This window comes from Aphelocoma coerulescens, chromosome 5 (assembly GCF_041296385.1).
Source record: "Aphelocoma coerulescens isolate FSJ_1873_10779 chromosome 5, UR_Acoe_1.0, whole genome shotgun sequence".
NCBI lineage: Eukaryota > Metazoa > Chordata > Aves > Passeriformes > Corvidae > Aphelocoma > Aphelocoma coerulescens.
The window spans coordinates 64,200,545-64,322,440 of record NC_091019.1 but is presented as its reverse complement, the minus strand read 5'-3'; the positions used below and the strand labels follow the sequence as shown (position 1 = coordinate 64,322,440).

Here is a 121,896-nt window from a genome sequence, read left to right as displayed (position 1 = left end):
CAAACTTCTCACTTTCACTGCTTGCTGGTCCCAGTGAGTCCCTGGTTGACTTTCTGTCTCTGCTATGCTTTTATGAGCATTTTTATGCCTCTGGTAAACTGCTTTAAAATATCTTCTCTACTTGCCTTACTGTGGTTTTATATTTGCCAGTGTTTGTGCTATATTCTATTTCCCTCATTTCTGACAGCTATCTTTTTTGTTCCTAATAGCCTTCCCCACTCTGCTGCTTAACTTCTTTGCTTTTAAAAAATCCTTTAGGGTCTTTATTAAGGGGTGTTACATATTAAGCTGGAGCCTGTGCCATATCTTTAAGCTGCTACCAGGGTATTTGAAAGTATTTTATCCTTTTAGCTCTTCCACTTATTTTTAAATGCAATTCTCCTCTCTAAATTTGAGGTGGTACTATGAATCAAGACCATTACATGCCGTGGTGGAAAATTAAGACAATAGGAGAGGTTCCCAAATGGTGTAAGGGAAAGGAAATCTATTTTAGCCTGACCTAAATTAGGCACTAAACCCCTGAAACACAGGGCTGAGAGGCTCCCCCAAACATGCTAAGCTTGGTATTGCATCATTACGTGCAGTCACATCTTATTTTTCCTGTTGCTTATTTATCAAATCTACTTTTAAAACACCTGCTGCTCTTTCTTCCACTGTTTCTACTTGGTGGCTGCTTGAGAGCCTCACTCACCTGCCAGCTGGAGACTTTCCAGCTTGAAAGGTATCACCCACCCAGGTGATACCTGCTTGATCCTGACCTTAGAGCTGAGAGAATTTTTCTCCTTTCCTGGGGTTTATTCCCCTCCCTGGAGCACCAAATCCAGGCTGTTGCAACCCCAGAGTTTAATTTTCCCAGCCTAACCATCCACACTGATGGCTGAACATAAACCTGATCCCAGTCCTGGAAACTTTCCTAGGAACAGCGATAATGCAGGACTGGGAATGGAAACCTTTATCCCTATTTATGCTCCATGTGCCATGGGTTTCATGTGCAGTGTAAGCTGCAGGTGTGACTCTGGGGCTGTTTAGACTCAGAGAATCACAGGATGGTTTGGGTTGCAAGGGACCTTAAGGCTCATCCCATTCCAACCCCCTGCCACGGGCAGGGACACCTTTGGCAAGGCCAGGTTGCTCCAAGCCCCCTCCAACCTGGCCTGGAACTCTTCCAGGGATGGAGCAGCCACAGCTACTTTGGGCACCCTGTGCCAGGGCCTCCCCACCCTCACAGCCAGGAATTTCTTCCCAATATCCCATCTAAATCTCCCCTCTTTCACTTGAAAAACCTCTTTGAATGCTTTTGAAGCCCATTCCCTAAGCCCCGATTCATAAAAGCACTGAAGTACACTCAGAGTCCAGCACATCTGGAAGTACTTTGCTGAATTAGAGCCTTATTAATCTTCCTGCATTTAAAATAACTTTTTATTACATTTTAAAAATAAATGGGCATGTACTATTTCTTCATGTTTGGGGTTATTTTTTTCCAAACATTGATTTTAATGCTCGCCTGGCTTGGCTGGATATTTCCTCCATCCAGCCAAGCAGCTGCTCATGCTAAACCTGGGAGCAAAATCCCTCTCTCAGTGTTGATGCAGCCTAGAAGGAGCTCCAAGTTATCTGTGACTTCCACTTTCAGTGGAAAACAACCAAACTTCCCTTCACCACCCTGGAAAGCCACCCTGAGACATCCTAAATCTGAAAAGGAAAGATATTTTGAGCTGAAAAATAGCGGAATGCAGCTGTGGGTTTATTTCTCAATTATGTCAATGGGTTTGGGGGAAAAGGCCAGCCAAGTGTTGCTCATATGAGTTGCAAAAGGAATATTTGGAGCTGGGGGAAACAGAGGGGCTGGGATTTGGGGCTAGGATCTGTGTAGCACAGGGAACTGTGTAATGTGTGGCAGGACTACTGCCTCCTCCAGGCTCTGCTTCATTAGCCAAAATGTAAAAAATTTAAGTATTAAACAATTCTAAGCAGGTTTCCAGTGCTGGCAGCGATTGGTCCTTGGGAATTGAAATGAGAAAACCTAAAATTTGGGAAGAAAAGACTCAGCAGCCCTCAGAACACCTTGTGGGGCTGGGGCTGATCTTCCCTTCATCCTGTGGGCAGAATGAAGAGACTGGACATGGAAAAAGGAAGCACATTTCCAAGGAAAAAAAAAATACTGGATCAGCCCAAGCTCAGGGTTTATGTCACAGTCTCCCACCACGGGTACATGGCAGGTGAGTGCCTCCTCATCCCAGCACAGCTCATCCCCCTCCAACAAACACCACAGGTGTAAATATTCCCCTGTGAATCCCGCTGGGATCTTTTTCCTGCACATTCATTTTCCAGCAATGCTGAGAAGAGCATTTGCTGTATTCAATAATTTTTTTCAGCAGTGCAAACCAGTGCATTTTCTGTAGTCATGGAGTGGGAGTCACTCCTGTGTTTAATGACAGCAAAAGCACTGGTTTGTGTGCTCAGAGAAAAATGTGCAGGTTTGGGAAAAGGGTGCAGAACTGCCCAGCTTCCCCCTGTTTTCCAAAAAGAGCAGGAAAAAAGGGGCAAAATCAGATTTCAAGGTCCTTGCTCATCCCCCCATCCCTGAGTGGGAGCAGCAGAAGATGCTCTGAGTCCAGACATGTCACTGACTTGTGGGAGCCCATCTGAGCAGAGCTTCTTGGGAGCATTTTTTGGGAGAGTATTGGAGTTTGTTAATGTCATGTGAAAGCCAAGCTGCTGTGAAGGTCTTGCTTTCAGGGGAGAAATGCAGAAGTTGAAGAGGATGCAGCCAGGAGCTTTGTTTTCCGCACTGTTTTTGGGGATGTATTTGTTTCCTTTGACAGTGACTTACGGCCTGGCTTTCTTTTCTATTTTGTTAGAGCAATAAAGAAGATAAATCTGTAATAATTCAGCTCCCTGTCTTTAATAAAATCTTGTCTTCTTCACACAGCCCCTGGGAAGATCTTCATTTTGCAGCCCTTCGAGATTGGTTGTGTTTTTCCATTTCACCTCTTCACCAGAACGACAGAAAAATAACATTACCAGGAAAATTAATAGCTAAATACAATTGCTGGCAGAGGGAAAGCTTTTGGCAGGAGGAGCTGGATCCTGAGTCTGACTGTGCCGGCCTCAGGGATGCTCTTCAGCAAAGGTGGATGCTCCCATTGCTTTTGTCTTTGATAATGGGTTGGAGACCTCAAATATCAGCTAAATGAGAATTTCCATCCTCAACATGGATTAACATCAAGCCAATCTCTGTTGGTTTTGGACTTTAGTCAGGTGCAGAGGACAAAGGAGGAGAGAAGGGGATGGTGGCGGGCGAGACACCGAGGGAGCAGCAGGCTGGGGGGAAAAAATCCTTGGAAGTCACAGAATGGGTTGGGAAAGACCTGAAGGACCATTAAAGAACAAAGGGGGAAGGGGCATTTCTGTCCCCTCAGAAGAAGACAGTGGACGGAAGAGGCTGGAATGTGGGTTCCATGGCTCCTGCCACCTCCAGGGATGGGAGACAGGAGATGGGACAGGAGAGCAGCCACAAGTGCAGAGCCTGATGGTGGCCCCACTGCTGAGACCCTATGGAAGGTGCAGGGGGTGGGGGTGGCTGAGCCCCCTCCCTCTGGGGCAGGAGGTGACCCAGGAGCTCCCCACAGATCTCCAGAGCCGCGGGGAGGTGGTTCAGAACCCCCGCCCCAGACAGGAGGCGACGCAGCCCCGCAGTGACCCAAACCTGGGGCAGGTGGGGTCTAGAGACTCCCCATGGATCTGGGCACGCCCCAGGGGCGGGAGGGGATCTAGAACCCCACCGGTGATGTGGAACCCAGGGTGAGGCGACCTAGAGACCCCCGCGGGCAGGAGCCCTCGGTGACCCCGACCCCCCCAGCCGCGGCCGCCGCGGCGCGGCCCCTTTAAGAGCGGCCGGGTCCGCTTTACTCTATGTTTACATAACACGGCCGGGCCGTACCACTGCTGCCTGTGCCGGGGGGGAGCAGGAGCGCGGGAGGGGGCGGAGCGCACCCGCGCCAGGCCCCGCCCCGTTCGCCGGCAGTTAATAGGCGCGGGGAGGGCGGGGCCACTCGCAGCCCCGCCGGGGGGGACGGCGCCGTTTCGCTCCTCCCGCCCCCCCGCCGCGGCGGGTTGGTCCGTCCCCCCGGCGGCTCCGCCCCCCGCCCCCCCCGCGGTGTAGTGGCCGTTACCGGTGGCCGGCGGCGCAGAGCGGAGCGGAGCCCGCTCGGGAAGCGGCCCCGCGGCAGCGGCGGCTGGGACGGGGGCAGCCGGTGCCACCACAGCGGCGGCTCCATGTTCTCCCCCAGCCAGGAGGAGCTGTGCGCACTGAACAAGGAGCCCGTCAAGTATGGGGAGCTGGTGGTGCTGGGGTGAGCGCTGGGCAGGGGCTCCGGGGAGGGGGGGGAAGCGCGGCGGTCCCGGGGCGGCGGGAGTGGCGGGGGCTGCCGCCTTCCCACCCTCCGGCTCCGCGCCGGCCGCGTCTCCGCGCTGCGAGGGAGCGCTCGGAGGTGGACGGGGGCGCGAGGGGGCGCGAGGCGCTTCCCGCCTTCCCGCCGGCCGAGTGCGCGGCGCGGCCGCTGGAGGCGGGGGGGGTGATCCCGGTATCCTAGGGGAGCAGGGAGGGATGGATAGGGGGGGTCCCGTTCCCGGAGGGGAGTAGGGAGGGATGGGTGGGTGGGGGGGGGGGGTCCCGGTGCCTGAGCGGAGCGGGAAGGGATGGAGGAGTGAAGGGGGGGAGGTCCCGGTGCGTGACGGGGCGCGCGGTGCGGCCGTTGCGGGGTGCCGCTGCCGGAGGGGAGCGGGGAGGGATGGAGCGGAGTCCCGCTGCCGGAGGGGAGCGGGGAGGGATGGAGCGGAGTCCCGCTGCCGGAGGGGAGCGGGGAGGGAGGGATGGATGGATGGATGGATGGATGGATGGATGGGGGTGGTCCCGGTGCCGTGGGGGCCCGCGCGGTGCGGCCCTCGCGGGGTCCCGGTGCCGGAGTGACGGGCGGACGGACGGAGGAGGGTCCGGCAGCTCTCGGGCATCGAGGTCGCGGCGGGGCTGGGGAAGAAACTTGGTGCGGGGTTATGGCACACAAACCCCCCGCTGCGGGCCCCGTCCCTCCGCCGCTGGCTCCGGGAGACGGCGTCCTCCTTGCAGATGGCAGGGAGATGACTTTGGAATGAGGAGCAGAGGAGGGGGAGAGGGGAGGAGGGTGAAGCACTTATATTCAGATTCGTCGTGGAAATGTTTATTTTCTCGGCTTGATATGGATCTTAAAGTAATCCGCTTGGCATTACGCTGTTGCCCTGCTGCTAAAGCTCGCGGCCGCTCTGCTGAGCGCTGCGGAAGCAGATGAGGGAGAAGCGTCTAAGCCGTGCGTGCTGAGAGCCCTCGCGAACCTTAGAAGAGATGCTTAATTTTGGTAGTTTAATACGTGGTAACGTATGGTTGATGGAGTAATTTTTTTTTAGTCCTAAACACAACAGAAAGGTTTCGAGCCAGCCGCGAAGCAGAGCAGTCACAGCCTCGCTGCGTTACTCAGCCGCCCCCAGAATCTGGTACATTTTTGCTGCAAGGTCGTAGAAAGCCCTATTCCGGTTTCTCAGGGATTTTTGTTTCGTTTCGGTCCTTTCATAAAGAGCCGTGTTCACCTTTGCAGAATAACTGTTTGAAAAAGAGCAGTCCAGGCTGCGTACTCCTATCCAGTAGTGCACCTTTTTTCCTTAAGGGATGCTAAATGTTTCCTGTCACGAGACTGGGTCAAGATGCAGTTACCGTGGAATAAAACACAGCTGCTACCATGAATGTGGCGTAGCTGGTACTTAAAATCCTCGAATTTAAGTCCCTTGTTTCACGAGAAATACCCATATCACACGAAATTTAATAAAGAGACGTTCTTACTGTTTCGGTTGTGGAAATGGAGGGTGAGCTCAGCTGTGCAACACTGTCTCTGACAATAAAGTCGTAGTATAATGCAGAATCTTTAATTAAATTAGAGTGCATAAATTGATGTTGTGCTGCAGAGGCTCTTTGTGCACAGCTGGAAACATTTTCCCTTCCGTTGCTTTACTATATTTAGCAGCAGTTAAAAGTACAGAAGTATGAAATGTTTGGCTCTGATCTTAACCTGGCAAAGTCTGCTGTGCTTTGCCTTTAATATGGGGACGCATTGATCTCGGCTTATCGGTTCTGCTGGGCTCTTGATCTTCACTGTGTGTGTTGAAACATGCCAATAAAGTCTAAATAAAATGTGTATGGCTGAGTTTAGGTCCTATTTGAGTTTCAGCTGCTCTCTAAAACTACTGAGGTTGCATCTTGGAGGTGTAAGATGTACTGAGAAGCCAAAGAGATCCTGTTGTCCTTGCAGTGCAGCCAGGAACAAGAACTCTGTGTACGGGAGCCGAGTCCCTCTGGTCACGGTGTCTCTGTGGCTGCGCTGAAACAATGGGGCATTGGCTGTCGCTGCTTACACAATGTGCCTGGCAGTGTGATGCAGGGATAGGTAGACGTGATGGAAGCAGTCCAGGAAATCTCATGACTTCAGTAACTGTATTTTTAATTTTTAGACCGAAGATCGGCGTTTTAAGATCCATTTGCCACTTTAGGAGTTGATGACTGCGTGTCCTATCAGAGATGTCTTAAATGTTGTTTGCAGTGCCATAAATAATGCAAACATCTCTCTCTTTTTTGGTGACTCAACGTTTGTGACTAGGAGCTCTTGGAACAGCTTAAGCTGTTCAGTATGCTAAAAAAACCTCCTAATACCTATTTTGTATTAAAATCTTGTAATCTGGAGTTTCATTTAAATAAGACAATGTAAATCTGCTCTCCTTCTCTCTTTCCCTGTAGTGAAACTGAGACCTGGGGACCAGGAGAAGCGTAGTGTTGCAGCTCCTGTTACAACTGTCTGATTAAAATTGATAGCGCAGCCTCGCAGCTAGATTTAAAAAAAAAAAAAAAAAGAAAAAGCTGTTTTGAGACACTGTGTGGGTTGTTGTTTTTTTAAAAAAAAGCCTTGATTGTGATGTTGATGAATAACTTGTGTCTTGAACTGTAAGACTTTTAAATTAGGTGGTGAAAAGGATGATGAACAAAGGAATTGGCATACCTGGCAAACTGCTGAGCTCCTGTTTTTAAGATGACAAAACTTTCCCTTTATCTTTCGCTCTCACTCTGCCTTAGCAGTATTAAAGTGGGGTTGCTGTACCTTGACCTTTAAGTGGAGGGGAAGGCGTTTTTTTGGCAGGAGGTGGCTCTCCCAGCAGGACACGTTCCTTATTGTCTCGCAGTAGTTGTGATTGCTCAGTCTGCGCCTTAATGTGAGCCCCAGTAAAGCCCAAGGCGTTTCGTGTCGGTCGGTGCAGCAAACACATTTCTAATAACCTTCTCCCAGCACTGGGCTATGTCTGTGCTGTCAGTGATGTGGCAGCGTGTGTTTGGTTAAGATTTTGTCGAGGTTTACATAATCAATGTTGTAGTGAATAGAAACAGTTTATGTAAATCGAGCCAGACAGGTCAAGATGGCTGGTAAAGAAGAGATCATCTGCTTGATTGTGAATCTGCTTGTGTGTACATCTGCTCGTAGCATCATCTGTTCACAAAAGGCTCTGGATTTCTTGGTGAAGCAGAAACATTCATATTCTAATTCTTTTTGAAGAAAAAAAGAAAGCAGCTTTGTTTGAAGTCCTGTCAAAGTAATGGCTCATTATATATTTCTTGGAACGTGGGGCTGGAGGGAGTTAAGGAGGAGATGCTGAATGCAGTACCAAGTACCTGAATAGTGTCAGGGTGTTTGTTAGCGTGTCACTAGCTTTTGTTTGACTTATCTGGTGTCTTGTTAACATTTTGAGGTGCATGTTGCATGTCCTGGCCCCTTCCTCCTGATGCCCCTTTGTCCCCTAACTTTGAATCATGCAGTGTCATTCCGGCCAGCAGGGCTCTGCTGAATGCGGGCAGGAGCTGGTCCCTGTGACTGTCACCGAAGGCAGGTGTCAGTGGCCTGGTGCCCTTAAATCTCTCCTCCCTTGGGACTGCGTGGTGGGGACAGGCAGCTGTGCCCTCTCAGAAAAGTCACTTGATTAAAATGATGTAAATTGAAGGAGGAACAGCAAAGAGACACGAGCTGTAGTCAGTGGATGAGTTCAGTAGCAGTGAAAGATTTGTACCTGACGTTGAATGCTTTCTTGTATGGCAGTTTTGGATGGGGTTTCTGGTAGTTGGGTGCATGTAAATGGAATATTTCATACTAACCAAACAGTTCTTTGGTATTTGCTACTCATTAGCAAGGAGGTGCAGCCTTGTGCATCCTCAGCTGAGGAAGACTGTCTTACAGACTTAAAGGATTTTGCAGTATGTAATGCATTTTTTTAATTTAACCAGACAAAACTCTAAGGGCTGGCCCTCAGTGTTGTCACAGTAGTCACTTTGAAATTGCTGTCAACATTTTACATGTAAATTTTCCATTGTCTACTGTTAAAATAAATAAATTTGTTAACTTGGAGTGTTCAGTGCTGAAAGAAGCCACTGTCAATTGTTATGTGAGTGTTGCTTAATGTGGACTGTTGGACATCCTCGAATAAACAGTCTGGAGTTGTGCTTAAATTTAACCTTTTGAGAAAGTAGAGGATAAAAGGATAGGTCTTGGAGCAGCCTGGTCTGGTGGAAGGTGTCTTTGCCTGTGGCAGAGGGCTGGAACTGGATGGTCTTTAGGGTCTCTTCCAACCCAAACCATTCTGCGATTCTACAAAAATTCTCACCTGTGTTTACAATGATACATTTTGTGGTAATTTTTTGGGAAGCTCTTCTCATTGATCGACCACTTTATACTTGAAACAACTTTAGATCTGAAGCAGTCTTTTTTTTTTTTTTTTTTGTTAATCTGAAGGGACATGCATTTTTAAGTTCCTGTTTTTCATACTGGCTTTTTCTGACTGATCAAAGTTCTCACTACCACTACCTCCTTGCAGGGTAAATAAAAGTTTTTGGGGTGTCTTCTGCTTATAAACACATTTCCATTTTTTAAAGTTACCTGTCTGGCTTTTCACATAACTGCTGTTCATCTCTTGCTGTGCAGTTCAGGAGGAAGCCGATGCAGGTTTCCAGTGGTGTTGACAAAAGCAGATGCAGTGTGGTATCTCTGCTTGTCCTTGACTGCTGTTGGCTTCTGTGTATGAACTGAAGGAGGAGGGAGAGTCATCCTGGCTGTGGAATTAGGCTGGGAACTTAGTTTGCACATAGGTGGATTTGCTGTTTGATACCAGACTGAGGCTTTGTTTAATGACCTGGTGATTTTCTGCACTCACTGGTGTAGATATATCGGTCAAACTGCTTAGGTTTAGCAGAACTGGAGTTCTGCTTTTAAGCCTTATTTAAAAATGTACTTCAGGTTTCATTTCAAGGAGTGACTGTAGCACATAATGGGAGCCACCAGTTAAGTGTGTTCAAGGTCGTGATTTTCTGACAATCGTTGGCTCCAGCAGTCATAGCTGGAAGGCTGCTGTTCTGGAGAAACAAAATTTTTTTTTTTTTCTTTGTTATTGACAGTGGCTTCTTGGAGACCTTTGTCTTGTGCTGGGTTTATGGCAGATTTTATATGTGCATATTGAGAATGTGTGATCAGGGTCAGTTCAGAACTTGCAAGGAGATTAATCAAAAACCAGAAGAATTGTGTCTGAATAGAACATTAACTGCAGTGTAGGAAAACAGTGGAAAGGATTATATCTGAGGAAAGGTCTGCGGATTTCTTTTGAAAGCTTGTGTATGGTTGGATAGAGCAAAGGTTTTGCTTCATTTAAGCTAAAAAAGAAAACATACTTGAGTTGGTTTTCTGCAGCTCTCCTATTCCTTGGAGTACTTTTGACTTTCTCAGAGTGCGGATTTGTATCCAGCTGTAGGCTTTATTCACAACATCTCAGTATCGATGTAAAATCAGAGAGCAGAAACATCAGACTCTAAAATCTATGTTTATTGAAGCAAATCACAGCATCAAACGTCTGCATGTTTAATATTTGTTATAAAAAGGAAACTGAGTGCATTCTGGAAGTTAAACTAATCCCCTTGGTGTGTACAGGCAGGAGGTCACACATGTGGAAGTGGAAGACTCAGGGTTTTTTTCTTAAAATATGGAAAACAGTTTACTCTGAAGAAACAAGTCTGGGAAATGAAGGACTTTGATGCACTTCTTGTATAGAACCAAGTAGCTGCTCCTCTTCGATCCTGGCAGAATCAGGGATGAATAGTTTTCCATTTTCAGCTGACATTCATAAATGGGTAAGTACTGTAGCAGTCCACGTAGTTCTACTTTAAAATATGCATATAAACCAAGAAATTACTTTCTAGGCTATTAAGGTTTGTTTTTTGTTGCTGAAAGCAGTAGCTTGCCTAAGCTATTTCATGCTCCTTAACAGCAGGCTGTTCTTCAACTTTGCTTACCAGGTTGCTTGAGAATAGATTTTTCCTAGGAAGTCAGGAACTTTTTATTATCCAATTCAAACTGAAATTATGGCTGGTTTATACTTAGAGGAGTAATGCTGCTCTCTGACTTGCTCAGTAGTGATAGAAGGTAGAAACTTGATACTTTGAGAAGATAACAACCTCCTTCTTCTGTACCCTAGTGAGAAGGTGTGTGAGCATGCTACAGCACTGAGCCCGTGCCTTGCTCTAGGTAGGGTTTGTTAGTTCAGGGTGCCAGCAGAGAAGTTTTACAACTGTTTGCAAAGTCCTCCTGAAGTGTCGTGTTTCCTGTTGGGATCATCTGCACAGCCTTTGGTTCTGTTTGTCCTGAGCAGTTGTGACTGGTGTGACTATGAAACCTTCCAAAGATTACTCCTCTGGCGTGTTAGTTGCAGTCTTTGTTTAGTGCGTTTTGTGATGTCGTCTCAGTTGTGTCTGGTTATTCTGCACTGTCATACTTGTGACTTACTTGTCCTCTGGTCTGCAAGGCAGGTGAAGTAGAGGAGGATTTGGTCTAAGCTCCCAGCTTGAAGCAGGATCTCTAGCTGGTTTTGCAGTGTACTTTGTGCTGTCAAATCCTTTTTTGCCTCTACTGTTTGATACCCTAAATCTCGTTTGTGTTGAGGATGCTTTTCCTTTTATCAACAGAAATCCTTATGTTTATTCTTGCTCTGTCCCAAGGTCACCACTGAAAAGCTTGCATGTGACTTGTCACAAGTTTAAACCTTGAGGGACAGGAATGGGGATGCTGGCATAGGGAGTGTGCCTGCTTCCAGAGACTTCTGAGGCAAAGCTGCTCATTTTGTTTGTTTTATAAAGACATCACTAAATGGTGCCTTTGCATTTTTCACTTTTCCTTTAGAAGGCTTGTTTCCCTCTTGATAAGATGCAGTTCAGGATTTTATGCCTCCCTTATCGTTGCATCGTATTTGTTTTTAGGCATCTCCTGGTGTAGCTTTATGTGAACTTGAGTTCACAGTGACATTCCCGTACTTTGGGGGACCAGTTCGTGACTTGTCTGACGATCTGTAAGTAACATCTGGGATTAGACTGCTTTAATCCTATTACTTGCTAGCCTGCAATAGTCTTGGTGCTCATGTTAAGCAAAGAGTACAGTCGAGAGCAGTGGGAGTTCCAAAGCAGAGATTAGTGAGCTCTGAGGGCAGGAGCAGCGCTGTCCCAGCTCCTCGGCTGTGCTGCAGCACCGAGCACCCTCTGCACCACCAGCTGTGCCCCTTCTGTGCTGACTCCTCTGTTTGACCTTGTAATGTGGCCTCCTGTGCAAATACTCTCTCTGCAGTGTTGATGACTGGGTCGTGATTTGAAATCAAACAAAGACCAGGGAAGGATGGTGGGCAGCAAACTGTCTGTAGGGTTTTCTTGAAGTCTGAGTAGGCATCGTGGTGCTGGGAATTCAGCACTAAGAGTAACCTGTCTTTGGGTTTGCCTAGGAATAAACATCTCTCTCCTTCCCTTTCCACAAACAGCACTTGTTGGTGTGAGTTAAAAGATCTTAGGATCCAGCAAGACAGTCCTTGTAGGAAATCCTTGTACAGTGAAGCTTCAGCAGTTTAAAATACCTGGTCTTGGAAGACTTGTCACTGAGGGGCCGTGTGGCAGGAGGACACAGCATTTTAGTGTGATGGGATTATGAGTGGTGTGTGAACAAGGTGACACTGGACTTGCGTTGTCTTCATCTAGACAATGCTTCTTCCATTACTTGTACTGATTAGTATCACCTCTGTTCCTAAAAATAGCAACTGTCAGCTGTTTTGCAATGAAGTTTCGCTCAGTTCTTCATATTCCAGCCTTGGAAGTCCTCGTGTGAGGTCACTGGGAAGACACACGCAGCTGGGTAGTACAGCAGTCATTGGCTCATGGAGAAGAAAGAGTAATTCAGCTAAAAGCTTTCCTCTGTTTCACAACAGAAATGTCATCTGTCGGGAACACATTATAAACAGCAGTTGTGAAAATGGATACAGACGATGTCTACAAAGCTGAAGTGTTTGTTGTATTAAAAGCAAAGTGGTTTGGAGATGAACTCTGTTTGATGGGGAATGATATGAAGGTGCTGATAGCTGAAGGACCTATTAGACATCCTGCTTTCAATAGCAGTTTGTTTCTCCTGAAGGGAGGGAAAGCAAGCAAGCTCTGTTTTGTGCTTCTGGAAGTGATTTACTTCAGGTCATTTTACAGTATACTTTTTAATATTGCACACTGACCTCACTGTAGATAGAACTCATGTGTTTCAAGGAGGATGAAGTAGATGTGAGCTGTACCTAATCTGGGTAGCAGAAAGCTTCCTGTTCTAGGGAATTGGGTACAAAGGCCACACGTGCCCTCGTCAAGTGTCTGTCAATAAAGACCTCATGTTCTTCTGTCATATTTATTGCTTATATTAACTGTGATATAGCTACATTGCTGGGTAGCAACTAATTGTATTTACCAGAGGTGCAGGCAGCTGCACAGTGAGATAAATGCTGTGTAAAATGTTTGTTTGCTGTGCTGCCTCCCCAAAGGAGTGGGGACAGGCAAGAAAAGTTATGAGACAGCTGGCACATAGTAGGTTAAAAGCAGAAGGCTGAGAATCATTATGGTCATCTCCTTGAGTACTGTCATGTTAACTGATCCCTGTTGTTGCAAAATTTTTTTTTTTTCTCTTTACATTCAAGGAATTGAGGACAAAAAATTGTTGTCAGGCTTTCTCTCTGAGGAACATTTTTTATCTTTTTGAAATACTTATTGAACTGTAATGATGGGTTTAGTGGGCTTTCAAATTACTCTTTACCCAGAAATACGTGTGCTGTCTTTAGACAGCTAATTTAGAGTCCAGTAAGTTCATAAGCTGTCATGAAACAATTTTATTCTTCAAACTGGCAGGCTTTAGTAATGCCTCAACAAACAGGTAGGCTTCAGACTTCTGACTTGTATCCTCTTAAGGCATGGAAATGTCATGGGTGAGGACGGAGTGGGACTGACTGAAGACAATTAGTCACTGTATGAAAGTAAACAAATTGAAGTGATTAAAAGCTTAAACCTCTGCTTGCCTATTACAAATGAACTGGAGCCCAAATGTGCAAACCCTTGAGCATGTGCCCTTAGGAAGAGTGAAAGAACTGTTTAGTCTGGACACAGAAGTTAATGGGCTGAAACTTTGATATAAGCACAGCTGTATTTCTTCATGTGCAACAGCATGAATTCAGTTTGATTGTTGGTGTGTGATTTAGTGCTGGTGAAGCCACAGCCTTTGAAACAGGAGTGGTGTGTGTGTGTGTGTCCTCCTTTTACAGGAGATGCAGAGCTGGTGAAAGATAGCAAGGGCTGTGTGGTTCCTGCTTCCCAGCACATCCCGTGGCAGGGTTCAGCACCTCACAGACTGACTGTGTTTTTTATGGAGCATTGACTAATATACCAAAATGTTGCTATACTTTCAACTTGCTTTCCTCCTAGTGCCTGTTTGACCTCTGAGAGCAAAGAGCTGTGCAGCTCAACACTTGGATTCAAAATCATTTTGGTGTTGAAGAAGAATCCTTCAGACTTGATAGGATTTATTACCTTGTGCTTGCCCTAACCTTTCTGCTAACATACGTGCAATACTTAGTTTGAATTGCATTCTGAATCTTAAAATTTGCTGGAATAGTTTCTCAGTGTATCAGGGAGTGAGTTTTGATTCATGAGTTTGGTGTGTGGCCTTCTCTGCTGGGCTGTGGGCAGAAGACCCATTCCAGAAGTCCCAGAGCCATGTGTGTGATGGGAGAGGTGCCCTGCTGCAGGTCTGCACCTCCTCTGGCAGGGCTGCAGTGCAGGCAGAGGAATTCTTCATAAGTGTTCCCTCATCTGACTCTGCCAGAAGATTTAATTAAATGGGCTGTCACCACCTTGGTGGCTTTTGTCAAAAAACCACCAGCAAATTAAGCAAATGGAATGATTTGGAATTGGGGGCAGATCTGTGAGGAGGCAGGTGTTAGTGCATATGAGCATCTGAGTAACCTCTTCCATCGGGGCGAAAACTGGAGAAGGAAGTTTGGCAGCAGCCAAATGGACAAGCCTTGGGTGGTATTTTACTCCACTTTTGTTTTTAGCTGGGCTTCACTGGAAGAATGAAAAGTCTGAAAGATGAGAGAAGCCTCAAAACACCACTGGTGATGCAGCTGCCCTTGGGATGGCGCTGGCATTCCGGGAGGTTTTAGGAACGTGGCTCCATGGGCAGTGGCTGTGGAAGCTGCAGTGCTTTAGCCTTACTGACTGTGCTGAGATTTGTTCTCTAGGTGAGATGCCTTGCTGAAGGTGCTGAGGTAGAGACTGCAAACTGCTTGTTTAGTTTTAGGGATGTGCACTGCAAATTATTTTCCATAATTTTCACAAGTATTTTCTTAATACCCAAATGTTCTTTTCTACCCTTTTTGGTAATGAGTCCCTGCACCCATTTGAAGACTTCGATGGAGCTTTCCCAAAAGCTCGAGATATGTTCCTTCTTTTCCCTGTGAAAGATAAATAAGCTGGTTTTTTTCCAGTATTTTCACAGTCTGCTTGCTGTCAGAGCAAAAGAGCTTTAACTTTTGCCTTGGGTTTGGTGCCTTCCTTTCCATGTTTGAGCACAAAATGCTGCAGTTCCATGGCTCGCTCAGCTGTGCCTTATCTCTGGTTGTGCAATCCCACTTCCAGCTGCAAAACTGGAGTGCCATATATCCAGTTTTATTGCAAGTTTGGAGTTTCCAGCATGCAGAGACTGGTATAATCCAGCAAATAGCTGTCCATGTAAGGATGCAGGAAGACTACAGAAAGTACAGTTCCCTCTGTAAGCAAAGCCAGGGTTTAAGTGATTAGCAGGGTCTAAGTCAAGCTCTGTGTACCCTCGCAGTTTATTATGTGCAATGTGACTTTAAATTCAAATCAGGAATTGGCCTCTGATCATTTTTATTGCTGGTTTGCACCTTCAGCTCTTTGGAGGAGACTGGTTTATATTATGTCTTTACCTACTGGAAATCTCTTGGTGGAGAGAGAACAATGGTAAAATGATACTTTGTTAAAGGGTAAGCAGATTTTTGAGGCAAAAGTGATTCGCTCTTTCACCTCTGGGCCTTCTGTAGCCAATCCAGGCGGGAAGGAAGGAACTGGATTTGGGGTTGGCTGGGGTCCAGTTGCAGACTCTATTCAGACCCAAGCCAGAAGAGTATGGGCTGATTTGTAAGTTTTGGGCAAAAATGACAGTTGAGAAAAAGCAGCTGTCTCACTTTTGTGAACGGATGAAATTAGTTACGAATATGTCCGATGGTAAAAATGGGATGCTTTGTGCTGTACAGAGATTGAGAAATGCATTAAAGATCAGTTTGTCACGCCTAAGTCAAGAGACCAAAACACTTAACTGAGTTAAACTAAAAGAGATAAGAATGTATGATGCTCTTTAATAACCAGAAAATAAGTGTATTCACTTGTAAAAACAACTCATTCATTGTAACCACAAGTGCAAAGGGATGTTCTCCCACCTCCTGCCACCATTCTTACTTGTGCATGAACTAAGTGGGTCTTGCATAAGTGATTGTGAGCAGTCTTTGGTTTACTTAGTCATTATTAAATCTAAAGGCTCGTCTGGTTAGGAATAACACACATTTCATTTTCTTCCTGCTTCTGTTCCTAGACTTTGTTCTGTATTTGGAGAAGGATGGAGTTTATTTGATGTACAGACATATGCAGTGTGACAGCTGTTGTCAGAATTTTAAAAATGTGGTATAGCAAGCAGAATTTGACAGGACTTTTTAGTTTCTTGTTATTTTTTGTTTTGGAAGAACAAAAGTCCAGATAGTGACTGTTCAGATGGGCAGTTTGTCTTGGCATAAATGAATCCTGGTTAAAATCCGGAGAAGTTCTGAACAGGTGCCTGTTTCACACTGATGGTCATAACTGCTGGTAGCCTCTAGACCTGCTGGTATTTGTGGTGTGGGATAAGCTATTTAACAAGGTGGTCAGTTTTGGGGTGGTGATACCACAGGTGGAGTGAAGCAGTCACTGCTCCTGTGCTGGCACCACTGGCTCCCTATCCCAGTCATTTTCTATCTGCCTCTGGTGAATACACTGTGATTTACTGAGAGATGTAGTGACAGGTGAGGTTGTAGTCTGTAACTGGAAATGAAGGATGTCACTGAACTGATTTTATTCCACAGCCTCCCGATGCTATTTGAGCTTTGGTGAGGAGAGGCTGTAAGATGAATGAGATTCCCACCCCCCTCCTTGTTAGACATCAGGGAATCCATGTGACTGATTCTCACCTCTGAGGAAAAGCTCCAATTGGAGCTGTCACCTCAGTAGACAAAGGAGGAATCCAACTGCAAGACATGTACCCAGAGGAAATCATGCTTTGCTGGTTCCCTGGCTTATGAAACTCCTTGTTTTTTCATTGTTCTCCTTGTCAGTACTATTGCTTCACCTCTGCTGCCTGCAGTAGTAATAACAGTGTTGGGATGTTGAGTTTGAGTGGGAATGGACACAAATGTTCTGCTACCCCAGGTAACTCAGGGGTAGATGTAGATGAGAATAACTCTGAATGTCATCTTTTCTTGGAAAACCAGCTTTTTGGAGTCATTTTGAACACAGCCTGAAACCGCTTTGAGAATTGTAAACAAAGTCCCATGTAGTTTAGCAGCCTCATACTTTGCCTTGTGTATGAGCTCAGTTCAGAGCTAAGAATAGTATTGTGTTACTCAAACATTTAAATTTTCTGGATGTGGAAAGTCTCCTTTTCCTAGTGGTTGTAAAATAGCCTAGTGGAGGATTTTTGTCCTTGGCCAAAACTCTGAAAGGAAAAATTTGGGATTTGTTCAGACATGAATGCCTCTCCAGTAGATTCCAGGCTTGTTCCTTTATAATGGGCAGTTTCAGGAGATTTGCTTCTGAGTTTTACAAAGATGCTGAAGGAGACTGATGGGGTGTGAGTATTTCTGGATGTCATTCTTATCTTCTGCTCCCCCTCAGGGTGGTACAGCCTGACAGATTTCTACAAATGCTCTTTCCTCTGCTTTTGATAGGGCTGTAGGAGGAAAGGAAGGTAGTTGTGTGAGACCCGTAGAAAATGTTCCTGTGGGTAAAATGCCAAAGTATTGCCAGAGTAGCAAGGGAATGTGTGGTTTATATTCTGAAATACTCGTGCAGCACCTTAAGCTGGGCAGGGGAGGACGGGAAAGAATTTGGGTATCTGCAAAACCCACCTAAAAACGAGATGGTACAGATAAAATCTGAGTCTTGTATATATATATCTTCTCATGCACTGCAGTGGATGCAAAACTCTTTAGCATTTTACCACTCCCCTCTTCATCTGAAAACAGTGCAGCATGGCCAAGGTGCCCTTATGGAGAGTGATGTCAGGTATAAAAACTTGAGGGCAACAGGGAATCTCTCGAGCCAGGCAACTGTAATCAATTACTTGATTTCTGTGTCTCTGAACTAGCTCCTGCAGTCATGCTTTGCTGGGCAATGCACTTCCAATTTCAGTCTTGGGCTCATGAGCTTTATTTCCACAGCTGAATTTCCATTTGGCTTGCAAAAGCTACTTTTAAGTCCCGTAATGCTGTTTGATATTATGGCCTGTACTTGGGGAAACATTGCTTTAAACAGATCCTCTGTTTTCTTGGTCTGGTTTGCCCCACAGGGCATCCTTGCCTTTAAAATCAAAGGAATCTAGAGAAATGGAGTGAAACATATGGGATGGCTTGTTTTCTTGAAGGTTGGTGAAGAAAAATAGTAATAGTATGCTGTCTGTCTTTGTGGGTGTTGGCAAAGAAAAAGAGCTGGATTTCCAAAGGAAAAAATTTGAGGGAGAGCTATCTGTGGTTTTCAACTTGTTTTCTGTTCTACAAACCATTGTGCCACTTGTGCACATTACTTAATATCTGTTGGAATGAAACTTCAGCTTGCAGAGTATAACCAGAAGTAGATGGGCTGGAATAGCCCTGCGGATGAGCTAAGTGAAAATTTCGCTCTGGGAAACTTCACTGCTGTAGAGCCTTCAGTGTGGCTTCAGAGTTTCAGAGCTTGCATCCATGTATAAACACTGTCTTGTGTGGTTGTCTTGCATAAAACTCTTGATGCTTCAGTGAGGAGATGCCTTCCCATCTGCAGACCACGGCAGTGCAAGATCTCTTGTTCAGGCACTGCTACACGAAGCTCTGTAGTGAGATTCTTCTGGAGATCAGAGTCTCTGAGCAAGATTTTCCACTTTTGGAAGTGGAAAAACATTAGGAATTCATCACTTCTGTTGCTTTGATTCATTCTTAGTAAGTGGTGTTTTCTGAGGCCTGTGAAAAGCCAATGTTTATTTTATGTAGCATTTTGGGAAGCCCTCTTAAGGGAAGCAAAATCTCAGCGTTCTGTAGGTGAAAGTGTGAAGCTGAAAGACTTCACTGTCATGAAGGTACATAGATCAGAATTCATTTTACTGATCAACAGTAAGCACTTAATGGCTTTGCAGAAATATTTTCCTGGCTGGAGATGTCTGATTAACTTTGTTATAGATTATGATAAAAGCAAACACCCAAGGTTGCTGTGAATTAGTAAGCTGTCAGTGTTTTTTAAGTCTGAAGAAGATATATTGAAGTCTAGTTCTCTGCATTGCTGCGCTGTTAATTTCTGGCGTATTAAGACTTTTAAAAAAACCCCCACAACTTCAGCAGTGCTGTGATGCCTCTGTACTTATGGTCCACAAACAGATCCAGTAGGTTTCAGGTGTTTCTTTCAAACTGGGTATGAGGAGTAATTTATCCAGTAAAATGGATTTTAGGGCACATAACACACTTACTAACCAAGAACAGACAGAAAGGTAACTCTTGGCTTTTTCTCTTTACTTACCCACTCTAAATGTGCTGGGAGTAGGCAGTGCAGTAGATTATCTTCCCTTTGACAGCTTGTGCCATGGAGCAGTTGATATAATGCAGAATCAGTGATATTAAGGAAGCTGCTGTGTTCAGAGAGGCAGCAATGCTTGCGAGTGCTACAAAGAAGGAGACCCAATTCTTTCTTTTCTGTTTCTGAGGCAAATATTTGGGATTCTGTTCAGCAGTTGGGATTGAACTGGGAGCTGTGCATTTGTAAGGGTGTCTTTTTCCCCGGGAAGCTAAAAGGAATGTTAAAATGGATAGAATTTGACTTGGATGTTGCAGCTCAGGATGCAGTAGTTGAGTGCCTCACTTTCTATTCAGTGCACTGCTGGTGAGATCACCTATATTCACAAAATGGATGCAAATTTTATCTCTTCCTCTGTGCTAAATGGTACTGAAACCAGCCTAAGAAGATTCTTGTCATGTGTGAGTGTTTGAAAAAGCTGTAACAGACATCCTGGAACTTCTTCCACTGTCTGTGGAAGCACAAAAATGACCTTGCAACTGCTTTATTTGGAGGTGAACTGAAGTTATAAGAAAGCTATCACCTTTTCTTATGAAAATGTGAACTATCAAATAGTCCTTGACAGGATTTTAGGGAAAGCACTTGATTTCTTAGGAAATGACTTGTTGGGACTGTGCTTTTATTTTCAATGGCCCAAATGGTCCTTTGAGTGAAATGTAGTTTCTCCATAATGTTTAATGTAGTGAAGTTTAAGCTGTAACATGGTGTTATTACTGTTCATTCTCAGGCTAAAATTCGAACAGATTGGTTTTGTCCCTTTGAGCATGTGTGAAGCACAAAGAGGTTGGGAGAGTGTCCAGAATGTCAGGGCAGGTGGGTTTTGAGGTCTCTCGTCCCCTTGCATGCGATGATGTCTAATTTGTCTCAATTTTGAAACTTGCAGCCTTGATCTGATGTTGAAGAGCCAATTGTAAATAGTTTCCAAACAAAGCTGTGTGGTTCCTAAGCCTCTGGTGGTGTGGATCAGCAGTCTTCCTCCTGCCCTTCTTTCTTCCTGTGCCCTGAAACCCAGCTGTGCGTAGTACTTTGCATTGAAAGGATTTTGTGTTTTTCTGACTTGTTTTGAATGCAGTGAAAGCCAGATCTTGCTTTCTGCTGTATTTGTGTATATTTAACCAAATGGCATATCAAACAATTCCAGTGGTGTTTGGCTAGATTATAGATCCTTCTCAGATGAGTAGCATTTCCTCCATGCTATGAGAGGTTTAGGGTTGGAAAGAGGATTCTCTAAACATGGTGGTTTGCCCACCTCTCGTGCTCTTTTAGCTGGAATAAAAAGCATCCTTTGAAATGAACCTGATTAGTTTATACCCTGTATTTTGCTGTGCACTAACATTGCTGGTTTTATGCAGCGGTGAATGGTTTTAGCTGACAGCTTTGGAGATGGGCTTAAAGCACTGAATAAAATTGCCTCCTTGTTAAATGAATGCTGGGGGGAGCAGTAAAATGTTGGAAATAAAGATTGTTAAGGAAATCATTATGTGAAAGAAGAGGTTTCCTTGCCCCATACCCTCTGCTTTCTAAAAGGAGAACCTCTTGCATTCTAATGCTCTGCTAGCATATTACTTCTATTGGAATTGATATAATAATATCTTAAATGTGGTGGTTTTTTCTGTTGAAGTTGCTAGTTTTCTTTTTCCCTGCTAATATGAGGGTTATGGATGACTTCTGTGTTTAATGTTGTCAGACTCAGGTCATCCCTGCCTAGAGAGTTTTTAGCTATTAAGTTGTTTGGACCTGTCAGGTTATCTGACTGCTTTAACTGAAGCTTGTCCTGATGCTCTAGTAGGCTGCATCAGCATGTTCCTTGGGTTCTTCCAGAGTATCAGCTTTTAATCAAACTCTTGTGTTACTTATACAGCTGTCTTTGATTTCACAAAAACAAAAGTAACAAATTATTTTCCAGAAAAATTATTTGGGACAAGTAACAAGCCACTTGCTAAGAAAAATTAAGGAGGGTAATAAGAAGTTTCTGCAGAAAGTTCCTCCCAGCCTAGAAGAAACACCAGCTCTTTTGTGTTCCTGACTGAATCTCCCTGGTCTTTTGTGACAAGTAGCTGCAGTAATGGATCCCTGACTCCTGTGCCCCTCACTTGGGGACTGGTTGCTTCTGCTGCTTCTCTATTTTCTTACTCCAGAATTTCTTCCTCTGCCCCTCAGTGAGGAGAAGAGCATCAAAATAGCAAAGAGTTTTGGGAATTTTGGAGGAAGTTGGATGTGTGGTGTCATTAAAGCTGATTAAAAGCAGCTCTTACACAAACCCATTTGGTATTTGCAAGCCAAGAGCATCCTTTAACTTTTTGTATAGGGTGCAGTTAATACAGATCAGGTGCATGTTTCTTGAAGTGCCCATGTTAGGTAAGCTAAACATGAATGAGGATTAATCAGCTGTGTTTTCTATAAATATTCTCCCTGAAACAAACTTGATTTTTTTATTACTCTTCTGTTACAGCTGTTATAATAGCAGGGTAGTCCTGCTGGTGGTGGAGGAAAATGTGTGGAGTGGAATAATTAAAAAATGAATTAACCTTATCTGTAGGGTACCAGATTCATTCATTGCTTGGTGGGTGGAGGTGGGGGGAACAGGAGGAGGCCACAGCATCCAGGAATAGCCTTTTCTCCCAAACCAGAAGAGTGACCAGTTCTGTTTCAGAACACCAGGGAATAATTAAGGTCACCCTGGAGAACCTCAGCTACTGCACATGTGACTTCTTGTGGTGTTTCCAGTAGATAAGGTTATATTTAATTTGTATACCCTGTGAAGGAGGAAAGTAGGTTCTAGCTTATCTGATCTGCTGTAGGTGCCTCTGAAAGCTTTGTTTGTTGTTTTTTTCATGGTGTACATAACCTTTTACCGTGTGCTCAGCTAATCCATACTTGTGATTCTGATCAGAGAGAGGCTGGCTGGAACATAAAAGCTCTGTGCATATAGCATGAGGCTTTTGGGCCAGCTCACTGCTGGGTTCCTGATGGTAGGAGCAACTTTTGAAAGGTAGCTAAAAAAAGTAATTAAAAATAACTCCTAATCACGAGCCAGTGATGCAAGTCAGCCTTTTCTCTGAAAAATCTGGGGTCATGGCACAGATCAGGCCAGGCTGCATTTCACTGAATCACTGCAGCCTCTGAGAAGGTTTGAGGACAGTACAGGGAGCAGTAAACAAAGCAAGGAGTACTAAAATTTGGTGCTGGGGAAGAGAAGGCTTGTGGTGAGCACACACAGGGCTAATCACTATGCCAATGAGTGTTCCAAAAGTGCTGGAGAAGGGAATGCTTCCTGAAGTGCTCTATGATAGTAAAATGACTTCACAAATTCAAGTTGTAAGAGCAGACACTTGTCTCAGAAGCAGAAAAGAAAAACCAAACCAACCCCAAACTGATTATAGCCACAATTAATAGCTCCAACATACCTTTCTCAGGGATAATCAAGTTCACAGATGCAAAAACATTGCTTTTAATTGGGTAAAGAGATGAGATTATTTGGGACTTTGGAACTTGTTGGTTTGGATTTTCTTGCTCTGCAGGAAGACTGGCTTTATTAAGCTGTACAACTGGTAGTGATTAGGAAGCATTTATGCCTATGGAGATGTCTTAGCCAGCAGAGTCTGAGGTGGGACTGTGTCTTTCTTTCAGGACTTCCTCCCAGGTTGCATAAACCAAAGGTCTTGGACCAGTGGCTTTTGTTAATCAAAGGATGGAAGTCCTTTGGTTATCCATGAGTTGCTTATTGCTGCAGTCTTTGTACTTAATACTGCTTTAGTTTTGCTGTTGTAACTACTTAAAACATTTTCCTTCAGAAAGGAAGAAAAATCTGATGGGAATTAATCTTCTAGCACGTGAGCCTGCTGTGAGAAGAGAGAATAGGTCATTGAAGCTCTTTGGTGGGTTTGGCAGGAAGTGCAGGAGACTTGCTTGACCTGGATCTCCCTTGCTATGTGCATGGGGACAGTTTTAACTCTAAAGATGTTAAAACACAGTGGGGAGGCCCAGATCTTCCAGACTAACTGAAACAGAGATGTCATGGATTGGCTGGATCAAGCCTTTGAGTTGGGGATGGAGCAGGTGACTCTGCCAGCTCTGTTTTCTGTCATTCTGTAGCCAGGAAGCAGCTGTACATTTTTCCAGCGATGATGTGATGCAGTGGGGAAAGAGCACCCTGGGAAGACAGAAGGGAACCTTCTGGTCAGTCAAGGCTTGTTGAGTGCCAGGGGATGAGGGCACCAAGGATAAAACAGCATCCTCCTTCCAGCCTCCAAGAAAGTCCAGCATTAAAGGTGTTTGTTGCAATCTGTTGTAGTGGTCTGTGCAGCCCTGCACTGTTCAAGGAGCAGTCGTGTGTTCACTGCCAGAACTCCCAACAGGAATGGGATTAGCAGTAGTACCTCTGGAGGTGGAGGCTGCTTCTGAGACAGACATTGATGCATGCCATCAGCTGGAGACAAGCTGAGACCTAAATTCATATTGAGTTAATATCTGTGACGCTGATACAGTGCCAGAGAACACAGTTCAAAGGAGGAAATGAACCAGGGGTATCCTGTTGGTACAGAAGTTCTCCTTAGCTTTGCTTTTGCTATTTGGCAACTCTTCCCCATGAGATTAAGTTTGAGAATAACTTCACTGTTCTGTTTCACTGAAATTCACAGATAACTGGCAGACAGCAACTGCTTATTTTCTGAAGCTCTGATGCAGAAGAATGTATTTGAAAGAATTCTTGCCTTTTTTCCAAAAGGAAATCCTTAGCCATTCTTTTGCTGAAATACTGCTAGATACAAATTGAATTGTTGAGGTTGTTACAAGGGGAGAGGGTGTAAGGACTATGAAGTACTGGCAGTGATATTATATAAAAGGAGACACAAATACGCTTATTTTGTTGTCAACTTTGCATATGTTGAAGCTTTCTGTTTGTGTTTTGCTATAAACTATAAACGTGTGACTTCTTCCCTTTTAATGTGTGTTCAAGGGAGGGAGTGTTGGATGCTTCAGCAGCAGAGGGTTTTCCAGTTAGTCAGGACTTGAGTGTGGAGCCATGAAAAACTCTGGGGCTGGGTATTGCAAAGGTGAATAATGTATCTTTAGCCTTCATATGCTGTGGGTGTCATGATAGCTGTAGACTCGCAGTACTTCCAAGGGAATCTCTCCTGCTCTCTCTACTGTTTTCCATGTTGCTGATAAAAGTGCTTCTGTGGCTTTGCAGTGGGCTGGAGAGTGAGGAATGTGGTTTTAAAACCAAATTTAAAGCATAAATCTAGTTTTGTTTCCCCTTCATGTGAACCAAGGAGAGAAATGGTGGGAATGAATTAAGAAATGAAAGGTGAGAGTGCTGCTTTTGGCAGCAGTGTGGGACCACACTGGTTCAGGGATGGTAAAAATACAGTGTAAGCACAAAGTGAATTTTGGTATGTGTGGAGAATGTACTACAGGATTCTACCAAATATGGGATCAGAATGTACTTACAAGGGAAGATTTACTCGAGTCTGACTTGACTTCTGCAGCTTTATTGTTTAGTGAGCAAAGATGTGCTGTTTGACTCACTAGAGCTATGGAAACAACTGAACTGCAGCATCTCATCTGTTTATAGCCAAGTCTGTCATTTGGGATGGTTTTCACCCAAAAATGATGAGGTGTGCCATAGATCTGTTAGTTATAGACAAGGAAAGCAAAGTAAAATTACTCCTTTTTGTCTGGGGGAAATATTACCGGTGAGAATCAGGAGTTGTTCAGTTTTAGCCTTTTGGGAGGTAGTTTGCATAGGTATGGAGAAGTATTTAAGTTTCATGATGATTTGTATTTTGATAGCATTGTAAAAAAAAAAAAAAATCAGCTACATGCAGCACTTTCAATGTCGGCTAGCATATACCTTAATTTTAAGGATGACTTCCTTGAGTTGACATCAAACTTTCCAAGGTGCAGGTCGAGGTTTAGAGCTCTCGTGCCAAGTAACAGAGCTGTCATTTACTCTTCGCCACTGTCTAGCCTGGATTTTTTTAAAAAACAAAACCAAAGTAAACATAAACCAAAAAAGCTTGTGTAACAAGCTATCTGACACACAGTTCAAAGCTTGTTGCTGATCTCTGAAGTAGACAAGTACTTGTAGTAGTACAAGTAGTACAAGACTTGTAGAAAGTAGGAACTTGCCACCGTGGACTGTGGGAGAGAGCATGTGTGGTCTTGCTCTCCAGACAGCCCTGAATCCAGGCAGAGGAGAGGCTTTCATTACATATCCCAGCCATGGGAAAAGCTTAATTGGAGTTTGCAGTTCATTGTATACCAAACTCTTCAAGTGTTTGATGTAAATCTGTAGGAAACTGGCTTTGATAATTATGGTGCCCATAGCCCATGCCAGCACCACTCCCTTATTTGCAAGGAATAGTGCTATCAACTGAGATAATTATCCCAGGAGGTTTCATAATGCAGTTTGTCCCAGTACTGCTGTCACTGACAAGTGTTTGGCAAAAGTACAGCACCACTCCTTCCACATGTGTTGGTCTGAGGAACATCTGGAGAACTTTGGAAGTGCCCCATAGATCTGCATGTGGGCAGGATGCTCTCAGAGATGATTGTTCTGTCCCTGGGAAATTTGATTTTTTTTTCCTTGTTTGTTTTATTAGTTGAGAACAACATTTGTTCCAGGCTTTTTTGGTGGGATGAAGGAGAATTTCAGATGCAAGTTCTTTTGGTAGTACTGGCCTTCTTGTGAAGCAAAAAGTTGTGTGCTAATGTGCTGGTCCCTAAGCTGATCGTGGAGCCATTGGAAGAGTGCAAGGAGAAGGGAAATGGCTCCTGCTTGTGGAGGAGCTTTGTGAGAGGAAGCTTCTGTTGGTTGTGGGGAAGCTTGGAGTCTCCCAGTGTTTTGTGATGGGGAATTTGTGGCCTCAATCCTTGTCCCTTCTCCATCTGTGATTCCATCCTGTTGCTGCTCAGAGGGAGGCACTTGTTGCTCACCCAGGCACTGCTCAGTGGAAGAGCTGAGAGCACTGGAGAAGAGAGGGCAGGTTTTGTTGTAGTTCCTTGTGCCTGTGCTTAGAAAACCTGGCTCAGCATGGTGTGGGCAGCTATTCCCCCTCCTGGGTGCTGAATCCTGCTGTGTCCTATGGGCCAGCTCCTGTCAGAAAGGCAGGGATGGGCCAAGGCTGTGGGGCTGCTGCCTCAGGAGCAGGGCAGAGAGGGTGGGAGGGAGCAGTCCTGCCATGGCTGGCAGCATCCCAGGGCATTACTGCTGGGTCACTGTGTATGGAGCTTGTTCTGGGGCTGGGAAGGAAAGGTGTGGCCACAGTGCCATGGGGAGGGTTGGTTTGTGGGGAACAAGTTGAGAGGCCTGGTGCAGGAAAAATGAAGGCATCTGCTGGCTGTGGAGAGAGGCAACTTCTCACACCCTTTTTTTTTCCCCCTTCTAAAATGTGCGTATCCCTAGGAATTGTCCCAGCTCTTTCTACTGCTGTCGAATCAAAACCAAACTTGCTGGTCTATAATTAAAGCATAACAAATAATAAAACTACCACTCAATTCCTCTTGCCCTTTGTGGAAAGGAAATGTAGAAATGGGCACAAGGAAAACCTTCATGAAAATTTGTCAGTGCTAATCAGGATAAATGAGTTCAGCTTTCACTTTGCTTGTATTTCCTTCCTATTTGAAGTTTCCAAGATGTCTTTTAACCTTGAGCTTCTTTATTTCTCTCTTTTAAAAGTAATTAAATCCCACAAAAACCTGAAATGAATTAGAATGGCCTTCCCCAGTTAAAATTGTTTTCTGAAAATGAGAAAAAACCCCATAAACAATAAAACCCCACTTGCCTGGTTTTAACTTCCAGTGGAACTACTTTAATTCAGTACTGTTTAGCAGTTACACAAGTATAAGAAAAATTAATAGTTACAGGATATAAAGTTAGCAATGATAATATATAGTAGTTATACATTATTTCTAAGGGAATTGTTACTTTTTTAGGTTTCCAGATAAAAATACTTGTAGAAGGAATGTTGTCTTCAACAAGTTAAAACTTGCTGGCATATTCCTGATAATAGTGTCTTTGAAAGAAAGCATGTGCATATATCCGGGGAGATTCAAGTGGAGAATCAAATAACTCCTATTTTAATTGCTGGTGTTTAAGCTGCCTGTGGAACATATTCATGTATTTTTCTAGGGATTGGTCTCTTGTGATGAGGATCCACTGTGCTGCACTTCTCTGGAATAGGGTTAATAACAAATTTCCAAGGTGCAAGTAGGCCTGGCATGAAATAGTAGTGATTTACTCCTGTTGGTTTTGTGCTGTGTTAGGGAATCTCTTAATATTCCAGAAAGACACAGTAGTCTTCCCTATGAAAATGGGAGTGAGAGGACAAGTTCAGCTGAAAGTCTCTTAACTTTCTATGTGGCTTCAGCATCATGTATTGAATGTGCATTTTTTAAATGTCTGAGTTTTATGTTCTACAGTACTGAGATTTGAGATTATTTTGATCTTAAATCTGTTCTTGCTTGTGCTCAGTCGTTCAGCAGTCCTGCATTTGGGATTCCTGCTGTTAAGATGTGGTGGCTGTGCATTGTGAGCTGTTTCCCCATGGGACAGCTGGTGATCCTTGCCTGGAGTGAGCAGTGAACCTCCTCCAGAGCCCCAGCAATGAGGTCTCTTGCTTTCATCCATTGCCCATTTCCTGCTGGTTTGCAGAAGGGTGGGAGGTTCTCAAAGTGCATTCTCTTGTTATTCAAATAGTTACATATACAGGATGTAATGGTAAGAAAAAAAATATTCTGGGTTGCTGCATTGTTGCTTTTCTTTTTCATATTCTTTTTCTGCCTGCAACGTTAGCCTTTAATCATAAAGACTGTAGGAGAGAGATGCCTGAGATCAGTATAGAACAGACCTCACCAGTAAGACAGAAGTGATTTATCAGTGGAATAACATCTATAGTTTCTTGGGCAAAAGTCTGAAATCTCAGGATCAGGAATGGAAGAGGCAGTAAAGCCCTGAAAGCTCCTCCTAGACCAGCTGAGTGTTGGCAGGAATGATGGTGAAAAGCCTCTACCTGACCTAAATCTTGGGGGTGAGGTGGTGGTGTATTCTGTGCTTGTGCAGTGCAAAGAAGATTCCAGTTGATCCCTTCCCTGGGGAAGGAGCTCTGTCCCCTTGAGGCTTCAGACTTCTCTGAATAATTAATCCATAGGGTCTGTGTCCTCAGGGAGAGATGAAAGAACTGTCAAGGGCTCCTGTGTTACACCTGATAAAGAAAGTCATTAGTGAGGCTTCAGATAGTCACATAAATTAAAAACACTTGCATCCTCTTTCTTTAATAATAGATAAAGCCTTTAGGATTAACGTTTTTTTAAAAAAAGGGGGGGAAACACAACTAGAAAAGCATTCTATGTGAGTAATATTCCTTTTCACATAGTTTTACTTGCCCCTAAGTTACTTTGGTCTTCCAAGTTGCCCCTGTTCTTCCTCCACTCCTACATGAGATGTGGGGAGAGGGGTGGTAGGGTAAAAACATTTGAAGCCTCCTCATGTTCTGAAATTAAAGTGAAGATGCAGAGTTTGTGCTTCCAAATTCCTTTGATTCTAGAGATGAGGAGGTGTTTCTGTGGCTGAAAAACGGAGTATTTAATTTGTAGTTAATTATCTTCTTAATGAGAATAAAATTTCAACCATTGGTAGGTAAAGAATGTTTGAGTGCTCATAATTCAGGAAGCAAGCTTAGCCTGGTTGTTAATTTTTTTTGTTTTGCCCCGTGCGTTTGATGATACCAAAACATTGTGGCCAAATTATCGCTGTCTCCTTTCCTGCATTCCAAACTGGTGGTGGTTTATGCTCAACTTTTTTCCTTTATTTCCAGATATAATGGATCCCTCCCTAACGGTGACAGGGGGCGCAGGAAAAGCAGATTTGCCCTTTATAAGCGACCTAAGGCAAATGGAGTTAAGCCCAGCACTGTTCACGTCATCTCTACTCCTCAAGCATCAAAGGTATGTGACACTGGGCAAATCCTGGTTTTTGGTGATCCTGAGTGGAGAAGAACTCCGGGTACTACTGCTGATTTACCTTGCTGCCAGTTTATTCTGTGCTAGTAGGATATATTTGTTTAATGAAGAGGCTGCAGTGGATTTTCTTTCTGGGGTATATAGCTTTAATCCAGTTACCTGTTTAAAATGGTCTGTAAGCTCAGGTATGAGATAATCTGACCTTCCTGCCCCTGTTCAGAAAGCTGACTGTCAGTGCTGTTTTATCTGAGCCATAGAGTAGTCAGGGGATAAAAACACAAAGTATTTTTGTTCTTTCTCACTGGAGTGATATTTCTTTCCTCTTTGGAAGATAACTGACATGCTATAAAAAATGTTCTGATCTCTTTGGGCCTTTCACTTTTGTTGCTAATAATGATGCTACACAAATTTTTACCTGAAGTTTAGTGTGGGTGAAGGAGGAAAAGCAGCCAAGTAAATATTTAACCTAGCAACATATTAGTGTATAGAACTGTCCAGGTCAGAATTCCGGTGGTGGAATGTATTTCAGGCTGCAAAAGGTCTTCCTATCTCTCTTCTCAAACCCTTTTTCTTAGAAGGAAGAAGTGGGTAGAGTCTGGGCCAAACTGGAGGGGAAGTTCTGTGGTGGCACTCACACAGGAGGATGGTTTGTTTGAGATGTACCTCACTGAAATACCTCTTGGGAGAGAGAGGGAGAGAACCTACACCATTCTCAGAAAAGTGTTGTCTGTCTTGGACCAAGAGAAGAATGTTGTTTAATACATAGTATGGGATTATGTTTTCTCTTCTAATACACACCATACACAGTATGTGCCTAAACTCACCAAAATACACAATATTAGAGCTTGTTCTCTTTGAACATTGCATAGGGCTTGCCTACTGCAGATAAATGTGGAGTCTTTTGGATTAAAAGTTACAGTAAATATTTTTCAGTGTTCCTTTTATCAAAATGAAAGCTTTTGTGAGTTAAATCTTCCTGATGGAATCAACCTTCAGGATAGACCTGTAGGGTATGTTGGTAATTCTAGTCTGTTGCTTAAAATGTAACAAATGGGGAAAAAATGTGTTTTACATAGTGGATGGAAATATACACATGTTCTTACTGGATAACCTTAAGCATTTAGACTGCAGATAGTATTTCAGCATTTGAGTTGCAAAATGTTTAAACACCTGGCAGACACCACATGGAATCTGGTTAATGTTCATCTGTGGTGTTATTGTAGTGCAGATAAAATATGTGTGCTGTACAAATTGGTGTCCTTATAAAGATAGCAGAGGGTCTGGGACATTAAAGCCTGTCCTCTGAGCATTTGGATTCAGGGAGATGTGTCAAGTTGAATGTATTTTGCACTTTCTCTGAACCCTTAGAAAAGAGCTTTTGTGTATTTGTGCTGCTGTCTGGGGCAGGGCTGGTGGATGAGTGCCAGAACAGTGGTGCAGTGACTCTCAGTGAGTGCTCTTTCCATACACAGAAAGGACACTTAGATTTTTAAGATGCTGTCATCAGCTTTTCTCACATCTTAGGCACCAGAGCCTGAATTGTTTTACTGAGAAGTGTTTCTGCATGTATCTTGTGTAAATGAAGAAGCATAGGCTAATAAAAAGTGAACTGCTTAGTTCTTAGCAAATAATGTGCAACTTGACCTCAGAAGTTTAGTTGTGCTCTCAGTCTTTCAGTCTAATTTGTATTTAGGGAAGATGAAACAGCAGAAACTTGTGCTGCACAGGATATTAACAAGTTTCCTCCCTTTACATCCTTCATTTTAACTTTTCAGATACCAATTCTCTGTTTTGTTCTGCTTGTCTGTCACTGTAAACGGAGTATGTGAGTAAAAAGACATATGTAATGTTTAGAGTGCTGATGCTTTTTTGGGTGATGGATCTGGCAGAGGTGGGAGAAGCCCTGATTGCCTCCACTGGCTTTGTCTCTGACAAATGGAGGCATGAATAAGGTGCATGGCTGGTTTTGTGCTGATTGCATTAATGCAGCAGCTCAAGAACTGTAGCTGTCACCAATTTCAAGTTCGTGTGTCAGCCTGAACACTGCAATAGATGGTAAGAGGATGCTTTTCATGTTCCATTGTCCCTACTGTGCAGGTGTCAAGGACAGCTGGAGTAGCAATGGCTTCAGTAGTAAATTTAGCTGAGCTAATTGCATATGAATCACTGCCTTTTGTTTTTTCCACTAAGCACTCGTTTTTTTGCCACTCTGCCTTCTGAGGTGCTGAAGAGAATTCAGAAATGTTTGGCCTTCTGAGGGTATATGGGTGTATTTGGGGGGAAAGCAGTGCATAGGGTAATAAGTCTTAAGATTTTTCAGAGTTGTTGTCATTGTTAAAAGAGACATACACCTCTTCAACATGATGCACTTGACTTTAAGACCTATTTTATTAACTCTGTGCTTAGGCACCATTCAGAAAATTTTGTGGTGTCCCCTATTTGACAAAATCAGCCTATTTGAGACAGACTTTTTCCAGCATTGTCAAAATTGGTTTTACTGTAAGAAAGAGCTTAAAGCTCTACTGGTGTCCTGAGCTTGTCTGTGTGAACATGTCTGGGGTAGGGGTTTGGTGAATGAGGGACTGTGAGTCTTCATTAACTGAGTATGGATCTTTCTCAAGATTTTAATAATCCCCTTTGCTGAATTTGAGAGTTTCTTTCAAAATCATCACATCACAGGAGAGGCCATTCCTTGCCTCTTGACATGGGTCTCATGATGAAGAGGAAGGTTTATCAGTTATGATCACAGAATTTGTGAAAACCTTCCTCTGACTACCAAACTTGTAGGTGTAAGTTTGCTGTTGGCTCATCATAACATACTTAGGGTTGGTGATTTTTATTTTCAGGCTATTGGAGCTGGTTAACAAAATCAGAAGTTAGTTGTAATGTTTATTTCATTTAGTAATGTTGTGTTAACTGTTGCTTTCATGCACAATATTTAATGCTGTGAAACTCCAGTCTGAGTGTGCTGGTGTCTGAAATGATTACGGGGTTTTTTACTTGGGCAGAAATTTTCCAATAAGTGCTGAACTTCACGTGAGAGTGGCATAAAATATTTTTTTTCAGAATAATCACCTGGGAATGATGGGATGCTGAACTGGACTTTACTGGATTTTGGGAGGAATAGGGGAGGCTTTCATAAGGGTTTTTTATATTTTGGGGGTTTGTGACTTTATTTGTTTGGGGGTATTTGAATGTGAAAGGGAAAGGGGAGTCTGTGACTGAAAACTAAACCAGCTTAATATCACTGTGGAGTAATATTTAAGGCCAGTATGTTTTTCTTACAGATCCTAAGCAGGTCAGTAATATGCTAAATAAAACTGTATGATCCCAGTTTCTGCAAAGCGTGGGTGTTCCTGTTCCAGTACACGTCCAATCTTTTGATTCAGTGGATCATTAGGTTAACACTTGGCCCTGTGCAAACACAAGTGAATCTTCATTCCTCATTCCTCTTCTTCATGACCATCCTCTGGCTTCTTGCTGCACGATATTAATTGGAGTTCTTTTTGTGGGACAGTGGAGGAGAACTCCCCCAGTCTCAAATGAGAGGGGTGCTGGCAGCTGGCATTAACACTGAGCTCACTGGTGTTGCTGGACACTCTGATTATGGAATCCCCCATGACTTCAGCTCTGCAAGCATTTCGATTTCTCTCTGGGCTTCTGATGCTTCAGAATTACTTCCATGAGTGTGAAGTTTAGAGAAATGAAGAAGGGGCTTCACGTACGTTTGAATTACTTGAAATACGGCATTAGGAAGCAGAAGCTGTTGACAGTAGCCCTCCAAGATTCCCTAGGAGTACTCTGGAAGCATGACTGAATTCCCTCATTACTCTGGGGATGGTAGTTGAGACTTTCCAAAGTATTAAGTCAGTGGGCAAGAGAATATAACTGCTGAGCAGTGGAAGTACTCCTTTCTAACAAGGGAATGTTGTGCTTTCCTAAGTGATTGCGTGCCTAATAGCGACTCCAGAGAAGATTCCAAATGCCTTTTGAATTGCTGCAGACTTGAAAAACCCCACCTTTAATACTTTTTTGTGGTAGTGTGTCTTGGTATTTATTATGTCTATCTTTCTTAGGATCAAAGTTTTCCTTTGGCAACCTGTGGTAGATAAAGGCAACCTATTTTCTCCCCTATGAAATTACTATTTCAAGCTGACTGAGGAAGATCTCTCTGACTTCCAAGTCCAATTACCTGCCGAGTTGGCTTCTGCTTTGTGCTATCACAACAGCAGCTTGGATAGTCACTGGCTGGGTTCCTGCAGCTCCAATCAAGTTTCCTGCTGCTGCTGGAGAAGAACAAAACGCAACCATACGAATAATTATTAGGTCGGGGAGAGAGCTGCAATTTGTGCTTTGAGTGATGAGAGAAAATGAAAGTATAGGATTCTTGTGATTAGTTATCTACTGTAGATATTGCATCTGCTTTGACGTACTTTGAATTGGGAGTAAAAAGGCCACAAATCCTTTTGGCACTGACAGCTTTTTGATGTTCATTCTGAATGAGAGCTGTAGAGCTCAGCTGCTGTCGGGAGGATGCTGTGTCTGTCAGTGGCTTCTCTCTTTCCTGTTGGGCTTATTTATGGTCTAATCAGTTTATGGAGCACTAATTTGTTCTGAAGTAACTTAATCGCATAGGTGTCTCGAGAGCCCTGGGTTGTGCAGAGGCAGCTTTTTCTTGGCTCATCAGACTGAGTCTGCTTGAATTAATAGTTTCCTTGGTGTAATGTCCTTTTTTTCTATTAAATGAGCATTGTCTTAACATGCTAACTCCCTACCCCCGTGCCCTTGCAAATAGCAGGGAATGGTTAGGCAGGAGAAAATGGTTACACCAATTTTGCTTGTAGGGCTTAATAAATAACAACACTTACTAGGTTTGAAACCCTCCCTCCTGAGCTTTTGGGTCCTATTGACTGCTCAATGCATGTCAAAGGTTTTGGAAAATCATTTTATAGTGTTTTCTAACAAAACCCAGATGTTTAGTGAAGGAAGGGGAATTAAAAATTGCTGAGGTCTACAACAATTATTTTTTTATGACTTAACGTTGCTTTTTGTTTTCATGCTTTCCCTTCAGAGCATAAAAAAAAGATCAAAAAGTGCTTTCCTTGTAAACTCTCTTTAAACTACATCTGCTCTAAATCAATATTTTAGAGCAGATTCTACTTGAATGTGGTGCCCTTTGAAAGCAGAGGAGGATGCAGTGATCACCAGGGCTGGTGTCAAGAAACTTGGGAACATTTCATTTCCCCATACGCTTCCCCTTGGCTTCCCGCAGGGAGCCAGGCTGTGGAGCCACTGCTGTGCAGGATCTGTCACTTCGCAGCTTCCTTGACCATGTCAGAAATAACCTGGGGGGTTTGGGCTTGTGATAGTGCAGAACCAGGGAAAGGAGAGGCTGCACCTCAGCTGAGGTTTAAATGCTGTAGTGTGAGGTCAGACACTGCAAATCTTGCTGCCCATCATGGAATGTCCTCGATTGTTTGTGCCACGGGAGAAGCGATGAGTAGGATTTGTACTGGAGACGGCAGAGCCACTTGTTTCACTGGAAGATGAAAATTTCACAGCTTGAGCCTAATGTAGCATGACTTGTTTAAAACTGTCTTGTTCCGGTTTGACTGGTTCCTGCATGCTTCCCCACCGTTCCCCAGAATTTAGAGTGGAAATTTTGGACCACCTGCTGTAGTGCTGAGGCTCTGTCCTGTTTCATATTTATTCTGTTTGGACTCTCAATTGAGACTCTGGCTGGAATGGATCTGGTCTTAGAAGTGCATGTCTCCTGAGAGCTGGGCTGCCTAAAAGTCAGGAAAACTCCCCAGGCTGGTTTTGGATTAAATGAAGCCACATGGCCTGAGCATGCTGTTTCTGCCTGTGTGGTGGTACTGCCTTTGGAACTTGTTGGGGGTAGCTCGCCCTGCAAGTTGGCATTACTGAGGGAGATTCTCAAAGAGTGTTAAAGCGATGGGGATCTGCTGTGGGGTTCCAGGTGTTTGGGTGGGCTGTGCTGGAGCACAGCTGGGAACAGCTTGATGACTGCAGGGGCTTGTGTACAACTATTAGAGCCTGGGACTGTCAGCATCTGTAATACAGGGATTCCTCTTCTCTATATAGGTTGCTTCATACTCAAAAGAAAACGGCATGACAAGGGGAACATGCAGCTGCTGATGGATGTACTTTTCCTGTTATCTCAAACTAATGTCCAAATGAAATTGTCTTACATGGATGGAACACTGTGTTTTGGAAAAGTCAGATAGTCTGTACTCACTCAGAGCAGTATGGAATTGCTCTCCTGGAACGGGGGAGTTGGAACTGCATCAAAGAGGAGATGAGACTTCTCTGCTTCAAGGCTTTGTTGAGAGGGGCAGTTATTTTGAAAACACAGAAAGCAATTCAAGCATCATGGGCCAACAGTAACTTTTCAAAGAAACAAACAGCTGCTACTCCTGTTTTACAAATTAGAAAATATTTGTTTTCCCGAGTGCTTAGAGATTTGGTTGATGGTAATAATAAAATCTAAATATTTCTCTTTTTGGGAGTCTCTTATGACTCCATCTGTAAAATGAGTAATGTTATCTGTTTGCCAAGAGAAAAACTAAGAGGGGTGACTCTCTTGTGACATTTGAAGATTCCTCTTTCCACTCTGTAGGTCTCTTGTCTGAGACACGTTTATGCTTTCTTTTAGATGTAGATTTACTTTGTTTTGAGATCTTACTGGTTTGCTCCTATTCAACACCAAAGATATTTTAGGAGAAAGCAGGAAGTACTTTTCCTGATAATCTCTTTTGAAGGGATGTGTCCCCAGCAAAGTGCTTATGGGTGATGCTTCATTTGCTGGATGCTCCAAGCTCTTCAGCTCTGTGGGCAGAAATGTATCTGGCAGTCATGAAGCAATTCAGAATTCTTTAGCACTGTGGCTTTGCTTCTACAAGATCTTTTTTTTTTTTTTTTTTTTGATCATCCATGAGGTGTCCTTCCATGAAAACAAATGAGTCCAGCCACTGGACCTACATCAGAGCTTGTTCTTAGGTGACCTCTGTGTCAGATTGAGTGTGCTATGTACAGACTTGCCTTGAAATTCTGCATGCCTCTTGTCCATAGTGATTCTGCTGGTACTTCAGGAAGTTCTGGACTCTGCAGATGCCTGCTGTGAGATAATGCTTGTGGTAATCTATACTTTGGCCTTCTAATTTCAGTAGCAGCAGATGCCTGTCGCTTTGACTGGAGGAAGCTTGTTAAAAGCCCAGCACTGCCAGCTTGCTCAGTTGTTCAGTACTCTCTATTCCTCCAGCTCTGAGAGATCTCTCTTGCACGGAGTTCACCACAGCCAGGGAATGATGGATGCTTTCTTTTCTGCTTTTTGATACCAGCAGGGAGGGGTATCACTCCCTGTCCACCAGAAGAACTCTGGACTTGGTGCGCTGAGCTCAGGATTGCACATTCCCTGGGAGCTCTCACTCTGGGGACTGTGGCCTGGCACTTCCCTGAGAACAAGGCCAGTGTCTGAACAGTGATCTGTCTCAGACTGGGGTCATCCTGAAGTGTTGCACTCGCAGCCTTAGATGTTGACAACAGTTGGCACTTTGGTGGTCCCAGAGATTTTCCTGGGAACCTCTCCTGTTTTTTAAGTTTAAGCTACTGAGAGACACTTTTCTTTCTCTTTTGCCCTAACCCAGGATAAGAAAAGGGGAAGCAAGGACAGGTTTGATTGCTATATTTTTAGTTTTCTTTCATGAATTTCATGTGGCCAAAGAAACTCTGGTTCCAGGGCCTGTAGCTGCACAAGTCTGTTTTTCCTCCCAGACTTCACAACTGATTGAAGGCTTAGATGACAGAGCAGTCCCAGTTTGCAGCTTGGATTACTCTTGTGTCTAAAACAGTTCTGATCAGCATTAGTTAGGAGTGTTCTTGAGCAGGGGAACCTGAAAAGAATATGGAACTTCCCTGGTGAGATAAATCACATTTTATACTTACACTACAGCAATGCAGATTTCTGGGTTTTATTGCTAACCTCAAATCCCAGAGAAGTTTAACTGAAGAGATGCTTCGTTTTGTAGTATCAGACGACCTCTGAAAATCAGGACTTTTTGGGACCAGAGCATATGCATTTAGACCCTGGATGATCAGGGAATTTCTGAACCTGTAGCAGCTTGCTTGTTCTCCAGCTCTTTGGGAATTTCTGTGGAAGCTGTTCTTTGGGTAGTGGGTTACAGCCTCTGAGGATTAGAGCTTCTAGAAGGTTCCCTTCCCCAGACAGTGCTTTTTCTAACAGTCCTATTGCTGAAGCTTTATTTCAGCTGAATGAGGTTATTCCATCTTCTCTCTCCCCTGTTTTTTTAAGGTTTGTGCATTCTTGAATGAATTATCTTCCCATATTAATACAAATAAATTTGTAGGACCAGCGACTCCCCATCTCTGCCAGAGGTTTGGTGAACTTCTCCCAGCTGTGTAGCTCAGCCACCTGAAAATGTGCCTGGCTGCTTGGGTGGACCTAAGCTGATCACACAGATACCAACCAACCTCTCTCTGTTTGAAACTCTTGTCTTCACAGTATTTTGACTGTGCATCTGGTTAACATACAGCCTGCTCCTAAGTCCAGAATTCCAGAAGAGGTAATTAAAGAGATCATACAGTTGAGAGAAGGTGAGGGAGAGGGTGCTTTTTTGTGCTTGAGGTTTTTAGAGAGCTTGTGAGTGTTATTAAAGGAAAACTTCTGTACTGTATAAATGCAAAAAAAAATGGTGTGAATGATCAAAAACCTCTTCAGCAGTTATGGGCTGATGATGTCTGTAGCTTGCACCTTTGAGGCTTTATGTATACAGGCATTACTAGTTCTGAATTTCCTACAAAGGTTTTGTTGAATAGGACAGTGAGAGCAAATGCACAAAAACTGGAAGGAGGCCTGAAAGAAACTTTGGGGGAGGCTTTGTGGATTACTTTAGACTTGTAGTCTTTTCTGTAATGACATTTACCATTATAAACTTCAGACAATAGGCTACTGTGTAAAAACATGCAGAAATTTTTCCTCTTCCCTGTTATCTCTACATTAGCATTTGGTTTTCCACACCTCTCCCTTCTTCAGCCCACCAAAGAATCTTCCACTGCTGAAGGTCAGCAATGAGGCAGTGCCTTGGTGGTCCAGGTGGGAGGCAGGGAGGGACAAAGCTGGCCTTGCTTCAGCATGGGCAGCTGCTCCCAGTTTGTTCCCTAAGAAAAGCTGGCCTTGGAAAGCTGGATTGCAAAACTTGCAAAAGCACATAAAGTGTTCTCCCTAATTCATCCCTCCCCCTCAGAGCTTTCTCAAATCTTTGTTTGGTGTTTTGTCACAAAAATTGACTCTGTTGCTACTTGAGTGTAATAAATAAACTGTGTAAGTCAAAACAAAATGTTTGCAATTTTGTGCAAGAGACAGCCCATGCTGAATGTCTTAAAATATCCTTGTGTTATGATCTTGCCTGTTACTGGGAACTAACTCTTCAACTCTTGTTTCCATGGTTAAAAATATCTTGGTTATTTAATGTTGTCTCTTGGTATCTTTGCACTGTAGTAGCAAATACTGCTGGGGTTGGGAGTATCACTGTGCCATTATGGGATGCATCTAAAAACAGGGCTCTTAGTGAGGAACCGGTTTTCCATCTCCAGATCAAGATGTATTTGCTAAATGTAGAGGTAGGGCTCTGATTTTACGCTGACTCCTGAGAAATTCTGTGTAGAAAATCCTCTGATTAAAATTTAGCCATAATGGTAAATAAAAAATCTATATGGGCATATCAATACAGCATGACAAGGGGAAACACCATCATACAGTGTGGCAGTATGAATGCACTGAGATTTTTCCAGGCTGAAGTAGTAATTGATTTTTATTTGGTGAGTTACCCTCTTTTAGCCTTAAAAAACACTAAACCACTTTGAAGCAGGAGTATGGAGGCACCTTCCTCAGTCAAAGGCTTTGATAGCTTCAGACACATCTGTGAAGAGGAGAAGATTTTGAAATTTAACAACTGATACTTCTGCCTCAGGTTGGATTGGGGGCTATGCAAATGCTGAGAGGTGATAGTTGCCTCAACAAATGGATGCTACAGCTTCCATGGAGCTCCAATCCATTCTGTTCCAGTGTGTGCCAGGTAATGCTGAGCTGCAGCATTTGTGGTGGAGCAATAACGTGAACTGGATGATCTCTGATACCCAAAGAGTCTTGCTGCAAGGGTAACAGTCCTGCCTAGATTTGTTGTGAATAAGGCATTTTGCACTAGGTAAAACCCCACCACAGAGCTCAAGGTGGATGCAGTGGAGACAATCCCTCCCTTTGGCAGCCCAGCTTGTGGAGGAAGGAGTGTCAGGGTCATGGAGGCTGAGACTAGGAGCCTGTGTTGGAGCATTTGCTCTGTGTGGGAAGATGCTGAAGGGCTGGCTGTGCAGGTTTGGGCTGTGCAGGGTCAGTGGATTCTCAGGGGTGGCTCAGCTGAGCAGCACGTGCTGGTTTAGAGCACATGGATTTGGTCAAGGCTGCACTGACTCAGATGTGTCCAGAAGGCCATACCAGTTTGGGTATCTTGACTGCTGATACAGCCCTGGCTGAAGGTCACTCCAGAAGGAACTCCAGCCAGTTTGTGTACATGGGATGTTTGACATCTTGGGAGCCTCATGTAATCCATTGTCCTTCAGTCATTTTTCTGCCAAAACCTTGAGTGTCTGCAGAGTCATTTTCTGTACTCCTGCCAAGATTTGGATGCTCTTTGTTTTGAAGTCAAGGAAGTTGTCTTCAAGGAAATGTCATACTCAGAATCATTTGTTCTTTGTGCATAAATGGTGCATAGGCTTTCTTCTAGCAGTACTTTCCCAGCTTTCACTTGCCTACTTGTGAAATGTGTTGTTAGCACCAGTAAAAGTTCATAAATCACAGATACAGATTGTATCTAATCAGCCTGTCCAGTGTTCCAGGATTATCTCAGTCTTGTGTTTCTCAGGCTTGATTAACAGGAAGGAGAGAGCACTTAGGACACTTGTTACATGTACATAATGTCTCTTCTTTATCACTTACATAACTTTTTTTCCTGTTGTGTATCAATGTGTATTTGAAGAACAGTGAAGAAAAAAGTAGATTTCTTTAAAACAGAAATCCTTTTCATTCAGATATTATGTACTCACAGTCTCATCAGACTGGCCAAAGCCTGCACATTAATTTGCTGTGATGGTTTTCTGCTTGCGTGCTTTCTTTATTTTTGTTTTTCTTTTTTTGTTTGTTTTATGCATTGAGCTAGATACCTTGTTCTGTTATTACTGAAATAGGTGAGTAGTGTTAAAGAAGACATACAAACTATTGGGGGGAAAATGTAATTTACAGTTACAATCCTATCTCATGAAGCATTCACTGCTTTTAAATCTATTTATTTAGTGCCTGCTAACTATAGCCAGTATGATGATGATTGGATGCTTTTTCATGCAGGCTCATGGAGACTTGAAGTGGAATAAGATTCACCTTTGAAATTCACTGAGATAGCTTTGTCAACAGCAAGAAATTGCATGCAAAGTGGAAAGGCCAAGAATGTGCTGAATATTTTGGCATCATCAGTACTGTATTAATCTAATTTCTGATTGTGCCTTGCTGTACTAGTTCTCTATTAATCATTTCTTATACTGTGTTTTGCTTCACATTGGGGGAAAACACCTTGCCTTGAAAATAGGGATTGTGGTTGTAGTAAAGTGCTTTTGGCAGAAACTGAAATTGATACCTGTCTGAGGCAGGTTGTGTCTCCTTGTCAAGTGGCAGATGGGTTGGTTGGCTGTGTAAACAGCAAGACTCGTTCTCTGATGTGGTGTTCTTGCTGCAAAGTTGTTGGGCTAGTTCCAATGTTGCCAGGAGTTTAATCAAAAATTCAAGGGGTTGCATTGAACTGTTTGATAACTGACATACAGAATGTGGCTGTGATACAGTTGTGGACGGATGTATAGTATGAACTTTTTATGAGAGGATGACATTTAAGGTGGAAATAAACTAATACAGAAGCTTGTGCTTTGTCTTCTTCCTCTTATGCATCACCTCCTGTGCATCTTATGAATGCAGACATAATACAGAGTGTAAAGAAGTGGGCATTTCATTAATTGGTTTGAAAGACTGGGTTAAAGTCCTGCTGTTACTTTCCTTCCCATCAAACCTCCCCTCTCCCATCTCCTGCCACTGACCTGTTTTGTGCTGCTCCTCTCCTTTGCTCTTCTGTCCCTGGGAAGTGAGGGACACCAGCAGTCTAGACGTTGGTTTTTGCTTTTTCTGGTTGGCCTATCAGTGAGATGCCTTTGAGCTTTTTAGGAAAACATTGCTGAACATTTTCTTTTTGGAAAGAAAAATGTTAAAACCGTACTCATGGGGCTTTAAAAGAGAATTTTCCTTCTCATTTTGCGTTTAATATATAAAACATGTATGCACTGTGCTTAGCACTCACTACTGGTGTAGAGCCTTGCTCCTACTGGAATACACATGAAGTAAAAATAGTCCAGTGTGCTCAAGAATTATGAGATTGGATGTGTCCCAGTTTTCATTTGTAACAATCACACTTGCACTGTGTTGATCTGTCGCTCCGTGTTGGTAGCATTTTGATTTTTGTTTCTTCTCTCTTGAGCTGGCAAAATGAGAACCTTGTTTTTGCCATAGCGAGTTTCTTTGCTGGTGTCTGAACACAAATTGTGGCAGTGCAGCGACAGAATGGGGGGGGATGTATTGACAGAATATATATTCCCTATAACATTAGATATATATATATATTCTGTATAACATTAGATCCAGAAAAGATTTTTAATAATCTAAAATGTAGAACTGTGAATTAATCTCTTCATCATTTGTTTTGCATGCTTGTGTTCATGAAAGTAGTTCAGAGCCTGATGGTTCTGGCTTAAATCCTAAAATCTTCATGAATAAACAGATCTTAACTTTGTAAAGCAGGAAATGGGAGGATTTTGTTGCATTGCTGTTTGTTCATGTTTCTGTGAAGGGGAATCCTGGCCTAGGAGACATGGTTCTGTAATTACAATATTAGTTACACTAGATCACCTCTTTCAGGTGAAAATCAGTACTTTTCCTGCCTTGCTAAGTGAGATGCACAGAGACAAGCACTAGAAATTACATGTTACACTTCAAACTCTTCTGCTGTCTTGGTATTTTCCTTGGTACTGAGGCCTTTTGCTACTGAAGGGAAAAATGCAGGGATACATGCTGTTCTTTCATAGCTCTCTTTTCCTCAAAACTATTATTATTTTCCTTGGAAGCTGGTCTGAGCAGAAAGTGTCAGTCATGGATCTGCGTGTCTGGCGGCACAACACTGATGTGTCATCTCCCAGTGTCACAAATAAAATGAATCTTTCCAGGTCGGGATGGAATTTCAGCTCATTTCTCTGGAGTGTTTGCACTGGAGAAGCCTCATAGTAACAACTCAGCTTTTTTTCCTCCAGGAGGAATGTCTGCCTTTTGTTCTTACAACTCCAGCGCATTGTTCTTTTCTGAATGCCTTCCCCATAAGTGCCGTGTGGGTTTTTTGTTTGTTTTTCACTAAAAATAAAAATCTTGAATTAATTTGTGAAATGGTGTTTGAACTTCCTAACAGAAGTTAGTCAGGTTGTTGTGCAGTGAGACAAAGCTGCAATTATCTCTGTCTATGTACTCCCGTGGGGCTTCATTACAGCAGCTCCTCTCTCCCTGCTGCCGTGTCCCGGCAAGGTGAAGTTCAGGATTCAACAGACACAACAAATTACTATTTTCTCTGTCTGTGTAGTATTTCATGCTGATGGAACATTTAACTGGGGGTTTGGGTTTGGTTTTTTTTTTTTTTTTGCTGTTGTTGCAGTAACAGGAGGATCTGTGCGAGTTCAGACAGACCTTGTGTTATTGAAACCGACTTGTTTGATAGCGATGTGGCAAAAGTATCGACAGTTCTGCTGCATCAGCTCCTCCACTGCTATCAGCCAAAGACAGGGACACTTCCAGCCCCAACACGGCTTTAAACTGCTCTATTTCTAATATTGCTTAATGTAATTTGACAGGCACGTAATGCTCGAACACTTAAAGCCTCACGCTCTAACAACAATTTCATGATGGACTAGTATGGGTTTAAGCAGGCTTTCCTGAAGTTTTAGATTTGCTGATCCAACCCTGAGGGCAAGTACTTAATGCTTCAGACCCTCCAGACTGTTAGTTACACTTGATAGTAACGTTTCCTCCTTCAGGTAGTGCTTTGTATTTTCATAACACTTAAACCTCCTTTAATTTGACAATTTTAGCTTTCAAAGCTGAGGCTTGTGTGGCAGCACAAGACTGTAGTGAAGATGCATTTGGTTACAGACACAAAACCTGCTATATTTATACTTTCCACTGCATAAGATTGTCTCAGTTGGGCACCTGGTATTTCAAGACACTTTAAATAATGGTTTTTAACAAATAAATGCTCTTTTTTTTGCTTATGTGTTTTAGTAGGACATAGTTCTTTTTTCATAGTGATATTTTTGCCAGCATTTAAGTATTGAGTGTAAGTCAGGGGAACTGAATAGTTTATTCATGCATTTATAACTCCTTGTTAAGGGAATGTCTGTAATATTTTGAAAAGAATGCACTTAAGTAGTTACCTGCAATTCATGGTGCTGCGTGCCTGGAAAGTGAGCATTAGCTATTGTTCAATATTTATTTTTAGAAATAGTGGAGATGTGGAGAGGTCTGTTCAAAATATTTTACTTAAAAGAGAGTATGTCAATATAGAGATTTGGCAGGATGCAAATCCTGGCTTTCTCAGATACTCTCAAGCAAGGAGAAGAAGGGGAAAAAAATGTACCAAGACCAGTGAGAATTAAATGCTCTGGTTTTGTGCATTATTTTGTTGCATTTCAGTGGAAGATGGATTGTATGAAGGATGACCCCAACATTCTGCAGGTGGGATCTGTCATGGGGGTTGAAGACAAGGTGGAGCACCCAAGTGAACAGTCTGTGGTGAGTGTGGTAAGCAGCAAATGTGAGAAACTCATTTAGCAGGTTCTAGTCCCAATAATTCCTTTCTTGCCTGCATAATCATGTAAGGTATCTGACATTTCTGTGTCTTGCTGAGTATAAATGAGATGTTGGTATAATAAAAGACACTTTGAGAAAATGTAGGAGGAAGTAGTGAGGAGGAATTGCCATTCTGAGCTATTTACCCTCATGTTCATGAAGGAGAGATCATAAATGCCATGATCAGTTCCTCATCCATTTGGGTTAGATTGGACCCCTTTTCTGTAATGAGGCATTCTCTGGGTTTGCTGGGGGCAGGAGAGAGCCTGGCTGTGCCTTTCCCAAAGGAGAGATGGACATGGCAAAGCTTGCACAGCACCTCTCTGCTGCCTTTTCATCCCTCTGCACACGTTTTTTTCCTGTATTTGGGGAAAACAGCAGAACAGCAGGTGTCTGTTCACTGCAGGGTTATAAGGTGAGTCCTGGTTTATTGAGGACTTCCTAGAAATACCATTTTCTAAATGAGTGTGTTCCCAAGGATCCTAAGTGGCTAAAGAGAGAGAGGGTGAGAGCACCCGCTGGCTTGGTAATTGATTGCTGGTGTGAGAGCAGTGGGGAATTCCTGAAGAGCTTTAATGGTCTGCTGAGAGCTGGAAAGGGATAACAAGGGACCTGATCCATGTGCAGGGTGGGAATACGGTGCTACTGAACACTGGGAGGAAAGTCAGAGAGAAATGGAGAGGAGCTTTAGGTGATACTATCTTCACAGTTATCAGCTGGCTAGTAATTAATTTAAATCCCGGTAAATTATTTGTGAAATTTAAATTCCTGAGCTGGTTACGAATGGGATTCCATAGTAGTAAGCTGTTTTCCAGCATTAAATGCATCACGTGAAAGAAAACTTTGAAAATTAACAAAGAAAACCCCAAAAAAACAAACCCCATAAATGAAATTTGACAAAATTGGTAGCAGTTCAAGTGTTAGAAGGGTAAATAAAATGAAACAGCTGCATGGAGTTGTCTGGATGGCTTGGTTTTTAAAAAAAACGCTTTAGTTATAATTAACTATAACCAAAATACTAGCAAAGTGAAATATTTGGAGAGTTTCAGTAGGGCCTATAGCTATTGCAACAGGGACGGTTGGAACTCTAGTTGGAAGCCAGAGTTGTCTCCAGTTGTTAAAAATGTAATGATTTCTGGACTGGGATGAGCAGGGAATTGTGGAATTGAACAGTCTGTGTTGATGAGGCTGCATTATCCAGTACTGTGCAGATCTGCCTGTCAAGTGTTCAGAAGGATTCTGAAATACTGGAGAGGATTCAAACAGGAGTGGCAAAACTGATTTGAAGGAGGGAGTGGAGAGACTCTGCCTGGTAGAACAGCAAATGAAAACTGGCAGCTTAAATGAGCTATTCCACAAGTTACTCACCACAACTACCCAAGAAACCCTGGCAGAAAGTGCCTCACAAATTTGCTTCTGAACTCCAGCAACTCCCTAGAAATTTTCACTCACTGCTGTATGAAAACTGATTTCTTTGAAGAAGTCTGGTTTGCTTTTAATTTAGTATATTTTCACTTTATTGATGAAATCAAATTAGCATGAAGCCGATTGACATTTTAGGCAAATGTGATGCACTTAAGCCAATATGGGGGACAACAGGATGACTTTGCAAAATAACTGGTATGGGGGAAATTTAACCTAAGTAATTCAGGGTTTAAAAATCTAAATTACAATTTCTTTATGCTCTTTTAGAGAAAATATTAAGTGTGCAAAAGTATTTGGTTATTCTGAATCAGGTGTTCACTATTTTCTTCAGGGTCTGGGTGGAAGGTGAGGTGAGTTGTATCCCAGTAACTGCAGGGTTTTGAAAATGATGGAAAATGTTCCTGCGTGTTATAGCAGTCACTGTGTGCAGTGTGTGGAATGGGAGGGTGATGGCTGTTGTAAAAACAAATTAGGGCTGTTAGTGAGCAAATGCCAAAATTGAGCCTTTTTTTTTCTTGTAGGTGTAGAAAATGATGGTGCTTCTAGTGAGAGTCTCTGTGCACCTAACGTGGGGAAAAAAACCCTGGGAAGCATTAGTCTGGGAAGATTAAAGGAAGATACCATCTTTACAGCCTATATGTGATTTGTAGCTCCAGCTGTCTGCAGAGACATCAGGTTGCAGGGAAGGGGGTGAGAGCCCTGTGCCTTGATGGATGCAGGGAAACCCTCACAGCTCTTGGAGCCTTTTGTTCCTGGTGCTTCATTAGGCAAAGCAGATGTGAGATTTAAGGGATTAGTTGCTACTCTTACAGAGGCTCAACAACAAAATCCAATACCAAAAGGCCTCAAACTCGAGTTGATGTATTTTGTCTGGGGAATTGTAAATTTGGAATGATACTGTATGAAGTGTAAAATGTAGTTTATAATCAGCAACAAATTTCGGTTTACGGCTTCCGTGCCATCATTTTAAATCCCTGTTATCTGATCTCTCTGACCTGACTTAACAGTCAGAGGGCAAATCTCTTGAGTGGAAATAATTTTACATCAGTTGCCACGTACAGAAATGAAAAGGTCAAAATGAGATACTGTGATAAAAGGTGTTCTGAATTACCCATTACACGCAATAGCTCTATTAACAATAATAGTAGAGGTTGAGAGAGCAGGATGGGTTAATGTAGCTGAATAAAACACCTTTTAGGTGTGAAATACCTTCTGCATATTACCTTGCTTGTTAAAGTATTCATGTCGTTATCCCAGAGATTTAATAAAACATTGGAGGGTCAATGCAAAAATGAATGTTTTGATAGGACAAGATATACTGAGAACAGAGGTGATTGGAAGTCATGCTGCCAGTGAGGAGTACATTCAGTTATTGAGATACTCCAACCTTTCCTTCCATGTTTATAGAATTCTGCTGCAGTTTTCTGAAAGGAATTCTTTAAGTAAAGCCAACTATTTGTGTACAATTTGTACGTAAAAAGAATTTTTGTGTTGGCACTGCACTCTGTGGTCTGCGTTTCTTCATCATTGCTGTGCTATTAAGTTCTTGTTTTTAAGGATCAGTGAATCTGTACCAGCTTGTAGGGTGGTTGTTAGAAAAATGGGTAAGTTTTTTTTTCAGTTATAATTATATTAAATGAGAATTTGAATATACTCTTCATTTATATTGACTTTGAAGAGATTATCTTTTTGGATTTTCATTTATTCTATTTGCTCTAAAAATACGTTAGCTCTTAATTATTTTTTTTATCTGGCATTTGATCTGGATTGCCATTTTAATCTGTTGTCTTTAATTAGGCTTCCTGCTGGGTTTTGTAGCTTTGCAGTTCATACCTTGTGAAAGAATCAATTGATTTCAGTGCAGATTCCCACATTTACTATTCTTAAATTACTTTCTTAGCTCAGCAAAGTGATGGCAGAGTTCTTGCAATTTGATCTTCAGAGCCACTGCTGTTTATTTTAAAAAAAGACTACTCATGATTTTTCTACTGCCTGCATTAGATGATTTGATAATTTTTTGTAGGCAGTGTTTGCTCCAAGGATTCACTGAAGCTGCTTCTTAATTCCCTCATCCACAGCTGACTTCACTGAAGGCAGTTGCACAGTGTCTTGGGGTTTCCTCTGAATACCATCCAGGTATTCCAAAAGGGCACAGGAATTTGACTAACATTCCACCCAATGCCATGTGATTTCAATGTTTTTAATTTTATATATATATAATATATGGTTTCCAAATCATCTAACAGCTGTCATTAGATGTTTGGTCAAGAGAATGTGAAGGGCAGGTAAGTTTGGAGATGAAGGTGAGTGCAGAGGAAAGGGACAGTGGAAATTGTTTAGATGATTCTGGGATTTATGGGGCAGCTCTCTGGAAAGTCAAAACAGAGTTTTTGGCAGAGGGTTGCAGAAGGGAAACTTCTTGCTTTGTTATCTCCAGCACAGAAATGTTGGGGAAGTAAGCAGTGATCTCTTGAGCTGTATGTGAAATGTGTAATGGCTGTTGCAAGTCCTGCTCCCAGTAAACCTGTAAAATTGTGGATAGTGAAGTGGTTTGAAACATGTCAAATACACCTGTTAAAGCTCTCAGAAACATGTGTGTAAATTCATGAATTTTCCTGAAATTAAGCGATTATATTGAACACATTTATCATCTTTATTATGGGCAGCCTGATAGTGCTGTGTGCTAAGTACCCTTAACTGTATGAAACTGGGATTCAAAGCTCTGCCAGGAGAAGAATCAACACAGCAAAGATTTTCCTGCTTGTTAAAACCTGGCTTAAACAACTGATTTAAGAAATCAAATAGTTTAAGACACCAAATTAAAAACATGGCTTAAATCAGTTAATACTGGGAAACACAATTAACTTTTATGTAAAGAACTTCTACCCAGGCATGCTGTGGGGGGAAAAAAGGTCCTTGAGGTGCTTTTTGCTGTGTGTAATTTCATAAGCCTGTTCTCCACATAAATGTGGGCTGCTTTATCCTAGGAAGCACTGTATATTCTATAACCCTAATTAAAACTGTGCCTTATTTACACTGTGGGCCTTCTAAGTGCATTGTGTAATTATTTAATACTGGTTCTTGGTGTTTGTTTCATTCAATATAAAGCCCCAAATCCCACCCACCACTGGTACTAGTCTGTATTTTTCATAGAAATAGTGACATATCCTATAATTTTGCTGCTGCAACTCCAGTCTTGTGCTCTACCTTTTTATTTTTAAAATAATCTTTTTGTCTGTGTGTGTGTGTTCAGATAATATGGGTCTTATTATTAAAGGTGTTAATATGGGATGGAGTTCTGCCTCGCCTCTGTGTGAGAGCCTGTTTTCAGAGAGGGGCAAAGCAGGTCATATCAGTGGTAAAATCATGTTGTGTGAAGTGCAGGGCTTCTGATGAGCTGTTCTCTTATCTGACATTACATATGAATAGAAAGCAAGTTGCCTGTAAAGCTTGCTTTAAATTTTAATAAACTGCAGAAAAGATAAGTGGTAATTTCCTGATGTGGATGCATCTAGTACAGCCTGCTAAACCCAAATTCCAGGATCATAAATTTTAAAACGAATCTTTGTGGCTTGAATTTTTAAGCTGGCATAATAGATTTAAATTTTAGGGAAATAAATTTCCCTTCCTCTCCTCTGTCTGTATCAATCTTACTGCAAAACGACAGAAGATTCGAATTTGAGAACACAATGAAAATAACAGGAATGGAGAGCAGTAGAGGCGACTAATCCTCTAATTACCTTCTCTGAACACTGGGAATTGTGCTGCAGAATATCCTTCAGTACAATCTAGAGTAAGCTAAATTTATTCCATTCCAAAGCTATAAAGGGAGGGATTTTGCTACCAACTCAGAATAGTAATGGGCTGTGGTGGTCTTTATCTGATGGGAGCGAAGCAGATGTGGCTGCTCTGTCAAACGCCTGTCTACAGACTTGAATTTTCCTGGCTGTTAATTGCCCTGTGCTCGCCCTTTCACACCCTGGGGTTTGAAATATAACTAAACAATTCCATGATTTTATAAACCATGAGGTAGAGCCTTCTGCTCTGGGCACGGGGGCTGAGAATGTGGCATGTTTACAACAGTGACTGTTTGTGTTGGACTGTCCTATAAAAGTTCTCTTTGGCTCCACACTGATATCAAAGCTGTTTAGTGGCAGACATGACCTCTATTTTGGCTCAAGTGCTCTCAGACAGTTCCTTTGTGCTTGCTTTGCTCAGTAGTGTGCTGTTGATACTGAAATTTTCCCTGATCCCTTACTCCACACTGAAGTCAGTAAATACACAAAGATGCTCGAGTTAAATGTGTGGCTTTCAGCTGAACCTCCCTGTACAGGTGTTGTCTGTGTTTTGTGAGCCTGGCTGGTAGCTTGGACAGTAAAAGTTCTGGAGTAACACCCAGGTACAACACATTCAGAGATAAATCAATCCTAAATTTGGTTGTAAGCACTTTGTTGTAGTTGTGGTGAGTGACTGAGAATGGGGTTTGTACATGTTGCTTTCTCACTGTCATTCTCAATTTGCAAGGTGGAGAGGCAGTACTGGGTCCCACATGCTCCCACAGCATGACACCTCCTGGCTGCAGTGATGGTCTTTTTTCTTTTTTTCCCTTGGATAATTTAGAAAGGTTTGGGAATTGGGGGCCAGCCTTGTTTTCAGTTCTGCACAGATTCAGAGACTGCACCAGAGGGGTTTACAGTCACTTATGTTTTCAAATGAGCTTGGCAACTGCACATGTGGTGAGGAAAGCTCCTTGCTTCCCACTTGTTAGCAAGTTGATTTTTTAACTCCCATGCAGCACGTAAATCAGGATTTAATTCTGACTGCTGTTTAATGTATTATCTTGTTGACTTAAATCACTTAAGCAGCTCGGTTAAACACAGTTCAGAGTGTATGTGTGTGCTTTTAAAAACACTGAGTTGTGTATAAGGAATGTGAGTAAGCTCTGAACTTTGCACAGGAAGATGCTTGGTAATGTGCATAAATGAGAACTGGAAAGGCTAGAAATACTGTTGTTTACTGTGTACTTGTAGGGCTAAAGAAACCCAAAGTGGTATTTTTCCACATGCAAGATGTGGGCTATTAACTTGTGTTAGTGTACTGAGAGGTCAGATCCTCCCTTTCATCCCTGTAGGAGATAGATCCTACAGACTTTACCTGTCTTGTACCTTCTGCCCACCAAAATCTCTTCCAGTAAGGATGCTCTGTTTGAAAGGTGGGCTTAACATACTTTTCCCAAGAGCTGCTGTCAAGTTTGCCCAACTTGGTTCAAGCACCAGTTGAACTATTCTACAGGATTTTTTTTTTTTTTATTGAAAGTCTTCACAGAGGAAATTGCCACAAAGTCCATTTTGCAATGACTTGTTGCAGTTCCTGTAGCAATCCCAGACCAGTAAAAAAGAACCTGATTGCTTTTGGATTTGTTCTGTCAAAGAGTGCCTTCTATCAGGGTGATATTCTATAGTGTGATTTCTAGAAAGCAGCTTCTGTCCCTTGATGGGCTCTATAAAATATAACTGCTTTCTAGAAGCACTGAATGGCTTTTTGGCAAGAGGAATTTGCTTTTTTTTCCCCCCTCTTGAGAGAGTTTTGTGCAGCTGCTTAACAAGTCTGTTAAGGTAACTGTCTGGAGAGTCTTTGGCTGTCTTAATGTAAAACTGACTTGTGTCAGATGCAGTTTATGGTTTCTGGGAGCTGTGGAACGATCTGCAGCTTCTCCTGATGTTATTATGTGCTCTCCTTTGGCAGGCAGGCACAGCTTGGTGCTCAGGGGTGCTTTGATTCACAGAAGCATTCACTGCTGATGAGCTGAGTGTACAAATCTTTCAGTCTGTGTATTGATAGAAGCCCTTGAGGGGACTTTATCACTATTTTTTTTTTGTCTGGCTTTTAGTTAAGGATTCTAATTTGTGGCTATTTTGTGTGCTTGGCATACCCAAATACATAAGTGTAGCCAGGCATCTGCTGCTTTTGTTCCTGATGTGTATAAATGAATTGTAGACTGTTGGCACCAGAATGTTCAGTTACAAACACTGTTGCATCCTTCTCTAATTACTGATATTTTTGTGGGTGTGTCAAGAGTTTTGGGGATGTGACCCAGCTGCAGTGACAAAATCATGTTTATGCCTTCCTGTTTAAATCTATAGGCTTGTAGTCTTCCCAGAGAAATCCTACTCTTCGGGAATTATTGCCAGGAGTTTTGGGGTCAGAAGTTTTGCTTTCCAGAAAGTCACACATCAGGGAAGGTCTCACTGGTGTCCAAAAAATTATCTTAATAATTTGATTGTAATCTATATTGACAGGAATATGTAAATATAACCTGTAATACAGTGGGGCATCCCCATATGCTCTGTAGTGATCAGTTAAGACAATGAAAAGAGAATCCCTGTTGGAGTAAATGAGAAGTAGTGGGACTGTTTTTTAAAGTATGGGTAAGTGATTGTTGACTGCCAGTATAAAAAACCACAAACCCTCTAGAAATATGCAGTCTGATACAACAACACTTAAGGACTCCTATCAAACAGATGAAATTCTGCATGGGACAGTGATAAACAGAAATGTCTCCTGAGTCTCCAGAGCAGGAGAAAAGTGTCCTCAACACCAGACTCCCAGCAAGGAACTCCAGAGCAGCTGTGATAGAAAGTGTTACAGCAATGTGCAGGCACCAATGTGTCCAGGGGAGCATTCTGGATTTTGGGAAGGATGATTTATGCTTTGGGTAGTTGATGTATCTGACACTGCTGCAGCTTTGTGTGGTGCCTCTGGGCTGTCTCTACGTCTGCTCTGCTTGGGGGAGGAGTTCAGGAAGCTGACTAAAGGAAGAAAAATACAGACGATTTCAAAGATGGATGAAAGATCACTTGTAATATAATGTTACTGAACACAGACAGAAAAAAATGGAAGGAGAGAAGAAAGATTTTAGGGGCTAGAAAAGTGAAAAGGTGAGACTGAGAGGAAAATGGTTCATAGGTTGGTTCTCTAAAGTGTGGGTTCTCAACCACCAAAAGTTGGTGATTTACAAAGCAACTCCTGCATCATAAAGTTGGTGCCTGTTAGTATAAACTGGTGTCTACTTTGAGCTGCTTTTACTTATTAGGGGGAACAACTGGGCTTGCAGAGCTGGTCAGGAGTCCTAGGAATGAGGTGGGACTCTGGTCTGGTCAGTGGCTGCAGAAATGATCATTTGGACCCCTAACTTCAATCTGTACAATTTCACAAATGCCCGCTGTGCATTTTGAGGATGTTTTGAATACTCCCTTTGGTTTGAGGAGTAGCCTACTCTACATCCTTCTCTGTAAAAGCAGAGTACAGCCAAGTGTCTTATCAGCCCTGATGTAGCTTTACAGTAGCTTATCTAGCAGCTTTTACCTTTCTGTCTCCTTCCTTTCTGCAGTACCCAGCCAGAGAATTAGGCAATGGCACGTTTTCATGCTGCCTCTCTAGAGGGGGTGCTGTGTGTGGTATTGGCTGGTTGTCTAAAACAACACAGATTCAGCAAATGGAGAAAATGGTTTGACATCTGCCTGTTGACTTGATAAATGGTGAACTGCTCGAGTGGCAGCCCACAACCCCACGTGTGCACTTGGAGCAGATGGCTTTGGTGTGTGCTCGAGACAAATGTGCTGTCCCTTCTGCCCCCTCCAACCTCAGTAGGAAAGGGTGCACAGAACAAACCTGAGAGTGCTTCAAAAGCCATAAAAATGTGAAGTGTAAATAAACCACACTGTGCTGACTTTGTTTTTGTGTAGTCACTGAGCCCATGTGCCTTGAGTTTTGGGGGGTGATCTGCATTCAGTAAATTGAAGTGGGATGGGTGACCTGCCATTGGCATGCTTCAACTCATTCATTGTGACAGGGATTGCAGACAGTGCCACATGTAGGTCGTTTCAAAGTGACAAAATTTAATTTCTTTATGGTGGCACATTTCGTTCCCTACATGCAGTTACTGGCTCTTGGTCTTTTTTTGGCTGTTTCCTAACACTTATTTAGTTGTCAAGAGAATATTGGCAGCTGAAGTATTAGAGACAGACAAGGTGTTAACATTGGTATTTCAAAAATGACTGCGTAGATGTTGTTGCAGTTGTAATGTTTATAAGAAAAGGGAATAACCTGGAAGAATGGGCTTGTATGGAGCTGTGCAGGAAGCAGATGCAGAGTTAAAAGAGCTGGGCCAGTGATTCTGGTTGGTACAGATATTTCAGTCTCTCCTACAGGCACAGGAAACCCATAAGGTTTCCATAATGATGTGTCTTTCTTTGCAGAAGGCTATAGGAAAATTACAGTATATGTATAATAGCTGTATCAGTAGGCAGAGGTCATTGTAAATGTATTGAAATGCAGTGTTAGAGAAGCAGTAATTCTGGGCAATTACTGTTAGGTTTGAGATAGAGTAAAATTGCAAACAGTCTTTAGCTAATGTTATATGAATTGGCATCTGTTTTAATTTGCTAGGAAACTACCCAAGTGGACACACTTTTCTGATATGGGTAAAATATCAGTGGCTCATGCTCATGAGCTTTTGTTACATTTTCTTATGGTAACTCAGTCTGCTGGCTCCGGCAGTCGGTCTGTCCAAAAATCCAGTGGAAATGGGATGTGTTCTTCGCTTTTGAAGGCTTCCTTCTTTGCTGGCTAAAGCTTCCTTTTAAGTTGCAAGATCTTTTGTCTGACATCCCTGAGTGTTTCTTGTGTTCTCTTTTTATAAAAGCAATGGAAGGCTGGCAGCCAAGTCCGAAAGCATTTAACTCATGAAGGCTCTGCTGTCATTAATTTTAAACACGTCACTGTGGTGTCGGTCAGCTTGACTACCAACAAAGAAAACTAAAGTGTTCCCATAAATCATTTTATTGTCCTAATCCAACCTAATTAACTAAACTAAAACTGCCATTCTGATGAAGCAGCCCTTCCTGTGAGACATCTGCCTCTTTTTAAATGGATTTTAGCTTTTAGTTCTGCTATAGTGCACAAGAGTTGGTGACCGTAATAACGTTTAGTCCCTCTTGCCATCTTTGGGAAGCTCACCTGGCACAAGGGAATGGTTAATTTTAAATTTCCAAATGCAGAGATTTTTTTTTTCATTCCTTGGAAACTTGGTTTGCAAGCCAGGAGGAAGCAATAAAATCTCTGTTTCTAGAAGTGGATTAGACTTATTCCCTGCAAGCTTTGCAAGCAGCAGCCTAAAGGCTCTGAGAATTTTGGGATCTGCTTCTGTAGTTCATTGACACGCTCCTGACACGGAAGGTTTGACTTAATAGTGTTAAGTTGATGTAATCCTGCCGTGAGCTCCTGACCTGTTCTTGAACTCAGGGGCTGGAGGTGACTGAGGGGAATGAGCAGCATTGTCAGTGTGCAGGGGTTTGCTGTGGCACACTGGGACGTGATCCTAGATAGGGAACATCTGGCTGAGGACAGATGCAAATTCAGTGTAGGAGAAAAAGGTGGAAATTCTGACTAAAGAGCCGTTTCTGCTCTTGGGGATAATCTGTTGAAGATTTGTTAAGTTTTAGTTTTGTTCCCCCCTTTTTCTGTATCTTTGCTAAAAAAGCAGAGCACTAAGAAACACTGGGTTTAAATATAACCCTTAGACAGTATTACTCCCTTTATCTACAAGGTGATTTTATGTGGGGTGAGGGAGTTCTATTTTCTGACTTCTTGAAATGACGATAAAACCGATAGCATCCACCTTTCCAGGGGAGTGAGTGGAGAGCAAAGAATTCAGCTGGACTGAGATATTCCAGGGGCTGGCAGAGTTGCAGTGTTGCTGCTGGGAAAGGAGACTCTGTTTGATCTCTGTTTGATCTTGGCTCCTCTGAGACCTGACAGATTTGTAAGTCATAGCCTTTAGCTGCTGCTTTGATTGTGAGGGCAAAGTGCTGGAACGAGGTTTTGTTCTCAAAACGGAGAGAAAGGAGCAAGAATGAAAAAGTGTGTGTAAGGAGGCAGGGGAAAAACCAAGGCCAAGTGTAATTCCAGCCAGGAGGAAGGATATTACTTGAAACTTGAGCTACTAGCAAAGTCGAGAAGTGAAAAATAATTTTAAAAAAGAATATTTGCTTGGGCTGTGTTATTGTGGGGGTGAGGTCATGGGCCTTCTCCTTTCAGTCTCTGTTAAAATTGGGCAGTTTTCAAAATGACTAGAATACAAATCTTGAGGTAATGGGGGGAGCTGTGGGGTTTGCCTTGGGCCATGGGGAGGAATCCTCCTGCTCACCTTAAGACAGGCTCAACATACAGTGAGGCTTGGAGCCTCCAGCTGGAAGACCCCATGGAGATGGCTGGATTGCTGAGCAAACATGAGCCCTGTCTTGGAAAGGTGCTGGGGCAATCTGTCCCTTCATGCCACATAGAATATGGCACCTCAGGGTTCTCTCACTGCTTTTGTTTGGCATTTGGACTTCTAAAAATCCCTCAGCCCTGCTGTGAACAGTCATTAGCAGTGGAATTATTCTGGAAGAATCTCTTGCTGCTATTTGTTCCCCCTGTTCCTCCACAGGATTTTGGTCAGTTCATCTGCACTTTGCTCTCTGTTTCCTCCAAAGGGAGTTACTTGAACTCAGCAGCTCGAGACAGTGAAGTGTATAAAACCAACTTTTGTGTAGGCAGCTGAATTCACCCAGCCTCCAACTCTACATTCCTAGGACCAACATTCCTACTGGGCAAGAAGTGGGATGTGCTATGGCCATCCTGGAGCCACATGGTTTGAGATTTTTTCTAGCATTTGAATCTGTTGGAAACTAATTCAGAGTGGTTTTGGGTTGGTTTTTTTTCCTGTTCAATTGGTAATTTTCATTAAACTTCTAAGAACCTGAAAAATAGGAACAAACTGCTCAAAGTAAGTTCAGGGAAGAGTAAAGGAGCCCAAAATGCTGGAAGTGCCTGAAGGAAGATTTCTCTTCCATGACCACTCAGGTGAAAGCACAACCCTGGGGTTTATGGTTGGATTTGATGATCTTAAAGATGTTTTAAAACCAAAATGGTTGTAGAATTCCACTCACTCAGAAGCTTAGTGGATTCCAGGAAAAAGTTTTGAAAATACCCAGTGTTGCTCTGGTGGATCTCGGCAGCCTTGAGGTGGAGGTGAAGAGACAAAGGTAAAGTTTAGTGCCAGGTTCTTGCTCTTTCTTGTCCTTTCTCCTGCCTGGAATGTGAATATGGTGGTGTCCAGCCTGAAACTCTGACTTTATCTGCCAGAACTTGTGAAGCTGCTGTAATTCTTGTGGGAATGAGGGCTTTTCTCACTACTTCAGTTACTACACCACGGCAATTATGTGACAGCATCGAGAGGTTTTGAGGGGGGAATCCTGCTGACAGAAAAAAGAGTCAGGAAATTTGAATGCTAAAAGCAGTAAAAAGGAAAACTCACTGTTTTGGTTGCAACAAACCAGATCTGTGCACTCCATCTCCAGACTCTTTTGGGACTTGTAGTAGTGTGGTTCTTTGGTTCCTCAGGCAGTCAAAATCCTTCATGATTTTGCCTGTGTCTGCATTCCACTCACAATAGTGTTTATTAGGAGTTTTAACTTCCACTGTTCTGTGTAGTTCCTAAAATACTGTTACTTGTCACTTTTTTTTACTTCTTTTTTTTTTTTTTTAAACTTGGAAGTGGTCAATTGCTTTGAGACCAGCACTTAAAATGCCTGTAAAGTGTCTTTGAATTGGAGCAACTGTTGGTGCTGAACAGGCTGTGAAAGCACACAAGTTGAAACATTTCTCATAATGTTCTTGGCTTTTTCCAAAAATGTTTACACAATTCCAGGAAATTAAATGTAGCGTTTCTTCACTGAAAATAACTGGGTATAAATAATGGAAAACAAAGAGGAGGGGAAGTAAATGGGGAAGAAAAGTTGGGAGGGGAATGGAGCACACACAGAAGATTATGTCCTACCCTGGAATTTCAGAGGACACACTGACCCTGGTCAGTATTATTAATATACCTAAGCCCTGAGCTCTGTAGGCGTAGGGCACGACCTTACTCAGTAATTCAGGAAGTCCTTGTGTTTCCCTCCGTGTTTTTTCCAGCAGACCTTAAAACTTTCAGCTTGGGTTCTCACCAAGGCTTTTATGGGATCCTGAAGCTTGTCTTGACAAGAGCATGAGCTTGGGACACACATCCCTGCCTGGGAATTTTGCCTGGGTGCTGGTGGCCAGTGCTGTACAGAGTGGCTGGAGCTGCAGTCAGGACTGTTGTGTTGTATTACAGCTGCAGCAGAGTTTTGTGGAAATGAGTGAAATCTTGTGTGTTGCTTGCTGATGTTTGAAATGATGATATCTGATAATATGAATATGAACTGATTATTGCTATGTTAAGCTTAAAACTTAAGGTCTAAGAGTCTCCTGATGATCACTTTATTTCTTTTATATCCTAGGAACACCTGAGACCTGCCCAGGGCTTGAGACCCCTTTCTTAGTTGTCAAACAGGCACAGAGGAAAAACTTTTGAGGCCGCAGTTCAGTGTCCTGGCAGGTCACAGAGTGTTAGTGACTTCATCCAAACTGCATCTTGGTGCCATTTGTTCTTGCAACATATTGTGTGCCACTGTAGTGGTTACTACAAAACACTATAAATAATCTGGGAAATTCAGAATCTGCCTATCACTGATTACCAAGTGTGTTTATATCACTTTTCAGCTGTTACAACTCCTAGACTTTGTCTTCAAGTTTAGTTAAAGGCTTTATTACAGAAAAGAAATACTGGGAAAGGTCCTCATGCCTAATCATAGAATGGTTTGGTGGGAAGGGACCTTAAAGAGGATCCAGTTCCACCCCTCTGCCAATGGCAAGGACATTTTCCACTAGACCAGGCCCTAGAGCTTCCAGTAAGAGGCATTTTGTAAAAGCAGTCTCTGGTGTTGTAAATGCATGAGGTTTGCAAAAAACTATTCTTCCATTATGTGTTTTCAATAATTCTGTGTCAAATACTCTTGCTAGCCCTTAGTAGGATTTTAGTATGCACATAGATGTTTTTAATACCTCCAGCATTCAGAAGGATTTTTAATGATTTGTTCAATAATTGATGTAGCTTTGGCATAATTTAGGCTTTTGTGAGAGATGGCAGGCAGATGAGTAGAATATATTTAGTTGTTTAGTTTAATCATCCCTATCTGTGAATTCTTTAGGTGAAAAGCAGAATGAAGGAATGGAGCAAGTAAGAGAACCTCTTGGAGAAAATTATCCTCTTAGCTGAAAACTGGAGAAAGCCTTAATTAACCTATTAATCCATTGCTTAAGTGTCTGCAAAGTGTTTTCTGAGCAGTAACAGTCATTACCTTCCAGAATTGTGTGTGGTTATATGGACCTTTATATTTACATCTATTTCCCTGTTAGCCAATAGATTCAGTTTCTCAGCTCATTTCCCTCAATTTTGGTAAGATAAAGCAGAAAACAGGAGCTGTCCTCTTCTTGTATTGTTTTAAATACTGAAATACCATTTAGTCTTTGATGCTAAATCCATATCTATAGACACCAGTCTACTTTGACAGGTAGTAAAAAGTACCCTTTAATGAGGAAAACCACACTGAAAGTGTTTGGGTTTTGTCACCAGTTATATAAAATTGCTGGGCTCTTTCTGATATAACCAGAAATTTACCTAACAGTAATGATATCCCTGAAATCCTGGCTTTTAACTGGAAATCAGTTCTATTGCTCACTTTTTAAAAAAAAACCAAAAACAACAAGCCAAAACTCCCTTAACTCCAAGTCTTTGCTGGTGTACAAGTTGGTACAAGGGTTAGGAACTAAATATGGTTTCAGAGAAAAAAGGTGTTTGGAGTCTGAACTGTAAAAATGATAAGTATTGGGTACTTCTGAACTAGAAACAAACCAGTGCAGCTTGGGGGTTTCCATGAAAAACAAACAACAAAAATCCTATTGTATGTGTTTACCCAACCTTGTAATAACATGTTACGATACACTGCTTTTCCTGATCATAGCAAAGGTGTTTATGTAGCAATGAATTTGATTACAATATTTTTGTGTGTAACAGACACCTTTTTTATTTTTTATTCACCAGGCAATCAGCTCGAAAGGTCACCACAGTATCTCTTTCACATTATCCAGAAGCCAGACAGTTATAGTGGAATATATTCATGATAAAGATACAGACATGTTTCAGGTAAGGCTCTAAAATACTTGGATTGTTTTTTTGAAAGTAACATATGGAACCTCAGTTCTGCATTATCCTCTGGGTATTCTGTGACCTGTGGGATTTCCACTGTCTAACCCAGCTGCATTAACATGGGAGCACTCTGAAATTTTGCATTATGCTCCTCTTCTCAAACCTACACCAGCATCTGTTAATATTCTTACTGATTTACTCCTTTAATTGTGCTCTGCCTTTTCTCCAAAGACAAACAGTACTGGAGAGAAATGCGTGCTCTCTTTGGATTCCTGAATGAGCACAGAATGACACCCACCACCCTCCAGTTAATCAAGTCTCTGGAGTAAAAAGGAAGTGGAAAGGAGTAGGGCATGGGATGGGGAAGGAGGAAGGTGAAAGTGAAGGTGGAGAGGGGAATGTGGGAGCTGTGCAGTAGGGGAGACAAACCAGTGATAAATGATAAATTGTTCCTGAGGGGTGTGCAAATCTCTCCAGTGGTGTAGAGGACTGGGCTGAGTTTCTCTAAGCTCCCATCTATGGTCCAACACATGCTCACTGTCCCCTCTATGCATTTGTGTTTTTTTCTACATCATTTAACATTCTGCTAACCTGAGTGATTTTCTTGTGCCATGGTTATTTTTATGTATAAGAGAGAGCAGAAATCCTGTGCAAACTTAGACTTCAAACTTTGGGAACCCAAACATGCCAAACAACCTTTTTCATTCTAGACTAATCAGGTCTGTGTTATCTTTGACCTCTAATTAGAGCATCTGACCAGGAATTGTTACCCCTCCTCATTCAGCCTTTCATATTTAGAAGGGTCAGCAGTTGAGTGCTGTTGACAGAGGAGGAAATAGCTCTTTGGAGATGTCGTTGCCTCTCTTGACTTCTGTGTTTTGCTCTATATTAAATTTTCCCAGTGTGACTGAAACTATTAGGTCCAAATAGGAATTGATTAAAACCCAGTCCTGTTCATTTGCTGCAGAATGAAGGATTGAACAGCCAGAGTGAACTGAAATAGGTTTTTCTATGTCGACTAGGGAAAGAAAAATGTAACCCATCCATTGGGGTTACTGTGTGATACTTGTTTGGCTCTTGAGTAGCTCCAGTGAAATTTTTTCCTGTATATAAATTTTGAAAAGCCATTTTTGAAAGCTGGATTTTTTTCCCCCCTTCTTCAGTACAGTAAAAAATGAATAAAGAATTGCAGAACAGCTGCTTTTCAGTGCATATTGCATTGACAGCTATTGCAAAACATCCTAGTGGTGGGTACAGCTTCTATTGGGAGGGATAAGACACCATTTCAGCCTTGGGATGTGTAGGGGGTCCTGCTGTGACTTGATCTCAGTGTGACCTCCAAGGGCTGTGTCCTGGTTCAGATTTCTGCTCTCTGGCTGGTTCCTGGGGATTGCATTCCGTGCATTGGCCTGCAGGGGCTGATGGCTGGGGAGAATGGCAACAGGAGTGGTCTGGTAGACTGGGGCAATAATTCCCCACTGAATCAATGCCAGAGCAGTTGAAGAGGTTTCCATTATTTATATGAGCCGTTAGATTTTAACTGTTCTCATGAATCTGTTGGAGAAAAGTTACTTGAGGATGTTTAGTGCAGCCCTGTGGTACATGATAAGGAATTTCATGTCTGTTGGTCTGCAGAGTAGAGTTTCATTGTTGGCCAAGCATCACTTGGGCAGACAGTCCTTGGAGTTTGTTTTCTTTTCAAATGTGTGTTCCTGGCTTGTGTAGGATGTGGAAGTTGAAAAGGAAAGGATAATTCTGGACCACAGGATTATCCTGAGCCTTGAGGCCCCACTTTGACTGCTGTTAGCATGTATTATCGTGGACAAATCACTTGGCTTTTTGTTCTTGATTTCCACTGTGCTTCCTGAGCTGTTGTTCTGCTGTGTTATTTGAAGTTTTATTTTTGGGGTTTTTAAAATGTAATTATATAATGAAATCTGTGTGCAAATGCTACTATGCACCTTTGTCTTAGTGACATCCAGGTCAGATTTCTTCGTTTAATTACAAAAAGAATGTACAAATGTGCTCCTCTGGCATCTCCCAGGCTCTGTATGCTCCAGCATCCACGAGCTGCTGTAAATCAAGGTTTTCTTCAGAGTTTAACCATTCTGTTGATGATGCATTAGCTGAAGTTGAACCTGTTCCTTCATGGTTTGATGGGGTGAGAATGGGTTGATTATGCCTGTTCATGACACTACAAAGAACCAAAAGGTGTAGCTCCTACCCTAAATAACTACAAATTTATACAAGAAGCAAGTACATTCAATATGAAGCATTGATTTTTTTCTGAAGAACGGCCCTTCAGAAGATGCAGAGTCCAATTCTTGCTCTCATCAGAGTGAAATTCTCTTGAAGCCCAGGAATGTGCAGCTGCTGAATTCTGTGCTGGCAGGTTTTGCCTTGTGTCAGGAGCAGTGTTTTACCAGCACGGCTGTGACTGACAGCAGACACCAGCAAACCGAGGCACTGCCTGCCTCTCATGCAGCCTTTAACAATCACCTGCAGAGGAGACAACACTCGCTGCCTTCTGCAGCACCTGGGAGATGGATGGGTTCTTGTTGGAACTCACTTGGGGAACTCACGACACAGTTAACAAGAAAGGTCCCAAAATACAGCCTGAAATTGCTAGAAAGAAGAAACTCTTTTGTGCTGTGGAGGAAAATGGGAGAAAAATGAGTAATGAAGTGTGGAAAGAGCAGCTCTGAATAATGGAGCTCGCTCTGTAGTGACTGTAGTCTGCAACAGCAGATGAGTTTAAAATTTTGGAGGGTGAACGTTGATAGCATCAAGTTTTTCATTTATTCCTTAGGCACTTGCTTTTCAGGTAATCTCAAACCCATATTCTTGATTTAATACAGAGTTGAGAAATTGCCAGATTTTGAAGGCCACTTGTTCACATAAATTCCAATGCTGAAAAGTAGCACAGTACATCAGACTGTTCTTCTAGAAGGCTCTCTCAACAGGAAAAGGGAAGAAAACCAAATACTTTAAATACTTGATTTTGCATAGACATACTTGTGACACAAATGAGATAAGTACTTAAGTGTTTATATAAAGTATTACATATAATTCCATAGATTTAAAAAAAACACAGAAGCATTGTTTATAGATCTTAACGGTTATATCCAAACATATTTGGATTTCATGGTGAATGATTAGTGTGATGTAAGAAAGGCTGGGAGCACACACTTGTGTGCTTTGTCATCCTTTAAAGAAAAATGAGGCAGGTTTTTTTCTCTATTTGCATCTAAAAGGTTTGAGAGAATGATCTATTTCAGAGACTGCAAGAGGCAGAAACTTGCTACGAACAAATTAATTCCATATTTGTTATTGATTATCCTTTAAGAGACTCCACATACAGATAGAGAATAGTCAGAAGTTATTCATGAGGTTCCTGCTGCTGCTCGGTGTTGACTCTTAGCAGGAATTGCTTTGGATGGGAAATAGAAGCCTGTTAGAAATAATACTGTAAAAGGAAGAAGAATATTGCTTTGTAAGATTTAACTTCAAGTTGTCAAGTTATATAAATCAGAAATACTCCATATTAAATAGTTTCTAAACTCTGTCTCCTGAGTATTCTACTAGACACTTTCTGTGAGAAATTGAAATGCACACTTTTGATTAGGCCTTGTTGAGTATTTCCTCTGCAGAGAGCTCATCCCATTTTGCTGAGCCTTGTGATATGGAGACAGTAACTGGCTGTGTTGTTGAAGACATGAATTTTGACATGTGTTAGAGTGTAACCCTGCAAAATAGAACTTGAAGCAGGAGAGAAGTACAGGAGAGATCCCTGTACTATTTCTATCAATTCCGTTGTGACAAGGGTTAGGTGTTGATAATATTAATTTCCTTTACTCCTGAACAGTGTTTCCTTAAAGCAGATGTAGTTTGCAGAGATGTTTGTTAATGATGGAACCATACATGGCTCCCCATAGCTGACTTTTAAGAGCAAGATCTGAGCAGAATAGAACTTCTTGGGGGACAATGAGATTGTGTTTAGTGAGGAGGTTATTTTATATAAATGTAGATACCAGATAAGGTAGCTTCATGGGAAGAGTATTCCTAATTCTGTTTCATCACAAGGTGTCTGTGAAATTAATATTCTGTTCCACTTCTTGTTCCTCAGCTCCACTTTCCCAGTTATGCTCAAAGTTGGTATAACACTAATTTGCCTGGAGAAATATTGATAAAGCCTCACTGTCTGTCTGTCTGGCAGTCAGATCCCTTCATCCATGTAGTCATGAAGTTTTCTGTTCCAGATGTTCCCAGATTTAGAATTAAAACTTATACATGGCAAGATAGAAAAATATCCCTGTCTAAAGGTCAAGTGTGTTTCATTCCTGCTGAAGAGAGTTTTTTTAGTTCTGTTAGTCACGCATGTGCATGATTAGGAATGAATTTAATCATCTGGTGGGTTTTACCTGAAAACTCTTCTTTCTGGGCCTACAAATCCTGAAAACATGAAGGTGGGTAGCTCGTTGTTATGACATATCAAAATAACCAAGTTCTGGGTCTAAAAAAAGTCCTTTATTTTCATGGCAAATAAATTTGGGCCTGGAAAATGTGAGTAAAACTCATCAATCCAAGCTAGTGTTTTCTTGACTGACAGAATGTAGTGGCAAGTAATTTGCTGTGGTTGGATGAGGAAATAGCAAGGTGATAATACTTTCTTTGGTGACAATACTCCTACCAAACAAATTAGCTGTGCTGATTTATTTCAAGCAAGCATGAACATCACTTGTGGCAAGTGCAAATTTGTCATTCCATGTCCGTGATGTATTTCTGCATAGGACAAATGTGGAAATACAGGTTAGTCTCTGGTTGGGTCTCACCATCTGAAAATTCAGCAGGCAGTAGTTTACTGATATCATCAATATTAACCTGGCAAAACTCTGTCCTTAATGCTTCATATTGCTGTGGGTATTTCTAGTTATACCATTATCTTAATTTTTTTGCAGGTTGGGAGGTCAACAGAAAGCCCCATAGACTTTGTAGTAACAGATACTATTTCAGGAAGTCAAAATAATGATGAAACCCAGATTACCCAGAGCACCATCTCCCGATTTGCCTGCAGGATTGTTTGTGACAGAAGCCCACCATACACAGCCAGGATCTTTGCAGCTGGCTTTGACTCGTCTAAAAATATATTTCTTGGTGTAAGTACTGCTAATAATGATGTTACGAGCAAGCTCTGGTTTATATTCTGTTTTTTTCAAGCCCCCAAATCTCCTTGTACTGGTTGATAACTTGTACTGTCATTAGACTTTTATTACTCCAATGCACCAGCTGCAGTGTTAAGTAGAAACTGCAGTTTTATGTGCCTAAATTATCACCAGCAGAGACTCGTGGTCATAATTGTCTATAACAATGAAGCTGCACTTTAGTAACTGTTAGTGGATTTTCTTTAGGTTGGTTTGATGTATTTCTGATAGTCACTGTGACTGTCACACGTAGGAAAAAGCAGCCAAGTGGAAAAACCCCGATGGCCACATGGATGGATTGACAACCAACGGGGTGCTGGTCATGCATCCCAAAGGAGGCTTCACGGAGGAGTCCAAGCCTGGAGTGTGGCGGGAGATCTCCGTCTGTGGGGATGTGTACACGCTCCGGGAGACCAGGTCTGCTCAGCAGAGGGGCAAACTGGTAAGTGGGGAAGTAGCTAAAATTAATCAAGGGGTACTTTTTTTCCTGGCTTTGAATGGAGGCAGTTACAGGGTGACTGTCCCTGAGTGTAGTGGGCACTGCAAGCGTCCGACTCTGTGTGTGACAGCAGATTTTGCGCTGCTGTTCTGTTACTGATCGTCTGGGAGAACACTCAAAACTTTCTGCTAATGCCACTTTTCCAACTGAAATAGCACAGAGTGTGAAAGCTAAATAAACGCTGCTCTGGAATCTCCATCTCTGAAATGGTCTCCTGGGAAATGGGGATGTCTGGAAGTTGCTGTATGAGGAGCTGTCTTTTGCAGTTCTGCCTGGAGAGTCCACTTTTGTGCAAAAGCAGTTTGGGTAAGGCAGCTTCTGTTTGATTTACCTGCTACTGGGAAGATAAGAGAAGCCCTGGAAGTATATTCCTGTTTTCTCCTGTGAGGCAGGATGGGCTTTTCCTTTCCCAGAAGTGAGAGATTTCAGCTGCCAGAGACCTGTGACACATAAAACCAGGAGAGAAGTTTCATGAGCTGACTTTTCAACTTTGCTATTGGCTTTGCAGAAAACTGACTGCTGAAAGAGTTAGGGGAATGGAGTTGGGCTGTTCTGCTTTCAGCAGACACCCTGCAGGACATAAATTGCTTTGTCACACTGATGGTGGCAGGCAAATGTCGCCTGGGGACCTGGACAGATGATGTGGCAATTGCAGCCTTTGTACGTGGTTAGCAAAACACCTTTTTAGTGCTGCTAAAGAGAGGCACAGCAAAACAAATGAATCCCCCCTCCCTGCATCCAAAATGAGTTGAATTCTCATTTAAATAAAATTGCATGGCACACTGGTATTGATGTGATCAGTATTCGTTGATTGGGTTCATAAAACCAAGTGCAGGCTGTATAATGAATTGAACACGTTGCATATGAGGGAGCTTTTTGCTTTGCTGTTTGTGAAGGAATTATCTGAAAAGAGCATCAGATCAGGGCTTCTCTCATCTCTACTTGAACCACTAAATTTTTCTGCTGGAATTACTTTGCACTGGTGACCTCTTATCTGTAGTCTGTATTGTACCACTAAGGTGTTTTGTGCAAGGATGATCCACAGTTAATCTGTGAATTTAAACTGGATTAAAATGTAAATGCCAAATTGATTGTCATTCATAGTATTCTTAGGCAGATGTGATGATTTCATGTGACCTACTTAATGTATTTGTTTGTAGTTGACTATTTGTTCTGCTTTAGTGGTATTTTCTGCATGCTTTCTGTGTATAAAGCCAGGCAGTAGGTCTGTTTTTGTCTTTAATTTTATAAAGAGTCTTTTAAATATATATATATTCATCATTAATGAACTGATAGCAAAACCATGGGTTACTTATATGTTTGTGACATTAAAATAAAGAATATTTCAGCCAAGTAAAATGTGTGTTTGGCATAATCCCTTGAAAATGTTTTAAGTACCTGCTTTTAATCAGAGAGAAGCCTTTAGGCAGTGCATGCTGGGGCTGTGTTTGCTTGGAATACCTCATTAAATAAAAGGCCTAATGAGTGGGGTGGGTAATTGTTCACAAGCTGAGCCTGTGTGGCTTCTGTTGCAGAATTTGTCACCTGAGAAATTCAGCTGATAATTCAGTCTGCTGCAGTGATAAAACCATGCAGGTACCTGTGCTGCTGAGGCACAGTCTGGGAGCTCATGCTTCTGCAAAACGCTTGACTCCTGCCACAACCCCAGAGAAAATGGTATCTGAGAGGCAGGACAGCTGGCCTGTCCTGGGTAGCAGTTTTTAGTCCAAAAAGGATTTTCTTTACTGTGTGAGCAGCTTCTGTCAGTCTGTGTGGGCAAAGAATTCCAGGAGAGAATCTGCTAATGCAGCCCTTAGGGAATGGCATGTCTTTTCTTCAGTCTATCAGGACTTACTGAAAGACGACAGAGGCACACAGAGAATCAATACTGGAGAAAAAAGTGCATACTCAGGGGCCTGAAGAGTGTGTATAACAATTTGTATTGCAACTGGAAATGCAAATCCCCTGTACAAGCACAGAATAAGAGACCAGTGCTCGTTATAATCCCTGATATAGGTTAGGAGGTGAGGTGGATTCAGGACCACAATAAGACAAAATCAAGTAGCATCTAAGGATGGTAATGCTGAGAAAGATGATGAGACTGCAGAACTGACCTGGTTGTCTGTAAAAGCTCTCAGGCTAAACAACCTCCTCTTGTGTCCTTCCACCAGGTAGAAAACGAGACCAACGTCCTGCAGGACGGCTCCCTGATCGACCTGTGCGGGGCCACCCTCCTGTGGAGAACGGCAGACGGACTCCTGCACACCCCGACGCAGAAACACATCGAGGCCCTGCGGCAGGAGATCAACGCTGCCAGGCCCCAGTGCCCCGTGGGCTTGAACACCTTGGCCTTCCCCAGCATCAACCGCAAGGATGTGGTGGAGGAGAAGCAGCCTTGGGCCTACCTCAGCTGCGGCCACGTGCACGGCTACCACAACTGGGGCCACCGCAGTGACACGGAAGCCAACGAGCGCGAGTGCCCCATGTGCAGAACCGTTGGCCCCTACGTGCCTCTGTGGCTGGGCTGCGAGGCCGGGTTTTACGTGGATGCCGGGCCCCCCACGCACGCTTTCACCCCCTGTGGACACGTGTGCTCCGAGAAATCTGCCAAATACTGGTCCCAGATCCCGCTGCCTCACGGGACTCACGCGTTCCACGCCGCCTGCCCGTTCTGCGCCACGCAGCTCTCCGGGGAGCACAACTGCATCAAGCTCATCTTTCAGGGCCCCATCGACTGAGAAATCACTTTGCGACGACCACAATAAAAGTTTTCTTTAACGGTTTACTGTGAAGATTTTTGCCACTAACTCTAGATTTTACCTTTTTTTATAATGTTATTAATAGGGGTTGGTGGGGTGGGGATGGGGGAGCGACATGGAAATGGAGGGACTGTGGTGGAATTGGGATACATTGATACCTGGAACTTGACAGATATCAGTGGTGTTGCATGCTCAAAAGCAGCATATTCATGGAGTCTTCTTGGTCAAATTGTAGTATATTTGTAATCTTTTTATTAGTACCCTGGATCAGAAAAAAGGTGTCTTAAATGATTTTTTTAAGCTAAGATTTTTTAATGGAAAGGTTTTTTCTTCTAAACTTTGACAAGCCTTTAAAACCTATTTTTCAAATCTAGAAGGAACATACAGAATGTAACTGTCTTTAATTTGCAATATAATTTAACTTGAATAGTTTCTCAAGGAGCAAATACAGAATGTGTGGACAACCACAGGTGAATGTTCACTAGAGATAATTGGATATGTAAGAGAAAAATCAGCTGCCTAAAGTGTAGAGGATAAAAGCTATTAAAATATCTGTTATGGTATAACACAGCTGGCCAAAAAGGCATCAAAGATTACTTGAAACTGAGGAAATCCTGTTTGCATTGATTTCCTGTCAGTGTAATAGATATCCACTGGCTATTAGGTATGGGAGATGGCTGATTATTTTCTTTTTTATTTTTTTCCATGTAACCTGCATCTGGTGAAACCACTTTACTCTTTTCCATACTTAGCTCTGGGGTTTAAGCTGATTTTCTGTGTCTGTGCAGTCTGGCCTTTCTATTTCTGCCTCACTTTGCTCGCCCTCACTGCTCCTTACCCAGGACCTTTGGGTGAGTGGAGGCCACAGAATCCCAGAATGGTTTGGGTTGGAAGGGACCTTAAAACTCATCCAGTTCCAACCCCCTGCCATGGGCAGGGACACCTTCCACTATCCCAGGGTGCTCCAAGCCCTGTCCAACCTGGCCTTGGACACTTCCAGGGATCCAGAGGCAGCCACAGCTTCTCTGGGCACTCTGATGTAGCCAGAGATGTCTGTGATGAAGGGGTGGTGCCACAGCACGACACGAGGTTTAGGTACAGCTGATACAGAATTCATTTACATAAACCTGAATTCAGGAAAGCACTTAGTCTGTGTTTAAATATAAGCCCACGGCTGGGACTGTTTAGATTCGCAAGAGCTTCAGTGCATTGCGGTTATTTGCTGTTACATTTTGAAATAAAAAACAATTTAAAATAAGTTATTTTTAAGCTCACTTTAAAGCATTTTCACTCGAAGGGAGAGCATCATTTCCAGTTCAGCTGAGCATTTTTGTTCACTTTTTAACTTGCTGCCATCTGTCACCTTTTCTTTTGCAGATTGAGTTGTGTTTGTATCTCTTTTTTTTTTTCCCCCAAATGTTTGCAAATCAAACAACATTCAAATGTAATCAAATATATGCACCAGGGTGGTACATCTGAAGTGGATCACTTGAAATTCGTGACTTTTTAAGAGAGCTGATAAATGTTTACTATGGAAATAATTAAATCAGAATTTCATATGAGGTGTACCCTGCCCACTGTTAGGCTCATTTCATGCAGAATGATAACTCTTTGATTTGTGAGTTGTTTTTTTTTTTTTCCTTATGCTTTCTGTACTCTTGGTATCTGAGGTATCAATCTATCCAGGTTTAAAAAAAAAGAATTTGGGAGAAATCTATAACATCTCTAGATGAAATTGATCATTCAAGCTCAGTTCTGTTTAATCAACTATAGCTTTTTGCTATATTTGTGCCCTTTGTATAAATACATAATTTATATGATTTTAATATATTCTGTATATAGATATACTTGAATTGGCCTGTTCATATTTTGGTTGTAAAATTGTTTTATAGTTAACCTTATAAACATTTTACATGTCCCTTGCCAATGGTGATGGGATGGACTTTGTCTGCTGCTGTTTTTAATATAATTTTGCTGTATACATGTTCAGCATTTGAATAATTTGAAAATAGCTTTACTTTTCTTTTTATGCTTTTGCTGTTAAAAAAGAAATATAACTGCAGCATTTTTTTTCTAAAAGCCCCAAACTGTACAGTTTTTGTCCCACTCGGTGATTGGAAACAGGATAAACCTTGTTAACCTAAAACTATATGCTTCTTCGTAGTGCCTTTTCAAAGAGATCCTCTTGTGATTCCATATTCCAAGCCCTTACTCCCACAAGGCAACCTCGTGGCTCATCTCCATGGAGAGTGGCAGCCCAGCCAGCCGGGGAAGAAACGCCTTTGGCCTTCAGTTCCTTGGTGTGGCTCCGTCCCGGACGCAAAGGTGCCTCTTCCTCGTTCCTACCCCCGTTCAGGTTCCTCAGGTCCCACACTGCAGCGTCATTCCTGGTTAGCAGATACCTCATCTGGGAGAGGCGGCCTCCCTGCACCCCTCCCTGCCGGACTCCGCAACGCTTCGCCCGCTCCTCCTCGCAAGAGCCGCTCTGGACACGCCTGCAGGAGCTGCTCCCGGCTGGATTCAGGCCCAGGGCCCCGGAGCTCCGTGTGCGGCACCCCCGGCTCGGGCTGGCAGCCTGTGGCTGAGCTGAGCAGGGTGTGCACGTGCTCTTGTCTCCTCTGAGCCCCAATGGATCGGAAACACCCCGGCTCCCAGGCACCCACCTCCCTTCCCCAGCTGCTTTACTCCTTCCCTTCGCCGGTGCAGCTTAATTGCTGCTTCAGGGCTTCATATCCTTTCCTGTTCCCTGTGGAAAGTGAATGTACAGTGTTGGAAGAATCCTCGCTAGAAACACTAGCACACCATCAGGCACGGTGTGTTTGGCTTGTGTGAAGCAGAGCACTGGATAATGGTTTGTATCCGAGGGAAGTGTTTGTTTGAAGCTGTTTAAACAAGATTTTTTTTGTTGTTTTTCTTTTGCTGTCGGCAGTTCTGTGTAACACAAGAAATACTGCAGGAAGGAAAACTCTCTGAATCCCAGAGTGGGCAAGGCTGGAAGCGACCGTGGGGGCTCATCTGGTCCCACCTCCCTGCTCAAGAAGGGCCATCCTGGAGCACATGGCATAGGATTGTGTCCACATGGCTCTGGAATATCCCCAGTGGTTGAGACTCCACAGCCTCTCTGCTCAGTCTGTTCCAGTGCTCGGTCACTGCACAGGGCAGTTCTTCCTCACGTTCAGGTGGAACTTGTGGGCAGCAGCTCCTGCTCCTTCCTCTGGTCCCACAGAGCAGAGCCTGGTCCCTCCTCTTGGCACCCCCCTTTAGGTATTTATGCACATTGATGAGTTCCCCTCTGTCATCACTTCTCGAGGCTGACCATGCCCAGCTCCTTCAGCCTTTCCTTCTGAGAGAGAGGCTCCACTCCCTTAATCCTCTTGGGAGGATTTGCCCTCTGCTGTTCCTGCTCCAGCATCTTCGTGTCCCTGCTGTCCTGAGGAGCCCAGAACTGGACACAGCACTCTGGATGTGCCTCAGCAGGGCTGAGCAGAGGGGCAAGATTCTTTTCTGGGAAGCAATCTTCCACAGTTTGCATGGAATCCAGGGACTTTGCTCTTCCAATCCAGCGTGAGTCCCACAGAGCTGGAATTGCTTGGGAGGCAGAAGAGTTTGTAACACAATTTTTCTCAAAACCCGCTCTGGTGTTCTGCTCTGGTGAAATGATGGAGCATTCAGCTCTTAGCCCTCGCCTTCCCTCAGCTCCATAAACTCCTCCTCTGCTCTGGTACCTCGATAGGAAAAAGGAGTTTGTGGATAAATAAAACTGGAGTCAGTAAACTTGAGCACCACCCTCAAGTTTATTCATTATTTCAGTGTTATGATGTTCCTTGCATACCATTCCCAATGCTGGCAGTGTATTCGTAGGGATTTTTTTATCACCTGTTACTGTTGATTCTATTTGAATGCTTCACAACCAGCTTTGACTGCATAACTTAGAGCTAAAAGTATTTTTCTAGTCTGATCTTTTTTTTAAAAAAAAAATCCCGTATCTGTCATATCCATGACTGGAGCTGGAACACTTCCCTTTTTCCTGGCAGCTTTTTGGGAGAGCGCTGAAGTCTAAATAAAATGAGTGGTGAATGCTGTTCTTGCTGGGAATTGTTGTCCAGTTGTACAGGAGAGTTCACATGAGACTGTTTTATTGGTTATTTTTTTTTTTCAAACGTGGTCATTTTGTGCATCAAGGTACAGTCATAGTACTGTACAGGCCAAGTAATTAAAGGAGGATTTTATTTTTTTTTCCATTGTGAGGGTGGGAAAGGGGATCAGAAGAGATGAAAGCCATGATTGGGCTGGTGCCAGCAGGGACAGATCCACCTTGAAGCAAAGGCATGCCAGGAGCCGGTCAGAAATGTGACTGGAGCTGTTCTGCTTTCAGCCCTCATCCATGCTCTGAAAAGGATTCTCCTCAGTTTGTCAGGAAGCTCTGGGATGCTGTGGAATGCCTGTGCTCTTCCCAGCGAGGCACTCCTTGGTGTTTTATTGGCAGTTCCTGGAATGTGAGGGTTTGGCTTCAGAGCCTGAGTGGGGAGCCAGAGATGCTGAGTGTGTCATAGTGAGGAACTGCAGTGGAGCTGAACAGAGCTTACCACGCCACTTGAAGGAAATCTGGTTCAGCCCTGGTCACTCTCCCTTTAGTGCTCTTGCAGTAGCTGGTCACTTCTGCACCATTTTTTCATTCTTGTGGAAGTGGAAGGAAACTTCTCCAAGACCATCCTTTTTCTGTTCATCCATCCCACAGTCTTGACACTTTCCTGGGGCTGGAGAGCCATTGGTACAGACTTGCCCGTGGTGATGATTGACAGGCATTTAAATCCATTTTTAGCCCAGTAGGAAAACCGCCCTGGCTCTTCCTCCTCATTTGCTCAGTTTCTCACAGTCTTGTGAGTCCTTGGCTCCTCATTTTCTATTTATCCGTGGAGTTGCAGGTACACAAGTAAATACAGCTTGGAAAGAAAACAAAGAAAACACAGCTCGGGGTTGCAAGTGTCTTTTTACAGATTTTTCTCGTTATTCTGGGTTTTCTAAGCACTCGTCACAAGTCTGCACACTCGGTGGTGTGAGATAAAAGGACAGACGTAGAAGGTAAGGCTGGTTTTGGGGGGTGGGGGTGGAGAGGGGTGTAGTTCCTAGGATGGAATTGCAGTGGCTCTGCAAACTCTGTCCCACTGAGTGCAGCAGACACTTGGATCTTGGAAGAGCAGTGGAGTGACCCTGGACAGGCAGTAAAGATGGAGCTTTGCTTTCTGTGCTGCTCAGTTTTGGTTTATTGGCAGCAGAACAAAAATAGGAGCTGCTTGGACACCCAAACTCCAGAAAAAACCAATGCCTGTCAAAATTTCGCTTGGTGGGGGCATATTTATATTTTCCTGGTGGACAAGCCTGTCTCCAAGTCACCTGGAGTCCCTCCTGCTGGTGTCCTGGGGATGAGGGATAGGTGTGGCTCTGCTTTTGGATTGGATCCATGATGGAGAGCCCTTGGAAGGCTCAGCCCAGCTGTAGGAAAAGCCTCTCCCACAGCAAGCCCTGTGCGATGGAGGAGCGATGTTTACCTTAAAACAGTGTTAGCAGCTGTTCAACTTCTGGGTATATTTGTAAAATTGGTCTTTTTATATGCCGTGTGAAATGGACTGGAATAATTTCTTTTGCTGTTGTACCTGTGGAAGTACAAGCCATTTTACAGGAAAAAAAAAAAACAACATTATAAACAAATTAAAATATTATCTCAGTATTGTCTCTGACTCCTTTGGTTTGTTTTCCCTGCTGGTTGGTTGTCAGAGCTTGACTTTGATTTGCAAAAAAACGTACGAACAACTACAAAAATAAATGGTTTCTTTTACTCTTTTATCCCCTTTCTACTCAGCAAACAAAACCTGAAGCCTTTGATTGAGGATTCCTAAACATTGGAGTTAGTGGAGCATATTCAGGTGTGAGTGCCCTGGAATTCCAGTTAATTCCCTTCCCTGATTTTTAAATTGAACTGTTTGTTTTCAATGCCAGCTGCCTTCTCGCAGGGTTAACGTAATTGCTAAATAAAAGCAATTTCCAGGAATAATATGCTTTGTGACTCTTAAAATTAATTTCCATAATGGGAATTCAGTGTTTTGTTTTCCATCTGTGTATTCTGTATCCCTTTTTTTGTAGGCAGCCCCTGTGAGTACAGGAACTTCATTTTTTAAAAGGAGCTAAAATGAATTGTCATCCTTTTTTGGGACTTGGCAAAAAAGTGTTGGCATGAGCACAGGAAAGGGAAATAAGGATATCTGAAGTGTTTTCTAGATGTGGTCACCTGCCAGCTGGCTCTTGTGCTTCCATGGAAGTCAAGAGTGCTAAATCCTTTCCAGGGAAGATGCTTCCAGGAGAGCGGGAAGCTCTGGGATGTTTGTGTGTAACTGTGGCCCCTCCCAACAGAAGAGTAAACCCTTTTTCCTGTGGGATTGCTGTCTGTAGGGACCAGTTTCACTCCAGGACACCGTAAGAGCACTCCTGATGGCATGGATGTGGTCCTGGGTTCCTGGACAGGCTGGGGAGAGGGCTCATGGAATCACTGAGTGGGTTGGGTTGGAAGGGCTGTTAAAGCCCATCCCATTCCACCCCCTGCCATGGCAGGAACAACTTCCACTATCCCGGGGTGCTCCAAGCCCTGTCCAGCCTGACCTGGAACACTTCTAGGGATCCAGGGGCAGCCACAGCTTCTCTGGGGGCACCCTGTGCCAGGGCCTTGCCCCCCTCAGAGGGAAGAATTCCTTCCCAATCTCCCATCCATCCCTGTCCTCTGGCAGTGCCATTCCCTGTGTCCTGTCCCTCCATCCCTTGTCCCCAGTCCCTCTGCAGCTCTCCTGGAGCCCCTTTAGGCCCTGCAAGGGGCTCTGAGCTCTCCCTGGAGCCTTCTCTTCTCCAGGTGAACACCCCCAGCTCTCCCAGCCTGGCTCCAGAGCAGCAGAAGTGTCCCAGCTCATATCCTAAAGCAACCCTCAGTACCCCTCACTACCGACCTTCTGTGAGCTGTCATGAAGATGGTGTGGATTTTGTATCAATTCTGTCACAAGTTTGTTTTTTAATTGAAACCTTCAGCTTTCAGTCTATTCTCCATTTTAATGCAAGACAAACCAGACCACACATCATCCTAATGATCCCATTCCCTTGGCTGCTTTTTTCCTCATCCCTCCAGCTCCCTGATTAGAGATTCTGTGGTCTTTTTTTCACTCCCCTCTGAAGGCAGCATCGATTCCTGTCTGTGTTACCTGGCTGTAAAATTTCACTACTTACTCACTGTAGCTTGTGCTGCTGGGAAATCACCTTTGTGAGAGGTTTCCAGGGTGTCTGTGACTCCTGCTTTCCTTTGCCTTTCAAGGCATGGCTGCATGGATGCATATTTTTAGGAGGAACTTAAGAAATCTCTTTCATGTAAAACTGAGGCAGACAGAAGTTTGACAGAGGAGTCTGAGCCTGATAGTTCTTTTCTTTTCCACTCACTGAAAACTCCTGTCTGAAGACAGGCTTGAGATGAGAAAAGACTTCACAGCAGAAAGGAATTCAGTAGAATCCCAGTTACATCAGGGCTTAAAATCATAGGCGTGCCTGTAAATAATTAAATAATCATACTTGCAAAGAAATACTCTTTGGGGAGTATTGGCCTTAAATGCTGTATTTTTAAAGGAGACTGCAGGGCCTGGCCTTTGAACTGAGCCAAAATCTGCTAATTCTGGTAGGAATTGTCCTCTGCAAGGACAGAAGGGGACCAGAAAGGGACTCAGGGATCAGAAATGGGATGTGCTGCTGCCCATGCAGGTGGGATTCTCAAGGATGGGCTCTCTGTGTCCCTTCCAGGCTGCTGGGATCCAGCTGTGGCTCTGCACAGCCAGCTGTGTTAGCAGGGACAGGAGTCACAGCCTGGCCTCAGCCCCAAGGGGAACAGGATTTGGGCCAAGGTGCCTGTTGAGCCAAGGCCACAAATCCAGCTCAGCTGGGCAGGGAGGGCAGGGAGCAACATCTGGCACATCTTGGGTCTGTGGAGCATCCCCTCCCCTCTTTATTTCTCCCTGATTAAATGGAAGTGAGGAGCCAGGGAAGGGGTGGAGGAAGGGAGAACAGGCCAGAGTAATTCCCCTGATGAGAGGGTCCAGATGAGGATTAAGCTGAGCTTTGTTCAAACTGTGTCTGTACAAAGGGAGTCTGTTCTGGCTGCAGATGTGGTTTAGCAACCCTTACCTGTGAGTGGGCCTGGAGGAATCATGGAATGGTTTGGGTTGGAAGGGACCTCAAGGATGATCTCATTCCACCCCCTGCCACGGGCAGGGACACCTCCCCCTATCCCAGGTTGCTCCAAGCCCCATCCAGCCTGGACTGGAATCCTTACAGGGTTGGGGCAGCCACAGCTTCTCTGGGCACCCTGTGCCAGGGCCTCCCCACCCTCCCAGCCAGGAATTCCTTCCCAATATCCCATCCATCCCTGCCCTCTGGCAGTGGGAAGCCATTCCCTGTGTCCTGTCCCTCCATCCTTTTTCCAAAGTCCCTCTCCAGCTCTCAGTGTCAGACAGGCACCAAGAGGTGCTGCCACAGCCACCCCATGTCATGGGAGCTGCTTGGGCACCTAAAGCCAAAAAATACCACATTTCCCAGTGAAGGCACAAGCTAACAGGAGGGCAGGTTTGACTTCTGGCTTTTCCCTGCTCAGCCCTTGGGTTGGCTGTTTTTCATTTCCTCTTTCCTATGCAGAGAATAGGAACTGCAGGGCTACCTGGCCTTGCCTGAAGCTGTTTGAGATTTTTCTTTAAAAAATCTGGCTTTTGACTAAATGGTTTTATCCCCTCCTTGCAAGCAGGTAATAAACGTGTCCCTTTTTTCAGGGGGAATGTTCTCTGCAGAATCCAGTGTCTTCCTTCAGGTGTCTGTTCTTCCTTCACCCTCTGGGTGCTCCCAGGAGTCTTGTCCTTTTGGCAGGATCTATTTTCTCCCTTCCCACCCTTCCCATCAGGATACACCACCCCAGCCCTGGAGTCCTCTGGCTGGGCCCTCGGTATCAAGATCCTCCTGCCTTTTCCTTGGCTGGGAAGAGCTGTGCTGGCAGGGAGAGCCGGCCCCTCCTCGGGAGGAGAGCCAGGAGGGTCACTCTGAGCCAGATCAGGAGCGTTTGGGGATTTGAGTGCCTGTAACCGAGCGTGTCTAGACAGCCAGGAGCCTCCAGTGCAGGGAGCAGCGAGTTTTCCAGGCAGTCCCTGGAGTACCAGAGGAAATCTTTCCTTCCCAGCACACGTGTGGGACAGATGTTGGTGCTCACCGTGGCAATCCGCAGGATCCCAAGCTCGTGGGCAGTGAGTGGTGACAGTGAGCTCCTCTCCTTCCCACTGTGGCATTCCTCAGGCAAGGACGTTCCCGTGTGCAGTGAGTGCAGAAAGGACTTGGACACGTGTGGAGCAGCAGGAACCTGAACCTGAGAGACTCCAGGTCTGATCTGTCTGCGCAGAATCCAGCTCAGGTCCTTTGTGTCCCCCCTAAGGGCTCGTTGCAAGCCTGAGATTTCCAGCATATGGAAGCACACAAATACCCAAACCTCTTTTTGCTTCACTTGGATAGGATTTTCAGGCAGAGGAAGAGGAGGTTCCTATTTACATTTAAATAATTCAAAGCCCTCAGTCAAGGGGCAGGGTCTACAGCATCAGTGTCAGGGTGTTGTATTCCAAGGAGCAACTTGTTTTCTTCATCCTAAAAATGATCCCATCCAGCTCCCAGAGAAGGTAATTTTTATTGGTCTTTGCTCAAAAATGCAAAGCTCCACTGCTGCAGGTTGCTTTAAATAGAAAAACTTCGGATCTGGATAAAGTTTTCCCAACTCAGAAAGCTTCCACCAGTTTGGTGTGAGTAAATTCCACAGTGAGCAGCATCCCTCCTCCATCAGGTTCCAAACACGTGTTGGGAGTGGTTGGTTCTGCAGCAACTCACAGCACTTTTACCTTTATCTCAAAGAACAAAATCAATTAAAATACCCAAAACATCCTTAAAGTGGCATTTGCAGAAAAATTCAGGGGTTCAGTGACTCTGCAGTGGTTCTGGTTACTGGAGACATCACAAGTGCCAACAAACACACCAGAAATTCCCTCAAAAGCCCAAAGTCTTTTCAAGTGACTCAGAGTGCCAGACTGGCTGGGAGCAGAATCCAGACACTGCAGATATGGAGGATTTGGCATATTTTGTATTCAAGGTCTGCAATTAATAAACAGGAGCCTGGGCAGAGAGAGAGCAGCTCAGCCCACTGAGCCCATGCCCTGCTGCAGGGGGGGATGGAGCTGCTGCACTTCACTGCTCTGGACCTGCCTTTTATTTAAGGGAAGTTGTTGGAAACTTGGGCTTTGGCAGTTCTGAGAAGCTCAGCTGTGTTTAGCCTGGGGGGGAAAAGCACCTTCAATGAGCAAGGATCAAAGCAGCCGGGTCCTGCCCTTCTGAACCGGTGACACAGCTCACGCTGATGGATTTCTCCGGAAGAACCCAAACATCTTGGGTTGGAAGCGAATGAATCCCCAATGGGGGAGCGAAGCATCTGATGGATGCTGCAGCCCAGGGCTCACCTTGGAGCCCTGCCCTGAGCACAGGTTTCCTTTGGGACGCTGACCCGCAGAGCATCCGGCAGCTCCCAGCCCTGGGGCTTCTTCAAACGCTTCTTTCAGCAGGGATGGGATGAGGGCTGAGCTCTCACATCTTCGCTGCCTGTGAAGCTGTGGCAGGGGCAGCTCGTGTCTCCCAGAAGTTGAGGTGTCAGTATGGGGTTTGTTTTGCCACTGGAATCAGCAGTTTCTGCTGTGTTTTTGTTCCTGTTGACAGAGAATCACTGTAGGGTTATGCACAGGTTTGAGGTGCCTCCTGCTTCTCACTCCTGAGGAGTGTGTTGCTAGTGTGTCTCATTAACTACCCTGGGTAGATGAGTGCGTTAATTAGTGCTGGCAGGTGAAAATGAGGGATCAGAAGTTCATAGAATGGTCTGGGTTGGAAGGGATGTTAAAGCTCATCTCATTCCAATCCCCTGCCATGGGCAGGGACACCTTTCACTATCCCAGGCTGCTCCAAGCCCCATCCAGCCTGGCCTTGGACACTTCCAGGAATGGGGCAGCCACAGCTTCTCTGGGCTGTGCCTGTGTCTCCCCACAAACATGGCCAAGCCACTTCTTTCCCTTAAGCAGGATGAAATCCTTATGGTCCTTTCCACATGGCTTTTTCTCTGCCCTTAAGACCCTTTTGATGCTTTTCCTGTGCCTTTTCAGGTTCCCTTTCTGGATCTGGGCATGTGGCTTCCCTGCTGAGCTCCTCAGTGGGACGCTGTGGTGTAAGGGCACATCCCACCCTTGCAACCCCCCTGTTCCCACACAGCAGCTGGGAGGTGATGGGAGTTGCTGGTTTTGCTGAGCTGAGCTGAACCTGATGGGATTGAGGCTCCCCTGGCTGCAGACCCCCACCTAACGGGGCTGGAATCCTCCCCACATGCCAAATTCCCCCTCCTGCCATCAGCCCTGTTCCCTCACGGAATTGCTGAGGTTGGAAAACACCTCTAAGGTCATCGAGTCTTAACAATTTTGCAGCCCTGCTTTCCAATGTCAGGGCTTTTCAATCCAAAATCCTCCTGGAATTCCTCTCTGGAGTTCCCTGCTGTTGGCAAAGCCAAGCATTAGCTCATGAGGAAGGAGAACACTCGTGTTTGGTGGTTATTCCTGTACATCCTCCCAGTGGAACCAGTTGTTTTTGCATTTCCTTGTCATTTGGGCTGAATCCTGGAAAAATACCAGTGGTTTTCCACCTGGGACAGACTCTAGTAGGAAGTAGCCACCATCTGGTGGGTCATTCCTTTTCCCTTATTTGATCCTGGATCCACACTAAACCATCTTTCTAATTTTCCAGGACTTCTCTACTATCCACAATTAATTAGATGTCATTAACAGCACTGCGTTGGCTCTGGGAGGTTTCTCTCTCTGCACCCAACATTTGCTTTTCCCTTCCCTTCCCTTCCCTTCCCTTCCCTTCCCTTCCCTTCCCTTCCCTTCCCTTCCCTTCCCTTCCCTTCCCTTCCCTTCCCTTCCCTTCCCTTCCCTTCCCTTTTCCCCTTTTCCCCTTTTCCCCTTTTCCCCTTTTCCCCTTTTCCCCTTTTCCCCTTTTCCCCTTTCCTCCTTTACCCCTTTTCCCCTTTTCCCCTTTTCCCCTTTTCCCCTTTTCCCCTTTTTTTCCCCTTTTCCCCTTTTTTTCCCCTTTTCTCCTTTTCCCCTTTTCCACTTTTCCCCTTTTTTTCCCCTTTTCCCCTTTTCCCCTTTTCCTCCTTTCCCCCCTTTCCCCCCTTTCCCCCCTTTCCCCCCTTTCCCCTTTTCCCCTTTTCTCCCCTTTTCCCCTTTTCCCCTTCCCCCTTCCCCCTTTTTCCCCTTCCCCCTTCCCCCTTCCCCCTTCCCCCTTTTCCCTTTCCCCTTTCTCCCCCTTTTCCCCCTTTTTTCCCCCTTTTCCCCCTTTTTCCCCCTTTTCCCCCCCTTTTCCCCCTTCCCCCTTCCCCCTTTCGCCCCTTTCCCCCTTTTTTCCCCCTTTCCCCCTTTTTTTTCCCCCTTTTCCCCCTTTTTTCCCCCTTTTCCCCCCCTTTTTTCCCCCTTTCCCCTTTTTTTCCCCCTTTCCCCCCCTTTTTCCCCCCTTTTTTCCCCCTTTTTTCCCCCCTTTTCCCCCTTTCCCCAGCGGGAACACCAAACTCTGTACTCCAGGATTTACAAGGTAAAGCCTCTCCTTGCAGAATCCACCAGCAGCCATCAAAGTCCCGGAGGTTTTTATTCCCTGGTGATGAGCCGGGTGCTGCCGCCGGCCCGTGCCGTGCCAGGAAACTCATCCATTTATTTAATCGGATTATGCAAAGTGTTTTGCCGTGGGGATGAGGCAGACACCTGGCACGGCGGCCGGGATGAGCTCAGATTTGGGGATGGAGACGCCGGATGCGGCGGGAGGGGGGCACTGCTGGGTTCCCCGGCGATGCTCGTCGGGGATGCGTGGGGATTTCCTTTAATTCCCTCAGCAAACGGAGCAGGAATCGGCGGCTTTGCCTTTTCTCATCCTGGGTGGAGGATGCTGCTGTGGGAAATGGGGGTTCTCCCTGTCCCTGTTAATTCGGGGGATACTGATTCATTCCTGGGCACTGGTTGGTTTCACAGGCATCCCTGTCACCTCAAAGAGATTTTTCTAGGATTTTACCTGCACGTTTCTGGCCAGCTCCTGATTTTCTAGCAAACCCAAATCTGGCAGAACAAAAAGGTACCTGGCACACGCCCCACCTTGGTCCCTGTCCCTGCTCTTGAGCACAGGACACGGACTCCCGAAGCACCCTGGATTCCAGGCAGGATTTTGGATGTGGGGGGAGATTCCTGGAGCTCCCCACCAGCTATTGTGGCATCATCCTGATGTGGTTTTTTTTTTCCTCTCCTATCTGCTTTGTTTTAAGGATTAACATCTAGAGCTGTGTGAATGTATCAGAATTGCAGCTATCTTTTATTTTTCATTTTTTAAAGCCTACATGGTTGCAAGGGGGAAACACAACCCCAAAGAGAATGCACATCAAAAGAAAGCCAAATATAGAACATTAAAAAAAAAAAAAAATTAAGACAATTTTGAATAACAGCAGTGTATGAGTGAGATTTTTTAAAAAATCTGCCGACTTTGACGGCAGTCTCATGACTTATGAATATTTAGAGCTGACAGTCCTGGATACAGGCTTTTCCTTGAGCTTATTTGGGAAAGTGGTGCTAAACTCCAGTGTGTGATGAGCTCAAGGCAGCTCAGGGTGTCAGAGTTGTGTGAACTCAGTTCCTTTAGTTTTGGGGGCGAGGTTGGAATCATGGAATCATGGAATGCTTTGGGCTGGAAGGGACCTTAAAGATCATCCAATTCCACTATCCCAGGTTGCTCCAAGCCCCATCCAACCTGGCCTTGGACACTTCCAAGGATGAGACATCCACAACTTCTCCGGGCAACCCAGAGGTGCTGAGGTTTTGGGAAGCAGCCCACCCTAGGAAACCTCCTTCTCTGAGCATTTTGGATTATGCTCCTGAGATTGGAAAGGGAACTGGGGCTGGTTTAGCCTCCTGCATCCTTATCTGCCTCAGGAGACTCACAGAGTCTTCCTAAAATGATGTGAGGAAATAGCAGTTTGGGGTTCACTTCCCCTTCAGAGCGTGGGGGAATCAGAATCCCAGAATGGTTTGGGTTGGAAGGTCCCTTCAAGATCATTTATTTCCAACCCTCAGCCACGGGCAGGGACATCTCCCACCAGAACAGCCCCATCCAGCCTGATGGGGGAGGGATGCTGCTGCTGCTTCCAAAGGATTTGGTGTTTTGGAGACTCAAGACTGCAGGCAGAGCTTAATAAAAAGGCAGGACTGAAGGAGATTATTGATGAACTGGCTGGATTTCCCTGTTTCCTTGTGTATCTCCAGTTTTTGGGTCTGGCACCTGTCCTGTGGGATACAGTTGTGGGATTTATCCATGTGTGTGGTGTTTGCCATGGGAATCCATCCCATTTAAGCTGCAGGTGGGAACCCCCAGACCCAGCACCGTGAGATGCTGCAGGACCCTCAGAGAATCAAAGCTTGGCCAGAGCCACCTCAGTGCCCGTAAGCAGCGCTCAGCCCCAGTCTGGGCACCCCCAGCCCTGCAGATCCCCTCGTCCCAGGCAGACAGGGGTGCACCAGTTATTTCCATCAGGGATTTCCTGCTTTCCTCCCCTCTGCAAAGCCACTTTGCTCCCACAGCCAGGGCTGTGCCCCAGCCAGGCTGTAACTCAAGGGAGAGCATCAGCTCGATGGAAGTGATGCCTTTTCCTGGTCTTAAAATCAAGAGTCAGACACGGTTAGAAGGGGAAAAGGGATTTTACCTTGGTATTTATTTAAGGATCCTTAGGTGCACACATCCAGGTCACATGCATCGAGATGCACCCCACTGAGTCTATCTAAGTGTCTCCCCAACATTGGGTATAACATTATAGGTGTTACTAATTAGCAGATCTATCAAAGATTCCCCAATGAGAGGCTCAAGTGAGCCCCCCTCCCCAAGGAGCCTTCCCCTGGATGGTTCTATCTTGGTTTACAGAATGTGTTCTGGAGAGGACCTTGGGCTCTGGGGCACACTGATCCCTGGCTACGAAGCTTCTAAAATGTTCAGTCTCTCAGCTTAACAAACAAGTCCAAGAATGTAGGCAAAAAGCACTGGGAATACAGAAGTTGTAAAAAGGTATAACAGGGGTATAAAAGAAAAGGCAAAAAATCTTCATGGCATCAGAAGCAGTGGCCAAACCCACGGAGCTCTCAGCAGATGTTCAGTCCTGCAGCTCTCAGCACTGTGTGGGCACAGGTGATGCTCTCTCTGTCTGGCACCAGCCAACACACTGGAAAATATCATGGAATCACAGAATGGTTTGGCTTGGGAGGGGCCTTAAAGCCCATCTCCTTCCAAACCCCCTGCCATGGGCAGGGACACATTCTGCTATCCCAGGTTGCTCAAACCCCCCTCCCAAAAACAATCTGGAGGGTTTTTCCTGGTGATTTTGGCAGGAGAAAAAAGTGGACCTGAGCAAATAATGAGCCAAAGGTGCAGCTCGAGGCCTTGCTGTTGGTTTTGTGATAAAGGTCCTGGGGTGCTGCATGAGGTCTCTATTCCCAGGGAAATACTGCTCTAATAAAGGGATTATACGTTTTTCCAGATGTATTTAGGGTTAGGAGGCTAAGAGGAAATTCCTAGCTGAATTCCTGTCTGTGGGATAATGCTCTTTCCATGATCCTCCCTGCCAAGAATCGCTTAATTATGAGTAATTAAAAAAAATAACCCAACCTATAGCGGGGCTTTGGTTTGGCTCAAAAATGCTGAGGGATTTGGGGACAGGAAAATCGAATAAGGGAATAAACAACAAAAAAATATGAACTGAGTGACCTTCTGTACAGATGGGACTCGGCAAAGAGGGGGATGCTGGGGGAAAAAGGGATGTGGGGGAGAGAGGGGATGCTGCTTATCAGGGCAGGGATTTTGGCTGCAGGCAGAGTGTCCCATGCCCGTGCTGGAGCCAGGGATGCTGTTTGGTTCCTTAAAAAAACACAGCTCCTTCTTGCCAGAAGAGTTGCTAATTCTGTCATTTCCCTCTTTATCCTCCCTGCCAGACAAAAAAAACAAAAACCCAAAAAAAAAAAAAAAACCAAACAAAAACCCAGTGTTTTCTGCAGGGATTTGGGATCGCTGCAGTGGACAGGGGACTGCTGGCTCGCTGGTGTGTCTAAAGATGCAGCTTTCCCAGGAAAACCTGATGTGTTTGGACAGGGGCTGGCTCTCAGATGAGGTGAAAAATCTGAACCTTGAAGCATTTGTGGTCAAAATCTGGGGGGATTCATTAATTTTCCCCTTCCCTGCCAGGGATTTGATTATGGACCCTCCAAAATGTAACACTTAAAGCAGCAAAATGGTTCCAACATGTAACTTTATCCCTGAGAAATCAAAAGTTTTGCTCAAGCCTCATCTTATATAAAACAGCAGAGGGAAGTTTTGAGATTTACATCCCTCAGCTGTGCCCCATCAAGGAAAGATTGAACAGTTTGAAAAGTGGAGTTAAAAATGCCCTTTGCCAATTGTTTGCCCTGGAGATGGGCACCAAATGGTTTTATTCTGAAAGTGCTTAGAAACCACACAAAGATCTGGAGCTGCTGCACACCTGTGCTGGGTTTTGGGGATGGATTCCCCCTTCCAGTGCCCCTGGGGCAGCCTGGTGTGTTCAGAGATGCTTTAGTGGAGCATAAACCAAAGTGGGATTTTCCTGTGGTCCATCCATGTTTATCCTGTAACTCAGAGACCCTGGCACCAAGGGGACAGGGAGGGCTGGCACAGGGACATTTAACACTTCCAGGGCTGGGGGTTTAAGCTCCTGGCAATAATTTCTCCTGTTTTCTATTGGGGTGGGTGCCCAGAGCCCTGGGCACAAGGGGATTTGTACCTGGAGGGGTTGGATGTGTTGCAATGAGATTATACACGGATATTGTGCACATCAAACCTGCTCAGGGCAAACTCCTGGGCTGAGGGATTTGGAAACCCTCCTGGCTTCGTAGCAGGAGAGGAGAGAGCTGGAATTGATGGAGGGAAAATATGATGCTGAGGGAAATGGGTGGGGGAGGATGGAAAAGGAGGGACATTTAGGTTATGATAACCACGAGGGCAATAAAACAAGTGTGAGGCTGGGAGGAGCCTGTGTCTGTAATCTCCGTCCCCAGGTGTTGATGCATCCATCTGGTTCTGTGGCCTGGATTCTGTCCAGCCAAGGGGAAAGGTGGGGAGGGGGCAATAAAAAGTGCTTGTACTGATTGCATCTCTCCAAACTCAGAGTTTAGGGTTTGGGTTGGAAGGGACCTTAAAAATCATCTCATTCCTACCTCCTGCCATGGGCAGGGACACCTTCCACTATCCCAGGTTGCTCCAAGCCCCATCCAACCTTGGACACTTCCAGGGATCCAGGGGCAGCCACAACTTCTCTGTGCCAGGGACTCCCCACCCTCAAAGGGAAGAATTTTTGTGGTCGATGCAAGGTACTTACTGTTCCCATTTAATTAAAATTTGGGCAGAGGTGGGATTGCAAGCAGCCAGGCTGGGATGGACTGGGTGGGCCAGATGTGCCTCTCTGCCTGGCACTGAGAGGACAGGACCTCCGTGCACCCACCAAATTTGTGTGGTCAAAGGTTGAACTCGATGATCCTGGAGCTCTTTTCCAACCTGAGTGATCCTGTGATTCTGTGAAAGGTGGGGGGGACCTGGGGGGATGCCCAGATCCTGGAGCAGGACATGGCCAAATCCCTCCTCTTTGATCAAACCAGATGCCAAGGCAGAAAAATATGGCGAAAGCCAAGGTTTTGGTGTCCTGAAGGGACCCACTGGTTGCAGTCTGTCCCAACAGCCAGGAGCATCCTCTCAGAGCCTGGTTCAGCACCTGCCCATCGTCTCTCTGGGATGCCCGGGAACAGCAGATTACAGCCTCACTCCCTGGCTGTAAAACCCTTTCAAACCTTTTGCAAAAAGCCTGGAGGTTCTGAAAACATGCTCCTCATGAAAAAAGCCACAGCAACTGTCTGGAGCAGCCCTGGCTGTGATCTTGAACTGCCTGGGAGAGAGCCACCGGCACACGGATGCCTGCGGAATAATAAGGACTCCGGCGGCTGTGGAGGACAGGACAATATATTTCTGCAGGGCAGTAAAATCCGCTCAGTGCCAGGCTCTGGCAGGAGCTGAGGCTCTGATCTGCTCCCTCCCCATCTCCAGGAACAGTTTTCCATGGATTCAGCCCTGTGCTTGGCACAGCACATTCCTGACATCCCATCCTCGAGGTGATGCTGAGCAGGAGCTCGCCTGGACCCAGTGGGTTTTGGGGAGCTGTGGAAAGAGAATCCACCTCAGGGTGCTCAATTTGTGTTTAACCCCTCCCACCCCCCCCTAAATCATGGAGGAAGGGTTTGTCTGTGGCTGTTATGGAGAGGGATGCGGGAATTTATCGCGCTCCGACTGCTGCCAGTGAATATTCAGGCAGGGCTCTGAGTGGTGAAGGATTTCTGGATTTATGGGAGAGGGAGCACAAATGCAAGGTAGGAGTCAGCTGGGGATATTCCCGGATCAAGCAGTTTAACCTGCAGGACTGAAGGCTTTTAGGGCTGGTGCAGGGGCACAGGGAATGCCATGAGGGATGGCCGGACACCCCCTCCTCTCCTGGGGCCAGGGAGGGCACGTCCAGGGGAAAAGCACAATTTTCTGCTGCCACACAGCTGCACTGGGGAGAAAGGGAGAGATGAATAGGATTTTGGGGGTGGGATCTGATGCCCAGCACCCCAATCCTGAGCAATGCTGGCTGGAGGTGCAGGACAGGAGCAGAGGACACCCACATTTCCCTCTGGCCATGCCAGGCCCTTCCCCAGCACTGGCAGTGCTCCGGGTCCTGTGCTCCATCCCCTCACACCAGAGCAGCAGCCCCTGGCTTTGTGCAGCTGGGGAGAGAGGTTGAGCTTCCCTTATACTCAACAGAGGCTGTTCTCCCCCAGGATTAACCTTTTCCCTGACCACGCTGGAATCCTGGTGCACTGCTTTTAGTGCTGGTGGGGATTCCCTGCAGCAACCCCAGCTCTGCATCTTGTCCCCAAACTCTGCCCACGAGTCCTGCACCCAGATCCTGCCTTCCTGGCTGATTTTCCATTTTATTCTCTTGTACTCTCAATATCTTTGAGTCTTCACTGGCTTGGAGATGTCTTTTTTTTAATTCTCTCTCTCTCTCTTACCCTTCACGCTGCCATCAGCTTTCTGACACGGGGGTTTTATTGGAATAAAAGCAGATTTTTATCTCCCAAGCCTGTTTATTAAACTCTCTCCCTTCTTTCACAGCGAGCTACCACCCATCCTCCTGGACGTTTGTCGATTCAAATCAGCTTTAATCAACTCACAATATTGGACACAGTAAAATTGGATTTCTGAAAGCCCAATAAAGTTGTGCCACTGCTCTGTGCTGTAGCTTGAGGAGCTCAGATTTCATCACATCGTGTCGGCAGCCACAAGGAACAGCCCATGAGAAACTCATCTGCTGGGAGCAGCAGGCTGCTAAAAATGGATGGAGCCTCTCCCAAAGAAATATTGACTATTAGTATTCCTATTAACATTCTGCTGTCAGAAATGACCAGTGGTAATAAATATGGCTGTGTCTTTTCATCCCCCTGCCCATTCATCACTGTCTGCCTGAGCTTCCCTCGGTGCCCAACCTGCTCCCCATTGTGCACATGACCCTTCACTTGGCCCATCCCTCTGCCCAGAAGGAGCTGTTTGCCCTCATGTTGTGTCTATTATTATTATTATTATTATTATTATTATTATTATTATTATTATTATTATTATTATTATTCGAATTTTAATTTTCATTTTAATTTTAATTTTTATTTTTATTATACTGTTTGGGTTGGAAGAGACCTCAAAGCCCATCCCATTCTAAACCCCTGCCATGGGCAGGGACAACTTCCACCATCCCAGGGTGCTCCAAGCCCTGTCCAACCTGGCCTTGGACACTGCCAGGGACCCAGGGGCAGCCACAGCTTCTCTGGGCACCCTGTGCCAGGGCATCACCACCCTCACAGGGAAGAATTCCTTCCCAATATCCCATCCAACCCTGCCCCTTGGAAGTGGGAAACCATTCCCCCTTGTCCTGTCCCTCCATCCCTTGTCCAAAATCCCTCTCCAGCTCTCTTGGAGCCCCTGGGAATGGAGGCTGCAGAGCCTGACATTCACCTGTGGATTCCAAAATCTCCACAAGAGCTTTTGTGAGTCTGTGCCCGTGGAACAAAACCTTTGGGTGACTTTGGGCTGGGGATTCAGCATCACTTGTGCATTTAGCTGTGGGGTTATGGCATCCCTATCCCAACATCCCAATATAGCCGTGGCCAAAAGGACCAGCTTGGAAGGGACTTAGCTGCTCTGAAGGAATTGAATGAGCAGTGAGTGTCTCAGCTGCTGAAAAGCAACGTTTTAGTGGCTGGGAACGAATGGTGACTGGACACTTTGGGGTAAAAAAACCCACAAAGGCAAAGCAGGTTGTTTTGGTGGGCCTTTTGGGATAGGATGGGCTTTGCTGGGCAGAGTACAGCAGCACCTGAGCCTCCTGTGGTCCCAACCCAGCAGGAACAGTTTAATTTTTAATGAAGAAGTAGCACTAAAGCCCATTTTAAAAATATGTTTTGAATGGCTGCATCATAAATTAAGGTCAAAATACAATTTCTAAATTCTCAAGCTATGACATAGAATTAGCTTTATTGATCTTCTGCATGATTTGTAGGAGCTCCCATCATTGTTTGGACAGTTTTATCCTGGAGTAATAGACTTCCTTTTGGATAATTACAGTTCCTACATTAAATTTCAGTCTTCTGTTGGACTTAGATAATCACACTTAGATTGTGTTTCTTTCTTTGGTTGTACATACTCAGTAAACTCTGGATAACAGCACTAATTGTTTTAACACTGGAGTTTCAGGGCACACAGAGGCAAGTTCAGAGGTTAGTCATGTAAAAAACCCTTTCATCTTCAACATCAGCGGCAACAAGTATTTTATAAGAAATGAACACCTATTTTAGGGAAAGAAAAAGCCGAATAGGTGATGTTGATCCATCACAGAAGATATTTAAAGCTGGGAAGTTGCACGTGTCCCATTTCAGTGTGTCCCTGTGTCTCATCCTAGGTCACAGAGGGGATGCCAGCAGAAATGTCACCACTTCCCTCTCCCAGCCCAGTACCGTGGGTGTTCGAGGCTGTTAATTAGCCTTTACCAGAGTATGAAAACAGATTCTCCCTCCAGAGCAAGCACAGGAAGGTGCTTTATGGCTGATGCTGCAGCCACCGCCGTGTCAGGGATATCTCTGCATCTCCCAGCCTGGAGTGATCTCTCCCTCCAGTGCCCGGTCATTAAAAGGAAATTAATTTCACCAGGCACTGACGTAAGTAAACTCTCAGATTCCCGCTCTGTTATGACTGTTAACCAGCTAGATCTCACTTTAATAGCTTATTTAAAGCACTGGGCTCCTGACAGGCCGGGTGATGGATGGAGCTGTCAGCGCCGCTCCGTTTGGAGAGGAGAGGAACATCTCTTAAACCACGAGCTCTATAAATCAAAAGGATGAAAACCAGCCAGTGCATTTTCCTGGACAGGAGCGTCCTTCTCCCTGCAGAGTGTAACAGACACTAAATTGAGGCTGGATTTATCAGGTCTGGAACCCCTTTGGACAGGTGCTGGAATGGGAAGGAATGGGCACAGAGCAGCAAAGCCGGGAGGCAGCCGGACCTTGGGGATGCCAGCCACGCTCACCAGCAGCCCTTTCATGGCAATTCCAGAGCCACTGCTCGTGGAAACAGGGAACTGCTGCTTCTCCCTGTGCTCAGTGCTTCCAAAATCCCATATGCTCCAGGACTCCATCCTGCCTGTGATCCCTGGAGATCTGGCAGCACCCGAACCACCATTCTCGTGCCAGTGGGAAAAGTTGTGCCTGGGGGGTGGTTCTGCCCCTCATTCAGCCCATGGAGCTCCAGCAGGAAATGAACTCTTGGCTTTTCCCAGCCACAAAACCACTGTCATGTGGTACCAGGTTGAGCAAAATTAAATCACCATCCCTGGAGGGATTTAAAAGACATATGGACGTGGCACTTGGGGACATGGGTTCGGGGTGGGCTTGGCAGTGCTGGGGGAATGGTTGGACTCAATCTTAGAGGTATTTTCCAACTTTAAAGATTCCAATATATCAAATATTGGCAGGACAGATCATCACTGCTCCGGGTTCTGCCAGGTTTGAGACCCTGCTAGCACTACAGCCTTTTCTCCACATTTTTTCCAGGCTGCCTTTCCCACTGAGCTGATGGATGGGAGCAGGAGCCACCCCCACCCCCCTGCAGACGAGTTATTCGCAGCGCCTCAGTTTTGTTTAATATTGAAAGATGTACAAAGCGTGGCTCTGACCTAGATTGGAGCTCTTCGGGGGAAGGCTGTCGGCGGGCTGGGGAGCAGCCAGCAGAGGCAGGGCCTGTGCCTTGCCATGGAATGCTGCTGCTGCTGTGATAAAATAATCATTTAGGGATGGGAATTAACCCACTTAATCAGCACCGCTCTGGGCTTGCTCCTCAGTGAGTGCTCAGAGGTGACTCGAGGTGCACAGACCCTGCTGGGCCCCAGCGGCTTCTGTGGCAGCTCCCACCCTTGCCTTACTTCCAGGATTGCAAAATGTTTGAGCCTTCCTTTTTTCCCCTTTTCCTTTTCTTTTTCCTTTTCCTTTTCTCCTTCCCTTTCTCCTTCCCCTTTTCCTTTTCTCCCCTTTTCCTTTTCTCCCCTTCTCCTTTTCTCCTTTTCTCCTTCTCCTTCTCCTCCCCTTTACCCTCCTCCTTCTTATTTTCCCCTTTTCCTTATCTCATTTTTCACTCCCATTTTTCCCTTTCTGTTCCTTTGCTGGGGCTCTCCTCTAGCAGTCCCCAGCTCCTTTGGGAGCACCTGCCCTGCCACTCCAGGAAAGCAGAGGGGTCCTTTGGACTCCAAGGATGGACATTTTTTAGAAAGCACACCCAAGGAGCTCCTTTTAGGTCAGAATATGCATTTTTAAACACTTCCCATCATGTCCCAGTCATCACAGAGAAGTTTGTGTTTGACATACAAACCCTGGAATGCTCCCACGGCTCCTCCAGGCTTGTCCTAAATCCCTTGGTCCTTCCCTTTTTGGAAGGAGGAGGCATTTTGTGTCACAGCAGTGGCAGATTGTGGCTCCCTGTTTGTCAAGTCCGGGGGTTTCACAGCAGAGCTGTCGAAGGAAAAGGGAAAACTGGTGAACCACATAATTAGTTTTTGATTCAGTGATTAATATCACTTGCAAACAGGTAATCACAGCCCGAGCAGGCTCTTCCATGATGTTCTTCCTAATGAACCAGTGTGGCTGGCTGGTCCTTTGCCTTTCAATGGGAACACAAACACCGGGAGCTGCCGCTGGAATAAACAGAGGATGTAACAGCCAGAACAAAACTCTTCCTTCGGGATCAGAGACTCCCTGATATTCCCCAGCAGCTCTTGGCCTCTGCCTCATCTGACACCATCCCCTTGCAAGCCCCCAGCCCAGCACCCTCCCGTCGCCATCTGGCAGCAACAGAGGCCCTGCCAGCCTTCCCTGCCAACTGAGAATTCCCGTTGGCTTTCCACAGGCAGCAATCAGCCCGTGGAATCACGTTTGCTGGTTGGAGCAGGAGCTGCAATTCAGAGCGTTTGTGCATAAGCCACAGGTATGGGACGGTGATGGCTCCGTAATCTTGTCCTACAATATTCCCGGAGCGCGGCTGAGGAGCCCCGACCCCCGAGCCGGGTCCTGCCCTCGTTTCAATCTGATTTAACGAGGCTGGAGGAGCACGCCCCGATTGCTCTGGGTTTTGCCGGCAGGTGGTGTGGCCACGACAATAATTTGGGGGAATGTTGTTTCGGGGCTGAGCAGAGGAGCTCAGTGTCAGGATGAGCCCAGGATGAGCCCCAGAGTGTGCCCAGCAGGGATGGAGGGTGCTGCAGCTCAGTGCCCCATGCCCTAATCCCCATCCCAGCAGCTGGGGCTTCTCTTTTTCTCTTCCACACCTCTTCTCCTTTCCAGGCGAGTTCTCCAGGGGGGTTATAGAACTGCCTCTTCCCATGGATATTTTGGGTGCTGAATTTCCAGGGACAAGCTGTGCCTCCCTTCCCCCCCCTCCCCCCTAGGTTGTGGGTACGGGGGATGCAGATGATCCCACTGCAGGAAGATCCAGGCACTTCTCGGGCATTTAAAAATAGCAACACCAATAACGATCTGTCTCCCTATCAAGCCCGGAGGGGAAGGAGCTTGATTAGCTTATGGATCTCCTCGTTTGCCTGAGAGTGACCGCAGTGTCCAGGGAAGGGGACGGAGGAGGTGGGGATGTGCAGGGGGATATCCGGGAGCAGCCAGGAGGGGAGACCCCCATGACACATCCATGGGTTGTGGGGTGTGCGGTGGCTCCGTGTTTTTGTCCCCAAAACGCCCTCGGAGGGTGGTTTTTGGCTGGTTTTGGAGCTGATGGATGAGCGGGAGCCTCCCGGGCGCCGCGCTGGGCTGCGTCACCGTGATCGATGGCAGGGAGACGGGGACACAGGCACGGGGAGAAGGATAACAAATGCAGGAATTTGCGAGCTGTGGCTGCTCAGTGCCAGCCTGCCACGTGTGCTGAGTGCTGCGGGTTCCCCTGTGTCCCACCCCTGTGTCCCACCCCTGTGTCCCACCCCTGTGTCCCACCCCTGTGTCCCCAAACCCAACCCCAAGGTCCCCGGGGAAACCCTGCGAGGTAAGGCGGGGGCTGCTCCCAGCTCGTTTTTAAGCACCAGGGAAAAGCTGCTTTGCCTTCCTTCCCAAAATCCAAGTTGATAACGCGGAACAGATTATTTTGCAGCCTGCACTCGCTGCCCTCCCGGGTCCAAATAAACCCCTAAAGGGGTGCGAGTGGGGAAGGAAGAGGGGCAGGTGTTGGGTCCCATCCAGCCGGTGTGGAAGGCACGGGCATTCCCTGGATGCGGATGGAACACGTGGATCACGGGTGGCTCCGTGCATTCGGCTGGCTGGAATCAGCCCCACGGCCACCGGCAGCGGGGCAGGGCGGTGGCACTGCCGGGCAGCTCGTGGGATACGGCAAATGTTGTCTCCCGATGGCCGGGGAGGGCCTGGCCACGCTTTAAAAAAGTGATTTATGCTCTAATCGGTCTTGAAGCTTCATTATTCCGAGCATTAGCGTGTCTGAGCCACTGGCCTTATTTGTTAATGTACTGAAAGCGGCAGCAGATGCGCTATTTTTCATCTGTGACCCCATCAGCTCGCTGATTCATCTACTTCCATTTTCATTTCCCTGTCATTGATTTATTAATGATGTCTTACTTATCTGGGGCTCCTCTGGAGGGCTCCTGTGGCCCAGCCCCCAGAGGGATGTTGGAGGAGCCCTCTCCCCCTGCCCAAATATCCTGTTTTTCAAACCATATTTATCCTCAGTGTTCCAAAGATCAGATGCTTAAATCATTTAGTAACTGTGGCTTGTACAATTTGTGGGTGATTTGTCTGCTGAGACAACAACAACCCTTTTTTCTGTGGCAGACAGAGTACCCCATCCTCCAGGGATGTATTTGGGAATGAGAGCACATGGGGACTCCATCCAGGACTCCATCCAGGAGCTCCACAGGATGCAGAGGGCAGATGTCCAGGCTGAGAAAATTGACTGGCCTTTTCTTGCTTTTCTCTCCTCTCTGGGCTGGTCCAGCCTGGAATAATCCCAGGGGCAGATTTTGTGCAAGCAGCTCAATTTCCTCCTCACTTTGAAAATCTGGCGAGGAGTTTGATCAAACTGTGGGGAGATTATATGGATTTCCTTGGTCAGGCACATCCTTTCTACACTGCCTGTTTGACCTGGGCCATGCTGGATTCATGAGAAATTATTTATTTTCTGCACCCTATGCCGAGAAAATACCTTTCTTCCCACACCTGTCTGAAGAGTGAGCCTTGAGCAGGTATTGGTTTGCTTTTGCCTTCCAGTCGGGATTTTCCTCCTGCTCTGATCCAGTGATGGATCTCCTGGACAAGCCACAAAGCAGAAGGAGCTGCAGTGACCTGGGAAGAAGCTATGGCAGGCTCTGTCCCATGGGATGTCTGTCCCAGGCTTTTGGCATCTCTCAGCCTTTTGGCTCCTGATCCCTTTTTCCCTTGGCATTGCACTTTGAGCTGCCCAGAGCAAACCCTGCTCCTGCTCACTGAAAAGCATCTTTTCACCAAGCAGCTCTGACCTAATGCCTCCAGAAACCAAGTTCTGCCATGGAACACACACAGAAACCCACCGGCTCTAGGGAAGGGTGTTCCAAGTTTATTCACAGACCCTCTGTGCCTTTATTCACCAGACCTAACCATCCCCCCTCGTCCCTGTGACCTGCTCCTCGCTCCCACCTTTCCTGCTGGGAAACACTACCTGTTTCTAGCTGCTCAACTGGATCCCTGGGGAAACTTTCTTAGGCTTCTGGGGATATTTGAGGGATTTATGGTGTTGGTGTTGATCCCTGAGCCTCAGATGTGCCAGAGATCCCGCTGCTCCCTCTGATCCCCTCTTTGATTCCCAGCCTGGTTAACTCCTTGGCTCTTGGCAGGGTGGTCAGCTCATGGCACAGCATCCCAGCCTTTGCTGGAAGGTTTACCCTGCTTATTTTTCTCAGGAAAAATAGTTTCCTGGGTTTTTTTTCCCCCCTCTTTGCATCCTTCCCTCATGATGAATTTTAGGTGCTGATAAGGGACTCGCCGGCCTGGAGCCATCAGGTGTGTTACATTATTGGCATTGCAGACAAGCCCTTGCTGATTTATAAATGTAAGTACCTCTCCTAATCAATAAATCAACATTAACACTGCTTTAAATTGCCACGACATGGCGAGGGAATTTGCTGGGCAGTTCTTTTTCTTCCTGGTTAATTTACTTTGTCCCTGTAAAATTCAGATTTTCTGGGGGCAGATCCTCACCTCAGCACCCTGGATTCTCACCAGTGCCATTTCCAAACACTTCCTTGGATTAGAGTCACAGAATCTTGGAATGGTTTGGGTTGGAAGGGACCTAAAAGAAAATCCAGTTCCAACCACCTTTCAAAATCTTCTGTGTCCAGATTGGGCTGGGAACTGTGAGAAGGGAAAACAAATGGACTTGAGGTTTTGTTCTCTTTCAGAAAGGAAAATATCCAGTGCCACAACCAGGCACTGGTTATCAAAAATTCTGTAAATGTGCAAATCAGCCTCTTTCCACAAGGAAGGGGCTTAGAGGAGACCAAAACCCCGATGACCTGCATGGATAACCCCTGTCCCACTCCGAGGGAGACAAGACCTGCTCCTGTGAGCACAAAACCCACATTTATGGCCTGCATAGGAAACTTTCCCAGCTTCTCTTTTCCCTATAACATCTTGAAAACAAAACATCTGAGCACCTCAGGCTCACCTTCCCTCACAGGGGTGAAGGGCAGATGCTGCATCCCTGGAGCATCTCGCTGCATCCCACATTTCCCCTCACAGCCCCTTAGGATTGGGGGTATGGATTAACCTCACACCTTTTACACTTTTCTTGCCCAAAAGCAGTTTGCAATTTTACAGCATCAGCCTCTCCATCCCTCCAGAATTGGTGTCTCCTTTTGGCTTCCTCTCTGTATTTTCTCTCCCACTATTCTGACTGCCTGTTTTTCTCCATTTTCTCCATTCTTTTTTTTTTTTTTCTGTTTATTTTTTATGTATACTTTTCCCCTCATTTTCTCTCTCTTTTTTTTTTTTTTTTTTTAATTGTTTTTTTCTTCTCTCTCCCAGCATCCTATCCGCTTGGTGTACAGCCTTGGGAAAAGCCAGGCAGTGATGTGGTGGCTTGGGCTGCCCTCTCTTGGCACTGCTGAATGTTGCACAGAGAAAAATTGCCAGCTGTGGAAAAAAATATCCACGTTTCTTGACAGCATCTTCCTCTCCACAGCTCCCTCCCTGCTGGAGAAGGGCTGGTTTGAAGCTCTTCTACCCCCTCCTTTCATTCCATGGTGGTCAGGTTCCCTGTTTTAAGGTCAGGGAGCATATTGTGACTCCGTGATTCGGGCACATCTGTCTGCCAACTTCCTTAATGAACCCTTTCAATCTCGCTTTTGGCCCGGCAGCAGCTCTGAAACGGCCCTTGGGGGAGTAATTAAAGATTTTTTTTCCCCAGCATTTGTGAATGTGACCTCCTGCTCCTCCCGCTGACGGCGGAAAGGGCTGCAGAGCACATGTGATAAGGCACAAAAACCCCCCGAGCCGGGAGGGCACGGGGCTGGATGGAGCTTGGCACGTCCTGCCACTCCTCCCTGGCAGGCTGGCTGCAGAATCTCATCAGCCAGACGGAGAAAGGGCAAGCCCAAGGTTAAAAGCAAGCTCTTCTCTCTCTCTCTCTCACTCTCTCTTTTTTTTTTTTTTAATATGAATTTGGTGAGTATTGATCTGGCTGACTTCTCTGCAGCCTGCTGGCTTTTCCCTCTGCAAGGTGCAGCTTTGGGTGGAGTGGGACACGTGGTGCCAGACCCCAGCCTGGCCTGGGACGGGGCTGCTTCCCAGGTTTTGAGGCTGGGCCAGCTCATCTGTGGTTTTCTCTGCCATATCTCCAGTTTGTTGTATTGTTTGGTTTTTTCTGGCCGTGAGGGCCTTGCATTTGCAGAGAAGAGGTTTGGAAGGTGTCTCTGCCCACGGCAGGGGGTTGGAACCAGATGGTTTTTAAGGTCCCTTCCAGCCCAACCCCTTCTGGGATTCTCTGCTGATAATACAGCAGACACTGAGGATCAGCATCTTTCCTTGGGCTCCTGGAGCAAAACCAACTCCAAAAAAAAGGTGATTTTTTTTTTTTTTTTTTGCTGAAGCAAAGACTTTCTAGATTCACTTCATGGCCAAGCACCCTGTGGCATCCAGGGCTTGAACCTGCTGCTCCCTGCAGGAGTTTGGGTGTGCCGGGTGTTTGCAGAGGTGGGACCAGGAAAAATAAAACTGAGAGTCACGTCATCTCTCTGACCTGTTTTGGAAACAGCCATGTGGTTTCCAGGCACCCCTATCTCTGAGGGGCCAAAGGACACACTGCTCCCTGTCCCTGTGTTTGTCACACAAACTTGATAAAGTGGCCCGTGATTGCTAATTTCTCTGCTGGGTTTTTCTCTGGGGCCCTTATCAGGATGGCAGATAAGATAACGAGAGGCTGAGAGAGTGGATACGTCAGATGAAAAAAGATAAATACTGTGCTCAGCAAGTCCCCTCCTGCACCCATGAGTTTGCTGCAGCAACAGCCAAGATGCCTTTTTCCCTTCTCCATTTTTTTTGCAAAATAATGATCTGTTCCTGATGGACACAAAGGCAGAGAGCTGGGAGTGAAAACACGTTTGTTTGTGAAAATACCCATCCAAGAGCTGCTCTTGGGGTTTGGGGCTGAGGGCACTCCTTGGCCGGGACTGCATTGCAGCTCCAAGCCAGCTCCCAGCACTGGGATCACGCTCCAGTGATCCTCATGGAGCAGCGGCTGCACGTCCTGCTGCCACCCTGAGCTGGTGGTCACAGATCCTCTGCCATGAACTGAGAACCTGGATGTGGGGAAAGGACCCACAGCATCTCCTAAAGCTGAAAAGCCGAGGACATTTCTTAGCTTAGGCCTGAGACTTCCCAGCACGTTCCTTTTCTGGCTGGTTGGCTCATGGGAATTACCTGTTTTACTCCACCACCGTCCTGCACACCCTGTTCCAATGCTTGGCAACCCTTCCAGTGATGAAATTTTCCCTCATATCCAACCTAAACTTCTTCTGGTGCAACTTGAGGCTGTTTCCTCTCTCCTGTCCCCATTCCCTGGGAGCAGAGCCCAATACCCACCCCCGGCTGTCCTCTCCTGTCAGGGACTTGTGCAGAGCCACAAGGTCCCCCCTGAGCCTCCTTTGCTCCAGGCTGAGCCCCTTTCCCAGCTCCCTCAGGAATTCTCCAGCCCCTCCCCAGCTCCATTCCCTTCTCTGGACACGCTCCAGCCCCTCAATGTCCTTCTTGTGAGTGGCCCAAAGCTGCCCCAGGACTGGAGGTGCCTCCTCCATGCCCAGCACAGGGGACAATCCTTGCTCTGGCCCCTCTGGCCCCGCTATTCCCGATGCAAAGGATACTCCAGAGACCACGGCCGGGGTATCGCATCCAGGGCCACGCTGCCGACCCGCAGCTCTTTTCCAAAGCGCTTTCCTATCCTTTGCCGAGATCCCAAAGCTGTTCCTTGGTGCTGCAGGGAAGGCGGGGTGCGGGGCTGCGGCTGCCGGGCTCCTCCATCCCTGAGCGCTGCTGCCATCTAATGCCCACGGCCCGAGCGCCGGGCACGGCCCGCAGCCCGCAGGAAGCGAGGAAGGCAAATTTTGGCAGCTGAGACAAAAAGAAGGACCCCCTTTCTTTAAGGAGTGTTGTTTGTGCGGGTAAAGGATGTTCCTTTCCCGATACCAACCTCATGGATAGTTCACCTCATGCGGGCAGTGGGTGATGCCTGAAGAGGCTTCCTAGAAGCAGAGAGTGGACAGGAGTGAGGGAATAAGGCAGGTATTTATCTGAAAGGCCTTCAAAGGTACCCCTGGGGAGCCAGAGGTCACTGCCAAGATGGACCCCAAGGTGGACAAAAGGTCATGAGTTCTTCACACTTTTTTAGGTTTGGTTCATTTGCACAGCAGGGTTAATTCTCCAATTAAAGCTTTAGTTTAATGATGTAATTCCCCTCAGCTTACCCCCCTTAGAGGCTCTTTGGTTTATACATTTTGGGCCTAGGACAGTCTGGGTGTCCTTGGAGAGAAGGCCTGGAGAGGCTTTGTTATGTCTGCCTAGCGTGAGAGGGCAGAAGTGAACAGGCTACAAGAAACTTCAGAGTTACACACCAGGCAGTGCAGGATTTGAAAAATATGAAAGTTAAAACCTGAGGCATCATGGGAGCATCCAGGCAGGGATGCGGGGTAGCCTGGAATGCTTTTAGTTGGTCCTTTGGGCTGTGCACACCTGAAAATTGCAGGAAAAACACCCTCCGGCTCACCACGGCCAGGACTTCAGTCCTGCTGGGGCTGCTCCCCCCTGCCCTTTTTCTGCCAGGGAGGGAGAGATGATTTCTTGGATAGAATCGTGTCATAAAATCCTAGAATGATTTGGGTGGGAAGGGACCTTAAGGAACACCTCATTCCAACCCCCTGCCATGGGCAGGGACACCTCCCACTAGCTGGTGGCTGGGATGATGGGCTGGATGGGAGATCTGTGAATGGAGAAAGGAGTTTTTTTCAAGTCAGATCTTCATTAATCTCTGTATCTGAGTAGTGTTGTGAGGTGCTCGGGGCAGGTTCCTTCCATTGTATCACTTCTGCAGAAGGTTTACTTTTTTCCCCACTTTTTTTATATTCACAATCATCACTCCCCAGAATGAGTGTGGGTGGATATGAAATGGATTAAAGACTGCTCTTGTCCTTCCCAAAGAGACCCTGAGAGTGGAGTCCAATCTCCTGAGGACCTTCCAAGGGATTTTGGTGATTTCACATTTCCATGAAGGATGCAGAGGGCACGGGATCTGTGTGGCTGGACACAAATAAATGCAGAATTTGGACGTCACAACATTCGGGGTGGCCTCTGTCTTATGGGAAGGTGCTGCTCACCTGGGGGGTGAGGAGGGCAGAGATGAAGGATGCTGATACATCCGGGGCTGATGGGTCACGGGCTCATGGGACCCAACCAAGGAGCTTCCTAATGGCTGTGCCCAAAATCTAGGTTGGAATTCCTTTAGCTTCCACAACTAATTTTACCTCTGTGCAGGTCACGGCGTTCCTGGTGGGAGCTCCTGGGCCTTATGCCAGCCAGCTGACCCCAAAACCATGCAAAAATCATGCAACTGGGCATTGAAACAGTTTGTGGCCTCCAGGCTTAGTCCCAAGTAGGAGAAAAGATTTTTTTTTCCTTTCTTTTTCCTTTTTTTTCCCTTTATTTTCCTTCACCACTCTAAAGCCCTCATCTGCACACAGACCTTTGGTGGTCACAGGACATCCACCCACTGTTTCTGAAACTCCCCTTGTACCTCCTGCCAGGAAACCATTTTTTAAACCTTTGCCCATCCCTTTGGATAAACCCAGCATAAAAAGAGGTTTTCTCCAAAGCTTGACGAGCAGATGTTTATAATTTGGGGATGAAGCTCCTCGTGAAGGAATGGTGACCTGGAGACGCCCGTCCTCTGTGATGACAGGCCACACCATGGTTCTGCAGCAAAGGGGACCCTTGAGAGGGGCAGCTGTGTTTGCAGGGAGCTGTGGGGATCAAACAGTGACACTCTGGGCCCTGGTGCTCCCCAGGGCCTGGCCAAGGCTCCCTGGGGCCTTGTCCCCTCCCAGTAGGCGCTGGCCAAAGCCATGGCTGTGTGCAGAGGGATTAGGTAACACCAGCTCTGTGTTTGGGGTCTGAGTGCTTCTTTCAATTTAGCTTAACTCAGTGAGGAATTGACTTAAACTAGATTGATATAAGCCACTCTTAAAAGATTTAAGCCCCATCATAAGAGGATGTGCTCATGGGTTTACACTGTATTAACCCAGGCTTTTAAATAACAGCTCCAGGCTAGGTCTATACTTGGTTTCTATCCCAAATTATTGCAGCTCAGGCCTGCCTGGTGTTTTAATTGAATCGGTGAGAAATGTTCATGTGGATTCACTTACACTGGTGGCGAATTGTCTTGCAGTGGGATGGCTCTGGGAGGCATCTAGTTCTCCCAAGAGTGGGAATGAGGAAGGCTGCATGCTCGTAGGGAAGAGGGTCTGTCACCCTAGGTAGTGCTTAAAGTATTTTAATCAGCAGGAAGAAGAAAGGAGCCAAAATTTCATGAAAAAAAAAGATTTAACCTCCTTCACTCTTTCCGGTGGCCAGCAGCCCCTGAAAAGGAGGGAAGACACAGACATCCCGATTTATGAGGCAGATGGGACACTCGGCTGGGATGGAGCAACAATTCCTCTCGTGGGGGTGGTTTCCCCAGAGTTTCCAATTCTAAACCCAGTGATTTTGGCTAACACTTGGTTTTTAACACCGTGCCCATCGCTGTGCCAGCACCTTGCCCTGCTCACAGCTCTGGCTGAGGGAGATGCCGGTCCCACACCGGGGAAAAGCCACGCTCAGCTGCAAAACCAGCAAGTTTTGGCTAATCCCTCTCCCAGCACAGTACATCCCTTGCACGAACACGCCACCGCTCTCTAATAGTATTAATAATTCTCCCTTTATTTCTCACTCAAACACTCTTGGAAGGATCATCCAATTTAAATCACAGCTTCTCTAGTTAGCGCGTGTCACCACGAGAGGGCAATAAATCATCTAATTACAGTGATGGAGCCGCTGTCCTTTCACAAAGCCACCCATGATGAACTTAAATGGATTTTAAACATTAATATAATAGGCATTTAGTAAAGAATGGGAAGGAAAAAGAACATTTTAAACAAGCCAGCAGGTTCCTCTGAATGTATTTGGGATGCGGGGCTTGGATTGGCCACCAAAACCATCCTGATGTGCAGCGCGACGCTGGAATTCAAACCGGGGAAGGGAGTCCTGCCTCTTTGAGATGCTAATTCAGGTAAAAGCTCATTTTGAGGAGTGCAGACGTACTGACCCTAATGATTCGGAGCTATTTGGAGAGCTAATGGAGGGTTACTAATTTCAAAGCATATCAATCTCATAAAAAGTGAAAGGAGATGGTTCCTTACCCGGCTGTCCTGGGGGATGTCTGGGGGCTCCCTGGCCCCTTCCTGAGCAGTCCGCTGGCTCCACGTGCCAAAATGCTCTGCTACACCCACTGCTAAGGCTTGGCCCTGTGGAAGCCAAGGAAAAGTCACTTTATCTCCCAGGCTGATGCTGTCAGGAACGGGTACTCTAATCCTGGTACTCTGACCCACAGCTGCTCTAACCCAGGGGTTTGTTTTTGCTGTAAAACAATCCCACTCTTTGCTTCATTGCCCAGGGTGAGGCAGCAGGGTCCTGGTGGGTGTTTTGGGGCCCCAAATGTGGCCACTGGTGGTGGCAGGAGTGTTTGGTTCCCATGTCTTGTGGGATGACTTTTTGGGGTGACCTTGGCTGGTTTCTGGCTGGGAGCTGCTTGAGGGGCAAGGATGGGAGACATCATTAAGTTGCCCAAATCTCATCTTGGCATTCATCAGTCTCCTCAATGTCCTCATGTTCCCAGTCTTCTGAGCTTCCACATACCAATAGGGCATCTACCCATGAGGCAGGAGCAGAAACCACCAGAAACAGCCATTCAAAGACGAGGGGAATTTAAGGGCTGCAATGTGAGATGTTGCTGGCATATTTGGGTCATTTAATCCCTTTCATTTGCCTTCCCATGCTTGGATGGATGAGACACTGAGCTGGTGCACCTGTGGCGCTTGGAGACAGGGAGAGACCAGAGCCTTTTTGCAGGAATCCAAAATAGACCTGGAGGAACTAAGATCAGAAATGAGCAGTTACAAATTCTCAAAGCCAGGGCTTCTGGGGACATTTAGGAGAGCAAAATTGGGCACACAGGTATGAAATGGAGAAGAGGTGGGAAAGCAGCAGCACTGGGGGCCGAGTTGTGAAGGCAGAACAATTCACAGCCTAAGGCTGATCGGACAGCAAAGAAAAGCTTATTTGGGGTGTTTATAATAAAGAGAGCCACATGTGAGACCTGGCAGGGAGTGGTCCTGCCTTGTGTTCTCCAATCAGGCATGAGAGAAGCTTTGTGTCCAGCTCAGGGCTTCAAAACCTTGTGAGCAACTTGTAGAGAGTCCAGAGGGAAGGAACAGAAGTGATGCTGGGCCACAGCTGGTGAGGGGAGATGGACTATGAGCCTCCTGGAGCAGGATTTGGCTCTCCTGTTCCTTGGAGAAAGGTCAAAGCTGCACTAAAGGAAAAACTGGTTTGAGTTGGAAGAGCAATGACGTGATGAGGGGACCATGTGCAGCCTCTGCCTTAGAGCATTCCAAGACAGGGAGCTCCTGGGGAGGGACTGGGTCATTCAGGCCTTCTCCACTTTGTGGCCACCAGGAGCAAAGCAAGACTGGTGGGAATGCTATCAGCTCCATCCTGGTGCCAGAGCTGGGAAGGACTGGGAAATGATGCTTGCAATCCCCTCTGGAGCTCTCCTGCAGCTCTGCCTGTGCCTGAGCCCCGTGGCTTTGCACAAGGCTGGTGATTGCCCTTAAACCATGAGAAACAGCAGTGAAGCCAATGTCAGTCTGTTAACAAGGCCCACAGCACAGCCAGTGCCTCAGTGCTGCAGGGGAAGGGAGAAGCTGCAGCAGGAGAAGGCTTTGGGACAGGACACTCCTGCTCTAAGTAGCTTTTAGGGAACACAGGCAGCCCCTGCTAAAGGTTGTCTTGTGAAATAAGGAGATGCCAAGAGCTGAGGGTCACCACTTGCCACAGCAAGTCCTAATGTAAAGGTTTAAGGAGCTGGAGGTTATGAGTTCATGTGTAGATTTATCCTCTGTGCTGATATCCATCCACCATGGAAGTCATGGTCACCATGGGGGTCACCTGGGTCCTCCTGGCAGCAGTTTTCAGCCTCTTCCACTGGCATGAGGAGGAGAACAGTGCAGTTCAGGCATGGTGTGGGTGATGGACACCCTGGTAGGCTGTTTGCAGCAGTCCTGGCTGGATACTTCCCTGTATTTCCCCTGGACCAGCACTGGGAAGGCCGCAAAAGTGAGTTCAGTCCTGAACGGAGCATGAAACAGGGGAGGAGAACATGGAGACACAGAGCTCAGCCAAGTTCTGCGCTGGTTTTCATAACTAGTAAAGATCCGGTATGAATATGAGATTGAAAGGCCTCAAAGCTGATTAAATCTGTTTGATATTTGAGGGTTTCCTCCCCCTCCCTCCCCTTTGTTAAAGGACAGTCTCCTCCTTCAAAGTGAGTGATGGTCTAAAGTCGTAATGCTGATTATTGCTGAGATTCTCACACAAATGCGGTGGGGAGAAGGGAGGAAGAATAAAAATCCCTGTAGGGTAGTTTAAAGTCGGCGTGAGTAGTGTGTAATCTACCCAACAGGATTGATCCAGGTCAGGCATTAAAGGCTAAAATGGATTAAACAAAAGACATTCCCCTTGTAACAAGAAGGAAAAACTTCAAAGGTGGGATTTGTTCTTGTTATGACAAAGGAAGTGGATTTACCAAGTGCCTGGGGGCACACACCCCTCCGCGGCTTTCAATTTGCTCGAGTTGCTCTGAAGAAACAGGACAAAATGCGTGGGGGTTTTCGCCGTGCGCCTCGACGCTGCCGGGGCCCTCCCCGGGGTAAGAACGCTGGGTTAAGAGGATCGGCTTGGCATCGCCTTTTCTTGTTTTGTTTTGTTCGCTCTTTAGAGGGAAAAAAAAAAAAAAAAAAAAAAAGAAGAAAAAAGAAAGGGCGGGGCGGGAACAACAAAAGGAGGGAGAAAGGGAGGGTTGGTGGTGTGTCAGAGAGATAGAGTGGCTGAGGGTGGTGGGGACAGGTGGGACAAGTGTGGGCAGGGGTGAGATGGGAAGTGGGAGTTTCAAAGCAAAGAAAGACCAGGTTGTCCCAGATAGGAGTGAAGGGCTGGAAAAGGGGCTGGACCTGTTTTAAATAGCAACTACCCTCCGCATGAAGATGCCTTTTCCCTCCTACTCCTCACTGGTCACACCATGGCCAAGGTCAGTGCTGATTGTCCCTGGCCAGTGGACATGAAGGTGTGGGCACATCCCCATCTCTACATGGACCACGAGGGAAGGGACGGGACCTTCAGGCCAACAAATCTCACGAGGCCAACAAATCTCACCAGGCCAACAAATCTCACCACGACTCCAGGTGAGCGCTACAGCCCCTTGTTCTTACAAGACTTGCACCCTGCCGTGGGGGGATTATTCTTTTCTTTCTTGTTCTTGAACCCACTCCAGGATGAAGCTAATTCTCCTCCCTGGCTGGGAAAAGGTACAGTGGCAGTAGGCATGGCGACAGCAGGGCATGGTGGCAAGCAGTCATGGCTGCAGCGAGTCCTTCTGTCCTTCTGGGACGTGCTGTGACACCAAACATCTGCAGGACTCAGTGAGGAAGCCTGTAACACTCAAAACCTTCCCCAGCATTGGGCTTTCATGAAGCCTAAAATGCTCCTTGGCATCTGGTGCACCCCAATCTGGAGCATCTCAAGCTGGGCTGGACTGGGCTGTTGGGCGATCCTACAACAGGATGGTGGGGACATGGTGGCTTCCATGTTGTCTCGTACCTCTGATTGCTGGAATTCAAACTACAGTCCATTTGGAACCAAGCCTTTGTCATTTTGAGCCATTTCTTGAAGGGAACAAGCCCCACGGTCTAATCCGTGTGATCGCAGCCGGGTTAAGTTGAATCTGTCTGTGTGCCCGTGTGTGTGTACGAGTTTTCCATACTAAAGCCAGGTTAATTCTGCTAGGAAGGGGATCCTCGCTCTGGTGCAGCACAGGGCTGCTGTATTTCTATCTAATTACCCAGGTAATGCAATTAGAAAATCGGGTCTAAGCTGACATCAAGAGGAGAGGTCCCCAGGTTTGCACAGCAACAGGACTACGGCGATTAAATGTGCCACACTCAATTATTGACATGTGAAAGCGTCTTTGGGAAACTCCATCTCCATCCACATTGTCCAAGATAGCCAACAGATCTGAGCTGCAACTCACTGCTTTGTGGACAGAGAAGAAGGGTTTTATGGGGGCCTGGAGTGACAGGACAAGGGGGAATGGATTCAGACTGCCAGAGGGCAGGGTTAGATGGGATAGTGGGAAGAAATTCTTTCCTGTGAGGGTGGAGAGGCCCTGGCACAGGGTGCCCAGAGAAGCTGTGGCTGCCCCATCCCTGGAATTGTCCAAGGGTGGGGCTTGGAGCAACCTGGGCTAGTGGGAGGTATACCTGCCCAGGGCAGGAAGGTTGGAATGAGATGGGCTTTAAGGTCCAGCCCAAGCTATTCTGGGATTCTGTGAACATGAGCTGCTTCTCCCAAAGTGTCAAGCTGAGGAGGTGGGAGTGGGCTGACTCATCTCCTCAGGGCCTTCTGCTTGGGCTCAGCATCTTCCTCAGGAGACTTTCCCAGGCAGAGAGTGTGAGGGACAGGGATCACCTCTAGCTGGGAAGGGCACTTAAGGACAGATGGGGATAAACAGCAAACAAGGTGCCCACAGTTACCACAGAGCCCCTTTCCCTTTTCTGCAGCACAGTTATTTCTACAGAGCACGACCACATCCCTTTAAACACAAGTGTAAATGGTTCCTGCTGAGGTGAGGACAAATGATGGAGCTGTGGATTCCCTCACTTCAGGAACCCACACAGGTCCAAAGGACCACCCCTGGCTGGAAGCAGGATCGTGGCAGAGCAGTGGAGGTGAAGAAAAGGTGTGAAGGTATCACTCCATGCTTAACTTCTTCTGACCTCCAGGGTGGCTGGTCCTGTCCTTCTCTGACACTGCTGCCTGGGCAGCTTTGGCTAATGCACTTGTATTTAACCATGTCCGTGCCGAGCTTTAATGACAGAATCATTTATTTCTCTTTGGAGGAGTTGTGGAGTGATTCCTGCTGTGGTTTGTCCAGCTCCATGGCTCTCATCCCTTTCTGTCACTTCCTGAGAGCACTTAATTGTGTCTTTATATCCCCAAGCTTTGCTGGGGGTATCAGCTCTGCTCAGTGGCTGGGTGGATGGACAGGGATGTGGGGTGGTCTCTCTGCCAGGGCTGTGACTGCAAGATGCCCCACACAAAGGCCCAGCCTGCTTGTCCAGAGATGGGTTGGTCCAGGTCACTTTATGCCTCAGTTTCTCCCCTCTAAAGTGGGGGTGCTACCACACCATCCTTCTTCCTGTCTTCTCCAAGCAGAGGACAAGACACCCTATGGCCCATTAAAATCCTCCCACACCATCTCTCTGCAAAACTTTATTCTTTGGGGTCTTCTTGGGGGGTCTCAGTTTTATATTAAGGTCCTGGAAGTCTTTTCACACCAAATCACAGAATCACTTATGTTGGAAAAGGCCTCTAAGATTGTCAAGTCCAACCTTTGACTGATCACCACCTTGTCAACCAGATCAGAGCACTGAGTGCCATGGCCAGTCTTTTCTGGATCACTTCCAAGGGATGGTGACTCCTGGCCAACCCATTCCAATGCTTGACAACTCTTTCCATGATGAAATTCCTCCTAATGTCCAACCTGAACCTTCCCTGGCATAGCTTGGGGCCATTTCCTCTCATTCTGCCATTGGCTGCCTGGGAGCAGAGCCTGATCCCCACCTGGCTCCAACTTCCTTTCAGGGAGTTGCAGAGAGGGATAAAGTCACACCTGAGCCTCCTTTTCTCCAGTCTGAGCCCCACCCCCAGATCCTTCAGTTGCTCCTCATTGTCCTTCCTCTCCAGTTTTGCATCTCATGACAGGGCAGTGGGCATGTGGCCAATCCCATCAGCCCCAAACATGTTCCAGGTGGTCTCTCCTCACTCCCAGCTCACTCGGGGCTTTGAAAATCCCCTCTACCTAAGCCACACCATTGCACAACCTCTTTCTTTGCATTATCTCAGCACCCACCAACGCACTGGGGCCACCACACAGCACCCCAGCAGGAAGCCTCGAGGGCTGGCAACTCCTCCATCCTCCGCGGCTCTCCCACCTCCTGCTCCTTCGCAGGTTTCTAGGAAATCCTGCTGGGTTTTGTTTGGGTTTTCACAAACACCCTCTTGCCTGGGTTTTCGTGTTTGCCTCCCTATTTTTTGCTTCCTTGGAAGGGGCTCGTGCATCCCGCGAGCTTGGCACGCTCTGAAAAAGATAAGCGTGAGTTTTCCGTCTCCACAGGTGAGCTTTCTGCGCTGGGATCAGCAAGGGGCCCTTGCACATGGGGAAAACATTTGCCTGATTACGCTCTACCGCTGCCAAAGCTCTTGTTGGCACAAGGTACTCTGTGCAGTCAGCTTGAAAAAGGGGGAGAAAACACAAAAATCGAGAAGGCGAAGGAGGTGCGGAGTTCGTAGGATATGGGGCAGTGGGGGAAGATGAGAGGTGGGGCTAAAAGAGCAGTAACATAGGGATGCTGGGCACCATGGGGCAGAGGATGAGGGGATAATTCCCTGTGGCAGAAATATGCCATCTGTAAAAACCTATTTGGGCTCTTTTTATAGGAAGCGAGGTGGTAAAACTACATTCTTTAGCAAATAATTTAAATATTGCCAGTCACGTCACATTGTGGTTGTTTGGAAATAATTATATCCATATCACAGACAGTAAATAATAGATGTGCTTTCACTAACATTTTATTCATGTTCTGTTTTAATATGGCAAACTTAGAAGTAATTTAATCTCCCAGTAAATTGAACTGGTAGGGGGTTCTTCACACAGAAGATTGCAAGTTATTAATTCTAGGCAGTCTTCATCTTGTACAATTAGTCACTGTTTGCAGCTGGAAATGTTTTATTAATTTTCCATAGCAGTTGATTTTCCACAGTTTTCTCAGTTTAAATTAAGCAGTAAGAGCCGCTGTTTCTTCTTAAATAAATTTCCTTTCCACAAAAATACATGCCTCTGGCTATGTCAATTTTCCCGTTTGATTAAAGTGCCAGCAGGCAATTAATAACTTAATGCATTTTAAAGTACTTTTGGAAAAGTAATTTGAATAGCCAAACTTGTATATTTGAATTGATTGTTGCAGAAGATTTAACACACATTCTTAAATCACAGAACCTTGTAAAGGACAAATGAAGAGTTGCAGAAGCAGCAGCCACTGTCCTACACTGTCTCCTAAAAACAGAGGGATCTTCTAAGGCTCCTTCTTTTCTGGGATTGTCACCCATATTGTGGTCTTGGGAGAGGGGTTGAGGCCTGGTTCATCTGGAGGGTTGCAAGAGAAGGGATTTGCTGCATTGGATGAACTCATTGGAGATGAGGTCCTTGGGAAGCCCTGAGGCAAGGACCTGCTCTGGTAAATAATTGTCCCTTCTCCACTGCATGGGCTGGGACATTCCCAGTCCCAACACAGGCTCCCACTGCCAGCAGGAATCTGCTCTCAGGTGTGTCCCAGAGGGTCCTTATGGTGATTCAGACCTAATTTCATTGCACATCCATCATAGAATGGTTTGGGTTGGAAGGGACCTCAAAGCCCATCCTGTTCCAACCCCTGTGCCATGGGCGGGGACAACTTCCACTGTGCCAGGGTGCTCCAAGCCCCATCCAACCTGGCCTTGGACACTTCCAGGGATCCAGGGGCAGCCACAGCTTCTCTGGGCACCCTGTGCCAGGGCCTCACCACCCACACAGGGAAGAATTTCTTCCTAATACCCCATCTAAACCTACTCTCTTTTAGTTTGAAGCCATTCCCCCTTACCCTGTCACTCCATGCTCTTCCAAAAATTCCCTCTCCATCCTTCTTGAAGGCTCCCTTCAGGCACTGGAAGTCACACCGAAGCCTTCTCCTTTCCAGGCTTAGAATTCCCAATTCTACCAGTCTTTAGCCATCAAGAATTTTGTCAATTAAAAACCATTCCCCCTTTTCCTCTTGCTATCTGCTCCTGTAAAAAGTCACTCTCCATGTCCACACCCATGGTTATATCCATGCCCGTTCCCATGTCTATCCTTGGCCAGGCTCAGCAGGAGCAGCTCAGTGCAAGCCCCTCCTGCAATTCCAACCCTTCCCTCACACAGAAACAAGGACCTCAAAAGGTCACCTCACCCATGCCTGGCCCTCAGGTGGAATCAGCAACTTCCAGACTAGAGAGATGAGCTCTCATGAGACCCCACCACATCCCCTGGGCACCCATCCAGGCTGGGCTGCCCTTCCAATGACTCTGTCACGGCTGTACCTCCCGTTGGATGCATTTTCCCGGGAAGTTGTGCAGCGTGGCCGGGTGTGCCAGGGTCACGGCGGGCAGGCGAGCGGGGCGTTTCTCCTCCCACCCCTGACACCCTGATCCAGCAGAGCCCTTAAGCGCCCTCATAAATATAACCAGATAAACACCCCCTTCAAGTCGATGGCATTATTCCTCTGCTTGCCTTAAAGCAGGCGCTTAAGGACTTTGTTGGATTGGATTTGAAATGCTTTAGCCCTCATCTTTATCTGCCTTAAAATCAATCTTGGAATAGGGCTGTCTTGTATTTGTTCTCCCTTTCAAGACATCAGCAATTCTCTCATGTTTCCTCCTTTTTTTGCAGAGGTTGAGGAACGCTGTGGCATCACCCAGCTGCGAGGAGCTGAGGGCACCGTGAGAGACAACAATTAATTTCATCTGGTGCATCCACGAACTGGAAAGAGATTATTTTTCTTGATGCTGAGCTGACTTCTCTGACCATCTCAATGCAGACCTGGAGCCAACTGTAGGGTGGCAGGAGGGCAAGGGGTGGGTGATTCGTGTTGTGGCTATCAGCGTTTCACACATCTGAGAGCACGGCATGCCCCAGCTGAGAACTTCAATTCACTCAGTGCCAGATGAAATGGCAGCTGTGTTGGATTGATAAAAAATAATAATCGTGATGAAATAATAGGATTAATGCCAGCTAGTGCTGTTTAACCAAAAGGTCATTTTGACAGAGGTAAATTTTATCAGGAAGCATCAAAATATCAGATTTGTTTTTGATTTTTTGAGGAGAGGGCACTAAGAAGACAAAGTGGAGATGTTGAACATGCCAGGACTTTTCTGGGCTGTGGCATTTGGCTGGAAGCAGCTCCCAGTCTGCAAAGAGCAGGTTCCCAGCTCCAGGGACATCGTGGCCAAAGCTCTGGCATGACCAGCACCAGGCTCTGTGTCCCAGCTGGGAAATTCACCCTCAAACCATATTCCTCTGGGTGAACTCTTGGGGGTTTTATTTTTCTCTCATTTCTTGAAACGTGGGGTAGTTTCTGATTTCTCCACTAGAAAATACCTTCCTGCTGGTCTGGAAAACAAAATTCAGCATCACTCCAGTTCCCACCTGCCCTTGGTGACCTGTCTGGTCCCTGTGGGCAGCCTTGGCTCTCCAGGGACTGCTCAGGTTATGCCAGCACTGACTACTCTGCCTTTCCTCCCTGGACTGGGTTTGTGCCCATCCTAAGGATGATGGGGCTAAAATATATTTAAAAGAAAAGGAAAAGGAAAAGAAAAGAGAAAAGGAAAGGAAAGGAAAGGAAAGGAAAGGAAAGGAAAGGAAAGGAAAGGAAAGAAAAGAAAAGAAAAGAAAAGAAAAGAAAAGAAAAGAAAAGAAAAGAAAAGAAAAGAAAAGAAAAGAAAAGAAAAGAAAAGAAAAGAAAAGAAAAGAAAAGAAAAGAAAAGAAAAGAAAAGAAAAGAGAAAAGAAAAGAAAAGGGAAAAGGAAAGGAAAGGGAAAAGAAAAGAAAAGGGAAAAGGAAAGGGAAAGGAAAGGAAAGGGAAAAGAAAAGGAAAGGAAAAGAAAAGGAAAGGAAAAGAAAAGGAAAGGGAAAAGAAAAGGAAAGGGAAAGGAAAGGGAAAAGAAAAGGAAAAGAAAAGGAAAGGAAAAGAAAAGGAAAGGAAAAGAAAAGAAAAGGGAAAAGAAAAGGAAAGGAAAAGAAAAGGAAAGGAAAAGAAAAGGAAAGGGAAAAGAAAAGGAAAGGAAAAGGAAAGGAAAAGAAAAGGAAAGGGAAAAGAAAAGGAAAGGAAAAGGAAAGGAAAAGGAAAGGGAAAAGAAAAGGAAAAGGAAAGGGAAAAGAAAAGGAAAGGGAAAAGGAAAGGAAAAGAAAAGGAAAGGGAAAAGAAAAGGAAAGGAAAAGGAAAAGAAAAGGGAAAGGAAAAGGAAAGGAAAAGGAAAAGAAAAGGGAAAGGAAAAGGAAAAGAAAAGGAAAAGAAAAGGGAAAGGAAAAGGAAAGGGAAAAGAAAAGGAAAAGGAAAGGGAAAAGAAAAGGAAAGGGAAAAGAAAAGGAAAGGAAAAGAAAGGGAAAGGGAAAGGAAAGAGAAAAGAAAAGAAAAGAAAAGAGAAAAGAAGAAAAGTTTTATAGCTCTGCTCCTTGCCTGGGGCTGTGGCAGAAGGAGAAAAGTTGATTGGGAGGAATAAGTCTTTACCTGTGTGTCTCCCTTCTGCTGGTGGTTTTGCAGGATCTCCACCTCTCTGCTTTCCCAAGAAGCCTGTCCTGCAACCCTGGATTTTCCCAGTGGGTCTCATGTCCCTCCTGCAGGTGGGACCCTGCTGCCAGAGGCCTCCTTCTGGGCTCTCCATCTGTCCTTGCTGCACCATGCATTGCCCTTTTTGCCTCCTCTGAAGAGCAGAGTGGTGTCCTTGAGCCTCCCGTGCACCTCCCTGCCATGTGCACCGTGTCCAGGGATGTCACCAAGGGCTTCCCCACGCCATGACCAACCTGATGAGTTGAAGGTGTCCCTGCCCATGGCAGGAGGGTTGGACTGAATGGCCTTGGAAGGTCCCTTCCAACCCAAGCCATTCTGTGATTCCATGATTCCATGACAGCCTGCAACTAGCCATGCTCCATCAGCCTCAGGCTCTGCATTTCTGGAAGTCCCTTGGCATCCCAGGACCAGAGCTGGGGGGCTGTCCCCTCCTTGCCTGCTCCACCTGCCACCTCCCTGCTGCTGAGGGTGGTTTGTATCTTGCTGTGTGTGCACCCTCCAGCACAGCCCCGTTAAAACCAGTGCACCCCAGTTCAGCGAGCGAGCGGTGGATTTGCTTTATTTTTTTCCCTTGGAAGTGAGAGGTGGTTTCCAGCAAATGCCAAAAGTGGGTTTTCTCCTGGATTTGGCTGCTGAAGTGTGGGACTGTGCTGTTTCCATCCCAGGAGCTGCTCTCCCACTGCTCCCAGATCAAATGCAAACAGGAGCTGTGGGAGGCCAGCCCGTCTCTAACTGCGTGAATCCATCTGAAGGGAAGAGACAAAATCCCCAAATCTCGAAATAATGAAAACAAAGATATCCAAGTAATAAAATCTGCGAGAAGCACAAAGACAACATAACTCAGATCTCAGCTGGCTCAAAGAAAGTGTCCATTAACAAGGGATTAGCGGGAGGGAAGTACACAACCAGTCAATAGGAAGTGAAAACACACCACACAGTCACTTCGTATCACAGCCCAATGCAGGGTTAGGATGAAGGATGAGATGGTAAAGTCAGAATAACAGCTACTCCAGAAATCTATCAAATAAAATAAAAAAGTGCTGCCAAACCTGCCTTTGCTGCGGTGCCTTGTTCTTAAGAAAAAAAATCTGTTTTCCTCTTGAAAAACAGAGATTTTGCTTGTCTTGGGGCTATCTCCTGACAGATTTGGAGCTTTGGGGTGCCTTCTTTACACAAACAGAAATAAAAAATCAGTGAGATCGATTATGTTCTCCCCAGTGCTGTTTTTCAGCTAGGCTGAAAGGGTCCCAAACTCTTCCTTCCCGAAATTGCATTGTAATCACTTGTTTGAAAGGCACTGGTGGCTTGTGGAGTATTTCTTCAAAAGCAGGGCAGGAGCAAGTGCTGCGTAATTAGATATGCAGAGAGTGTAGCGTGTGTGGGTGATACATTCATTTGGAGTAATTCACACACTTGCACTTCCATCGTTATTTAGAGATTAAACCAGTTCAGCTCCTCAGTGCTCACGTCTGCCCAACACCCCCGTGGACTGCAGGCACTGGGGTCCCTCCTGAAGCCACAAAATATTAAACCCCATCCTAAAACGCTGCTCTTACATGAGTGCTCACAAGCAAAGCCTTATTTTAGTAACTCAGAGTGTTAGCTGCTCTGTCTCAGGAGGATGGGGGAGAGGCTGGGTGGTACCCAACACCCCTCCACGGTGATTCACAGCCCCCTGGGGGGGGGGGGGGGGTCAGCCCAGCTGCATTGGAAACAGGGCCAGGTTCTAAATAGGGGCTTAATCTGAGTTAAAATTAAATGGGCTTAATCTGGTCTTAATCGGAAATAATACCTCCGGTGTTCTGGATGTATCGGCACAGGGCTGGCGGGACCAGCCACTGTCCTTCACGAGCCCTGGGCAGTGCTGCCAGGCAAGCTGGCTGGGACAGCAGCATCCTGCTGCCTCCTGAAATGATCTCTGGGTCTCTGTGGCCACCAGCAGCAGGGGTGATCATGCCCTCATCCTGACCACCTTCTGTAGACTGGAGACTTCTGAGTGCAAGACCGAAATTTGTTGAGTTTGTAGGTTTGTGAATGCCCTCACAGGCCTGCCCTGGAGTCAGTGGAACTCCCAAACCAGTGCAGGTGATGTTGTAGGTGACACACAGCTGTGGGCCCAGCACCTGGAGGTGTGCTGGGTGTGGCATGTGCTGTCAGGGTCCCCCCAGGGCAGTGGTCACAGGAAAAAGGAGCCCTGAGGTAAAAGCTGTGGGTTAGCTGCTCATCCTGCTGAATGCAGGTGAAACCATTCACCTGAGCCTGGAAGAAAAGGAAAATGCAATGGGTACAACAGAGAGGATGGGAAGGAAGTGGGACAGACCTCAGGGACAGGGTCACACTGGCAGCCCAAGCACAGTAGGACCCTGGCGGGGCTCAGCCCAGCACTGGGATCAGACACTTGCTCTTCCAGCATGAGCAAAAGTAGCAGGAGGATGTTTCAGGAGCAGATGAGAGGCTCTCCCACTACCAAAGTCCATACATTCATAGGATATCCTGAGCTGGAAGGGGTCCACAAGGATCATCCAGTCCAGCTCCAGGCCCTGCACAGACACCCCAACAATCCCACTCTGTGCATCCCTGAGAGCGTTGTCCAAACCCTCCTGGAGCTCTGGCAGCCTTGGGGCTGTGACCACTGCCCTGGGGACCGTGTTCCAGTGCTCAATCACCCTCTGAATGAAGAACCTTTTCCTGATACCCAACTTAAACCTCCCCTGACTCAGCTTGATGCCATTCCCATGGCCAAAACCCAGTGAAAGCAGAAGGAAAGCTTTTAACTTCCTTACAGCTGCCTCTGGAGCCAGGGTACAGCTGAGCCCTTCTCCACCCCAAAGCCATCTCAGTGCCCTTCAGAGGCATCAGCAGGTCCTGCTGAAGACCTTTCCCAGCTCTTTCAACATCCCCCAGTGAGGGTGGGTTGTGCACCCAAAGCCTTGCACGCATTGCCAGAGGATCTGGGCACCTCCAGCTCAGAGGTTTCTGCTCCCTGGGTTTACAAACTTAAACCAAAAGTGTTTTTCAGTACATGTGCCCTGAATCTTGCTCCAGCCTGATGGATTTAGGTGAGCATTTGTCCGAGTGGCATCATCTGACATCAACTGGCAACAGCTCCTGGGTTGGGGGAGAAGTTTTACAGCTTTGCTTTGCTTTTTGCCTGGCAGTTGGCGTGCAAATGCCCGCTCCCCAGAAAATAATGTACATTGTCCTGAGGATTTATGTGTTGCCAGCTGCAATTTATGAGATTCTGCAAGCTCTGCTGGTAGCTTTGTATACTGGCGGTTTCATTTTAGTGTCATCAGCCACAGATTATGACTGCAAGGGGTGCCTGTCTTTAATCTCATTTTTGAAGGAATTAATGTTATTAGTTTTGATGAATTAATGGTATTTAGGTGTGCAAGGTTAGCATGAATTAATGTCCACCTATTTCTGTTGTGTGGCTGACTATTGTAAAAGGAGTCTGGTAAGCAATCTTTACACAGTCTCTTTTTTTCTTCCCTTCTTTCTTTTGTAATGCTCTTTTAGGAGCTTAAAAATAATGTTTGAGGGGGTTTTTTTTCCCTCTTTCTTTTTAAGTAAAAAGAAATATTGAGTATTTTCCCCTGGGTAGACCTGACATTAACTTAGCCACTGCTGAGTCACGGAAGGCTAACAAGCATTTGGGAGCCCAACCAAAAGGCTCTGATTTATGGATGCTGCAGGTGGAGGAATAATTCATGGCATAGCTCAGCTTTCTGGGGAGGTCTGGCATTGCTGAGAATTGTGGATTTAATGGCTGAGGGAAGAGCACCAGGAGAGGAGTTGCAGGGAACCTGCCACCTCCAAAGTGGGTCACAAGAGTGCAGGACCATATGGGATCTGCTGCCACATGGAGACACAATTCCCTTTATGAGCTGTTCACCTTCTGCTTAAACAACTTTGCGTTAATTTTACCTTAGAATCATTGAATCCCAGAATGGTTTGGGTTGGAAGGAACCCTAGAGACCATCCCATTCCAAACCCCTGCCATGGGCAGGGACACCTTCCCCTATCCCAGGTTGCTCCACGCCCCATCCAACCTGGCCTTGGACACTTCCAGGGATCCAGGGGTGGCCACAGCTTCTCTGGGCATCCTGATGTGCCAGGGCCTCACCCTCAGCCAAGAATTTCTTCTGTATATCTAACCTAAATTTCCCCTTTTTCAGTTTAAACCCATTACATTCTTCTTAAACTTCCATGTTTTCCATGTTGTTGTTGTGTTGTTTGATAATTACAAAACCTCATTTCTCCTGGCTGATCCATGATCATTGTAACCTGGCTTGGTTGGGGTCCACTCTGTCCATCAGATCAAGGCAAGTGTGCTTCTTCCACTTGTTTGAGATGATTCTCTAGATTAACACCACTTTTATGGTGGGGGGAAAAAAATTGGTACAAATATTGCAAACTTCATGTCCAAATGGTTGCAATAGGACATGTTTTGAATTTCTGTGCCTGGGCTGAGAAGGCTTGACTTTGAAGGTGGACAATGTGTTGAAGGTCCTGACTGCTGCTCCATCCTTCAAAAGAAAGGACAGACAGATGTATCTGGCTCTTTCTTTGCCCACCCTGGAGAGAGCTTGGCATGGGCATTGCACAAGGTTACTGGGGAAAGATTAGACTGGTCTAATAAGTTTGGCCTCTTAGAAGGGGCCCCAGCTTTGTACTCGTGAGTACAAACAGCCTTTCTGAAAACAGGCAGCAATATTCACTTCCAAACCTTGAGGAATAACCCTTGTGGCAAAATCATTTTCTGCAATAAAATAAGCACAAAATTGGGTTCTGAGTAGACATGCCATGAACACCTAGACCAGATATTTATTTAGAGATCCCTGGCAATGGTCAAGGCAGGTTGGATGGGGCTTGGAACAACCTGGGATAGTGGAAGAAGGTGTCCCTGCCCACGGCAGCGGGTTGAAACGAGATAAGCTTTAAGGTCCCTTTCAACCCAAATAATTCTATGATTCAATGATTGTCAACAACCTGGGGACTGAGATCATTAAAAACCCTGAGATTTCTCTGCCTTCCCTTGATCCCATCAGCTGGGGACTTGGTCTGTCAAAAGATACTTAATAAGATCTGAGATCTGGCAGTGTAATCTGGATGGAGGGAACCTTTTATTGAGGATTATTTTTTTCCTTTCCTAACGAGGAGTCTCCAGGAACAGGCAGGGAATGCCTGAACTGCTGCAAGGATCCAGGTTTTATCGTGCCTGCCTGTGTGAAATGCTGCATTGTCTGGTGACAGCTACAGAGCCTTCCCCAAAATTGGGTTTGTTACAATGCATTTGCTGAAAAAAATTGAACACAAAAGATCTGAACCCCTTTACAAGGGAAGCACCTGTAGTATGTGATAGGCTTCTTTCTCCTGTATAGGTATATTTAGGAATAACAAAAAGTCTGTGTAAAACTGCCTTGAGCTGTTCTTTAAGTTAATTATCACTTCTTTTGGTACTATGAATGGCTGTTCAATGACACTGTCAGCGAGTGGAATGAACCAAATTACTTTAATTATGGAGTAATTGCACAGAGTGATGGTAATTAAATCTTGATCAGTTTAAGTGAGTGAATTAATTGCTCCAACTTGGAATGCACACGGCAGCAAGAGGAGTTGTTTTGTAGTTTAATTAACACCAACCACTAAATTCTTATCATATCTAAAACGCAGACAATTAATGAGTTTGATTCTGCTCTCACCTTAATAGGAACTAGGACAGAATGCATGCTGAGAAAGGTAGTTGTGGTAGCAAGATGACAGAAAACTTAATATTCCTGTCAGTGGTGGAGATACATTAGCTATACTCTCTGCTTTGCCTTCCAGTGAAATGTGAAAATAGAAATATTTCCATATAATTAGCTCCTGGCCCCATTTTGTTTCAATACTCACTGATCTGCCGAACAGGAGACACTGCCAAATTTGTTAATGTTTTAAACTTCAGCTGCCTGTGTTTCCAGGTGATTTTTAGCCTCTTCTCCCTGTGTTGTCCAGTGTGCTGCTCCCAACCTGGATAAATGAGCTGCCACTTTCCCTGTGCTGCCATAATTTTGGGTGTGTGATGGTCACACAGATCACTCCTTAATGCAATGTCCACCTTCTGCTTCACCTGACAGCCTCCCAAAAGTGACTCCTCTCATGGGGAGGTCTTTGCTTCTCTTCCTTTCACTCCTGCCATGGCAGTGTCTTGCTGAAGGGTCAAGGGGATGTAGAGGTTGTGATGTTGGCATTGGTGCCAAAAGAGAGGAAGGCTGCAAATGCAACCCACAAGTGTTTGCCATGCTGGTGACACTGCTTAAGGGACACTTAAATATAAAGAAGGAGGGAGTTCCCAGCAGATGATGTGTCTATGGGTTCAGAGTATTAATTTTTAGCTTAATCATAGAGATTAGAGGAGGGGGGGAAATCCCTAGCCTGATACCAAATGAAGGACTTGGCTTAAAGGTGCTTCTAAATAGTAAAATATCTGTCCTGAACACCTGCCTGGGGCACTTCCACACAGACAGACAGCTCCATCTTTCACTACTAGCATGAGGAGGTGCTAATTTACTCTGCAGAGAGCTGGCGGAGGTGTGACCCTGAGCTGGAGCTGCCATTCCCGAGTTCACACCCACCACCATCCCACCAGGGCACTGATGGCCACTGGCCAACATCTTGGAGGGCAGTGGCCACAGTGGGAATGCCATGGTTTCAGTGGCACCAAGGTTCTACAGGTGTCAGGTATTTAATTGGAATTTGCACCCCTGAAGTCTCTGAACTTGTCCAAACACAGTAAATTTCCCAATACAGAAAAGCAGGCAGCGGTGTGACCAGGACCACTGCCCAGCTGGCAGTGCCAGAGCAGCTGCCTCTTTGTTAGCTCTGATTTCTGCTTCCTCTTTGGTTGGTGCTCAGAGCCAGCACTGTCATGGATCTGCAACGCTGCTCTGCCCAAGGCCAGCTCTTGATCAAATTTTCCACATCTCGTCCTGACCTTGGTCACGTTCCCTCACTCCTTCCACACCCCCACTTGGCTCCATGTCTTGGACACAGGCACAGCTACAGGAGATAATTCCCTGCTGAGTGATATCTCCTCTGATTTGAATTGCTGTTGGTGGCAAAACACCATCTTTTGGAAGTGAAAGAAAGAACCTGCTGAATTAGAGGTATTTCTCCATCCATTTGCGAGATTTCATGGAGTTAATTCAAATGCATGGCTCCCGTGGCTGCCATGACAAAATCAGAGCCTTGTAGATGGCCAAGGAATTCCCATTTGTAGGGATTTTTGATCCCCTGAGGCATGCTCAGCTGCTGCTAAGGACACAAGCCACGTAAGGGGTTTAGATAGCAGCTCTCTCCTCCTCCAACACCATCAGACTCACAAACTCATTTTCATCTACTTCAAAGTGTTTTCCTATTGTTTTCCCAAAATAACACAGCCCCACAAGGTCTGGGGCTCACTACCCAGCATCCCAGATTTTATTTTTAATTTTTTTCTCTTCTTTCTTTGGTGACTTTGCTCATGGACTGGTGCACGATATTTGCCTGGCTTAACTGTTATGTCCTGAAGATATCTGAAGGCAAAAGGGTCTTTTCATTCTGAAAACTGAGCCTCTTGAGTGAAAGTCCCTGTTGCTTGATTTTTGTGGTGCTGGAATGGTTGGCAAAAGGACCTGCAGCAGCTCGAGGCTGCTGTGTTGAAAGCAGCATTACAACTTATGTCCATACCAGGAAGGGCTGCCTGAACTGTGTGACAGGATGGGAAATGCCAAATCATAGAATCACAGTGTCCCAGACTGGTTTGGGTTGGAAGGGCCCTTAAAGATCACCTTGTTCCATCCCCCTGCCATGGGCAGGGACACCTTCCACTAGGCCAGGTTGCTCCAAACCCTGTCCAACCTGGCCTGGAACGCTTCCAGGGATGGGGCAATCACTTAATTCCACATTTCCCTGGAAGTATGTGAAAATCAAACCTCTGGCACTTTTTCTGATCTATCTGCCTCTTTCTCCACTCTTTCTTCTCTAGGCTTTACACAGCAGATTTAAGCCCTGAATGAAGGAGGCTCTGCCAGGCTGAGGGGGCCTTCATCCCCTTTGGGACCTTCATCCCCTTTGGGACATTCATCCCCTTTGGGACCTTCATTCCACTTTGCCTTTCCCCACAAAGCACCACCTTCATTTTGGCCCTGGAGCAGAGGCCACACAACCACTCCACACAGACAAGGCCCTGTGCCACACACCAGCCACCTTTGGGCACCTGCCTGAAAGACCAGTCACAACTTTTGCCTATGGAAAGACAGGGAAGGAGGGGAATTGCTTGTCTTTACTGTAGGGACAGTCTGGACCCACTTGGACCTGGATTCCTTCCAGGTCCCCACCCCTATGGCTTTTCTTCTACTCTCCCTACACATCCTGCCTGGGTCTTGGATGGTGCCAGCCCTCTCCAATGCCACTGAGATGAGGCTGACCAGGAGTGACTTGCAGTGGTGGTGGAAATGTTTGAACACCACCCACTCCCTGTCCCCTCAGCGATGCATCCCTCCTGCAGGACCCTGGCTATAAGGAACAGAGCGGAAATTCTGCTAATCCCATGCAGCCGTAGAGAGCTTTTCTCCCATTTGCTGGATGTACGAAATCCATATGTCATCAATCTCTTTCTGGTGGCTGGAGCCTGCTCATGAAGCTTAAATCTCTGGCATGTGGCTGGGAGCACGAGGGCCAAGTCCTGGTGCCTGCCAGCGCAAGCTTCCACCTCCCGCTTCTCCTGCTGCCCTCTCGTCTCCCTCCCCTGGCAGCCAGCACCCCCTGCAGCGACTCTTGGATCCATTTCAGGGGAACCAAATGGTTCCTGTGTAAAGCTGGTGGTGGAGCAGCCCAGATGTGCTGTTGGAGCAAGGAGGAGGCAGAGCTGGGCAGCTGGCTGTGTGCTTTCCCCCGGGAGGGCATCACCAGTGCTCCAAAGTTTGCTTCCCAAATCACCTGCTAGCCCCCAAATCCCTAAAAAAGCAATTAAATGAGCTGCAGCAGGGTCAGCTGCCTGGCCTCCAGCAGTGTTGGAGAGCTGAGGCTGCTTAAAAATGACGGCTTTGCCAAATTTGGGGGCAAAAATCAGCCCTTTGTCGATATTGTCTTTGCTTCAGTGCCCGGCTTGGGCTTTCCAAATTCCTCTCCAGAGGCTGGGCAAAGGAAATGGGCAAAGGGGGCTGGTCTGGGAAACAGCCCAGCCCTCCACAGCGGGAATGTGTGGCTGAGGAGGTCCTGCAGTTGGCAAGGAGGAGCTGGCAGAGGCTGGGCACCATGGAGAGGTGACAAACCCGCTGGTGGGGACCAGGGTGCCAGGAACGCTGCCCCAGCACTGCCAAGCTGCCCCGGAGCCCCAGCACTGGTCAGGCACAGAGCAGATGTGGGAGGATGGGGAATGCTGCCACAGAGAGGTGCACAAGAACAGGGAATGAAGCCCAGGAACAGCACAGGGTTGGGATGAGGGGAGAATTCACA

General features: G+C 45.6%; 1 protein-coding gene and 1 long non-coding RNA gene across 6 annotated transcripts; both read left to right on the top strand.

Annotated features, from left to right (window-relative positions):
• The first annotated feature begins 4,180 nt into the window (after positions 1–4,180).
• Positions 4,181–70,235, top strand: PELI2 (pellino E3 ubiquitin protein ligase family member 2). 4 transcript variants are annotated; one of them, XM_069018571.1, is made up of 7 exons: positions 4,181–4,331; positions 29,134–29,263; positions 44,139–44,246; positions 59,725–59,826; positions 64,788–64,985; positions 65,284–65,472; positions 67,701–70,235. In XM_069018571.1, the coding sequence occupies exons 1-7, from the start codon at positions 4,279–4,281 to the stop codon at positions 68,265–68,267; spliced, it is 1,347 nt and encodes a 448-aa protein (XP_068874672.1). In that variant the 5' UTR covers positions 4,181–4,278; the 3' UTR covers positions 68,268–70,235. The 4 variants fall into 4 exon arrangements, with proteins under 4 accessions (XP_068874672.1, XP_068874671.1, XP_068874670.1 ...); XM_069018570.1 differs by having other exon boundaries at positions 4,181–4,355; positions 44,139–44,237; XM_069018569.1 differs by having other exon boundaries at positions 4,181–4,355.
• A 38,826-nt stretch (positions 70,236–109,061) lies between these two features.
• On the top strand, positions 109,062–113,388 carry LOC138110929 (uncharacterized). 2 transcript variants are annotated; one of them, XR_011151161.1, is made up of 3 exons: positions 109,062–109,293; positions 110,520–110,704; positions 112,390–113,388. It is a non-coding gene; the product is annotated as an uncharacterized lncRNA (long non-coding RNA). The 2 variants fall into 2 exon arrangements; XR_011151162.1 differs by having other exon boundaries at positions 109,062–109,381.
• The last annotated feature ends 8,508 nt before the right edge of the window (positions 113,389–121,896 follow it).

What these genes read in the sequence shown, in the direction of transcription:
- PELI2 (XM_069018569.1), top strand. Translation starts at nt 4,279, where the DNA reads ATGTTCTCCCCCAGCCAGGAGGAGCTGTGCGCACTGAACAAGGAGCCC. An exon ending in CTACTCCTCAAGCATCAAAG is followed by an intron (nt 29,264 to 44,138) that starts GTATGTGACACT and finishes GTTGCATTTCAG; the next exon opens with TGGAAGATGGATTGTATGAA. An exon ending in CTCAGCAGAGGGGCAAACTG is followed by an intron (nt 65,473 to 67,700) that starts GTAAGTGGGGAA and finishes TCCTTCCACCAG; the next exon opens with GTAGAAAACGAGACCAACGT.